Raw genomic sequence first — 139,544 nt, 5'->3', positions numbered from 1 at the left:
CCTGATATGATGCACTGAGAAAGACACAGCATTGCTTCTATGATATTCCTGCTAAAAAACACATAACCTGAATCTAACGGTAAGACAACATCAAACAACCCCAAATCAGGCGACGTTCTACAAAACTGGCCTGCACTTTTCAAAACTGTCAGCATCAGGAACAAATGCAGGCTGAGGAGCCATTCCAGACTGAAGGGGAGTGAAGTGACGAGATGACCAAAAATAATATGTGACCCTGGGTAAAACCCTGGAGCTGAAAAATCACTAAAAGGGGCAATTTTAGGACAATTGACGGAATCTGAACATTGCCACGTATTAGATAATAGTGTTGCATCGGTGTTAAGTTTCCCGAATCTATGGTTCTGTAAGCAAATGTCTTTGTTCTTTGGAGAATCACACTAAAGATCAGGAGGAAAGGTCATGATGTCTACAACCGACTCAGATTATCTGAGCAAAATGTAGTAACTGTGTGTGTGTGTGTGTGTGTGTGTGTGTGCGCGCGCGTGTGTGCGCAGAGACAGAGTAAATATGGTAAAATGTCAATAATGGGTGAATCTGGGTGAAGTATATATGGGAGTTTGTGGCCCTATTCTTGTAGTTTTTCCGTAGATTTGTAATATTTTCAAAACAAAAAGTTTTTTTTAGGCACATCCCTGGAGGCCCAGTGGTTAAGACTCCACGCTGCCACTGCAGAGGGCACAGGTTCGATCCCTGGTCGGGGAACTAGGATCCTGCATGCCACGCAGTATGGCCAAAAAACTTAAAAAAATAAAAAGTTTTTCTAAAATTTTAGATGTTTCCTGCCAACAAAAAGATAATGAAGGGAATATTCAAAAAAGAAAAGATTTACCTTAACAGAAAGACAAATACCATATGATATCACTTATATGTGGAATCTAAAAGACAACACAAGTGAACCTATCCACAAAACAGAAACAGGCTCACAGGCACAGAGACTTGTGGTTGCCGAGGGGGAGGGGGGTGGGGGAGGGAAGGACTGGGAGTGTGGGATTAGCAGATGCCAACTATTATATATGGGATGGATAAACAACAAGGTCCTACTGTATAGCACAGGGGACCTATTCAATACCTGTGATAAACCATAATGGAAAAGAATATGAAAAAGAATATATATATATATATATATATATATATATATGGGCCACTTTGCTGTACAGCAGAAATTAACACAACATTGTAAATCAACTACTTGTCAAGAAAATTTTTTTAATTTAAAAATTAAAAAAGAAAAAAGACTTACCTTAGGAAGGGAGAGTTATGAATGATTTCATCTCTCATAATGTTGTTCTAGTGCTTTGACCATAACAAGGTCACATTTCTTTCCTTCCCACAACAGAAGTGAGGAGCGAAGGGCCCTACATTTTTCTGTTGCCGACTATGGACCTATTTCATTCTATCAATGACCCAACAGGCTAGGTTTTAATGCCCATTTTAGAACTGAGGACCGTGAGGCTCACAGAAAGGTCACTCAAGGTCACTGACAAGGAGGCAGGAGCTGAACCAAGGCCCGACCCCTGTTTATCAGCTCCGTCTTTACATTCTCCACGCTCTGGGCCAGGCCGGAGCAGGTGCTGCCATGAAAGGCTGGGAAGACCCTGTCCCTGTCCTGGGTTCACAGTCCACCGCGTGTGGTCAGGCCACAAGTTCTTAGCGCTGGGGGACAGGACAGCAGAGGGGGATGGTGCTAAAACCTAAGGGAGATGGGAGGTACCAGGGGCCCTGTTTTTTCCTTGGCCTCCAGATTCTTTCTCAGGGATCTGCCCTGCTCAGAGCCCAGGAGGCTGCCCACAGGCCCCTAGGGTGGGCCTAGAAGCCCTAGCGGAGATCGGAAGGTGGGGAGGGCACAGACACTCACTGCTCTGCTCTGTGATCCCAGGCCCTGCATCCCTCTGCCTTCAGAACGCCAGGTTCTGGGACTTCCCTGGTGGTTCAGTGGTTAAGACTCCACGCTCCCAATGCAGGGGGCCTGGGTTTTATCCCTGCTCGGAGAACTAGATCCCACGTGCCGCCACTAAGACCCGGTGCAGCCAAATAAATAAATAGATATTTAAGAGCCCCAGGTTCTGGTGGTGCTGCTTCCTCCCTGGCCTCTCCCCACTCCCAGGGCCGCTGGCTCCTGTGCCTCCCAGCATCCCTCTTGGGGGTCACCCTGCTCCCCACCCCTGTACACAGCCCCTCCCTAAGCCTTTTCAATCAAACCTCTGGGCGGCCATCTGTTTCCTGCAAGGACTCTGACCCCTATACCAGGTGAGGAGAGAGAAGCGCATTCAGAGGAATCAGTACACGTCAAGGCCCAGAGGCCAGGGAGGGTGCCGCCCACTAGAGGTCAAATGGCCCAGGCTGACCTACGGGAAGACTGGAAGGCAAGCTGTCCCAGTCCAAGTCACAGCTCTCAGCATTGAGCTGGGACTGTGACACCTCCCCTCCCCACCCCTGCCCGTATGACCCACTGGTAGCGGTCTGCCTACAGCCTTACCTGAGCCAACCATGGGGACCGTGGCCTGGGCCAAAGGGGCCAGAGGAGGCAGGCCTAGGGCTCCAGTCCCCATAACACAGGTCCGCCTCCCGCTGCGAAAACTTGCGAGGCTGCTGTTGCCTGTACACCAGCAATGTGATTTCGGAGCCTCCAGCCAGTCTCGGAACCCTCCTCTACCTTTCCTAGCGGTCCGAAGCTCATTCCACAGGGTCAGCTGGTGTGTTTGATGCTCAACCATTAGCCCAACGTGTGCCAAGTCCAGATCCCTGTGAAAACGTGATTCCCCCTGGGGGATTTTAACTTCCAATCCAAACATTATTAAGAGAGATCAAATGCCTCCTCCTCCATGGCGGCCTCCTGGATGCACCCTGGAAGTGAGCTCCTTTTTCTAAATGCCCCATAGCACTTTGTCTCTTTTCAGTATCCTGCTCTAGTTAACTATGACTGTCATTTTCTGTCTTACAATGATTTTAAAATGGGTCTTATTCCTCCCATTCAGATGTGAACCCATTAAGAGTAAAATTCACAGCTGATTCACCTCTGTTGAGCCCCACCCACCAGCAGGCATATGCCTCGCCCGTGGAATGAAGGAAGGAAGGAAGAGGTGAGCAAGGCAAAGGCATCACGAGGTGTCTGGGTGCTCAGGAACCCAGCCACGGTAGGTGGTGCAAGGCAGGCAGGAGGGCATGAGAAGATGGCAAAGCCTTCCACTGCAACTGCGGCCTCATCCCCCACGTCAGCCAAGGCGTGAAGTCGCCCGAAGCTGCTGCCGCCGCAGGCCCTTTGGACGGGGAGGGCCGGGTCCCCCGGCTGCTTTAAGAATGGCTTTGTCCATCTGGAGCAGGAGCGCATTAAATACACCCCTCCACACCCCCGTCACACCCAGCTCCCTCCGCTGTAACCAAACATGATAAAGATACCAGTCAGAAGCCAGGACCCAGGTCATCGCGAGAAAGAACAGGGCCTCCATCAAATCAGATTGGATCAGAAAATGCACAGAGGATCGGGTCCAGAGCTGTGCTCACCGGGGAGCAATGTGGCGTTAGAGATATGGAGAACAAAGCAGATGGGGGCCGGTGGGGCGAGACCCATTATCAGCAGAACGAACCTTGACCTCTGTCCTCAAGTGGGGTTCACCCAGGCCACCATCTCCAGTAGGTTCGTGCTGCAGCCCTGGGCAGGTCCAGCTCAGAGGAGGCACGATGAGGAGGAGTGAGGGGCTGCGAGGGGCAGCAGGGGCCTTCTGAGAATCCCTTTGTCCCTGCTGTGGGACTTCAAGCCAATTCCTTGGTTACGCTCCAGTTCTCGGGAATTTTCCGTACCCTGGTTAATAACTCCATCCCCCGCCAGCCCACTCGCAGGTCCCAAACATTTCCTTGTCTGCTTCCAGTTAACCCTTGCTCGGACCAGTTTCAAATCTCTGCCCCCCAGGGCCTTCTCTTGCATTTTACCCGAGGCAGATGTCAGAACCCTTTCTGAAGGCCGACCAGCCTGGTTGTGGGAGGTTGGGGTTAAGGCTCTGGCTATGCCTTTCCCTCCCCTGGACTCTGTGTGGGTATATTCCTGCCCCAGGAACTACTGCCTCCTCTCTGCTTCCTGCCTGTCCTCAAGAGCTTGGACCACAGTGCCCCGCGCCCCCCTAGTCAAGGACCCACAGAGTTGGGGTTATCAAAGCCCAGGATGGCTCTCACTCCCCATGGTCCTTGCCCCTGAAGGCGAGCAGGCTCCTGCTATCCCCAGGGGGAAACTCATTCATTCATTCATTCATTCACTCAATTAATCTGTATGGAATATCTATTCTGCACCAGCTGCTAGATGGCATCTCAGCCTCTGCTTACATACCTCTCACAGAGCAGAGCTCACTACCTGTATGTCGCCTTATCCACGGTCAACAACTCTATTTGCTCAAGGCTGGACCCCAGGAATGGGCTTTGGGAGCTCTGAAACTGGGCGTGTGTGTGTGTGTGTGTGTGTGTGTGTGTGTGTGTGTCTTCCTGGGATGCCACATTCTAAGAGGCAGCAAAAGAGGCACAAGTGTGGACCCAGGAACCAAACAACCTGGGTTTGAACCCCAGCTCTGCCCCCTGCCAGCTGTGTAACCCTTTAACAAGTTACTGAACCTCTCTGGACCCCATCATTAAAACCGGAGTACCTACTTCCCAGCGTTGTTGAAATGAGACTTAACTCACATCACACGGGTGCCTTTATAGATGTTAGCCATTATCGTGCTCCCGGGCACCTATGCCTTACTGCCATTGGCTCTCATCTGCCTCCTTGCCCTGGTGACTTGTCTGGGTGGAAGGGGCTTTGTTCCATCTGCCCCAGGGAGATGGACTGCGCTGGGGTTTTCAAACTGTGTTCCTTTGATTCCCAAGGGTTCCATAGAGACGTCTTGTGGGGCTGGTGGGTCTTCATCCCCTCCGCTGCCTGAGCAACTCCGTTGTCCTCCTTTTTCTATAACGGCATCACGTGCACGTAATGTTTTAGGAAAAGATATTTTGCTCCTAACAAATTAAATTTCTGTTGTAAAACTCCTACAAATTGTAATAAAAGACAAACACCCTAATTTTTTTAATGGGCAGAAGACTTGAGCAGATACTTCCTAAAAGAAGACATACAAAGAGCCGATAGGCACGTGACAAGGTGCTCAACGTTACTATTCATCAGGAAATGCAAATCAAAACTGCAAGAGGATACCTCCTTATACCCACTAGAACAGACGTGGAGCAGGTGGAACCTTCATATGCTGCTGGTGGGGGTACAAAATGATAGAACTTTGGAAAACTGTTTAGCAGTTCCTGCTAAAGCTAAACATCTGTCTACCCTGTGCTCCAACAGTCCCACTCCTGGGTCTATACCCAACAGAAATGCATGCACACGTTCACCAAAAGGCATGTACTAGAATGTTCCTGGCAGCACTATTCCTAAGAACTCCACACTGGAAGCTACCCAAATGCCCATCAACTAGAGGAGAGATAAATATAGTGTATATTTACACAGTGGAAAAATATATACAGCAGTGAAAATAACCGATCTGTACCTGTACACAATACTGGTGTGTATCCCACAAACGTAATTTTGAGCAAACAAGCTGGACACACAAGCATGCTTGCTACGTGGTGCCGTTTATCTAAGGCACAAAAATAGGCCCAAGTAATCTTTGCTGTTTGAAGTTAGAGCAGTGATTACACTTGGTTCTGGGGCCTGGGTTTGTAACTGGAAGGGAGCCTGGGGGAGCTTTGGGGGTACTTGTAACATTCTGTTTCTTGATCTGGATAGCGGTTACATGGATATATTTGTGGAAATTCATCAAGCTATTCCCTATGACATGCATTGTTCTGTGTGCATATTATATTTTAAGTTTAAAAAATAATGATGTAAACTTTTAAGGAATCACTTGGAAAATACATGAACACTTAGTTTTTCTTTTAAAATCAGGTTGCACTAGCCAGTTGGAGACACAGCCCCACCCACCAGCAGGCATGCTGCCTTGAGACCCTCTGAGCCTACAGCCACCCTGGGACACAGCCCTGTCCACCTGAGGGGCCAGGACCTGGCCCTGCATACCAGTATGCTAACACTAGCCCCAGGACCCCCAGGGCCCTGCAGCCAGAGACCCTGGGACCCAGCTTTGCCCACCAGTGAGCCAGCATTAGGCCCTGAACCCCCTGGGCCTCAGCTCCACCCACCAGCAGGCTGACGCCAGCCCTGGAACCCCCTGACCTTATAGGCAGAAACTCCAAGACCCAGCTTCACCCACCACTGGGCTGGCATTAGCCCCAGGCCCCAGCCTCACCTACCAGTGGGTGGGTACCAGCCCTAGCATCCCCTGGGCCTTGACCCTGCCCACCAGTTCTGGGACACCTTGGGTCCCTCAACCAGCTGCTCCAGGATCCAGCCCCACCCACCAGCGGGCTGATATCAGCTCTGGGACCCCCAGGCCCCTGCCACCAGAGACCCAGGAACCTGGCTCTGACCACCAGCAGGCCAGCACTGGCCCTGGGACCTCCAGGGCCCTGCAACCAGCAGCTTTGTGACCTGGCCCCGCCTACCAGGGGCCAGCAGTCTCTGCACAAGGCAGGGCCAGGCAACCAACTAGACTGGGGGCCATCCACACCTACCAGACCACCCACAGTGGTCAGCTCACCACAACAGAAGGACCCACACAGCCCAAATACAGGGCATCCCTAGAGCATATAACTCTGGGACTATAGGGCAGTGCACTGCTGGGACGCACAGGACATCTTCAACAGATGGCCACTTCTCCAAAGTTGGAAAATGTAACCAACCTACCAAATACATAGAAATAAAAATAGCAAATTAGGCCAAATGAAGAGACAGAAGAATACATTCCAAACAAAGGAACAAGATAAAGCCCCAGAAGAAGAACTAAGTGAAGAGGAGATAGGCAACCTACCCAGTAAAGAGTTCAAAGTAATGATCATAATGATAATCAAAGAAACTGAGAGAAGATTGGATGAACAGACTGAGAAGTTAGACGTTTGTAGCAAAGAGTTAGAAAATATAAAGAAGAACCAAACAGAGATGAAGAATTCAATAACTGAAATGAAAAATACACGAGAAGGAATCAACAGTAAATGTTACAGAGGAGCAGATCAGTGAGCTGGAAGACAGAGTAGTGGAAATCACATTAGCTTAACAGAAAAAAAGAATGAAAAGAAATGAGGAGGGACTTCCCTGGGGTGCAGTGGTTAAGAATCCGCCTGCCAATGCAGGGGACACGGGTTCAAGCCCTGGTCTGGGGAGATCCCACATGCCGCAGAGCAACTAAGCCCACGCACCTAGAGCCCGTGCTCCGCAACAAGAGAAGCCACCGCAGTGAGAAGCCCACACACTGCAACAAAGAGTAGCCCCTGCTCGCCGCAACTAGAGAAAGTCCACATGCAGCAACGAACACCCAACGCAGCCAAAAATAAATAAATAAATAAATATAAAATAAAAAATTTTAAATAAATAAGGAGAGTTAAAGGGACAATATCAAGCACACTAATATTCCCATTATAGGGGTCCCAGGAGAAGAGAGAGACAAAGGGGCAGAGAACATATTTAAAGACATAATAGGGACTTCCCTGGTGGGTAGTGGTCAATAATCTGCCTGCCAATGCAGAGGACACCGGTTTGATCCCTGGTTCTGGAAGATCCCACATGTGGAGCAATTAAGCCTGTGTGCCACAACTACTGAGCCCATGCACCACAGCTACTGAAGCTTGCATGCCCTAGAGCCCACGTGCCATGACAACTGACCCCATACACTACAACTACTGAAGCCTGTGCACTCTAGGGCCCACATGCTGGAACTACTGAGCCTGTGTGCTGCAACTACTGAAGCCTGTGCGCTTAGAACCCATGCTCCGCAACAAGAGAAGCCACAGCAATGAGAAGCCCACACGCCACAACGAAGAGTAGCCTCCGCTTGCTGCAACTAGAGGAAGCCTGTGCACAGCTCCGAAGACCCAACACAGACAAAAAAAAAAAAAAAAAAAATTCAAGAAAAAAAAAGGCATAATAGCTGAAAACTTCCTTAACCTGGCAAAGGAAACAGTCATCCAAGTCCAGGAAGCACAGAGAGTCTCAAACAGAATCAACCCAAAGAGGACCACACCAATACACACTGTAATTAAAATGTCAAAGATTGAAGATAAAGAGAGAACATGAAAAGCAGCAAAGGAAAAGCAACAACTTAACATACAAGGGAACTCCCATAAGGCTATCTACTGAGATTTCAGCAGAAACTCTGCGGCAGAAGGGAGTGGTATGATGTATTTAAAGTGATGGAAGGGGAGAACCTACAACCAAGAATACTCTACTTGGCAAGGCTTTCATTCAGATGTGATGGGGAGATCAAAAGTTTTACAGACAAGCTAGAGCTAAGAGAGTTCAACACCACCAAACCAGCTTTACAAGAAATGCTAAAGGGACTTCTCTAAGCGAAAAAGAAAAGGCCACAACTAGAAACATGAAAATTACACAAGGAAAAATCTCATTGGTAAAGGCATTTATACAGTAAAGGTAGTACGTCAATCACATTTAAAACTAGTAGGAAGGTTAAAAGACAAAAGTAATAAAATCATCTATAGCTGCAATAAGTGATTAAGGGATACACAAAACAAAAAGATGTAACGTATGATGTCAAAAACCGTAGACACGTGGTGGGGAGTGAAATGCACGGTTGTTAAAATGCACGTGAACTTAAGAAATTGGTAAATAGATGCACCCCTATGTTCACTTCAGCATTATTTACAATCACCAGGATATGGAAGCAATCTAAGGGACCATCAATAGACGAATGGATAAAGAAGATGTGACATATATAAATTTGCAATATATATATACACACACACATACAATGGAATGTTACTCCACTATAAAACAGAAGGAAATCTTGCCATTTGCAACAACATGGACAGACCTAGAAGGTATTATACTTAGTGAAATAAGTGAAACAGAGACAGACAAATATTGTATGATTTCATTTATATGTGGAATCTAAAAAATGAAACGAACAAACATAACAAAACAGAAGTAGAGTCATAGATACAGAGAACAAACAGGTGGTCACCAGACAGGAGCAGGGTGGGAGAAGGAAAGATACAGGTGAAAGAGATTAACAGGTACAAGCTTCCAGTTACAAAATAAATGAGTCACAGGTGTGAAATGTACGGTGTGGGAAATACAGTCAATAATTATATAATATATTTGTATGGTGACATATTGTAACCAGACTTATTGCGCTGATCATTTTGAAGTGTACAGAAATCCCAAAGCACCCTGTGTAACAGGAAATAACACAGTGCTGTAGATCAATTCTACTTCAAAACAAAGACACGAACTCATAGAAAAAGAGGTCAGATTTGTGGTTCTCAGAGGTGGGATTAGGGGAAGGGAGACTTGGATGAAGGCCCTCAAAAGGTGCAAACTTCCAGTTATAAGATAAATAAGTACTAAGGATGTAATGTACAACTTGATAAATTTAATTAGCACTGCTGTATGTTATATGTGAAAGCTGTTAACAGAGTAAATCCCAAGAGTTCTCATCACGAGAAAACTAACTTTTTTCTATTTCTTGAATTTTCTATCTATATGAGAAAATGGATGTTCACTAAGCTTATCGTGGTCATCGTTTCGTGATGTATGTAAGTCAGGTCATTATGCTGTACACGTCACACTTACACGGGGCTGTATGTCAATGACATCTCAATAAAACTGGAATATAAACAAATAAATAGCAGGTTGTAAAACCACGTGTACGGTATTGTGTGGCCTCATTTTTGTAAGTAAGTGAATATATTCATTGACAACATTAATGGTGGATAGCTCTGGGTAGTGGAGTTGAGTCATTTAAAAATTTTTATTAACCTATAAATATCTGCAATGAACATACATTATTTGCAATAAATGGGCCCCCAAATGTTCTTAATTAAAATTTTCATTTTTAAAGCCTGGAGAAACTCCACAGATCGGGGGCTGGGGAGTGGAAAAATGCTCTCTGTATTGCTGGATGGCCACGTGCCTGGGGTGGGACCCTGACTGAAAGGTCCCAGGGGACCAGCCGTCCCAAGGCCTCTCAGACCCGCTCAGAAACGCTTGTCATGCTTAATATTCCATGCCAGGCTTGCCATAATTCACTTCTCCAGATTTCCTTCCACTGCTCGATTTGCTATGTTCACGGAACATTTCTGAACACCTGTGCCCTTGGCAGGGGGTACCATGCATTGGCAGTGCAGTTCGCAAGGCCCCTCAAAGCCAAGTGTCAGGTAAGGCTAATGGCAAAGTAAATGTTGCTATCTAATCTTTCTGCCAAGCCAGTCTGGCACAATGAGATTACGTGGTTTCCCTGCTGGCGGTCACGGATCAGCCCTGGCTGACATCAGACTTCATGGAGAATGCTCAGTCCTAGAGTCAGGATTCCACCTTCCCTCCCAAGAGCTCCTCTGGGGACTGGATAGGATGGCTTCTCTGAGTGCCCCTGGGCTGTGATGGGCGGCAGCCATCATGGAATGTCCACTGTACACTCGAACCAACGGACAGAAACCAGGTGGATGTGTGTGGCCACAGAGCCCGGCCCGGGACAAGAGCCTCCCAAGACCAGAGCCTTCTAAGACCCGGGTTCCAGTCCTGCCTGTGTCACTACTTAGCTATGTGAACCTGCACTGATCACTTAACTCTTCTGAACTGTGTCAATGGGGATAATGCAGGAATAATACGTTTTCAAAAGAGCATGTATCTCAAAGCACTCAGAAAAGCATGAAGAGCCACAGAAATGCAGTCCTGGCTGTACTGATGGGGGTTTGCAGATAAGCAGACCAATGATGTCAACTCCCTCCTTCTCAGGTCACTTGTATTGCCTGAGCAGAAAACCACCTTGCAGAACACTGAAATGGCCCCCAAATGGAGAAAAGCATGAGGCAGCCAGGTGGACCTTTGTGGCATTTTCTAGGAGGTTTCTAGCCCTGTATTAGCTTTCCATTGCTGGTGACAAATTAACACAAACTTAGCAACTTACAACACCTCACATTTATTATCTCAGCGTTTTTGTGAGTCAGGAATCCAGGCCTTGTTTGGCTGCAGGGCCTCCTCTGTTTCAGGGCCTCTGATAAGGCTGCAGTCAAGGTGTCAGCCAGGGATGTGGTATCATCTGAAGCTCGAATGGAGAAGGTCATCTTCTAGGCTCACAGGGTCACTGGCAAGATTCAGTTTCTTGGGGGTTGTCAGACTGGGGCCGTCAGTTCCTTGCTGGCTGGAGGCTGGAGGTCACCCTCCGTTCCTTGCCATGTGGGCCTCCTCATGGGGCAGCTTGTTTATTCAGAGCCAGCAAGGGAGAAAGTCTACATGAAGAGTCTGCTGGCAAGACCCAAGTAACAATCTCACATAATGTAATCACAAAAGTGACACCCCATCCGCTTTGCCATATCCTATTGACGAGAAGCAAGTCATCGGTCTTGCGTACGTTCAAGGGGAGGGGATTACAAGAGGCATGAATACCAGGAGATGAGGATAATTGGGGGCCATCACAGAGTCAACCATGTATTGGGAATTGGTGACATCAAGCGTGTCAGCCTCCCACTTATGAAGTTTTCCCCGAACTTCAGTATCTTCATCAGTCCCATTAGGGCTTCCCATTAGTGTGGTCCAAAGGCCTCCCCAGGTGGAAAGGAAAGGGGCCTCCCCCTCGGTCCTCTCCTGACCTGACCTCAGACTCCTCGAAGGCATGGCCTAGTTCCATCTTCCTCGTGGATGCACCCCCAGCAACTAGACCATGCAAACCCAGGACAGAGCAGGTACAAAATAAACACGTGTTGAATGAACGTGTGCATGTGTCCTGCAGGTTACTGCCTGAGGAGTCTGCCTCCCAAATGTATTTCTCCTCTATCCAAAATTCCCATGTGGGTCCCACAGACAAGCAGTTCCCCACAAACCGTTGCCTCATCTTGGGCTCCAAGCACTGCAAGCCAGCTCCAGGAAGCCCAGGGGAGCGTCCCTCCTAGATGGACTCTGGTCATCCCACCCTGACCGCCTGGATAGAATGAAAGAGCCCTTCTGGATGGCCCAGCGACCAGGGGTCTGAGAAGTATTCACAGTCCCCACCCAGCTCCTTGGGGCTTTGCCTCAGCCTGCCAACCTTGTCACCCCTGCCATAAGACACGGAGCGTGGACAGGTGTCACTCATGGTTCAAAGGACCAAAATGGAAGCAGGGATGATGACTGGTTGTTCTTTTCTTTTTCGTTTTCTTTAGTCGGATTACATCATTTTACTTGAAATGAATCCAGTGTGTCCCCTCCAAGGCCTCCACAGCCTTGGGCAGAGCCTAGGACACAATTTTGTCTTCGCTCCTACTGTGTGGCCATCAGTGGCTGAGCACTTCACCTGCTGTAAAGTCAGGTGTGTCTGGGCTATTGTCACCGAGTGAAATTTACCTCTTCAGGTGTTCAATCTGGAGATAGACTACTTTTATCCCCCCACAAAGTTCCCCCATCCCCCCTTGTAGTCAGTCTCCTACTCTGACCCCAGCCCCTAGAAACCACTGACCTGTTTTCTGTTCCCATCATTTTGCCTTTTCCAGAATGGCATATAAATAGAATCCTACAAACGTAGCCTTTGCGTCTGGCCTCTTTCACTCAGCATAACACCCATGAGATTCATCCCGTAGTTCATCTGTTTCTGTGGCTTACGGTCCTCCATCGTTGGCCATACACTGCTCACTTATCCAGGGACCAGCTGAAGGACATCAAGTTGTTTCCAGTTTGGGGCAATTATGAAAAAAGCTGTTATAAACATTTGGGTCCAGGTCTTTGTGGGGACATATGTTTTTCATTTCTTTTCAGTAAATACCAAGAAGGGGGAGTTCTGGGCCAAATGGTAGGTACATGTTGACTTTATAAGAAACTGCTAAAAAGAAAATAAATTAAATAATTTTTAAAATAAATAAAACATTTAATATATATATATATATATTATTTTTTTTTTTTTTTGCGGTACACAGGCCTCTCACTGCTGTGGCCTCTCCCGTTGCGGAGCACAGGCTCCGGACGCACAGGCTCAGCGGCCATGGCTCACGGGCCCAGCCGCTCCGCGGCATGTGGGATCCTCCCGGACCGGGGCACGAACCCGTGTCCCCCGCATCGGCAGGCGGACTCTCAACCACTGCGCCACCAGGGAAGCCCCATAAAAAATAAAAATATTTAAAAAAGAAACTGCTACACTGTTCTCCAAAGTGGCCGTACCACCTCGCCTTCCCGCCTGCAGTAGAGAAAAGCTCTACTTGCCCAGCATTCTCGTCAGCACTCTTCATTTTAGCCGCTGTATGTGGATGGCTGGCGAGCGCTCTGTGCTTAACCCTCACAATTCCATGGAATTGATGGTACTATTTATCTCCCTTTTACTGATGAGAAAACTGAGTCTCTCAGAGATTGGATCACCAGTCCCGGGTCTTGCAGCTATTCAGAGGCAGCGCTGGGCTTCAAACCCAGAACCTGGAGCCAAGGCTCTTCCTGAGATTTTTCCACAGTCTCCAGTACATCTCAGTCCATGGGTACATAAGGGAGCAGGCACAGGGAGTGACAGAGACCCGCATTCAAGCCCCCGTTCAACCACTTCTTACCTATGTCACCTCAGGCAAGTGGTGCAACTTCTCCGGCCCTCAGTTTCCTCATCTGTAAAATGGGGATAATAATGTCACTTACCACAATGAGCTAAGAGTAGTGGTCAGTGAATCTAAGCTCCCCTGTCTCCCCTCACTGCCAGGGAAGAGAAACACGTGAACGATGTTGTTCTGTGTCAGTTACTGCAACGGCTGGCTAACGGCAGAAACCGCCAATTACAAAATCATGAGTCTCCTCTGAGCACGTTCCCAAATCGCTCTTAACGAAGCCGAGTTTACAGGGGATTAATTAAAATGCTATGTTGAACCCTTGACGCACCATATAACTTACTGAGGGAGATAAGAGATGAATAAAACACACGTAATGTTCTTCATGGTTCATGCCCCACATCTCAATCCTGAGGGTTCCTTGCCTCACCCTACTCCACCCAACCTCAGTTGCCTCCATTTCTAAGTTGGAAAGTATGCAGATCCTCCTTTATTTTTTTTTAAAGTATCATGAACAATTTCATATATGCATAACATATATATAAAGCGTAAAGAATCATGATGATGCCCAGCGTGAGACACCATGTACCTTTGAAGGCCCCAGAGAGCCCCCAGCACATGCCCCTCCCTTCACCCTCCAGGAGGGACCCTTGAGCCAGGCTTTCCATCTGCTGCTCCCAAGGCCTAGGCAGGCATCTTTAGGACCATCAGCTCCTCCACAGAAGGGCTGAGATCCGCCCAAATAGCGTAGATCAAAGGAGAAATGCTCGAGGGGGAGGAAAAGAGAGCAGAGAGAAAGCAGGCATCAAAAGATGTGAAAATGGAAAACACAGGTCAAGGATCCGCATTTGGGGCACAAAGGTGTCTTAACGGGTGAGTTCGAAATGCAAATATGCTTCGTACTAAACACCAGTGGTCCCAAACTTGATCCACACTCCCCACCCCTCCGTACTCATCCAGAAGCACTGGGGGAAATTTGGAGCTTTTATAGAATCTGTGTCTCCCAATGTTGGAGAAACCAGGGGTGGCCCAGGGAACATGATCTCAGAACAAACTCCGCAGACAGGTCTCGCCACCTACTGGCGACCTCCCTCCTGCATACCCGCCTCTGCCACAATTCCTGAATAGAAGTTCTCACTCCACTTTGTCCACTGAATAAACCCCACAAAGGGAAGAATCCATTGGGTTGGAAAGCAGGGGACATGGGTTCGATCCCTGGTGAGGGAACTAAGATCCCACATGCCATGTGGCACAGCCAAAAAAAGAGAGAGAGAGAGAGAGAGAACTTTTCTAAGTCATTCACACCCTAGTATGAATTTTCCCAGATTGCTTTGCTCACTGCAGCTGATTCAGCCAAGTTTTAAGCACGGGGCACCTGGGAGTCAGACCCAGATGGGGTCTCAAATGTGGAGGCTTTGAGTAACTGAGAGGGTAGGAGAGGAGCAGTAGGAAGAAAGGGGGCACAGAAAGTGAGGGGCACAGATTCCAAAGACGAACTCGGCCTGTTTCAAGTTTGCTTCCTCCAGGAAAAGAAGCATTCTTCCACTCCCTCTCCACTCCATCCCCTTCCTCTGTACTGTACACACCACTTTCCCCAAGACTCAGCCCAATAGCCATGAGAAGCAAGAGCAAAATAAGGCCCATAGGCTAGTTAGACATCCAGCAACCCCATATAACGACATTTCCATGGGGAAATGTGTCCTGAGTCCCAAACTACGGACCTATGAACGTGCTTGAGGAAGCAGCTTCAGGGACACGGCCTATCACTGAAAGGACTGCTGCTCTCCGAGAACCCCAGCTGTCTGTCCCATCAGGACAAATCGGGGTGCCTGGAGCTCCTCTGACATGTGTTCAATGTTAAGTTCACTTTGGACCAATTTCGTCAAAATATTCGACTTGTCAAGTTTGGATGCATTCTATTATTTAAGAAATAAGCCTGCTTTCTGCAGGGCCATCCCAACCCAGGATGCGGTTACAGTGGAAAGCTACTCAACTGGAAACTTCCCAGAACATGGCTCAGGGCAGGGACAATCTTATCAGGAAGCTTTCTGTTTGGGGTGAGGGTAAAGAGTGACGTTTAGCGGCTGATAAGGCCATGCCTGAGGACTTGGACTGTATATAAGGAGCGGCTCCTTCCTGCTGCTGTATCGCTTCCCATCTTCCCACCTCTGGAGTCTTGGGAGCCAGGAAGAACCATGAAGTGGTTGCTTCTCCTTACCTTGATAGCGCTCTCCGAGTGCACCTCCTACAAGTGAGTCTGGGGGACGCTCTGCACGAACAGCAGCTTCCCAGGGGCTATTTCCCTTTGCTGCCCTTCCCACTGCCTTTCTTTCCTCCCGTATTTCTCCTCTTCCCTCTTCCCTTCCTCCTCTCTCTTCGACCGTCCCAAGCCTCCCCTCTCTGCTCATCTGGGGACACAGCACGGCAGACGTGGTCAACAGCCCAGACCCTCCAGTCCAGTCCGGGCTGGGTCCGCAGCTCCAGCACTGGGCCGGGTGACTTTGGGCAACCACGTACCCTCTCTGCATTCCTGTGCCCCAGATGGGAGCAACTCCCCTCTCGACTTCCTTCTTCCGCTCTTGAGCCAGCTTTGTTTTCCTTCCAGGCCTTCCACGGCACCCCATGAGCAGGCCCCTTGGCTAATTACTCTTCTTCCTCCAAACCGTCTGTTTGCAAATGCTCCGCCACAGGGTCCCGCTCACCAGAAAGAAGTCCTTGAGGCAGAAACTGATCGAGAATGGCAAGCTGAAGGACTTTCTGCAGAAGCACCAGTACAACATAGGCAGCAAGTACTTTCCCTCGGAGGCCACCACCTTGATGTCCGACCAGCCCCTTCAGAACTTCCTGGATGTGAGTGTGTGGGCAGGCAGTGGGTCAGCTCCAAGGACTTGGCCCAGTGGAGAGAAGGGGGTCCCAGGAGTCTGGGAAGATGGGCCAGCACTCCAAACCCCCAGGCAGCAGTAAGCCAGGGATCTGCTCCCTGGATCTCAGAGGCCCAGGGAGGGCAGGAAAACTCACAGTCAGAGCTGTTGCTCTCGTTCATTCATTCATTCATTCGTTCATCCAGTGTTTACATGGATGGAGCACCTTCTGTGTGTCAGGCACTGTGCTGGGCCCAGAGAAGCAGCAGTGAATGAACCTCAGGGGGCCCACAGTCTAGTAGGAGAGCCTCACAAAACGTAACAAGTATAACCAGGCTGAGGCCATGCAGTGAACGTGACACACTGAGTGTGCTGCAGGTGGTGGGCAGGGACACCTCTCTGGAGCGATGAAGAGACAGCGGGGGTTCCAAGAGGACAGGAGAGGGTCCCAGAGAGTGGGGCAACTTGCACTAGACCCTGTGACACTGGGGAGCAGAGTGTATTTGAGGAAAGGAAGCCAGTGTCCATTTTCAAAGCGAGGTCTGCGGGGGTCAGTGGGTGGGCCAGACCAGAGTCTGGGATAAGGGTCTGCAGCCTAACTGCCACCGCATCATTTTAACTAGGGAATTTCAGGACGATCCCTTTGACTCTTCTGTTTGGGACGCAAATCCCTTCAGTAGAGAGTGTGTCCCCTGTGTGGAGGCCAAGGTTAGGAAGCAACGCTGCCTCTCGTTAAGAGCTTAGCCTGTGAGATTTGCCAGACCTGGAGCAAATCTAGGGTCTAAAGCTTCTGAGCCATGGGACCTTGGGCAAGTCATTTAAGTTCTCTGAGTGAGACTCAGCTTCCTCGCCCGTAAGACAGAACCATTACTATCTACCGTCAGAGGCTTGTTTCAAGTAATTCATGCAATAATGTAGGTGTGGGGGTTTTTTGCTTATTTGTTTGTTTGTGGAGTGCTTAGCACAGGGCCTGGCCCTTGGTAAGAGCTTTTTCAAAGCTTGATAAATTGAGCCCCTTTGTTCACTTGACAAATATTTACGAAGCGCCTCCCCTGTGTCAGAGGCTCTCTGCCAGGAGCTGGGGAAACAATGGTGACTGAGCAAAGATCCTGGAGCTTATATTCTAGAGGACAAATAAGAGACAAACAAATAAGAATGTAAGATAATTCCAGGTAATGACAAATGCCACAAAGAAAAATTAATTAATTAGAGTAAGGGGAAGAAGAAGAAGGGGACAGGGGCGAATTTAGACATAGTAGTCAGGGAGGGCCTCTTGGTGCAGATGACATTTGACTAGAGCACGGAAGGACTGATGAGAAGATCTAGAGTAAACATTTTCCTAGCACAAGGGATAGCAAGTGCAAAGGCCCTGGGATGGGAATGAGCTGGTCATCAAAGAGCCACATCAGCGTGGCTGGGACAGAGCTGGCAAGGGAGAGACTGCAGCCACTAAGAGTAAAAAGCCTGAGGACACCTTTTCTTGAAACCCATTGCACGCACCTAGATTTAGGAATAAGATATCTCAAGGGGTCTCCGCCTTTAGGTGGGTGACTTGTTTATCTCCCCTTCAACAACTTAACGAAAAAGCACTTAAGCATTTACTCGGCTGGGTGCTGTCAGGTTCCAAGCCCGTCCGAGAGTGTACGTTCTCTAGGATGGCAAGACTGAGACACTCGAGGCAAGAGGGGACAGCACATTATTATTGGGCGTTAACGAGGATTGGGAGAGAATAGTCAGTGGGTGACAGGAGAGCAATAGGGGAAGACTTCAAGGAGCAGGGGGGACCAGGCTGGGCCTTAAAGGATGGATACACTGGAGAGAGAGACAAAGGCAAGGAGGCCAGTGAAGGGGAAGGCGGGAGGGGGCCGAGATGACCCAGAGACAGTCCCCGGGGAGGCCAGGCTGCGGAGTCCCCCGTCACTGAGCTATGCTGTCCCCACCCTGGCAGATGGAGTACTTCGGCACCATCAGCATTGGAACCCCCGCCCAGGACTTCACCGTCATCTTTGACACTGGCTCCTCCAACCTGTGGGTGCCCTCCGTCTACTGCTCCAGTGTTGCCTGCAGTGAGTGCCCCCCTGCCCTCTCTGGGCCCCCAGCACCAAGTCACCTAGGAGCCCTGAACACTCAGGGGCCTCAAATAGGTCCGATTTCAAGCCTGCCGGGGTGACTCAGGGACCCACTCAACAGGCATTCACTGAGCGCTTACCATGTGCCAAGCACTAGGCTTAGGTGCCCTGGGAGGTGAAGGGGCGAATCACACGTGGTTCCAGCCCGCAGAAATTTCAGTCCAACGGCAGAGAGAGTGTGAAGCTGCCCGTCACCATGGGCAGCCGTGGGCCTGCTCCACTCGGCGTTCACCCGGGGGGTCCTCGGGAGGGCCTTCAGTCAGTGAGGTGGTTAGCCAGATGAGTTCACTTTCTCCTCCAAAGCCCCGCCCAGAACCAAGGCACCCACCAAGGAAGACGCCCCCAGCCCGTGACGCTGGCTCAGCTTTTGAAGTTTGACAATGTCTCTTCTTGCCCTCACAGCCAACCACAACCGCTTCAACCCTAAAAAGTCCTCCACCTTCAAGAGCACCAGCGAGACGGTCTCCATTGCCTATGGTACCGGCAGCATGACAGGCATCCTTGGATACGACACAGTCCAGGTGAGCCCCCGCTGGCCAGCACCTCATGCTGCCCGGCCCTGGGGCCAGCTTCCAGGGATAGCACACGGCCCCCCGAATCAGCTCATTCAAGCAACACGGGTCTCGGTGATCCCAAAAGTAACCTGATTAGGGCACGCGGAAAGTGGCAGAGACACCACAGATGTTTCTAGCGGAGGAGCAGCAGGGGTAAGGGGGTGGGTGCCTGGAGCCAGAAGCCATCCTCAGGGTCACCCAAGCTGAATGCTATGGAGGGGGCAGCGAGAAGGGAGAAAGTGCCTCAGTTCTCTTTTAGCACCTCCTCTTCTTCCTCCTCCCCCCAACCCACAGCCCCCTCGAGTCACAAAATCTCCACAAGCACCCCCATTTTCCAGGGCACAGCAGGGGTCAAGGGCTCTGATTTGCCTGGGGTCTGCTTTGCACCCGATCCTCAGAAACACAAACACACGGTGACCATCTGTTCCGCAGCAAATTCTCACACCAAGTTGCAGACGGTGCCCATCTGGAGATCAGCCTCGACTGTCACCTCCAGTGGAACAACAAGCATTCCCAGGGATAATCCCTCTCCTCTCCTTCCAGCCTGATGCCCCGGAAGCCAAGTCCTACACGAAATGAACCAGGGATGCTCTGGGCCCGGGGCTGGCAGCCCGCAGTGCTCAGTCAGCACAAGCTGGTTATGAACACCTTGGTTTCCCCACCCAGGTTGCAGGCATCTCTGACACCAACCAGATCTTTGGCCTGAGTAAGACAGAGCCCGGCTCCTTCCTGTACTACGCTCCCTTCGACGGCATCCTGGGCCTGGCCTACCCCAGCATCTCCTCCTCCGGGGCCACCCCTGTTTTTGACAACATGTGGAACCAGGGTCTGGTTTCCCAAGACCTCTTCTCCGTCTACCTGAGCAAGTAAGTTAGGCAAGGAAGTTGCGGTCACCTGGTCCAGCAGGGGGCTGTCGAAGGCTGGGTGGGCTGGAGAGAGTCTTGGCAAGCCGGGGATTGGAAAGGTCAATGTCTGAGGCTCTCTAAGGTATATCTTTGGAGAGAATGGTGCCAAAGTCCTCTCTGATGAACCATCTTCATTCGTCTTATTTTACTAGCGAGAGTCTTTGTCACCTTGCCTCACACAAGTGAGGTATCATTAGCCATTTGCTCTCCTGAAGACCACCGTTTAAAGTGAATCCACGTAAAATTGGGGCCAAAAGTCCATCGCAAAAAATGAAAAGAAGATTTGATTGGGACTTACATCTTGAACAGTGAAACTTTTAAATGATGAAAGCAAGTTTCTTTCATTAGTTAACAAAATCTAGGTTCCAGGTGTGACTATGAGTTAATTCCAAGAATAAGGCATAACAAAGTCTTGATTTTCGCTGAGTAGAAGTTTATGCCAGAATGTCTGAGGGTGTGTCCTCGACTTTCCCAAGACACTCGACTTTCCTCTGACATTCACGTCCTTCTCTTTTGAAGCGATTTGTCACCATCGATGTGCTTCCCTTTAGTTACTGACTGTTCTGCTATCATCTCCTTGTGTCACAGGTGCTGTCAGATGTTTATAGGGGAGGCAGGGTGGGGTTAGGTGAGCTGGGGTCACGTTCTGTCCGTGTCCAGTTCTTCAGTGATTAATTTCTTATTGTCACCTACATTTGTTTCCCTATCTAACCGAAAACCGCAGAGATTCAGACAATGAATATTCCAGTAACCAGGACTCCTGCAGTTTACAGCGGGAGGGCCCTTTTATCCTTTTTTCCTCTTGGCCACTTGATATTCAAGTTTCAGCTCTTAAACATAATCTGCTTTTATGGGCACTTAGATATGTCACACGGAGCCGACTAGAACAGAGCTTCTCAATCTGAGCACTATTGACATCTTGGGACCAGATGACTCCTTGCTGTTGGGGGCTGTCCTGGGATGTCTGGCAGCCTCCCCGGCCTCTACCTACGAGACACTAGGGGCTCCCCCGACCCCCACCCAATCATGGCAATCAAAAACACCTCCAGACGTTGGCAAACCATGAACGACTCTATCAAGGCCTTAAGAGCAGACACTGTCATTCATTCATTTCTCTTGAGGTCCCCACAGCAATGAGAGAGAGTATTTGGTGGAAACCACACAACCCTTCGGAACCAGAAAGACCTGGGTTCTAATCTTGGTTTTGCGGCTCCCTGGCTGTGTGACCTAGGGCACATTGCCTCACCTCTCTGAGCCTCAGTTTCCTCACTGTAAAATAGAAATAATAATAAAAATAGTGACTATGGCATGGATCTTGGTGTGAGGATTACAGGAAGCCCTGTGGGTCGTACACTCTGCATGGCTCCTGGCAAGAGTCCGATCAAGAGTAGCTCTTAGAATGCCCACAGTTTATATGTTCAGTCGAATGAGTGAATGAATGAGTGAACAACTGAATTCCTGCCTTTTCCCCTCCACTTTCCATAGAGATGATGAGAGCGGCAGCGTGGTGCAGTTCGGTGGCATCGATTCTTCTTACTACACGGGAACCCTGAACTGGGTGCCTGTTTCTTATGAGGGTTATTGGCAGATCACCGTGGACAGGTGAGGTCACCATGGATGGGCGATATCCTGGCATGGGCCCCAGACCCCATTTCTTTACAGACTCATAGTTAACTAAGAATTCCAGGATCCCCCTGGAACAGGCGGCACAGGGAAACGTGCTCCAGGAAGAGAAGGCGGAAGTTGGCCGAGCCAGAGAGACCCTGACAAGGGCACGTCACGGGAGGAAGAGTGCTGTCAGGAACCCCCAGACACTCTGCAAGGATGAGACAGCCACTCCCCTTCTGAGCAGGGAGGCAGGACAATCTACCAGCATCCCTGGGGAGAGGGGAGGACCCCCCCCTGTCCATACATCTCGGCCTTTAGGGTGCCTGTCACTTTTGGTCTAGGATCAGGGCAAAAGAGCAGAGAAGTTGTTTCAAACCATTTCCTCCCACTTTCCCCTTCAAATCCTGTCTGCCCCCAGGCAGCCTCACCCTCTGGCTGCTCTGCCCCCAGCTGGCCTCCTAGGGTGACCCATCGCCCAGGTTTGCCCAGGGGTGAGCAGTCTCTCGGGATGCCGGTCTTTCGGTACTAAAACCAAGACAGTCCTAGGCAAACTGGGACACGCTGGTCACCCTACGTCTGCCCCAGCCATGCTAACATCCCATCAGTGCCTCAAACTCCCACCCCTGCTCCCCTTGGGTCTAGAACAGGGCAGTCAGGGCTGGACTTACCTGGCCATCACTCCAGTGTCTCCATCACTCCCCACCCTGTGTCCCCTCTACCTGTGACGCCCTCCTCCAACTCCTCACTCCCTAGCAGCCTCTGGGCGTCTGCTTCCCTGAGAAGCCTTCCCGGGTTGCTGCACACTGCCGCCCTCACCCTGGCTTGTGTTCCCGTTCCCTTGCCGTACGCTCTGCCCAGCCCGCTCAACTTATCTTTCCAGCCAGAGTGGAAGCTCCCTGTGGTCAGATACCGTGCACCCATCTTGTCTGGCTTTGCATCTCCCGTGCCTAACACAGAGTAGGCACTCAGTAAATATTTGTGGAACACGCGAATGCATAGAATGAATGAGTGTGTGAATGAGAGAAGCTGAAATGTTATGCATCGGCCAATGGATGGGGAAGAGGGACCCTCCAGGGTCACCTGGTGCCTCCTTGGGAGACGTACCCCCTGGGGGCTCCGGGGACCCTGACTTGCATCTCAACCTCAGCATCACCATGTCTGGAGAGCCCATCGCTTGCATGTTTGGCTGCCAGGCCATCGTTGACACCGGTACCTCTCTGCTGTCCGGCCCGACCAATGCCATTGCCAACATCCAGAGCTACATTGGAGCCAGCGAGGGTCCCTACGGCAGCGTAAGTCCAGCACTGACCGCCCTGTTCTAGACCCAGACGGTGGACCTGCCACACAGGAGGGATGAAAGCCTTTCTAATCCTCACTCTTTCCAGATGGTGATCAGCTGCTCCGCCATCGACAGCCTTCCCGACATCGTCTTCACAATCAACGGTGTCCAGTACCCTGTTCCCGCAAAGGCCTACGTCCTGCAGGTAAGGGGGCTCTGAGCCTTCCACCTAGATGTGCCTGCACAGCACGTGGCCACATACTCCCCCTTGGCACAAGGGCAAGTGCACTTCCACACGCTGGAGCTAACATCTGCTCTGGACAGCCTCCGGAGAAAAAGAACACTTCAAAAATAAATGCATGAATGAGAATTGGGATGCAACACCCCCAGGGGGAAAAAGCAAGGCAAGGGCTGATGGCGTGAAAAGAGGATTTTTAGTGGGACACCAGAGTCCAAGCTCTGGGTCTCAATTACTAGCCCGTAGATACTGAGCAAGTTACAACCTTCCTTAGCCTCAGTTTCCTCATCTAAAAGCTAAAGCTTTCCCCCACGCTCAGGGTGTGGTTAGGGTAATCACGCGAGATTGGCCACATCAAAGCTATGAAGGGTTGGGCAGATAGAAATCACAGCTTCCACAGGGTAAGGGCTTATGATGCTCCTACTGCCTCTACCAAATAAAAATCTTTAGGCAGAGGAGCCACAGGAAAATTCTGCCTTCGATTACAATGCCGGATGGAAAACTAGTTTTGCCCAGTGGGTCGATGTCATTCAGCAAGAAATAGGGAGGCCCAGGCCCCTCCCCCAGGGATGCTGATTAATTAGGAGGGGGTGGGGCCTGAGCCATGGTGGGAGGTGGGGCCCGGCGGGGGGAGGGGTGTCAAAGCTCCACAGGTGATTCTAATACAAGCCCAGGTTGCTGGCCCAGTGACTCAGTGAATGAAAAGGACTAACAGCTGATCCGCTTTGCCACTGGTCAGGATCAGAATAATGAGAAAAGGCTGCGTCACCAGGGCTTCCAAAATCCTTCCCCGCAGCTGAGTTCTCCCTAAAGCCCTTAGCTGCGATGCTGACGTCAGGGTGTATGCATCTGCCGGAAACCCTGGATAATGTCTGGTAATCCCTGGGAACCAAGAGTGCAGTAAGCCGCTTATACAGGCAGACGCCAGGCCAGGGAGAGCCAGGAGGCTCCTCCTTGCACGTACCTGGCAGGGGACCACGGCCCTGGATGCTCACACCCCAGCGCCTGTCACTGCTGGGTCTGTGTCCCAGCTCCAGTTTCATTCTTTCCTCCAGAACCAGGGAAGCTGCATGAGCGGATTCCAGGGCATGAACATCCCCACGTTCTCCGGAGAGCTCTGGATCTTGGGTGACATCTTCATCCGCCAGTACTACACCGTCTTTGACAGGGCCAACAACCAGGTCGGCCTGGCTCCCGTGGCCTGAGCCCGAGTCTTTCCGGCCGCTTCCCAGGAAGATCCCGCCCTAGTTTCTGTCCCTGTTTGTCCTTCGATGTAGATAATTCTCCTGATTGTTCTTCCTCTGGGATCGTGGAGGTGGAATCTTGGCCCTGTTCCCTGTCACACCAATAACGTAGAATAAATCATAACCTCCTGGAAAATGCTTTATGAGGTTGCATCTCTTTGTCAGTGTTCCCCTTTACATCACTGGGGTCAGAATGCCAGGGCAGGGGGACAGAACTGACCACATCCATTTGGACAGCACCAAACACGGTGACAGTGGCAGCACACTCTTTGTAACAGAGCCGGCAAGATGAATGGGCCTCGGTTGGGCCAGCTGGGAGCATCATACAAAGAGTTGGGGACCAGAAATGCCAGGCCCGTTGCCTCCTCATAGAAGAGAGCACCTGAGTTCTTGGTTGAGGGAGTAACTTCTTATTTTTCCCAAAGCCAAGAAGAGATAAGGAGAAAAGGAAAAAGATTAAGGAGAGGGGCCCACTGATGGGTGACTTCCTAAGTAGGGCAGGCAGGGTAGGAATGACTGTGAGACATGGGCCAGAGTGGTGAGAGAAGCTGACACCCCAAAACCTACCAGGCTGTTCTGTGATGAGCTGGTTGATGCAGACTAACCCTTGGGAGCCCCTCCATACTCTGGGTGCAAGACACCAAGCTGATCCGTTTCCCCATTGGTGATTGAAAGAGGATGGTTTTCCATTCCCCAAGGAGAGGTTGAGAGAGGGAGCTGACACGCCGTCAGCAAACCTGCCCTAGAAAGGTAGCCAGGAAACATCGAGAGCAGCAGTTCTCAGAAGGGGTTTTGGTAGCAAAATGTTCAATGAAAAAGTTTCAAAATAAGTATGCAAGAGGCTACGTTCTAGGCCCTTCTTCAAGGTTCACAAGGCACAGTTCCCAATCAAAGGCTCTGAGAACTCCTGCCGCAAAGCGATCTGTTTCACTTTGACTCAGTTCAGCTTGATCTCAGTTCCTCTTCTGCTGGTCAACCTATTCCAGCCCTGTGCTCCTCGGCGTGCACGTTGGAAGAATTCCCATAGCGCCTGCTTCTGCTGGGTTCCAGGCTGTCCGCTGGAGATACCGGCCTGAGCGCTGGAGCTGGGCCTCCCTGCTGAGGCGGACTGACTTCTGGGTGCCCAGAACAAGATGGCTTTAGGAACTCTTGTCACATCATCCCCCAATTTGTAATTTGTCACATAAATACAAGATATTAGGCTCAAGGAAGGGTGAGGTGAGCTCTTCCTACCCAATGCCCCAGGTCTTCCCAATGTCACTTATACCCTATCTAGCTGCGCAATCTTTTTAAATCATAAATTTGATCACAACCCTCCCTTGCTTCAAACCTTTCATTAATGCTCTGCAATTGCACTTGGAATAAGACATTATATCTTTGGTGTGGCTTCAAGGCCCTGCATGCTCTGGTCCCCATGGACCTTCCCTGTGTCACCTTAATCCCTCTTACCCTAAGCTCCCACCTCCCTGGCCTTCGCCCACCTCCACAAATACCCAAGTTCTCCCCCACCTCCAGGCCTTTGCACGCACTGTTCCCTTTGCTTGCTGTTCCCTTTTTCTTGACCTGCTAACTCCTAGCATCCTGCAGGTGTCAGCTCACACATCAATTCCCTGTGAAGCCCTCCCTGACCACCCTCTCATGGGGTGGTCCTGCTTTCCTTTATGGCACTGGGCACAGCTGGAGATGATGACTCAGTGGGAGTGTTTGTGTCAGATCCACCAAGGCAGAGACTGTGATCATTTAACTGTTGAAGCCCCAGCAGCAAGAGCAGGGCCTGGCACATTGGAGGTGCTCAATAGATATTTGCTGACTGAGTGAAGGATTCAAAAAAAAATTCTTTTTTTGACCGCACCGCGCAGCTTGTGGGATCTTAGTTCCCTGACAAGGGATCGAACCTGTGCCCTCAGCAGTGAAAGCATGGAGTCCTGACCACTGGACCTCCAGGGAATTCCCTCAAGATAACTTTTTAAAAGGAAACAACTAGGATAAGATGAAAGAGTGGATCTGATTTGAGAGAGGCCATGGTTAAGACCACAGATGGGGGACTTCCCTGGTGGCTCAGTGGTTAAGAACCCGCCTGCCAATGCAGGGGACACAGGTTCAAGCCCTGGTCTGGGAAGATTCCACATGCTTCAGAGCAACTAAGCCCGTGTGCCACAACTACTGAAGCCCACATGCCTAGAGCCCATGTTCCACAACAGGAGAAGCCACCACAATGAGAAGCCTGCGCACCGCAACAAAGAGTAGCCCCTGGTCTCCGCAACTAGAGAAAAGCCCACGCGCAGCAACAAAGACCCAATGCAGCCAAAAATTAATTCATTGATTTTTTTTAAAAAAGACCACAGATGGGTACACTGTCACCCCCACTCACATTCTGTCCTAGTCATACTTGGTCATGGGACCAGCAGGTGGATTCTCAGGCTTCTGGGGATGAATTCCATGATGTCCTGGCTCTTTGCTGTGTTTGTGTTTCTGCTGTTTCCCCGAGCACCTCCCGTGCCCCAGGCAGTGTTCTAGGCTCCAGGGATGCACCATCCCCTCCCCCGACCCCGTGTTCCCCCTTCTCAGCCCCTCAACCCTGGGATTCTTGGATCCAGACAGAATCTAAAAAGAATCCCCATTAGCTCATTTATACTAGAAAGCCGCACGCTAGCATATCTGATCTGACACTTTGCTCCACAAGATGAGGTGGATTCACATTCCTCCTCTACGGTCTCAGGCCTCTTCCCCACCCATCTTTCCCCATTTCCTGAGGGCCTCGGGGGTCTAAGCTCAGTTCAATCCATCTCTTCCACTCATAGTTGTCCAGGAGTGGTTTTAGTGTTTTTTGTTTTTTGGTTTTTGGGGTTTTTTTGCTGCACCACACAGCTTGCAAGATCTTAGTTCCCCAACCAGGGATCGAACCCCGGCCCACGGCAATGAAAGTGCCGAGTCCTAAGCACTGGACCGCCGGGGAATTCCCCAGGAGTGTTATTTTCTTTTTCTTTTTCTTTTTTTGGGTACGCGGGCCTCTCACTGTTGTGGCCTCTCCCGTTGCGGAGCACAGGCTCCGGACGTGCAGGCTCAGCGGCCATGGCTCACGGGCCCAGCCTCTCCGCGGCATGTGGGATCTTCCCGGTCCGGGGCACAAACCCGTGTGCCCTGCATCGGCAGGCGGACTCTCAACCACTGCGCCACCAGGGAAGCCCCCCAGGAGCGTTATTTTCATCTCACATGTCTCTGCTCTGATCTGTGGAACCCAGGCCCTCCCGAACATGGCCTCTTGCACATCGCTGGAGGGGGCATCCATGGGTACAACCCCTAAGGAGCGCCATTTGGCACTATCCATCTAAACGAGAAATGTGTTTACCTTTCGGCCCAGTAACTTCAATTCTGGGAATTTATCTTAAAGATAGACTTGCACACGTGCAAAATGATGTAAGGCCGAAGTTACTCTTTGTAGCATCTTTTGTAAGAGCAAGATTTGAAACGACCCAAATGTCCGCCCCCAGGGGATGGTTCAATGACTTCTGCTGCGTGCGCACAGGAGCCTCTGCGCAGCTGTAAAGAGCAGAGAAATGAGGATGCTCGCGAAGGACTGGGACAGAAGGATCTCGAGAAGAGACCGTTAGGTGTAAAACCACGAACTGAAACACAGGTGATAGCAGAGCCTCTGCTATTTTATCTTTGAATTATAAAGAAAATAAGATTTGCCTGCACATACGTAAAGAAATAGAGAAAGGGTACCCGAGAACCAGACACCACAAAAGTGGTGGGGAGGGAAGGGGGAGCCTTGGTGGATGTGGGGTTGGGGAGACTCCTCACTAAAACACTTTTATATATCTTTATTTCTAGTGATGGGATGTACTACACATTCCAAATAAGTTAATGAAAGGCATTTTTAAACCTCTGAACGTTTATCCTAACTAGAAACCTACTGTGGTTTATCCTCAAGCCCGTTTATCTGATAAACTCCAAAAGCAGGTCTCTTGAACCGGGTCCAATCATTTGGCCCGTCGGGAATTTCCTAGGTCCCGTGAAACTGACCCTGTGGAACAGGCTCCAGCCCACCGTCCCCGTCCTCTACTGCAGGGGTCCTCAACCCCTGGACCACGGACCGTAGCGCACGGCAGGAGGCGAGCGGCAGGCAAGAAGGCGAAGCCTCATCTTCCGCTTCCCATCACTCCCCATCTCTCCCGTCACTGCCTGAACCAACGCTCCGCTACCCCGTGGAAAAACCATCTTCCACGAAACCGGTCCCTGGTGCCAAACTGCTGGGGACCACTGCTCTCGTGCTTCCTAGAACCCGACATATGGACTCCTAGCTAGGGGGAAATGCAGGGTGTACTTCCCCAAGAACAAACACCCCGCACATACACACCTGCTTGTCGGAACCCAGGCTGCTAAGAATTCAGACCAGCTCATGCATTCGTTAAAAGCACTCTGTGCCCGGGAATTCCCTGGTTGTCCAGCGGTTAGGACTTGGTGCTTTCACTGCCATGAACCAGAATTCGATCCCTGGTCAGGGAACTAAGATCCTGCAAGCCGAGTGGTGTGGCAAAAAAAAAAAAAGCACTCTGTGCCCATCTAGGGTCTTGAAGGTGGTCCTCTGGCCTCCTGGTGCCAGTCAGTGCTGGGGCTTATCGCCAGCAGAACACGTTCTTACCAAGTTGGGTCCCACCAAGGCCTCCCAACATGTCACAATGGCACTGCCTACCCACGGGGTGGGGGGTCAGGGGGGTGGGGAGAGGGGCAGGAGGAGAGCTCCGAGCTCCCCTCAATGGTCCTGAGAAGGGCCTGCGGTGACCACGGTGTGGTGAGAGCCCTGGCCCAGCCACGGGGTGCTCTGGAGGCAGCCCCTGCACCTCCTCTCCAACCCCATGCCCCAGGTCTTCTTATGCCCAGAGCGAGCAGACAGGAGGCAGGCATGATCCCTGGGTGAGGCCAGCTGGACATGCTGGAGAGCCGACAGGAGCCCATGAGCAAGAGAGGGACAAGAGTGGCGTCCTCAGGCCTTCGGGGGACAATTCCGAGGTGTGTGCTCCATGACCTCCCAGAGGGTCCGCAGGAGGAAGGGGTGCACGTTGCCCGTGGCAGGGACCCACTCTTTAACCAAAGCTGATTGGTTTTCTTCCCTTCTCTGTCTCCCTTCGCTCTCCCTCACCGTGCTCTCTGGGTTCACCTTCCGGGGCAGCGACTCTCACCCAAATCTCTCTCTCTCTCCGGGTCTGCCCTTGGAGAGCTCAAACTAAGATACGGCGGTCTTGGCACCTTGAATAAACTGCAGCCATCAAGAGTCTCTCTGCAACTCCAACGGAACAAGCCAACCAAATGCAACTTGAAGGGGAAAAGCCCAGGCTGGGAGTCCAAATCCCAGAGCCCCCCTCCCAGATCAGCCTTCCTAGTCTGTGCAACCTTCGGACACTCTCCTGACCTCTCTGGGCTTCTGTGGTCTCAGCTGTAAGCGGGGAATGGGAGTGTCTCAGATAGTCATGTTTTTATACTTGGACCGACTTGAGGGAAGTGCCTACAGCTGTCCTCCCACCCCCCACCCCTCAGCCTCTTTTTTTTTTTTTTTATGGCCGTGCCGCGTTGCTTGCAGGATCTCGGTTCCCCGACCAGGGATTGAACCCAGGCTCTGGCAGTGAGAGTGCGGAGTCCTAATCACTAGGCCACCAGGGAACTCCCCACCCCAGCCTTTTATTTTTTTTAATGTTCAAAATGAACACTATTTACCTGAGTTCTGTGGAGAGGGGAGACTAGTATTAAAACTTGAATTGCATCCTTTGTTGAACAGAGGGATAGCGGTGAGAAAATCGGCACTGACTCTGAGCCTCTACCATGTGGAGAGCTGGCTTGTTTGAAGAGCAGAGCCAATCAGTGTTCTACACTTTCATCCTGAAGTTAGATCCCAAGTGGCATCATGAAGCTGGGTGGGCTGCACAAGGTCACAAGCACAAAGCCCCGAGACTTATGGAGTCTGTATTATATGCTGTCATCTCAACTCCATGAGGAAGGACTGCTGTGATCCCATTATACAGATGAGGGAACCGAGACCTAAGGTCTCACAGCTAGTCACAGCAAGTAGGGCTCAAACAGGGGTTTCACGGCACCCCAGCCCTCATTCAACCACACCCTTTGTGTCTTAACTGGTCTCTAAGTAAGATGGTCTCTAAGTCCTTTGCATCCGTAAAGTCTTTGGTTTTCATGCTCCTAATTCCAAATTCATTATTCCTGCCATCCTGCTTGGATTAGGACCCCTCCCTACACTGACACCTGGGGCGGATAACCCAGATGGCCTTTGCAGCCAGTGCCCCCTGGGGACACTCCCCGCTGGGATACACGGTGAGCATCAGGGCAGAGAAGAGGCAAGGGGAGGATGGCCTGGGCCAGCGTAGGCGCGGGTTACTCTGCAGCCCCCTTGGGTTTCAGGGATAGCAAGTTGGTGGCACGGTGACAGCATAGCTCTCTGTCTTCCACCCCCATCTCACTTTCCCCCATCAATGCTAGCACTGTCCTCTTTCCAGCTGTCATGGAAACTGGGCCACACCGTCCAGATGCCCCCTTCAGGACAGACGCATTTATTACCCCAGCCGCAGGGAAGGTTGCTGACTGACGGCTCCCAGCCACCAGCCCTCACAGGGAACTGCCTTGGCTGACACCCCTTTCCTGGGCCCGCTTCCCACAGACAGAATTACTGGCCAACATGGGGGCACAAAGCCCTGTCCCCTTGTCCCAACTCGGGCTGACTCTGAAGGCCAGCCCAGCCTCAGAGCTCCACAGGGGGTTGGCTGAGACCGTGCCACTGCCGGGCCCACCCCTGCCTCCTGCTTGCCTCCCTCGGCCCACAGATGTTAAAGCTAAGCACAGGCCCTAAGACTCCACCTGCCTACTATTCCCTCCCGGGGAACCCATCCGTCTTTTCCGGCCCCTCACTTCAGAAGTCTCCTAGCATCACAGGCCACCAGGTACTTACCTAAGACCCCTCCCCATCTAGCCCCAGGTCTCTGCAGGCTTTTCTCCTGAGCTGGGGGTTGAGGTGGGCACTAGCTCATCACCTGTGGGCTTGCAGTGACGTTTTCCCACCTGTCCAAAGGCGAGAAGTGAATGAGCAGGGCAGCCTGGGGGAGACCGAGACAGATTTTAATCAGGAAACCTCGGGTGAGGACACATGACAGCTGGTGGCACAATCTCAGTGGAATCCCAGGCCCCTCGGACCCTCCTGCTCCAGAGGAGGGACTCAGCTGCCCCAACCTTTCTCAGAAGACAGGCGGCCCACGCAGTCCAGGGAGGATGCTGACGGTGGAGAACGTGTTGCTGGAGTCTCACAACACATCCCAGATGCTTCCTGGGAGCAAGGCTACATCGGGCCCTGAGGGTTTTCCATCCCCGCCAGGGGTTCTGAAGGAGTCGGCAGCCTCACTGGCCCCCAGAGCCACCCTGCAAGCTCCCAGGGCCTCTGGCAGAGCCTTCTCTGTCTGGCGTCTCCCGGGCACGGCCCTGCAACGGAGTCCTGCTTACACTGTGGACTCCTCCTGTGAGGGCCCCATGGTGGGCTCCTGGGGGCCAGGGCTGGCCGTGGCTGCAAGGGCTGCAGAGAGTCTGGAGGCGGCTGGAGAGAGCCTGCGAGGCCTGAGGATAGCGACGGGGGGCTCTGAGGGGCTGGGGCCCATCGTGGAAAGGGCTGAGGCTCTACGCCGGATGGTGGCAGGCAGAGAAGGCTGTCTGGATGCTGTGTGGGCCCCGGAGGCCGAGGACGAGGGCTCTGGAGTAACAGGAGGTGGCCCGGGAGCCCCGGGAGAGGCCGGAGGTAGAGAGGAGGCTCCTGGAGGGATTGAAGGCCCTGGTGAGGGCCAAGGGGGCTGGGAGGCCCCGGGCTCCCCTGGGAACATGCCCCCTGGCCCCAAAGGGGGTGAGGGTAAGGCCTGGGCTCCTGAGGGGCTCACGGGTATAGTCTGCACGTCAGACAGGTTTGTTCTCAGGAGGAGCTGGAGGAGCTGCAGCGCTGGCCTCCGAGGTGACACCGCTGGGGGCCCCGGGCAGGAGCTGCAGTTGAGCAGGGCCTCAGGGTCTCCACGGGGGGTCCGGGCCACTTTGCTGAGCTCAACGTCTCCACGAGGGGAGAGACCCCGGCTTTCTTCCAGGGAATCTAGAGAGGGGGCGGGGCAAGAAGATGCACAATGGTTCTCCCCTACGACTGAGGCAGGTCTGGGATGAGCTGCACCGAGGACAGTGCCCCAGCTCTGGCCCTTAAGGGTCCCTGTGCACCGGCCGTTGGGGTTGGGGGATCCCGCCGGCTCCTGTCTCCAGGAAAGGGAAGACCCAAAAGGAACCATGAGCAGAGAGAGACAGTTCACCAAGGCACTGGCTGTGTGACCTTGTACGAGGCACATAACACCCCTGGGCCTCCATTTCCCCATCTGTAAAATGGGCATCATAATAACAGTGATGACCACACAGGCCACGCAATGAGGACTGAATGAAACGGAGCCTGAGCGGTCTCAGCCTAAACCCAAATGTAAACTCTGGACTTTGGGTGACAATCACGTGTCAGAGTCGGTTCATTGATTGTAGCAAATGTACCATCTGGTGGGGGATGTTGACAGCAGGGGGCGCTGTGCGTGGGGCGGGGGCAGGGGGATTCGGGGAGCTGTCTGTACCTTCTGCTCGATTTTGCTGTGAACCTAAAAATGCTTTTAAAAAAAAAAAGTCTATTGAAAAAATTTGCTTTTAAGTCTCAGCCTGGAGGCCAGCGCATCATAAGGTCTTAATCCATGGCGGGAGAACAAGGGAAGGAAGGAAGAATATTGGAGAAAGGTATGATCAGGGAGGAGACGGAGGCTGGTAAACACATTACAAACTGGAATGATTACATTTTAAAAATCATCAAAAGATAACCTATAACTTTTTTAAAAATTGTGAATCACCCTGCTGTACACCTGAAAGTTATATAATATTGTACATCAAATATACCTCAATTGAAATATATATATAAACCATCAAAAGGATAATCACAAAAACCACTTTACTAAAAACCACTGAATTGTGTCATTTGAGCGTGTGACTTACAGGGTGTGTGAATTATATCTCAAGAAAGCTGTTCTTTTTTTTTTAATTATCAAAAGGAAACAATTCACCTCGTATTTCAGTAAAAAGCATTTCTTCTTAAAACAAGTTCGCACATGGTGAACGCAGCTGAGGCAGGTGCCCCAGGAGAAGGAGGTGGGCTCTGCATCTCATCTCTTTGGGCCTCAGTTTCCCCATCAGGAGGCAGGAGAGCAGAATGGGAACGAGCATGGGGTGAGGAATCAGAGAGACCTGGCCCTGAGTCCGACGACACTACCACCTAGAACGTGGCCTTAAAGTCAGAAACTTGGGAATTCCCTGGCGGCCCAGTGGTTAGGACTTGGCACTTCCACTGCATGGGGCCCGGGTTCCATCCCTGGTTGGGGAACTAAGATCCCATAAGCTGTGTGGCACGGCCAAAAACAATTTTAAAATAAATAAATTCTTTTTAAAAAGACAGAAACTTAACTTCTCTGAGCCTCCATTTCCCCATCTGCAAAATGGAGACAATAAGAGCACCCATGCATAAACATTCCTGGGGCATTTAAATGAGACAATACAGGTAAAAGGCTCCAGACACTGCCTGGCACCTTAGCTAACGATTAGTCTCTAGAAAGCAGGGGAATAGTATCCCTCAGCTTGCAGAGGGTTTTGTGCTGGTTAAGGTCGAATCTATAATCACTCAACAGTTCCCAACATAATGACTATATGGGATCAGGATGTTTCCAGCCCCAGCAGTCCTGACAGCCTCTCTCCATCCACAGAACTGAAGAGCTGCCCTAAATACAGGATGTCCTCTTCAAAAGGTCAAAGGAGTTAAAGAGGTATTTTATACAAGAGGAAATTCAGGCCACAAATCCGTGGAAAAATTCACTGTCTTGCTGGAAGTTTAAAAATGTACAATAGCCACCAGTAAGGTACTTTATGGACATGTTAACCTGGAAAAATTAAATTCAAAACACACAGTGTAGAGTTGGTGGGCATATGGGGCACCAGCTACGTCTCTGTAAGTTTCCCCTTTCTCTAGGACCCCATCTGGTAACCTGCTGTCATGCCCTAGGAGTCACCAAACCACTCCCGACACCCTGTGACCTAGTTACTGCACCTATTAACCACAGGGTCTGAATGCAACTCATAAAATTTGAAAACAAAAGTTGTCTGACCAAAGATTTTTCACAGTGGGTCCACTATGGATAGAAAAAAAAAAAAAAAAAGAAGAGGAAAAAAGAAACCACCTAAATGTCAACCAAAAAGGGAAGGGGTAAGCAAACCATAGTATTTGGGAGCGTTTTTAAATGGCCAGCTGTGGGCTACATCAATATTTTGAAACTGTGTGTTACAGTAGGTTGTCCATGTCCTGTTTATACCTCTGCAAAAAGATCCACATGAACAAACACTCATGATAGAGAGAGACGAACAGATGTGAATCATTTTCAGGAGTCAATGTAGCAGAGTAGCTAAAAGCATTGACTCTGGGCTCAAATCCTGGTTCTACTGCCAACCAGCTGTGTGACCTTGAGCACCTCACTTCACCTCTCTGTGCCTCAGTTTCCTCAGCTGGAAAATGGGGATGCTAATAGTATCTAACACAAAGAGTTGCTGTGAAAATGAAATAAGACGTATGAAAACAAACAGATGGCCAACAGGGACATGAAAAGATGCTCAACATCACTAATCATCACGGAAATGCAAATCAAAACCACAATGAGATACCACCTCACAGCCGTCAGAATGGCTATCATCACAAAGACAAGACACAGCAACTGTTGGTAAGGAAGTAGAGAAAAGGGAACCCTCGTGCACTGTTGGTGGGAATGTAAACTGGTGCAGCCACGGTGGAAAACAGTATGGAGGTTTCTTAAAACACTAAAAATAGAACTACCATATGATCCAGCAATTCCACTACCGGGTATATATCCAAAAAAAAAATGAAAACACTAATTCAAAAAGATATATGCACCCCAAGGTTCACTGCAGCATTATTTACAATAGCCATGACATGGGGACAACCTAAGTGTCGATCGACAGATAAAGATGGATAAATACGTGGTGTGTATATATATATATACGCAATGGAATATTATTCAACCACAAAAAAGAATGAAACCTTACCATTTGCAATAACGTGGATGGACCTAGAGGGTATTATGCTAAATGAATAAATCAGAGAAAGATAAATACCATATGATCTCACTTATATGCGGAATCGTTTTTTTAAAAAAAAAAACTGAGCACACAGATATTGAGAACAGGTTGGTGGTTGCCCGAGGTGGGAGGAGAGGGGTGGGCAAAATGGCTGAAGGGTCAAAAGGCACAAATTTTCAGTTACAAAATAAATAAGTCATTGGGATATAATGTACAGCATGGTGACTATTGTTAATAATACTGCATTGAAATACTATACCTGAAAGTTGCTAAGAGATTAGATCATAGAAGTTCTCATCACAGGAAAAAAATATTTTGTAACTATGTGGGGTGACAGATGTTAACTAGACTTACTGTGGTGATCATTTTGCAATATATACAAGTTTGAATCTTTATGTTGTACACCTGAAACCAATATAATGTTACATGTCAATTACACCACAATTAAAAAAAAAGAAATAACATTCAATACATGTTCCCTGACACATAATGGATACTCAATACATGTTAGCAATTATTCTTCTGCAAAGTTGATTCAGTTCCTAAATTCTAATTTTTAAAAAAGGAAGAAAGCAGAGGGAGAGATTCAGAAAGGAGGAAATGAAGAAGAAAAAGGAACAGTAAACAGACTCGTCAGACGGCACGGCGCAGTGTGGCATAGCACTGACGAGGGTCAGCAAGCCCAGGCTTGGGCCTGGGCGCACCACGTGCTGGCTGTGTGACCTGGAGCAGGCCACGTTCCCTCTCTGAGCCTGGGTTTCTCACATCCAGCCCTGTACAAGTTCTGTGTTTCTGGGCAGAAAAGCAAAGTGGAAAAGGACGGTGGTGAGGCTCCAGGATGCAGAGGCCACTTACCTGGACAGAAGGAGCAGCAGTCCCTGGGGGGCGTGGAGGGGTCCGAGCAGGCCTGCTGGCAGGGCGTCTTCTCGCAGCTCACCTCTCCCAGCTGGGGAAGCAGAAGGAGACACGTGAGGAAGCCTGGAGCATCTCACCCCTCCACAGCAGCGCCCTCAAGGACATATTACACCAGCAGTTGGACCCACGGAAAGATCTGGGGCAGAAGCTGCAGGGCCTGACCCTCACCTGAACAACAGGTGAAGCCAAACACAGTGGGGCTGCCTTAAGGAAACAACAAAGGTAGAGGACACCATCAAATCCGAAGGTATCCCCGCAGGTAATTGAAGTTGAAGAATGGCAGGCGGAAGACGGGCGTACACTGGCTAAGGGGCTCCAAGTTTCACAAAGGGACAAAAGGCTAGAAGCAGCCCCTGGCCCAGCAGGTCCAGGGTCCCCAGGCCCAGCTCACCTGGCATATGCACTGGGTACAGGGCTCATCGTCCAAGGTGAACACCTGGCCGTTCCCCACCTTCCTCCCCTCGTAGTTGCAGTCTGCAGGGGCAGAGGAGACAGGGGCCGTGAGAGCCAAGGCCCACTCAGGAGCCTTGCACGAGGGGTGGCTGGTCCCACTCACCTCGGCACACTGGACAGCACTCCCCGTCCGGGTGGAAAGGGTAGGAGCAGGTGATGGGGCAGTCCACGGGCGAGCAGGCCACCGAACCCAGCTGCAGGACACAGAAAACACTGAAGGCCCTTTGTTCTGGGGGGCTGATGGGTCACTCGTGAAGGACACATCACATAGCCATTAAGTGCCCATCGGAACCATCAACGTCAGGTGAGAGGTCCATGGTGAGGTAACAGACTGAGGTAGAGTCTGTCCCCCCACTAGAACGCAAGCCCCCCAGGCCCAGCCTTGTCCTCAGAGCTCAACTGTCAACAGCTACCTGTCAAACAAATCCATGAACTTCCCAGGAAAGCTGAGCATCAAAAACTTAGGGGGAAGGACCCAGAAGCCAAAGCTCCCCAAAGCACATGGCTGTGAACTAACAGGGCCACTCAGAGGCCAGAGATGTTCACCCCAAGTTGCTCGATCTTTCTGCAGACCCATCCCTTTTCACCCACCGCCAGCAAAGAAGCCCCACAGGCATGAAACACTTCTAGCATGACAAGCAATAAGGACTTATTTTTTCCATTTTCCAAATACTAAATGATATGCCTGTCATTTAGACTGAGAGGCAGTATGGCTTAGGGGTAAAAGTGTGCTGTCTGAAGCAGACTCAGGAGACTAGAATTGATTCTCGGCACTCCACTTGACTAGTTGCGGGCTCTCTGTGCCCGGCTGTCTCACCTAGCAGCTAGGGGATGGAGGTACCCACCTCACAGGATTCCCCATGAATTAACAGGTCGTGCTGAGATCAGGGACTGGCACATGGCAGGGGCTCGAGAATGTGAGCATATTAAAGATTCCGTACAGAGTCCTGGGTTTGTGTTCCTCACCTCCACTCTCAGGGAGAATCCCTGGGCCATATTTTATACCGTAAGGCCCCCAAGACCCTCCCTGGTCACCCAGAAGCAGAGGACTTTTGCCAGGCAGGGTTAAAAGTATTTCTCTGGCCCTGGGTAAAGAATCACCCCGGGCAGGGCTGAAGGAAGCCAGCTTTCACCGTGATCCAGAAGTGACCATTCTCTTGGAGGTCTCTGGATTTTGCCTGCAGGGTTCAGGAGCTGCTGGCTATTTCTGGGGAGTTTCCGCAGACAGGGGTCGGGTCTGGGTGGTCGTACCAGGCAGATGCAGCTCAGACACGGGTCCAGCACGGACGGGAAGGTCTGGTTATTGTAGAAGATTCTACCTGTGTAGGTGCAGCCTGCCAGAGAGAGCATGTGGTGAGGGCCAGCCAGGGGACGGCTGGTCTTTGCCAGGAAGAAAGTCCAAGGTGTTTCTAGGCAGCAAAGGTCAGGCGAATGGCCTCTCTAGACACTTGCCCAGGGGGTTGGGGAAGGGACAGAACATATGTCTGGATTGGGTGCTGACTTGTTTCTCGCTGGATTCAGCAAAGGGATCATAGTGTCTTCACTTCAAGGTTCTCCCCCAGGGAAGGGAGCCGTTCCTCCCACCCCCTCACTTGGCAGGATCAGGATGAGGGACCCGGAGACTCAACCTGGGTGCCAGGCACCACGGCCATCCTCTCTGCTCCTCTCCACTCAGTCGAATCCCAAACCCCTCCTTCCAGGAGGCTCCCCTACAGCTCCGCTCTCTGCTTCCCGAAGCCCACAGAGGCCCCATCTGAGTGCTGCCACCTCGATGATATTTATCACATACTGGTACGTATAAAAGCAGGTGATGGTGGGCTTCCCTGGTGGCGCAGTGGTTAAGAATCCGCCTGCCAATGCAGGGGGCACGGGTTCAAGACCTGGTCCAGGAAGATCCCACATGCCATGGAGCAACTAAGCCCGAGCACCACAACTACTGAGCCTGCACTCTAGAGCCCGCGAGCCACAACTACTGAGCCCACATGCCACAACTACTGAAGCCCACGCACCTAGAGCCCATGCTCTACAAGAGAAGCCACCGCAATGAGAAGCCTGCGCACTGCAATGAAGAGTGGCCCCCGCTCGCTGCAACTAGAGGAAGACCGCGCACAGCAACAAGGACCCAGTGCAGCTAAAATTAAAAAATAAATAAATAAATGTATTAAAAAACAAAAAAAGCAGGTGATGGGACAGTAGAGAAACATTTTATAAGAAAAAATATATAGGGAATTCCCTGGCAGTCCAGTGGTTAGGACTCCACACTTTCACTGCCAAGGGTGGGGGTTCCATCCCTAGTCAGGGAGCTAAGATCCCCCAAGCCGTGTGGCTCGGCCAGAAAAGAAGAAAAAAGATATAACATACAACTATGATATGCTATGTATCTATGACATGATAGATATATAGACATAGATGTATGTTACAGATATGTTATAGAGATAGACGTTATATCACAAAAAGAGACTAGGAAGATAAAACCATGAAGTTAACAGTGATAATGGGTCCTTTTTAATTTTTTTCTTTGCTTTCTGTATCTTCTAAATGTTCTATAATAAAATATCACTCTTGAAATAATGGAAAAGGTGAAAATTACTATTAACACATAAAGGATCACTTTAATTTCCTCTCCCTGTTCTCTAATTGTCTCACAGGTATGTTCCTTTATCACCCCACCTAGGCTGCAAGCTCTGCATATCTTCATATCTGCTTCCAGCACCCAGACAGGGCCTCCCTTGAGCAAACTGCTTTCCGTCCCTGAGCCTCAGTTTCCTCATCTCTAAAATGGGGTTGCCCCATGGGGTTGTTGCGAGGATAAGCAGAGATGAAGCATGTGTGGTGCTTTGCACAGAGAAGCCTGATACAGGGTTACCCCAGATGTGGGGGCCAGGGGTGCTATGCCATCCCCGGCCCCCCAGGCAGGGCCTTACCTGCCGAACAGTCAGGGCAGCACTGCCCGGGGATCCGAATCGGGTGAGGGCAGGAGTCCACACAGTCTGTCCTCTTGCAGCTCACTGAACCATCTGCCTGAAGGGAGGAAGAACTTCACCAAGACCCCACCTGCCAGGCCAGTCCCCACCTCCCCACCCCACGGGCCCCCAAAAGAAAGGACGGTGCTGCAAACTGGCCGGAGCCTGACCTAAGAGGCGTCATGATGCAGCTGGGAAGCGGCAGGGGTCCCCCCAAAGAGGACTGGCTACTTGGGAAAGGGGGTGTGAGCCTTCCAGAGAAAAGCCTTCCCATATCCCAGAGCTGGGGTTTTGGTCTCCTCGGCTTCCCGTCCCTTCCCCGCAGCAGCCAAGGCTGCACCACAACCTCATCCAAACTCTTCTCAGAGTTTCCCTGAAACCCTGGCTCACCCCAAATCTATGGAGTCCAATAAAATCCTATTTTTATAGAAAGCTATTCCACCGGAAATGTCTTTCAGAAGATGAAAGCGCCATATCCAGTTTCTTTTTTTTTTTCGTAAGAAGCTGGAGTTTTGTGTTATTTCCTTGTAATGTGAGTGCCCTAGATCAGTCCTGAAGGAGAAAAAGGGCAGCGGATGTACTCTGCTCCCCACTCTGATTCCAATGAGACGTTTCCAAGTTTTCTAAGGGTCTAAGGCTTTTTTAACAAATGGTGCATCAAAGGGACTTGAAGGGCGCGCTTCTCACGCGCTCATGTGCACGCGAGTCACCGGGGGATTAAAATGCAGATTCTGCGTCCGAGCCCTGGGCAGCCTTGAGGTTCTACCTAGGCTCCCCTGGTGACGCCAACGACACAGCCAGTGCAGGAACCTCATTTTGAGAAATAAAGCTCTAAGCTCAAGCGACTAAAAGCTCTCTTGAAGTAGAAAGGAAAGCCGACCGTACTTAAACATGAGCTAAAACGATCACGTTTCTTGGTAAATAGCTGTGTTTGCGTGTCTGTCAATCTGACTCTCAAAACTCATGCACCCTCACCCGCTTCCGAAGAGGTAAGGTCACGTGACTCACATTAATGGAGGAAGCCTCGCGATTTCACGGAAAAGGCCTTAACTACTAGGCCTCGGGCTGCCCAGCTCCCTCTGTTATCCGTGCCCCGCGAAAACCTGCTCCTGGGAATCCTATTTCCAGCTCCTTAGGCCAGCAGCTCCCCGCACATGCACAGTGGGTCACACAGCACTCTTACGACAGACAGACTGCCAAGCTCTGTCATCCTGAAAATCTACCGAGGACAGAAGAACCTGGATCCCAGCCCCTTCTGTAAAAACGGGATGTGATAGCATGGAAGCGAGACTGGGACAGGCCTGAGGTGGCGCCACTTCTGCAGGGGCAGGGATGCCCGGCCCGGGACGGGGAAGGGCGGGGGAAGCAGCTGAAGGCGCGCAGGTTGTCATTCACCTGGCAGATGCATAACTCACAGGGGTCACCGGGAGACCAGATCTGTCCGACCGGAAACTCAACCCCGTTGTCGTCCAGAGAGCAGCCTGGCCAGGGGACAGCGGGGGAGAAAGGACGAGTGGGCAGAAGTGCCGAGGAGGGTCCTGAATGCCCGCGGGACCTACAGCGCCACCCAGCAAGGACAGACAGACACCTCTGCTCACTCACACTGAGTCCACGCAGCCACCCACTGGGCCCAGAGCTGCCTGCTGCTGCCGCCTGGCTCCCTCAGTCAGTGAATTTTCCTGCCTAACAAGAGCCTGGTACACACAGGCCCGCTCACACAAACGTCCACGTCCACACACCCCCACAAACATAGCCATTCACACACACAGAAACCACTCCCACACAGACACACGCACACAGATACAACAGACACACAACAAAAACACACGGACACACACTCAAAAACACACACACAGATACCACACAAACACACAGACACGTGTACACAAGCTCACACACAGATGTCACTCACATACAAACTTAAAGCACACACACAGACACACACACAGACACACACAACACACACAGAGAGCACTCACGCGCACACACACAGTCTCAGCGGGTGAAGCTCAGGCTCCCCCGGCTCGGGCATCCAGGCCTGGTGTTGGGTACAGCATGGGATGCAGGGCTAAGCGGCCTCACCTGTCATGGGTGCGGGTTCCCTGCAGGTGAAGCAGCACTGCCCAGGGCCCAGCCACCACTCCTCGCGGGGGCAATCCAGTTCTGGACATGGCGTGAAGGAACATTCCACCTCCCCGTTCTGGAAGAGAGCCAGGGGGCACAAACCAGTGAGGGCCAAAGAGGAGGCTGGCAGGCTGCCATCATCCCCCTAAAAGTGACAGATCTCGGGCTTCCCTGGGGGCGCAGTGGTTGAGAGTCCGCCTGCCGATGCAGGGGACGCGGGTTCGTGCCCCGGTCCGGGAAGATCCCACATGCCGCGGAGAGGCTGGGCCCGTGAGCCATGGCCGCTGAGCCTGAGCGTCCGGAGCCTGTGCTCCACAACGGGAGAGGCCACAACAGTGAGAGGCACGCGTACAGCAAAAAAAAAAAAAAAAAAAAAAAGTGACAGATCTCCAGGGAGCAAGAGTGGAAGGAACGGTGAGTCCTTCCCTGGGGGCTGGGGTGAGGCTGGGAGAGGGTCCCAGGAATACGGCGGCTGCGTGGCTGCTGGGTCCCCGGCTGCCCTAGCTTAAGCCTCCAGAACCTCTTCCCCTCACCTCTGCAATAGCTTTCTGCTCTCACTCCAACGCACTCTCACCTGCAGCCAGAGAACTTTCTCAGGCACCAGTCCGATCACAACACTCCACCACTTCAAACCCTGGGCAGCTCGCCAAGTCCAAACCCTCTGCCTGGCTGGCAAAGCCCTTCACGACTGAGACTGACGCACAGGCTGTCGCCGCCCCCTCGCAGACCCCCTCCCCTAAGCACGGCCCCTTGGCTGATGAAGGTCACGTCCTCCAGGCGCCTGGATGGTTCGTTCACCCCCACTCCCCAGGGAGCAAGGAAGTACCTACAACCACCTGATGCTGGGGGCAGAAGAACCCAGCTCCCTGGCCTCTGGACACACCCACCTCTGCGGTGCCACTCACACTCCAGAGCTCCCCGTGGCATCAGCCCGAGACCCCCCTTCTCGTGGCCCCTCCCCCTGCCTGACCTGCTTCCCCAGCCAGTCTCTCCCGCGAGCACTCCTTCAGAAAACCACTTACGCGAGAAGCCCACCCCAGGTCCTGTTCTTGGAACTCAGCCCAAACAGGATCCCCGCCTCAGCCGCATTTCCAGTCCCTCTCGCGGCCCGGGCTCCAGCCGGAATGCACACCCCCAGGCCTTAGAACATGCCCTGCTCTCTCCCGCCTCCCGCCTTCTGTTCACGCAGTGCCTTCTGCCGGGCACACCTGTCTCAGCTCCTCACCGGGCTGTCCTAGTTATCCTTCAGGTCTCAGCTTAGCATCCCTCCCTCCAAGTAGGCTTCCCTGAAGCCCACAGTCTGGTTAAGAGCCCCGCTCCCCTGTCCATTGCCCACCTAGCTGTGGGCCCCTGACAGAGGGGGCTGGGGCTGTCTTGTGCTCAACTGCGTCCCCAGCACCCAGCATTGTCCCAGGCACACAGTAGGTGCTCTATAAATAGCAATGCTGAAGGACGAACTTCAAGGAGACTGCGGGAAGGCCTTGGTGAATGCTAAGGCCCCTTTAGTCTCTTTCTCGCCTCAGTTTCCCTTTTGCTGCATGGCAGCTCCTCTTCTCCTGGTCAAGGCATCCTGAGAGTGTCGTGTGCCCTGCCCCTCCCCAGCACCCACCCACTCAGCCCCCTACCTGGCAGACACAGGTGGTACACTCGTCACCACCACCACTGAACACAGCCCCGTCTGCATACCACTGGCCATGGAAATAGCATCTCACTGCGGAGGAGAAAGGAAGAGGCAGCTCAAGGTCTTTGGGCAGCTAAAGAAAAGGGGGAGCAAATGGGTGGGGGGGTCTCTGGGAAGAAAACACACCCCCACAATACTCCATGGCACACCCACACCCAAGAGCCCAATCGCTGCTCCCCTCCAAACCCTCACCTAAAGGTACACCAGTAGTTAAAAATTGACAGAGAGGGACTTCTCTGGCCATCCAGTGGTTGACTCTGAGCTCCCAATGCAGGGGGAACGGGTTCAATCCCTGCTCAGGGAACTAAGATCCCACATGCCTAACGGTGCGGCCAAAAAAAAACTGACAGAGAATGAACCACATGCAAAATAAGGTCCTTAACCAAGAAGGATGGGAAGCCCGGAATAACTAAAGAGTAAGAGAAAAGAAGAAATGAGAAAAGATGGCCCCAGACACCTACAGGAAGGTCTGGGAATGCTGCCAGCCCCTGGAGGCAGGGAGGATTCAGTGAGAGCCTCTCATCTGAAGATTCCCCCATCCCTGCTGGTAAAAACAACCTTAAAAACCTGCCGGGGGCTTCCCTGGTGACGCACTGGTTGAGAGTCCACCTGCCGATGCAGGGGACACGGGTTCGTGCCCCGGTCCGGGAGGATCCCACATGCTGCGGAGCAGCTGGGCCCGTGAGCCATGGCCGCTGAGCCTGCGCGTCCGGAGCCTGTGCTCCGCAATGGGAGAGGCCACAGCAGTGAGAGGCCCGCGTACCGCAAAAAAAAAAAAAAAAAAAAAAACCTGCCGGGGCCCACCTAGCTTTAATCAGAGGGCACTGGGTTCAAATCCCAGCCACACAACTCACTACGGGCAAGATACTTAAACTCTCCTAAGCCTCAGTTTTCTCATCTGTAGAATGGAATTAACAATTCCTACCTCACAGGGAGTATATTGCCTGTTCAAAAAATGTTTTAACTAAAACTAATATAACATTCGGGACTTCCCTGGTGGTCCAGTGGTTAAGACTCTGCGCTTCCAACGCATGGGCGCAGGTTCAATCCCTGGTCGGGGAACTAAGATCTCACATGCCGTGCAGCGTGGCAAAAATAAATAAATAAATAAAATTAAAATAGCATTCAAAAGTCAAGGGAAAAATAGTATTTAATAAGAACACTAGCTTTGAAATCAGGTAAGCTTGAGTTCAAGCTCTGCTCCTTTACTCATTGGTGTGTCTTTGGACAGTGATGACCTCTCTGAGCCTCAGTTTCCTCATCTATAAAATGGGGCTATGAATAGTACTCCCTCAGGGCTGCACCACACAGATTCAATGAGATCAGGACTGGCAAGGGCCCCACAGAACAACGGCCCAGAGCCAGCAGTGACGGCCATGAGGTCATCTCAGGAAAGAGAACCACATTTTAACAAAAGACTAACTCATTAGTGGGGCAGGGGAGACACCCTCCCAGTCTCGGGACAGAGCCACGCCAAGGGTGGACCCAAACCCCTTCCTGTCTGTGTTAAAGGCACCAACCCCAGCAGGGGGCAGGCTGGGCCGTGAGCCCAATCTAGCATCCAAACCACTATGCACACAGTAGGTGCTCAATTAAAACGGGCACTTTGAAATGCTTCATTTGATCTGAGTTTCTAAAGCAGAAATCAATCTCCTTCCTCTCTCCTCCACTCACCACCCCCCCCAAAAAAACATACTCGAAAGACACCGCTCCACCCCCGTCATTTTTTACAAAAAAGCTAAATTCACCCTGTCCTCTCCCCACAAAGAGTCCCTTACCTGGCACACAAGTACAGCAATCCGACTTCAGGGAGGCCTGACAGGGGCCGGGAGGACACTCGGGGGAGATGCAGGACACATTTCCAGCCTGAGGAGGTGAGAGGTGGTGCAGGTGGGGGAGGGTAGACCGTCAGGCCCAACAGAACCAGCTTGTTCCCTATTTCACACCACCCTCAGGATTCCTGTCCCACATGAAAGCCTCCTAAAGGAAGCTATCCTGGGACTTCCCTGGTGGTCCAGTGGTTAAGACTCCACACTCTCAATGCAGGGGGCCCCAGTTCGATCCCTGGTCAGGGCTACATCCCGCATGCCACAACGAAGTTCCCGCATGCCACAAGTAAGACCCGGTGCAGCCAAATAAATAAATATTAAAAAAATAAATAAAAGGGAAGCCATCCAAGACCTTTAAATGCCACCATGGTCACACAAGGATACGGTGCTGGGGCCCAGTACCAGGATGTATTATGGTGTAGTTTCCAACATCCCCCTTTCCAAGACGAGGAGCAGACCAGACAGCAGAGCACGCTGCCTTCCTCATGAAAATGGACGAGCCTAGCCTCCCATGGCACTGCCCCCCATGGCATTGCCCCCACCATGGCATTCCCTCCCATGGCATACAGAAGCTCCGGAAGGATGCTGAGAAGTGGAGAACAGAGGTTCCTCCACCAGAGACACCTTACCGTGCATCTGAGTTTTGAACCAAGTGACTAATACTGGCCAAGGAGTTAAATTTAAAACTCAATTTTTAAAAATTGAAGTTAAGACAAAAAAGCCCCCGGCTTTGGAGTCAGCCAGACCTGAGGTCCAGGGTCTGCCCCTCCAAGTCGTGTGACTTTGGGCAGAGTATGTCACCTCTCTGAGCCTCCGTCTCCCTATCTGTGAGATGAGCTGGAAAGGGCACCTCTGCTGGGGTTGCTGAGGATTGAGTGAAATGTGATCAGGCACGAAAACGCTTGGCCACTTCACAAGCGTGGCACACAGGAAGGGCTCAAAAATGGCGGCGGTAGCGATCTACGTGCCCCGCCCCTTTACATTGCAGCTTCCGCCATCACTGCCAGACCAGGGCTGCTTTTAAAGATGAGAGGCAGTGAGGGCTGCTGGGCAGAGCCTGGGCTTTGGATGCAGAAAGGCCACGGCTCAAATCCCAGCTCTGCCACCTCCCAGCCTCAGTCTTTCCACCTGTAGAATGGGGACTGTAAAGCCGACCCAGAAGAGCCACCAGGAGCCTCGGGGGAGGAACTAGATGGAAAATACCAAGCCCCTGCCTGGTATGCACCGGGTGCTCACGATGCAATCCAAGGGACAGCCTCTGGCTGGGTCTGGCACACGGTAGGAACTTAATAACTATTCTTGAAAGAGTGAATTTGCCTCAAGCAAAATACTCTTAACAAGCTGAGTCTGGTAACGAGCCTTCTCCCTCCCAACGCGGCTACCTTTATTGTGCCGGCAAATATTTTGCCTGGAGAGAAAAACGGCCTCCCTGGTAGGAAGTTTCCGAGGGAGTTGCATCCCCTCCCCTTCCTAGACAGATGGACCCTGTCTGCATGTTGGCTCTTTTCTGCTCAGCAAAACCTCCCTGACTCCACACACTACGGGTTTCCCATCCCCCACGCTTTTAAATTCCACAGCTTGCGACCAAAATCCACAACCTGAGAACTCTCCCTCCATTCAACGAGCTCACCTTTAACATCCGGTCTTTCCCCCTTCCTCTAAAACCCCCAAAGGTTAAGAAAACACCCACGAGGCTTCAGGGATCTTGTGATGCTCACCAGACAGACACAGACAGTGCAGTTCTGGTTGGGAGGTGAAAACACGTCCCCTTCAGCCCGGATGACGCCACTGTGAAAACAGCCTTTGAAAGACAAACAGGAGTGGAGGCATCAGACCTCTTAAAGTAGAGGAAGCTTGAGGTCTCATTACTTTTCCAGGCATAATGTACCTGGAACCTTCTCTCACTGGCTCGGATGCCCCAGGAGTGACAGATCTAGGTACTCAGGACGGTGTGGTCCCAAGACCCCTGGAGAACTACAGGAGACACCCACACAGGGTGCCCTGGGAGGGTCCCATTTATGTCTGATAAACCCAGAACTGTGTTGAAAGCATGGCATTTTATTGCCATAAGGCAGGAAAGGCAGCCAGACAGCCCCAGGTGCCAAACCTGGCCTGTCACCTGAGTGGCTTTGGACCTGGATGTGTCACTCAACCTCTCTGGGACTCAGCTGTCTTTACTGTAAAATGGAAATACCACCACATGCCCTGCAGGGACTTGGAAGGATGCACAACCTCAGATGTAATGTACACAGCAATTTACACTCAGGGCTTAGTACACAGTAGGGACACAGTAAAAAATCACAATTATCATTAAGAAAATCAGTAAGTTGCATTTTCATTTTAACCCTTAGGAAGATTTTTTCACTGCTGCTTAAAGTGCAGCAACCTCAACACCTTACCACCAGGAGCTTCATAGAAATGTAGCCGCTCAGGCCCCTCCCCACATCTACTGAATGAGAATCTGCATTTTAACAGGATTCCCAGCGATTCACGTGCAGGGTGAGTGTTAAGGAGCTCTGCTGAAGGACTTGGTAAGATTTGAGGTCTTTATCCTAACAGCAATGGGAAGCAAATGAAAAATTGTCAGCAGATTGTGGGAGGGAATCAGAACAGGGGTAGAATTTATAAACGATTACTCCTCCTGCAGTAGGAGGGGGACAGGGGCAGGGGAGGGGACTGCAGAGTGGGTCTGGAGAAACTTGCTGAATGAAGGAATAAATGAAAGAACGAAGCTCAAAAAGGATCCCCGGAAGGTCAAAAGTTCCCCTTGAGAGCACAGACCAGTGGTTCTCAAAGTGTGGTCCCCGAAGCAGCAGCGTCAACATCACCTGGGAACTTGTTAGAAATGCAAATTCCCGGGCCTTACCCAGCACCTGCTAAATCAGAAGCTCTGGGGGCTAGGCCCAGGGATCACCCTTCAGGTGACACACGGAAGTCGGAGAACAGCCTTTCAGCTGCAGAAAGGCTAGGAAAGGGAAGAGGCAGTACCATGTGAGAAACTCACAGCCTTCCCCAGACCAGCTCCCACCTGTACACAATGGACAGCATCCCCCATCTCCGGAGGGAATCGGGTGAGAACAAGCAGCTTCACACGTCACCTTTTCACAGGTCACCTCCCCATCCTAGAAGCAGAAACTGGAGTTCCAGCCACCACAACGCCCCAGACACCAGACCAGGGAAGCCCGGGGGACCCCTCACACCCACCTCGCACCAGCACTGGGAACAGCCAGGCTCTGTCCAGCGGCTCCCGGACTCATGCATGGCTCCCAGGTGCCAACAGGCAGAGGGCCCTGGTGCCAGCTGTGTGGCCTCAGGGCCCCTGGGCAAGGAAGGGGTCACCGCCACCTTCTCCTGGATTCGTGAGGGAGGTCTGAGGGTCCCCAACGGAGAGGGACTAGGCACTGGGGTGGCCATTGGGGCAGACAGTAGCTGCGTCAGGGCAGAAGCAGAGGACGTGGGTAGTGCAGGTGTGGGAGATGGCAGTCGTGTGGTCCTGACTCCAGTTGCGGGCCCTGGAGCCCCAGAAGGAGGGCTGTGCCCTGGGGAGAGGGCGGGCCGGCCTGCCTCTGGAAGCAGCAGTAGCATCTTAGGGGGGTGCTGCAGGGGCTGCAGGATGGCAGATGGGGCCAGCACGGCTTTGGGGAAAGCTGAAACGGAAACACAGAGGTGTCTGCAGGGAGGCAGCAGGGGCAGGAGGCGAGATTCGAGGGGCGTGGACTCAGGCCTACCACCACATATCACTGAATGTGTCTGGGCCAGTTTCTTCAACATGATAGGTCTAATACCACCAGTTCAACCTCAAACTAATGGGGCTGCGGTGACGATCAGGGGAGAAGATTGATGAAAAAGTACCACGAGCAGCCCGAAGTCACACGCCGGCGATGCGGGAGGTCCAGCTGCTTCATATGCAGCAAAATCAGAGTCTTCTCCCTTCCCTTCCTCGCTGGCCGCAAAGGAGACTCGGGTTTTCCTGAACCACGCAGACCTTCTCTAAGCCCTCAGGGATCCGACCTGGGAGTGACCCTTCCCTACTCCTGACAAGTCAGGAGTGTGTCCCCTACTCTCCTATCCAGCTATGGCTTCCCAGGAGGAGATGCAGAGGCTCAGGGGGAGGAAAGGCCCAGGGTCCTCTCTGGGCCCATGGCAGACAGGCCAGCTTCCAAGAGGATGCCTCCCCTGAGACACACACACTCAAACACACACACACGTAGGAACAGTGCACATTTTCCCTGCAGATGGACAGCAGCTGCCCAACAGTCTGAAAGACAGAAAGACAAGAGGGCGGGGCTTCCCTGGTGGCGCAGTGGTTGAGAGTCCGCCTGCCGATGCAGGGGACATGGGTTCGTGCCCCGGTCCGGGAAGATCCCACATGCCGCAGAGTGGCTGGGCCCGTGAGCCATGGTTGCTGAGCCTGTGTGTCCGGAGCCTGTGCTCCGCAACGGGAGAGGCCACAACAATGAGAGGCCCGCATACCGCAAAAAAAAAAAAAAAAAAAACGAGGGCGGCGAAGGAGGCAGATGAGGGGCAAGGGTGAGAGATAGCAAAAAGGAAGAGAGTCACAAATCAGAGTGAGACGGGGAGAAAACTGGTTGGGCTGGGAGGAGGAAACGGGGTGGCTGAGCTCAGGCCATCATGGGCGATTACACGATGGAAAACTGGCCCTGGATTAGAAAGAATGCCTCCGGTACTGACACGACATTACATGGACGATTACAGGCACGCTGTTAACTCATGGCAGAGATCTGACACCACACTGTCCAAAGTGTCCCCGTGAGCCCAGGTTACTGGGACTCCTATGTCACAGGTTCCTCTATCATTGTTTTTTGGTGGTTTTTTTTTTTTTTCCTTTTACTTTTTGGGGGGAAACAGTAGGGCTGGCGAAACAGTGAAAGGAAAATAAAAGAATGGATAAAGAGGGCTTCCCTGGTGGCGCAGTGGTTGAGAGTCCGCCTGCCGATGCAGGGGACACGGGTTTGTGCCCCGGTCCGGGAAGATCCCACATGCCGCGGAAAGGCTGGGCCCATGAGCCATGGCCACTGAGCCTGCACGTCCGGAGCCTGTGCTCCGCAACGGGAGAGGCCACAACAGTGAGAGGCCCGCGTACCGCAAAAAAAAAAAAAAAAAAAAAAGAATGGGTAAAGAAGTGGAAGGAGACAGAAAGGATGAAAGGGGGATGTTGGAAATAACAAACGAGATGAACTGAAAAAAAATTCAGGGGGAAGGAAGGGGGCCCGGTCTGGGAGGGTGGGGCCTGGGGGACCGGAGGCGGGGCCCAGCCCCGGGTGGCGGGGCCCAGTGCTCACCTTCACACGACACTCGGTCAGCTCGGAGCCTGAAGCCAGGTCGGCAGGTGCACAGGAAGCTGCCCACGGTGTTATGGCAAGAATGGTGACAGACTCGCCTCTCCAGTGGCCTCCGACACTCGTTTACATCTGCGGGAGAGCCTCGCTACCGACGGCTGCCTTATCGGGGCTACCGAGTCCTTCTTCCCCCATCCCTTACCCCAAAAGGCTGGGGGAGTCTCCCTGCCATGTTCTTATGGGGTCCTTACCTGCCCCAGGGTGCCAGTGTGGCTCAGATGTCTGGGAATGGGGCTGAAGTCTAGCGCTAGTCTCCTTGGAAGGTTCATACATCCAGCAGGCATTTAATGAATGCACCAGTGACTCGTACCCCAGCACTGTGCAGCAATGATTAAGTGCTGGCTGGTGGGGATGGGCCCCACTGGGAATCTCACCTCCAAACCTTCCACCAACCCACTGTTGGGCATCAGGTGCTATGGGCCCTTCTGAAAAAAGAGTCTCAAAAAATGACCACACTGCTCAGGGCAGGCTTCAGGACAAACACCCAGCTCTGCTAGAACAAGGTCTTTTTTCAGGCCCATGGGATCCCACCTTCAACCCATGAGCCGAGCTCAAGCCAAACATGCCAATCCCTTTCTGGAAATTTCTGCAATGGGCTGAGAAAACAGGGGTCTCCTTCTAAACCAGAGGAACAAAGACATAACGTGCTTTATTTACCAAGGGGAGCTAAGGCAGCCAAGAAAATGGGTGAGCAGAGAGGAATCCTTGGGGTGTATCTGGGAGAGGGTAGAAGAGGAACATAACAGGATGAAAGTGGCATGTGGCCAGGAAAAGTCCGAGACGGGGTCTTCCATTAGGAGCCACGCCAACCCCAGGGAAAGGCAGGCTCTGAGCAAAGGCTCAAGCGCTTGCCGGCTCCAGGGAACCAGGAGGTCCAGACTGTTGACCTTTCCCTGTCCCTGGGCTCGCCCTGTCCGTCTTCCTGATTGGCAGCCTAAGCGTGAAGACAACAGGGTCCCCTGCCTTACCTACACAGGAGTGCCGGTTGCCGTGCAGATGGAAGCCAGTTCTACAGGAACACCTGTAGCTGCCAATGCTGTTTTTACATCTCTGCTGGCAGGGGGTCCCAAGGCATTCGTCAGTGTCTGGAAGGGAACAGGACACAGCTGGAGCTCATTTCCCCGTGGAGTTTTGGAAATAGGTGGTCCTCTCTACCTACCTCTCTCATCACTATCTCCTACCCGACTCGTAACCCCTCTCCTTCTCACCACCCACATTTAGTCTATCAACTCCTAAGTCCTCCCTGGACCAGCCCACTTCTCTCCACCCTCACTGCCATACCCTAGCCCAGATGCCCTGGGCTTTGTCTCTGGCCTAGGGGATAACAACAGCCTTGTGTGTCTCTCTGCCCCTCCTGTGCTCCTCCCAAGCCACCCTCTACAGAGCCCCCAGGATGTTCTGACCAAAGGGCACCTCTGATCAGGCCACTTTCTGCTTAAACTCCCTCCAAGGCTCCCACAAGCACCAATGCAGCACCACGAGTCCTGGGCTGCCTTTCCCACCTCTCTCCTTGCCCCTCACCTTTACTCTGGCCCAAATTCTTCCCATCTTCCAAAGGCACCATGCTCTTGTGGCCCTCCCCCTTTGCCCATGTTCTCCTATCTGCTTGGAATACCTTCCCATCTTGTCTGGCTGGAAAACTCCTACTCATACCTCAAAACTCAGCTTCTATACTACCTCCTCTGTCAAAGCTTCCCCAAGCCATTGTTTGAAATTGGGAAAAAGCTGGAAATGATCTGCATGTTCATCAGTAAGAGAAGAGTTAGTAAACTACGGGATATCTGCACTGCGAAGTACCAGGTAGTAGCTGAAAAGGATAAAGCAAGTCTGTTGACCCTGATGTGAAGAGATTTTCATGACAGATTGTTGAAGGGAAAAAAGCAGGCAGAAGAATGACTGGGTTCACATGGAAGCCCTAATGTGATCTTGAGAAAGTTAACTTCTTTAAGCCTCAGTATTCCTACCAGGAAAATGGAAATAAACAGTACCAACTTCATAGGACAATTTTGAGGACAAAATTGAGAAAATGCATGTTAAATGCTTAGCATGGTGCCAGGAATACAGGAGTTCAACAACTGTAAGCCACCCATCTCTTATCGTCATCTCTCCGTAAGTGCACGTGTGTGTACGTACACATACTGGGGAGAGGCAGGCAGGGCACTCATCAGATTGATAACTAAGTGCCATGGATGAACTGCGTTCCCTCCAAATTCATAAATGGAAGCCCTAACCCCCAATGTGATGATATTAGGAGGTGGGGCCTTTGGGACATAATTAGGTTTGGATGAGGTCTTGAGGGTGGGGCTCTCACGATGGGATTACTGCCCTTAGAAGAAGAGCCATGAGAGAGCTTGCTCTCTCTCTGCCTTGTGAGGACACAAAGAGAAGGTAGCTGTCTGCAAGGCAGGAAGAGAGCCCTCACCAGTAACTGAGTGGGCCAACACTGTGATCTTGTACTTCCCAGCCTCCAGAACTGTGAGAATACATTTTTGTTGTTTAAGCCACCCAGTTTGTGCTATTTTGTTATAGCAGCCCAAGCAGATACTAAGACACCAGGGCTATTCTCTAGGGAGCATAGAGGTTGGGCGTGGGAGAGATGGCCTGGGGCTAGGGCCATGACTTTTAAAACTTTTAAAGAGCTTCCCTCGTGGCACAGTGGTTGAGAGTCCACCTGCCGATGCAGGGGACACGGGTTCGTGCCCCGGTCCGGGAGGATCCCACATGCCGCGGAGCGGCTGGGCCCGTAAGCCATGGCCGCTGAGCCTGCGCGTCCGGAGCCTGTGCTCCGCAACGGGAGAGGCCACAACAGTGAGAGGCCCACGTATCGAAGAAAAAAGAAAAACTTTTAAAATAATTTATGAAAATTTCAAACACCCAGAAAATGATACCACAGTATCAAGGGGAGCTTCTGTCTTAGCTGCCTTGTTAAAGAGAGAATGTTTCCTGACGTAATTTCTGTAAATAAAAATCATTTTTAAGGAATGAGTCATTATTTTAAAAGGTCTCGCTCATCCTGTTCACTTAGGAGAAAAGATTCCTTCTCTCCCCTGGGTTCCCACAGCACTTAGCCCCTCGACCCAACCGCATTGTTCTTCCCCTCCCACCAGACCGGGGGTGGGGGGAGTGGGGAGGTCGCTGGGGGGCAGGATGTTTTCTTCTTGGCTGTGTGTCTCCAGAGCCCGGCCCAGCACCCCGGCAGGTGGCTGAGGTGACTCTGTCGCAGCTCGGCTCTCCCACAGAGCCCCCGGGACGTGTCACCTGCCCCCTCAGCCTTCCCCCAGCTCAGTGGCCTCCTCCTTCTGGTTAGTCTCGGCCTCTCCCCTCACCCCCACCACCCCCCTACCCTACAGTGATGGCAGCAGCAGTTTCTCCTGAGTCGTGGTCCAGAGCAAAGGCCCTGGCATCAGACGCGCCCGCATGCAAGCTGACTCCATCTGCCCCTACTGACAGAATGGCCTTGGGCAAGCCTCATCCAGGAAGTGAGGATGAGAACAGCATCTCCCTCAGAGGGCTGTGGTGAAGCTGAAACGCAATCATGCCTGGAGAGCACGCGTTGGGCCTGGCAGGGCCCTGAGGTCAGCACCAGAGCCTAGCGACGGTGGCGACGGCACCATCATTACCCCTTCCAGAGCCACTCACCTTGGCAGCTGTGGCGGTCAGCAGACAGCTGCATGCCCGGCCCACACTCGCACACGAACCCGCCTTCCGTGTTCACGCAGTGGCCCTCACAAGAGGAGCTTAAACATTCATCGATGTCTGGGGAGCGAGGAAACACTCTTGCATAGCTCACGCTGAACGTGGTTCGGGTGTGGGGAGAATATGCACCCCACGAGGACCCTGTGCCCACTCGGGGCCTGCCCTCAGCAGGGTGGAACCCACCCCCACCCCAGGAAGAAAGAAGGCACCGGGTAAGTCATACAGCTTTAGGGATGCCCCCAGAAAGAAGAGGCCGAAGGGCCAGGTCTCTTTTTGACCCACGCAGAACAGACAACGGAGAGGCTGGCTGAGACAGAACTATTTCCAGTGGTCCCACCTGCAGGGCAACCCCAAAAGGGCAGGGGAAATGGGCAGGAAGGCTGGTTAAATTCCCTTAAATGCTTATTGAGCACCGCCTGCGTGCAGCAGACCTGGAAGGGGGCTGCCGAGGACACAAATGTCACTAAGGCACAGTGCTGACTCTCCAGATGGCTGCAGCCTGAGAACGTAGGAGCCACAACACACAACCACGACACACACCCATGAGAGGCCGGCGTGCAGCCGGCGGTATGCGCCCTACCAGGGACCGCCTGGCCACGGCAGGTGTGTGCTGGAAGGGAGGTGGGCTGAGAGGACCAGGAGGCATCAGGAGGGGGGCCCATAGAGCGCAGAGTGTCCGAGAAGCTTCCGGGAAGCACAGGGACCGCCGGGAGCCCAGTCTGGCTGAAGCTCAGGTTCCCGCCGGGGCAGCGTGAGGCCGAGCTGGAGAGGTGGTGGGTAAAGGCTCAGCGATAGAGCGCAAAGGAGTCCCGAAGCTTCTGCCCGGGGTGGGGTGACTGGATCCAAGTAGTGCTTTAGGGAGGTTCAGGCCTGAGGGGGGAGGGGGCTGGGAGACAGATCTCCCCAGCCCGGCTTCAAGGCAGCCCTTCCTATCTCAGAACCATGAGGACCTACGAGGTCAGCTCTGCCCACTCCAGTCTACTCTGCCCACTCGAGCCTCCCTCCCACCCCCTGGCCCCCATGCCTGCTGGTCACCTCCATTCTTTCTTGCTCTTCCCACGCAGGTACCTTTGGGACCACACCCACCACTTCTAAGAAGCCCACCTTGATTCACCCGATCCCACTGGGCCCCTTGTGATGGTGGCCAGGGCCCCACTTCCCTGCACTTGCTTTGACATTGGTCTCTGGCTTTTCCTTGGTCCAGTTTGCCTCTGCAATGAGAAGTGTGTCTGGAAAGTACTTCAACCTTCTGGAAGGGGTGCGGGGGGGGGGGGCGAGCACCAAAACTCCTTCATGGGACCCTTGACCCAATAGTTCTCTTTCTGGGAATAGTCAGAGGGGCTGACAAGAAGCCTCTTTATCGCAGCATTATTTGTAGCAGTGAAACACTGCAGACAAGCTAAGGACGGATAGCACAGAACTGGGTACTTAGATTATAGCAACTACATCTGCAGCCGTTCAAAATGATGTTGTATGCTGAGCAGCAGGGACTGTCATCCTGCCCTGCCACTACCCCCGGGCTTCCATCCCCACCCCGGGCCCAACTACCCTCCCTTCCTGCCCGACCAGATGCAGCCGCAGGTCCCACCGCTCCATTACCGAGAGCTCATGCCACCCAGTTCCTGCATGCTGGAGGAGCCCAAGCCAAAGAGGGGGAGAAGGTCGTGGCCCCGGAAAAGTTCTCATTTCAAGACACACCTGCGAACCCACACAGGTGAGAAACCTTACCACTGTGACTGGGACAGCCGTGGGTGGAAATCTGCCCGCTCAGATGAACTGACCAGGCACTACGGCAAACACACCGGGCACCGCCCCTTCCAGTGCCATTAGTGCGACCGGGCATTTTCGAGGTCAGACCACCTCGCCTTACACACGAAGAGGCACTTTAAAATCCCCAAACAGTGGATATGACCCACACTGGCAGACGAGAATTCAGAATTTTTTACCTTTCACACTGTCTTCCCGGTGAGGGGAGGAACCCAGTTGGAAAGCACTACAATCATGGTCAAGTTCCCAACAAGTCAACTTGTGAATGGATAATCAGGAGACATGAGGAAACCAAATGACAAAGAACAGATGGGGTCTGTGACTGGATCTTCTATCATTCCAATTCTAAATCCAACTTGAATATATATTCTTGGACTTACAAAACGCCAAGGGGGTGACTGGAAGTTGTGGATATCAGGGTATAAATTAGATCCCTGAACTGGGGGGAGGGAAGACCAGAATCCCTTGAATTGTTTCGATGCAATATAAACATATAGATCACCTTGTATTCTCTTTGCCTTCTAAATGCCATTATTACGATCTTAGAAGAAGAGGAAGAAATTCAGGTACAGAAAATGTGTTTTAATAGCCTACACGATGGTGCTCGGTGAGTCTTGGTTCTAAAGGTACCAAATGAGGCCAAAGTTCTCAAACTGCTGCACACTTTGACAAGGAGAATCTATTTTTGTCCTCCGATCTACATTTATGACCTAAGTCAGGTAAATACACACGGTTTACTTTAACCTTTTTATGCAGACAGTCTGTTAGGCACTGTGGTTTCAGATGTGCAATAATTTGTACAATGGTTTATTCCCAAGTGTGCCTTAAGCAGAACAAATGTTTTTTCTATACAGTTCCTTGCCTTAATAAATACGTAATATAAATTTAAGCAAACATCTATTTTGCATATTTGTAAACGATAAAGTAAAAAAGTGAACATTTTGTGGAGTTTGTATTTTGCATGCTCAAGGTGAGAATTAAGTTTTAAATAAACCTATAATATTTTATCTGAAAAAAAAATGATGCTATAAGGACTATTTCCTACTCGCAAGACAAAGTTAAGCGAGAAAAATAATGAACGAAAACTATAGATAAGGTATGATCCCAATTTTATAAAACAGACAGATGGGCACGCCTGACACACATATACCCACAGTCATACACTCTCACAAACACCTACACACCCAGGGGACAGGGCAGGGAAAAAAAATAACTTCATTTTCTAACAAATATCTCTGGGTAGGGACTTCTGGGACAGGTTTATTTTCACCTTTCTACCCTTCTTTTACTTTCCAGATGTTCCAAAAGAAGTTATTTTTTACTTTTATATTCAGGGGAAGAAAGGTTACTTTTAAAAAATACAAATTAAAAAAATTTAAAAAGGCTTTCAAGCTCTCCGGAAAGATAGGTAAGAAACTGGTCACGGTGGCTGCCTCTGGGGACAGTAACAGACTGTGCACAGGGAATTTTTTAAATGCTGAACCAGTAATACTTTTACAAAATAACTACTGAGTTTCTCTCGGCTCATCTTTCAAATGTCACTTTCCTGAGGGAGGCTTTCTGCGGTCATGCCCACCTCCAGTCCGGTTCCCTGTGCCCCTGTGGGCCCTGGCACTGTGCACTCCACAGGTGATGGCCCCATTATGGGGGGGACTGTCATTGTCCTTACTTGCCTCCCTGCCTCACATTCTGAAGCAACATAAGAGCAGGGACTGCCCTCGTAACCCCAGCCCCAGCTCAGTCCCCGGTCCACGAGGTGTGCTCAATAAGTATTTGTGAGATAGCAGAAGGGGCATATTTCTTGTGTTTGCCTGCCTGCCTGCTCACTCTTAAACTTCAGAGCTGCTCGTGGCTCAGCTTTGCTCTGGCATCTCTCCGGAGACCGTCCTGGGAGGACAGGGAAGGGACCTCATTCCCGCCTGCCCCCTCCCCGCTGCTCCCACGCCTCTCACCGGTACACCTGATGCCGATAGCTGTCTCTGTCATCGAGAAGCCCACGGGACACACTCGGGCCACCTCCTGACAGCCACCATGGTTACAGGTGAGGTCACAGCCGTACTCCCCACAGGGTCCATGGGCTTCTGAAACAGGCACCGCACCTGTGAGCATGCGCCACTTCACAGTCCCAGCCGCCCCCGCCTTCCCTGGCTCCTCCTAAATTCTGCTGGGAAGGGGGCTCTGGAGGCAAACAGGCCTGAGTTTAAATTCAGCTCTGCCACTTACTGGCCGTGTAACCCTGGGCGAGACACTAGCTTCTGTGCCTCAGTTTCATCATCTATAAAATGGGAATGAGAATGCCTACCTAATAGGGTTGTTTGAAAATGATATATGCTAGGGCACAACTGCCCAGTGCCTGGCACATTCTCAGTGTAAATAGAGTTCTTCCCATCAGCCATTGCCCGCCCCCAGTTACCTGGGCAGGTGGGCCCTTGCTCTCCATCCTGGCAGGAGCAGACATTGGGAGCGATGCAGATGCCACTCCCGCAGCCAAAGGAGCAGAGGGCTGAGAGGATAAAGACAGGTGAGGGATTGGGGACTGGGGCCCCCAATCTGTCCCTCAGGCAAGCCCAGGGAATGAGCGCCCTGCTGTGGAGGATGTTTGGGGCATGGGGACAGGCACTTACGAAGGGTGCAGTGTCCACTGCCCATGGAGGGCGCCCAGCCAGGGCAGCAGCCACTCCCGAACCCCGAGAGGCAGACGTGGGGGCCCAGCCGGCGTCTGCAAGAGAGGAGAGAGCACCTTCCACATTCTGTACCAAGGGGAGGATTCATCTACTGGGCAGTGAAAGCCTCCCAGCCAGTCAGTATGTCAGTCAACAAACAGTTCTGGAGACCTCCTCCACCCCCCACTCCTCGGGAGGACAATGGGAAGTTTCCATAGAAAAATGACTCAGACAGTCAGTCCCTTCTGGAGGCAGGACAAAGACAAAGGTATAAGAGAACAGACACTAGTCTCCTACAGATGCCTGCCACGTGGACACAGAGCAAAGAGGGTCTAAGAGCTGAGGATAGAAGACCGCAGTGGATGAAGAGCCGCAGGGATGGCTACCTCAGGGCCTTTGCACTTGCAGTCCCCTCTGTCAGGAACGTTCTTCCCCAGACACACACAGCTCCCCCACTCCTGTAAAAGGTCTCTCTGCTTATGTCACCTTCTCAGAGAGGCCCTACTTGTCCACCCGTACCTTGCTTTATACTGCTTCATAACACTTGCTTCCTGGGACATTAAATTACTTATTAGTTTGTTGATTTGTTCATTGCCTGGCTCCCCTACCACTCGCTGAGGACAGGGGCTTCATCTTTTTTCTTCAACTCCGCAGCAAGGGCAGCACCTGGCACATCATAGGTACTTAATAAATGGCTGTTGAGGGAAAGGTTGAGAAGGGAAGCCAACAGTAAAGAAAAAGGGGGAACTGGAGAGAAGTCATTCCCCAGGTGACATCTCTGGGATGGGGGAGGGGGCATCAGTGAGCTGCCCAAAGGAGTGAAGGGGAATCCAGTGTGCTCGAGGCTGGGTGAGGCAGTCCAGCCGTGAACAAGCCACTTTCCCCACCTTCAAGGGGCGGACAAGGAACCAGGTATAACAACATAGCAGGACAAGTGCCAGAACATTACAGGCTATGGAGGCCCAAGGAGCTCAGGGGAGGTTTCCTAGGCTGAGGCTGGAGAGAGAGTAGGAGCAGCCGGTGAGAATGGAGGAATGTTCTAGACAGGAGCTGCATGTCCACGGGCCTGGAGGGGGACAGAGACGATGACTAGAACTGGTTCTGGGATGGGATGGGCAGAGGATGATGAAGTCCAGCCTGGTTTGAACTGGGAATCCTGCTGCAAAAGAATAGGGAAAAGAAAACCCTTCCCAGGGACTTCCGTGGTGGCACAGTGGTTAAGAATCCACCTGCCCATGCAGGGGACACGGGTTCGAGCCCTGGTCCGGGAACATCCCACATGCCACGGAGCAACCAAGCCTGTGGGCCACAACTACTGAGCCTGCGCTCTAGAGCCCGCAAGCCACAACTACTGAGCCCGCGTGCCACAACTACTGAAGCCCAAGCACCTTGAGCCAGTGCTCTGCAACAAGAGAAGCCACCGCAGTGAGAAGCCCGCGCACCGCAACGAAGAGTAGCCCCCGCTCACCACAACTAGAGAAAGCCCGCGCGCAGCAACAAAGACCCAACGCAGCCAAAAATTAATTAATTAATTAAAAAAAAAAGAAAACCCGGGCTTCCCTGGTGGCGCAGTGGTTGAGAGTCCGCCTGCCGATGCAGGGGACGCGGGTTCGTGCCCCGGTCTGGGAGGATCTCACGTGCCGCGGAGCGGCTGGGCTCGTGAGCCATGGCCGCTGAGCCTGTGCGTCCGGAGCCTGTTCTCCGCGGCGGGAGAGGCCACAGCGGTGAGAGGTCCGCGTACCGCAAAAAAAAAAAAAAAAAAAAAAAAGAGAGAAAAGAAAACCCTTCCCAACTGTGTTCTATAGAGCACCCATGATGTGCCAGGCACGGCAGCAGGCACTGGGGACGTGAATGGAAAGACCCAGTCTGCTCTGCGGGAGAATAATCTGTGTCAAAAGTGACAAATATTCTAGAAAGAGAAACTCAGGACACATGGCAAAACAGAAACGTCTGCAGAAAACTGTCCCTGGAGCCTCCAAGAGCCTTTTCGCTGTCTGAAGTCATCACAGAAGAAGGGGCCCTGGAAGTGGGTGGGGGATGCAGCAGGGATGTCTCACCCGCTGCCCTCGCTGGAGCGATTAGGGCAGCAGCTTGGGAAGGAGAAGCCGGCAGCTCCTGCTCCTCAGATGGGGCTCTCAAAGGGACAGGGGTGCCACCAAAGCGGCAGATGGAAGGATTCCCGGGAGGCTGGTGGAGCCTCACCCTCAGGTGGGCAGGGGCCGAGCGCCCGCCAGAGCGCCCCAAGGAACCTAGGGCGGGCGGTGACGGGGAGACAGGTGGCAGGCAGGAAGGCTCTGACACGCCGCGGAGCCGGGCCGATCTGAGCAGGAACTGGCGGTGGCTGCGGAACACACGTGCGAGTTGCGAGCCTGGCGGGGCCGCCCCCCCGCGCGCCCCCGAGGCCGTGGCCGCGGGCCAGGCCGCCCGCTGACACCGTGTTCCCTAGCTCGGAGCATCACGCACACACGCGCTCGGCCCGCGGCGGCCCGGCCTCCGCCGGGAGGAGACGCTAGGGGAGGGCGACATCAATCGGGAAAGCAAAGGGGCAAAACACCCAACCCCCGCCCGCGCGCACACACAGGCGGAAACCGAAACATAACCCAAAGAGACCCCGGCGGCTACAAGGTCCACGGCGTGCGCAGAGCCTGTACACAGGGAAAGCCCCCAGCCTCAGAGCGGCCAGAGCCGCGGGGCAGGCCAGGCACTGCCTAGGCAGAGCCACGGGCACGTTCGGGAGCGAAAGCCAGCCAGTCCGGAGACCAGGTTGCACGTCCCGGGGTCCCTTCGCCAGGGATCGGGGCTCCACGGGACTCAGTGCGGCTCACCTAGCGCCTGGATCTCCGTTCCCCCCGCCAGATCCCAATCAGGACAGCCCCGGCCAGGGGCGCAGAACGGGCACCCGCCCAGAGCACAAGCTGCTGTCCCTTTGTCCGGACCTCCTGGGCTGCGCCCGCGCGCGGACAGTGGCCCAGGGGGACGCCCCTCCGCGCCTCCCCGCACCGCGCCGGTAGCGCTCCCGCGGAGGGGCAGGGGAAGGGCGCGGGGCGCTTACCTCTCGGCCCCGAAGTGCCCGGGCGTCTTCCTCCCGGTGTAGCCACGGGCCGGGGTCCCCGGCAGCAGGAGCGCGACGCAGGCGGCCCGGAGGAGCAATCCGGCCCACATGACCGGCAGCGGCGGGTCCCCCCGGCTCGGCTAGGCTCCGGCGCCGAGCGCGGGGGAGGGGGCTGCCGGCCCTCGCCCCTCCTCCTGGCGCCGCGGGGAGCGAACCAGCGAGCCCCGAGCTGGCACGCGGAGCCGAGCAGGGGGGCTGGGGACTCCGAGAGGAGGGGCACGGGGCCGCGAGGAGACTCGGCGGACGGCTGGGCGGGGGGTCTCTGGCACCTCGGAACGAAACACACAAAAGGCAAAGGCGCCCGCCTGCCGGTGGCCAACAGGGGAGGCGCGGAGCCCCGGGCGGGGGCAAAGATCAGGGACCCCTGGGGGCGGGGTTTCGTCCTCGGCCCACACCCCCGGCCCGGGTTTGGGAGTCGGCTTCCTGCGAAGGGCTATGGGCGTCAGACTGAGGCCCGGGGAGGAAAGAGACTCCGGGAACAAGGCTGGAGCAGGAGGCTGCGCGCCCCGGGCATTGCTGGTCTAGGTAGATCCCGAGATGACTGTGTTGTACAACGTGGGACGCTGGGTCGTTTCGCTGCTGAGCACTTCTAGGCCGGCCCCCAGCCTGCCAACAGGTCTGCACCCTAACCCTGGGTGCGCCGGTCAGTGGGTCCACCTGCTCCCTGGTCAGGGGGCACTAGACAGTCTGGAACCCACAGATTCCTCTTTGTCCCCTTCTGCAGCTGCCTCAGGTCACAGTCAGAAATGGTAGGCAGGGAAGTGGTGAGCAGGTGGCGGATGAAAATCAGGACCATCCAGCTGGGAGAAAGCTGAAAGGTTGACTAAATCCTACCTTCAGCTCTGTGCAGGAACCTTCCCTAGCCGCCCAGACCCCATCAGTCAAGCTTTGGCTTAAACACTTCCAGGGACGAAGACCTATCAAAAGGCAGCCCAATCCAATTTTGAGTAACTCCATTTGTTAGGAAGTGTTTTTTCTTCCCAGTTCCTTTGGTTCTACCTCTGCAGTTCCCACTGGGTACCTCAGCCTGTCACTAAAGTCCTTAACACTGGTGGCCACAAATGAACATGGTGTGCCAACAGTGGTCTGGACTCTTGCCTCCTTCCTTCCAGATGCCATACTTCTAACAACACAGTCTAATATTACCTGGCTTTTTTGGCAACCCCATGATGCTGTTAGTTCATAACAAAGTTTACAGTAAAGGGAAGCCTCAGATGCTTTTTGTTGTCATGTCTTTTGTTATTAAACACAAGCTACTAAGCCGATTTCCTTACCTGAACCTGTGTGGTTGAGTTTTTGCAGATGTTCACTTTAGGGCTGTTATCTCACCTTGTTAGTTTTGACCCATGCAAGTAACACATTTTCAACAAGTAGGTTGCCAAAATACTCTGTATCGTGAGATGAATGCTACTTCCATATTTATGTCCATTCTGAGTCCTAAGGACCCTTAGGCCGTCTTTCCTTTTTTGTCTCAAACATCCAAAGGTGCACTTTCCCCCTCTGCCGTTCAGACTGCATTCCTCACTGTCACTTACAAAGTACTTCAATGCCCACCTTCAAGGTCCAGAGTCAGAAATCTAGCCCTGAATTATTCAATAGGGATAAACAAAGCCCTTCCTTCACTTGAGCCCGCAAAATCTATCGCACCACTGCCCGTATCATTCCTACCTAGACCACCACTCGATGCCCAATAAGTGCCCATTCTTCCTGGCCTTAAAAGCTACCCGCAAGTTCTTAACACATTTACACGGGACAAGGCTCCTTTTACACACCTGGCACTCCTTGTGCCATCTTCTCTCACACTTCCGCACACCTCGGCTTTCTCCGTTCTAAACTCGACTACTTTAGGGTGCCCCAACCCCTCCATAGCTCATCCCTGTAACTCTGGCAGGCTTTGCTCCATATTGGTCAGTGGGCAGCTGCAATGACTGAGACGCAAGTTTGTGCTTAAAGAAGATCCTCATCTACCCTCAGCAGCAGGAGCTCAGGACATTTAAGACTAAATTCCTACCAGTGACTTTTGAAAGAAACTTCCTCAACAGCCCTGACATTTCTCTCATTTCCCATTTCTTTGACCTTACGGCATTCACCTTGCTCCTCACATCGTTTGCGTCTTTAGTTTGGTTTTCACCATTTTCTGCTTTTCTTGTCTTTTGGTTTGTTTGCCCTTGAGGCTTCTCAAAGTTTGGACCCTGAGAGTCGCTCACTTAGTATCATTCATCTTCAAGGACCAGTTCGGGCACCTATTGGTTCCTCAGTGTTTCCTCCCCAGTTCTGTGGCTTGTGGCTTCTCAGTTACAATAGGGACCCTCCACCGAGGGCGGAGGATTCAAGTTGTTGTTGGCTGTAGAAAGAAGGCCTCTGGCTTGTGACCCTTCCAAATGGTCATGTGATGAGTCAGTGTTTCTATTATTCTCCCAAAGGTCCATTCGTGCAGAGGCCTGGAGTGAGGCGAGCTCATCAGCGCCTACATGGAAAGGAGCCATTCCAGCTGGCTGTAGCAACGCTCCAAAGGCAAACTTTCACCCTGGGAGAGGTGATTAATGGTTTTAAGAGGGATGTGGGAGTGTGGCAGTAGAGCATCAGTCTGCAAAGGACTGCTGGAATTCAGTCCGGAGTGAATATACCCAGGATTGTAGGAAACAAAAAACTACAAGGACTTCAGTTTCCAGAGTCAAGACTGAAGCCACTGGTTAAGTAATAACCTTCTACTGAACGTAGCAGGTCTCCGTGGCTGCAGGTCAGACCACTGAAAAGCATCAGAATCATAATCCCACCACATTCTGTTTTTCTGACCTTGGCACCTTATAGTCAATCCTCCCATCTAGGATTACATTTTTTAAATCATCACAATCTGGAGGCCGTTGCTTGCCTGCCTCACTAAAGCTGGTCTCTGGCATGGGGGCAGCCTTTTCAATTCAAACCATGACTTGAAGAATTCAAATCACAGTGTTGAGTTTCAAGTTCAAACTGTGGTTTTTGAGAGATGATTATTTTTTCCCCTAAGACCCTTATCCTCCACCCTCAGAAACCCCAGGAGAGTAAGGGGAAAAGAACCGTAAAGAAACACAAGGAATGCTTCCAGGGAAGGAAACTTACTCCGGAAGACCCCCAAAGCAGAGATGCTTCCTTGCTCTTTTCCTTTTAAGCTAGAATCTCTCAAAACCACAGTTTGAACTTGAAACCACAATTTTCCTGACACTGTATCAAAGGCTGGTCTTAAAGGAGCCAGCCAATATGCCTGGGATCAACCCTGCTCCACTGTTGGGACAGAGCAGCCTTTATTCCCACTGGATCACTGGTGGAAATATGGGCCCAGACACTCTGACCCACTGAGCTGAAAGAAGACAGGCTCTGTGTGCTGGAAAGAAGGGTGAACCCCAAATGTGCCCTTCTCCTGTATTTTCAAATCTCAGGCACCAAAGGTTTACTCAATTAAACCAGGAGAAATAAAATCAGAATCCAAAGCCCGTTGTGGCAACAGGAAGCTGGGCAGTGCGTGAGGAGCAGTGCCTGGGGGGCTAGTTGGCTGAATGTTCCATATACAACTGGCTGTAAAATGACGTAAGGAAAGGCAGGCCTAGCAACCCCCAGGCCCCGCACATTACTAGCACAGGCACCTGGGAATCAAACGATGACTACAGAGTCAAGGGCAACCAAAGACCACTGAATTTCAAAAACCTGACATCCACCATCCTTGGGATCCCACCAAGAGCGATCACCTGACAAAGGAGATGTACAGACGACAGTTCGCTACTTGAAAGGAGCGTTCCAGCAGCAAGGACAAGGGACTGCTGCAGTGGCTGTGAAGGAGGGAATGGAGCTTGCAGTAAACTGGGCACAGAGTGACTGGGATGCTGGAGAGCCGAGCAGGGGAAGAAAAGCAGAAACAAATGGATCCTTCTTAGACTCTACTTTATTAGGTAAAACTCAGAAACTAACCACCAATTCACGTCTCCCCACCTCCTTCCCTCTGAGGAAGGCAGTTCCCCAGAGACAAAAAGGCTGTGGCTTGGAGATCATCCACCATCTGCAGGTTTTCTACTCAAGCAGCCCACTGTCTGGTGGTCAGCCCTCCAGACCAAAGCTCTCAGAGGCAAGAGAAGAAAGCAAAGGAAGCTCTCATTTCAAAGACGACGAACCCCTCCCGCCCCTCCTCCCTGCTACCCACAACCTCCCCACACCCCCAACCTAAATAAAAAGATAGTGAGGACAATGCATGAGTGTGGGAGACACACACACACACACACACACACACACACACACACACACACACACACACACACACACACACACACACACACACACACACACACACACACACACACACACACACACACACACACACACACCCGCTTCCTTTCAGCCAAAGAGCTGCAAAATTGCTCCCTGGAAGGAGGACAACGGGCTACACCAATCAAGGCTTGGTGGCCCAAGGTGATGGCGGGAGTCGTGTGAGACTGGTAAAAATCCAGGGAGAAAATATTTCACCTTCAGTCCTTTCCCAGGTCTCCAGCGAACTGGTTTTAGTTCTACAAAATCCCTGTTCCCACACAGGTAGGCCGTGGATTCTAGGGCAGCTGGCCTAGGGAAAGGTTTCCCATAGCCAAGAGACAACGGCAGGGGAGGAGGAGAGCAGGAGGGCAAAGCCTTCAGAGAGGGCCTGGGAAAGGGCATTCCTGCCCTCGGCTAATGGATCCGAGTTAACTCCTCCACAATCTTGATCAGGTCATCCGCAGTGGCTTCTCGCTTCATTCCACTGCCATCGTCAAACTGCAACGAGGAAGGGGCAGGAGGAGAGGCTGTGAGGGCTGAGAGGGTGCTCTCCCTCCCCTGAGGAAGGGGATGCCCACCACAAGGGAGGCGCCCCATCCTACCACTGTCATGGCAGGGACGAAGGACTCACAGTCGGAAGCCCACACCTCTCCTTGGGGGTTCAGGTCAGCAAGGTCTGTTGACAGCGAAGCTGCCCAGAGCCTGCCACCCAGTATATACTTCCCCAGAGGCACCATGTCCAGTGAGCAATGCCCCAAACCCAAGCGCCATGGAAACTTCTCTTCCCTACAGGATCCCGACCCTGCCCCCTTCCTACGGGTCTGCCAGAGATCCCAGACATGCCCAAATGTGCCCTCATTGCTAAAGTTACAGTGTTTGCTGCCTGACGGGGGAACCCACGAGCCTCAGCTTTATCTCCTTGCCCTTGGACCCCACCTTCCCACGTGGGTAGAAGAAAACTTGAAAAGGGCCGTTAGCACGTGGGGACCGAGGGAGGGGAGGCCCCGGAGTTCTGCCGGCCTCCTGGTATGCCCGGCCCTGCAAGGGACTTGAGAAACTGGCCCAGGGCTAAACCCTGAGCAGCTCACCTGCAGGTTTGCCACAACCTCCTGCATCTTGGGCCGGCTGATGTCCAGGAAGCTCTCAATCAAGTCCCCATCGATGAAGCCTGTGGCTGGTTCTGTCTTCCGTTCAGTATGAAAGGATCTCCAGGTGGACAGGTGAGTTAAGGAAAGTGCCAATTATCTGGAAATAAGTACCCTTACTATGAGTCACCCCCACCTCTGCACAAGACCACAATCTAAAACTATCACCAGGATAAACAGGAAACATTTTCAACTAAAAGTCACATGGCCTTTGGGACAGTGTTAGAATTTCAAAGACCTATAAGCTATTACCTCATCCAATGGTTCTTAACTGGAGTAATCGTCAAAATAACATTAAAAAAATACAGGGAATTCCCTGGTGGTCCAGTGGTTAGGACTCTGCACTTTCAATGCCAAGGGCGTGTGTTCGATCCCTGGTTGGGGAACTAAGATCCCGCAAGCCGTGCAGCGAGGCCAAAACAAATTTAAAAATAAAAAAATACAGATTAAAACCAAATACAGATATGACTCTTAGTTCAGAGCCTGGACGCGTATGGATGGTTTTTTCTTTTTTTTTTTTTTACAAGTGCTCCATGTGAACTGGATGCTTGCCTGGGAAGAACCACTCTTTAAGTCTAGCCTTGACCTTCACAGATTAATAAACTGAGGCTCGGGACTTCCCTGGTGGCGCAGTGGTTAAGAATCCTCCTGCCAATGCAGGGGACATGGGTTCAAGCTCTGGTCCGGGAAGATCCCACATGCCGCAGAGCAACTACGCCCGTGCGCCACAACTACTGAGCCGGCGCTCTACAGTCCACAAGCCACAACTACTGAGCCTGCGAGCCACAACTACTGAAGCCCACGTGCCTAGAGCCCGTGCTCTGCAACGAGAAGCCACCGCAATGAGAAGCCCGCGCACCGCAACAAAGAGTAGCCCCCACTCACCACAACTAGAGAAAGCTCGTGCACAGCAACGAAGACCCAATGCAGCCAAAAATAAACAAACAAACAAACAGAGGCTCAGTAAGACAAGAGATGTGCCAAAAGTCCTGCGGGTTGTGGCAAAAACCAACCCATCAGCCTCCCTCCTCCCTCACGGACTCATAGCAGGAGCCCCTCACCCCTCGCCCCTCCCGCCTCCCACCCACCCCCCGCCTCCCTCGGGCTCCTTGTCTCTCTCCCATAATAAACAAACTTCCAGCAGTACTTGGATCCTAAGTGTCCCACGGGGGCTGATCCTTGGGCTTCTGGAGCTTGCACATTCTTTGCTTTTCCCCTCTTCCGTTAGCCTCTCTAGTGAGGGTCCTCAGACACTACCGCCTCCAACAAGATCTCTGAAAGGACGTTCTGAAGTTGTGATCTAAACTTACGTTTGACAAGCAACACCAGAAAGGCCAGAGGCAGACACATTTCAGGAACAAAAATGTACATTTTCAAGATGAACCAGTGAAGCTGGGTGATAAGTACATGGGGATTCAATACACTGTTCTCTCCACTACTGTGTGTTTGAAATTTTCCATAAGGTTTTTTAAAAGCCTGTTCCCCACGGGAACCTAGTCAAGACATTTCCTAAACGGACAGCAGTTTCCAGAGGCTGCTTAGGGTAATGTAGCTCTCTGCCTGGGTCAGGACGTGCTTCCTAGCAAGGGGGCACCTCTGGGAAGGATATAAGGAGTGTTCAATCTTGCCCACACTTTTGATGACTTTATTGAGTCGATTCTGCATGTCCAACAAGAGGTTGTACCAGCTCTCTGACAGTGAGGTCACCAGGCCTGAGGAAGCAAAGGGAACAGGGAGCTGCAGAGCGGGCACTGCCCACCAAGGGCAGACCAGGCAGCAGCACGAGGAAGGAAGAGCTGGCCACAGGCTCCTCCGCGAAACCCTGCTCTCCCTCGTCCCCCAAAACGGGAACGCTGCTCTCAGGAAGGAGGCCTGCACGGGGTGCGCCCCACAGAGGTCACCCTTACCAATCATGCCGTTGACCGTGCCGAAGAGCACCGAGCCCTGGGTAGGGGTGGAGGTCTCGCCCAGATTCTGCATGACCAGAGAGCCGTGGCAAAAGACGTTGACAAACTCGCCCAAGTGGAAGAGCCCAACCTCCTGGAGGTGCTGCCGCTCCTCGTCAGTGGTGGCAGCGCTGCAAGGCAATGCGAGAAACTCACTACCCAGACTTCTGTCCCCGCGACGGGGCTCCGACAAGGACTGCGTGCAGCGGACAGATTCCCCGGTGAGCCCACCCGCTCCACAGCAGAGGATCCAGCCTGAAGAGCTCATCTCTGTGGCCTGCCTGCCTCATGGAAACCCTAACCCTCTGTGAAGAGGAGCACCGGAGCCTGAGAGAGGACCCAGCGTCCTCATTCCCCACAGACCATACCCACAGCTGGTCACTCACCTATCCTTCTGACACACAAACAAGTTAAAGGCATTTTCAGCCCCCAGGAAATTGTCATCATCCAAGATTTCCACAGCACTCATCCAGTTGGGGTTAAAGTCTCGAGCAATCTTAAAAAAGACAAGGTACAAAAGGAAACACAATCAGCAGTTTGCATGGAAGCCATTGCTGAGACTTGGCCAAGAGCCTGCCCTGCCCCGTGTTTAACCACCACCCCTTCAGAGAGATTCTCCCCACAGTCTGGCCAACTCAGCCTAGAAATGGAGCCTACTCAGAGCTGTTGGCGGTTTCTAAGAACACTTAATGGATGCAGAATGTAGGCTCCAGGGACGACTTTTCTGCCCTCACTGGGCTTGATTATCCCTCACCACCAAGAAACACCCGCGGGGTCGCAGCTTAAGGGAGCAGTCTGTCCCCGCCCCACTACCTCTTCGAAGTTGCCCTCCATTGGCTTGTAGGCCAGCAGCAGCACCGAGCGCATCAGGTCGCCCACCAGGATGAAGTCGCCCTTGGTCTTCAGGTACAGGGCCATGATGTTGTTGTAGTGGTTGCACTCGGTGCGGAGCTCCTTCTCCGTCGTCCACTCGTAAAGCCGCACCTGGCACGGGCATTGCACTTCTGTCAACTCGAGGGGCCCGAACCCTCCTTAAGCCTCCATCTGCAGCATCATTTACCCAAGTGCAATGTGGGGTGTGGAGTGCTTTGGTGTGGAACTTGCATGAACGTTTTTAATTTCAGTATTATGTATTTATGAAAAATGAAAATAGAATGAGCCCATGAAACTAATAATACAAAGTTTTCCTTTATGTAAGAAAATGAGTCAGGGTAAAGAAAAACATTAAGTAAACATTAATGCAAGTAATACTATGCATGTGACAAAAGATGGTTTTGTGACTGAAGTTTGGTAACTGACCTACAGAAATCGCTCTGGAAAAAGAGGATCCATCTCCAATTTCCTGATCAGAAAGGAACAAGACCACCTCCCAACCAACTGCCTCTTCTAACCCCTTCTCAAAACTCATACATCCCTTGCACCTTTTGACGTGAACCCGATGAGCAAAGAAAATAGCATGGCAAAGTCCAACAGAAGCTAAAGGACTCTAAAGCACTGGAGTCTGTGGCCACCCCTCCACCCAAAGGGAAAAAAATACCCCTTTTTTCTTCTCCACTGCAGTGTTTCTTCAGTTACAACTACAGCTCCAAAAGAATGAAGATGCTTTAGAATCAGCAGATAGATGAACAGATACTCGGCACAGCCCAGCCCTGGCAGACCCTTCAGGGTGCAGGCAGCCCCACCCATGGCCTCTGCACATGCAGACACTCTGGACAGAATATATTAAGCCACGATTTCTCGAGATGTGTCCAAAGGACCCTAGCTCCACAGGTATGCACTCCGAGAGTCATTTGTAATAATTACAAGGGCTACCACACCTCCATCGGCAGGGTCAAGGGAGCCCAGAACACCCCAGACTGGGGTAAGCCCAGCCTGACTGGGCCTCCAGTCCTCCAAGAGTGGAGTAAAGTAGAGGCCAAGAGCTCCACACGCTCCTGGGAACACACCCCACACGCCCCTCTTCATACTCCCAGCCTCCCTTTCTGCCGTGGAGATAGTCAGGACCAAGGTCAGACACCACCAAAATCCAAGACTCCCACTCTCAACCTAACAGGTCCTAGATCCCCACTGGCCAATATGGTAGCCACTAGCCACATGGCTACAAATACCTGAAATGTGGCAAGCCCAAATTGAGATGTGCTTTAAGTGTAAACCACACACGAGATGTGGAAGTCTTGGTATGAAAAAAATGTAAAATTATCTCACTAATAATTTTTTATATTGATTACATGTTGAAATAATACTTTAGATGTACTGGGTTAAATAAAACACATTACTAAAATTAATTTCACCTACTTTGAACTTTTATTCATGTGGCTACTAGACAGTTTAAAATTACACATGGGGCTCCTGTATTTCTATTACACAGCAACGGATGTCTTATAATCTGACCCCTCCCAATTCCTGCATCTGTTCACTGTACCCTCTGGAATACATGGTCACTAGTCACAGGCAGCCTGCTCTCTAGCCGATCCCTTGTCAGTCTAACTGAAATGTGGATCTTTCAAAAGGGCTCTGTGGCCCTCTCAACTTGGCTATTCTCTCTCCCACTGTCCCTTGTACCACTGGGACTACAGGGAGGACAGCCTTCCATGCATCCTGCCTGCCTCCTAAACATGCCAGTTCTCAAGTTCACACCACCAGACAACTACCCCACTGTCACATCTCCACCCCCACGCCATCACTCTCTCCTAACATAACACCCCAGTAATTCTTGGTGACTTTAATATTCACAGAGAAGATCCTTCCAATACCCTGATCTCTGTCCTTTTCTGACCCCCCTCTTCCCCACGTATCTTGTCCATTCCTATGGTCACCCCTTAAGAGCCTGTCATTAAAAATAACTCCAGAATCTTTTGTCCCCAGTTTCACTGCTTCTCAGATGCCCAGAGTCCATCACCACAATCCTTGTCTTACGGATTCTCCACTCCCTTGCCCCTCTCTCCCTCGATCATGCTCACTCAACAAAAACAGACTTCGGTAAAATTAATTTTCAACTACAAGCTGAGGAAAAACCACCAACCAGCATGACTGGTCTCATTTTAAATTCATACCTCCTCCACTCTCCTCAAAACTCTAATACCATGGGCTTCCCTGGTGGTGCAGTGGTTAAGAATCCACCTGCGATTGCAGGGGACACAAGTTCAAGTCCTGGTCCGGGAAGATCCCACATGCTGTGGAGCAACTAAGCCCGTGTGCCACAACTGCTGAGCCTGAGCTCTAGAGCCCGCGAGCCACAACTACTGAAGCCCAGGCACCTAGAGCCCATGTTCCGCAACAAGAGAAGCCACCGCAACGAGAAGCCCACGCGCCGCAACGAAGAGTAGCCCTCGCTCGCCACAACTAGAGAAAGCCCACGCGTAGCAATGAAGACCCAAAACTAACTAACTAACTAAATAAAAACTCTAATACCTCCTCTTCCAGCCTTCCTCTCAGCTACTTCACAGAAGATGGACACAACCAAAGGAGGATTTCCACCTGCTTAAACCACCTGTGCATTAGAGCCCCTTAGCTACTCAACACATGGCTCCAGCAACTCTCCTTTAATGGACCATTGCCATCAGCTAGAAATGTGCAGCAGTATTTCCTAACTTAAAAAATTAAAAACTCTCCTGTGCTGACATTCCCCTGTAGCTACCCCATTACTCTCTTCTTTATTGCAACTCCCGGGAAGGGTTTCCTGATCCTAGTTGTCCTCGCCTCCTCGCCCTGGTTGAACCCTCTCCAGTCAGGTTCCATCCCCACCACTCAACCAAAAGAGCTAAACCAATGGCCATTTCTCGATCCTTACGTTATCTGGCCCACTGACAGCACTTGCAGTTTATCACTTCCCTCCTGCTTCAAATACTTTCTTTCCATGGCTTCCAGAACACTTTTCTTGGTTCCTCTCCTACTTCACTAGGCACCTCCTCTCTGTTTGGCTGGATCTTCCTTCTCGTCCCAACTTTGAAAGGCTGGAGGGCCCCAGGGCTCAGTCTTCAGATCTCTCCTCTACCCACTCTCAGCAGGTAGGTGATCTCAGGTGATCTCCGCCACTCTCAGCTTTACATGCCACCTAGTAACTGCCACACTAGTATCTTCCATCTGCTTCTTGCTAGAACCCATACCTCTCTCATCCACCTACCTACCCGACATCTCCACTGAGATGACTACTGAAACTCAGCATCTTCAAAACCAAACCTCTGGTTTCCCCACTGCAACATAAGAAGAAATATACATTTGGTCTCTGCCCCCGGTTCCTGACAGAAAGCTCCTAAAACCTTTGTAATTTCCTAATAGGAATGTTTTACACAGAGCTCCTAAATCCTTTGGAATTTCCTAGGTGATAGGCGTCTTTCGTTCTAATGATGCAATTCTTGGTGGTTCCTGGATAGCTACAGGATGGGGGCTGGTCACCAGAAAGACCAAGCTATGAACAGAAGCTTGGAACTTTCAGCCCCACCCCCATCCTCCAGGGAAGAAAGAGGGGCTGGAGACTGATTTAATGATGGATCATGCCTACATACAGAAGCCTCTATAAAAATCTCTAAACTATGGGGTTCAGAGAGTTCTTAGGTTGGTGAATACAGCCACATACTGGGAGGGTAGTGCATTCCAACTCCACGAAGACAGAAGTTCCTGCCCGCAGGACCCTTTTGGACCTTGCCTTACGCACCTCTCCATCTGGCTATTAATTTGTATCCTTTATAAAATCCTTTGTAATATGCCACCAAATATAAGTAAACATTTCAAATTTTGTGAGCCCTTCCAACAAATTATCAAACCTAAGGGGGGTGGGGAATTTGGGGAACCCCTGACTTTGTACCAAGTCAGAAAGAAGTTTGGGGACCACTACTTGGGACTGGGGTTTGAAGTAAGGACAGTCTTGTGGGACTGAGCCCTTAAACCTGTGAGGTCTGACACTAACTCTGGGTGGCTAATGTCAGAATTCAATTAAATTATAGGACGCCTGGTTGGAAAACTGGTTGGTATAGGGATTAAAAACCCCATACATATGGTGTCAGAAGTGTTGTGAGTAAAGAACAGTTTTCCTTTCCCCTCCAAACCTGCTCCACTCACAATCTCCCCACATCAGTACAGAGCAACACCATCCTTGTTACTCAGGCCAAAACTCTTGGCCCTTTATTCCCTTCTCACGCCTCATCTTCAATCCATCACCAGAGCCCCTCAATACTAACATCTGCAGAATCTGACTACCCTTCACCTCCTCTATCAGCACCCTGCCCCCAGCAACCATCAACTGCTATCTGGATCATCACCAGAGCCTCCTAACTGATCTCACTGCCTCTACTCTTGGTCCCCTACGACCTTTCCCAGGATGCGCAATGAGCTTTTCGAAATATAACTACAGTCACGTCACTCATTCGCTCGAACCCTCTAGAGGTCTCCATCACCCTCAGAGTAAAACCCAAAGGCCTTACACACTCGGCCTATCAGGTTCCTCAAGTGCTGGCCCTCCGCTGCCTCTCGGACTCATCTCCCGTCACCCAGCAGCGCCCACCCGTGCAGAGTGCAGGCAGGCTGGCCCCGGACTCCTGGCGCTTGTCTTCTCCCAGACCGAGGCATGGCTTGCTCCCTCCCTTCCTTTAGGAACCTGCCCGAATGCCACTGTATAAACAAGACCCTCCTGACCACGTGACAAAACAGCGCCACCTCCCATGCTTGCTCTGGTACTCCTTCAGCTTTTTGTCCCGTTTTTATTTCTCACCATGTATTTCTCATCGTCCTGGGTACACATATGTATTCTATTTGCTCACTGGCCCCAGAAGGCTAGCTCTTTGTCCATTTCATCTACTGCTACATCCCAACTACCAAAACAGTGCCTGGTATGCTGCAAGTGTTCAGTTAATATTTCTTGAATGAATGTCGATTTAAAGTATTTAAATAATGTCTCTCTACTCTTGATCTTCTCAGAACCTTTAATATGGTAAGATGCACCGTGAAGCTTCTAAGAAGAGGATACAGGATACAGAAGTTCCCAAATGCATTTGACCGTGAAACTCATTTTTTTTTGCAAGGGAGGAGGTGGGGTCATGCCGGAAGCGAAGCGGCATATTTCACAGGCCTAGCATTTCAGGGACGTACTCAGGATAATGAGGTTTGGCTCATTTTGTTCCACACAGATGAAATATTCTCACATCACGAGACATTCTAAGCGCAGGGACCATAGCTCTTACCCCTTTCTCAATTCCCGCAGCGCTTAGGATGATGTGATTGGGCTTCACATAACCGAATCTGCTGTCTGGTCCAACCCCAGCTCCCCATATTCCCAACCCCATCCTCCATACTCACTACTTTGTTATCCTTAAAATCGTGATACACGTGCAGCTTCAGGAAATACAAGGGAAACGTGTTCTGTGGACAATGGTGTGAGGCCTAAGGCATGACACCAGTGGGAGGGGCCTCACCGTGCTGTTGATGCTGGCTAACAACTTCCCGTTAAATTCCACCATAGAGTACACAGCCCCTTTCACCTCCTTTTCAGCCACAGTCTGTAGTTTTCCTAGGGGAAAAAAGATACTCTTAAGTCTCCTTTATGAGCCCATACTTTAACTAATCAAAAGAATCCCATGCTTCCCCTCTGGCTCTAATTCCTGCCCCCAAAACCACTCATCTGAAAGCGGGAAATACAGAGTCAGTACACACTGGGGTTAACCACCACTGAAGTGTGAACCCCAAATGTGCAGTGATTCTACACAGCATTCAGGTTGTGCCTCCCACCCTGAGACTCCAGATCTCCCTCAAGATGGAGAGCAAATTCCATCTCAGCCATCTATTCTGAGATTTCGGGGCTGACAGCTAGTCTTTAGAACCATCTTGAGTAGGGGAGATGGGAAAAGAGGTAGAAATGAACTCAAAGTGCTGACGCTGGGAAGAGGACCTTAAAGGCTGAGCAGCCAAGTGGGAAACACACCCTGGATTCCTACTAGGATTCCTAACTCGCGTTCTGGTCGGCATGTTCTCTTATTCATAGTTCACCTCTCCTCGTTTTTCCTTCCTTTCAAAGAGTGAAAAAGGAAGAAACACGTGCTAGATTTTATTTGTGCCTCTGCTCACATACTCCAAAACTCATTCAGATCATCAAGAGCTTAAGAGAAACATCATGAGTCTCACGTCACAGCAATTAACCCAAGTTCTTCTGCGTAACTGAGACTGAAACCTAGAAGAGTCTGCTTACATTCCCAGTTCCAAATCTCTCAAAAGCCGGAGACTGTGTCCGCTTACCATCTGAATACTGAAAGACCACAATACGACCCTGCTTGGGCTCCGCCTCTTCAGGGTACACCATGGCCGTGCCCACGATGAAGTACGTGTTGGGGTCTTTGCCCAACCTGCAGGAGACCAGGCTGAGGGCATACTCGTTCTGCAGGAACTGGTGGGCGTGGAGCACTAGAAGGGAGGAGAAGAGACGCGACTGGCTGACAACCCCCACGCAAGCACGCTTCTGTACTTGTGAGGCCCACAGCTCAGCTCGAAGTAGATCTGCCTCCTGCTATTCCTGTCTCCTCACCAACCTATTCTGACCTGAGGAGGCCCAGCACTCTGGACTCATGGCCAACTCAGAGGCCCCACCCCTTTCTGCTCCTCCTAGGATGGTCTGCCAGTGTCCATCAAGTTCTGGAATACAGCAGAACCCAGAAGAGCCTAGCTTAGGGAGGACGTACGTACAAAATGACAGAAAGAGCTCATCTGCACCTTCAAAGGTGTGCTGGTCAATGATAAGGAGGTTATGCACCTCCACCTCTTCTCCAAAGGAGGTCTCGTGAGGGGCTGTGCTGCTGGAGAACAGCTTGCTGGAGCTGACGCTGCTGGACAGGGCCTGGGAACAGAGAGAACACACATCACCCCTCTCAAAAGCAGAACGGGTGCTGGGAACAACAGTGTGAGCATCAGGCAGGATCAGGGAACAGTGGCTGAGTCTGAACGAGGAAACCTTACGGCTGGCCGCTTGCATGGAGCCTAAAGAACAGAGGGCTTCAAGGAGGACTCAGGGACCAAGGCTAAGGATCCAAATTCCATATGGTATGGACACAGCATCCAAAACACCGCCAGAACGTAAGAGCATTAGAGAGCACTAAACAGTGATGCTACGACATCAAGAAAGCTAACGAGAAACTCAGGCGACCTAGTAAAGTGACAGGCTTCCACCTCTCTCAATGGGAGGAGCAGGAGAGCACTGCAAATAAAAAGAAAAATGTAAAGACCTTCTACTCTGGATTAAGGGAAGAAGCCATACCACAGATGTCTGCGAGCAAGGAAGGCAGAGAATACGTGGACTAAAACGATCAGCTAACATCTCCATTGGGTCTGTGATGTGCGGCTCCATACTGTCCCACTACTATCATTTTGCAGATGAGAAAAATGAAGTTGCCCAAGGTCACGCAGCTGGCAATAAACTTTGGAGTCAGTTCTGTCAGACTCCAAATGCCATGCTCTTACCTATTATACTGCACTGTTACCCATACCCTACACAGAGCACCCAAACTGATGTTAAGAGAAAAGGAATTATTCATCAGGCAAGGCTACCAAGTAGCAAAATCACTGACAGCCACGCTTACTCAAAGTTCTTCTCAAGCCTCTAATGAGGGGGCCAAATCCAGCTCACTGCCTGTTTTTATAAAGTTTTATTGGGGACTTCCCTGGTGGCGCAGTGGTTAAGACTCCGTGCTCCCAATGCAGGGGGCCTGGGTTTGATCCCTGGTCAGGGAACTAGATCCTACACGCATGCCTCAACTAAGGAGCCGGTAAGCCGCAACCAAAGGAGCCCTCAAACTGCAACTAAGGGGTCTGCTGCCACAACTAAGACTCAGGGCAACCAAATAAATAATTATTATTATTTTTTTAAATAAAGTTTTGGGACTTCCCTCGTGGCACAGTGATTAAGAATCCGCCTGACAATGCAGGGGACACGGCTTTGATCCCTGGTCCGGGAAGATCCCACATGCCGCGGAACAACTAAGCCCGTGCGCCACAACTACTGAGCCTGCGCTCTAGAGCCTATGCTCCGCAACAAGAGAAGCCACCGCAATGAGAAGCCCGCGCACTGCAACGAAGAGTAGCCCCCGCTCACCTCAGCTAAAGAAAGCCCGTGCACAGCAGTGAAGACCCAATGCAGCCAAAAATAAACAAATTTTTTTTCTTAAATAAATAAATAATAAAGTTTTATTGGAACCCAGCTATGCCCACCTGTTGTCTATGGTTGCCTTTGTAATGGCAGACAGAGTTGAGTAGTTGTGACTGAGATCATATGACCTGCAAAGCCAGAACTATTTACTAGCTGAGCCTTTACAGAACAGTTTGCCCCGCTCTCACACCATCTTTCTTTGTCCACTGCCCTCACCTGGGTGCTGGCGCTGGGCCTCAGAGCAGTTGTGCCCCCACTCGTGTCCTGGACTTCAATACGGCTGGAGAGGACCCCGAAGCACTGGGACACCTCCTGGTAGCAGATCTTCCTGTAGAACAAGTACAGAGCAACAGGGCCCCCTCAGAAGTCGGAGGTGCTCCACACCAACCCCCAGGGCACCCCTGCCCCCGCAGCTCCCCTACCCTGCCCTCACCTGGGAGATTCATAGAGGGGAACCGTACGAATATGCAGCTTCTGTATCTCGTCAATGGTGCCAATGGTGAGGGTGCTGTTGTTGGCCAGTGCCAGGCTGGAAAGAAGGTTCTGAGTTTAGAGTGAGTAGACCCAAGGAAGGAAAGGATTCTACGAGGCAACTCCACAAGGGGAAGGAAAACAAGGCAGAATTACACTAGCTTACCCCAGGGTAGTGGTTCTCAACTGACTCTATGCTAAATCACACCTGGGAAACATGCCTGGTCCCACCCCTGAGATTTTCCTATTTAATTGGTCTGGTTGGGCCTAGGCTGAGATTTTTAACAACTAACTATTTAATACTAAAGCATTCGAATATAGAACAGTGATGCTCAAACTATCAAACCATGCTGGCATCAGAATCAGCTGGGAGGCTTGTTAAACTAGACTGCTGGGTCCAACCCTGGAGTTTCTGATTCAGTGGATCCGTGGGTGAGGCCTGAGAATTTACGTTCCTAATGCGTTCCCAGGTAGTGCTGTGGCTATGAGGAGCCACACTTTGAGAATCGCTGCTCCAGGGGAATACATAAAGATCTCTGCATCAGGGGTTCTGAAACTTGACTAATCATTTGAATCGCCTACGAGGTTTTCTAAAAATATAGATTCAGATTTGGGCTCAACCCTAGATCCACCAAATCAAACTCTAAGAAGGATTCAAAAACAATTCTGTACATTTAAAAAGGCTTCCAAGGTGCTTCTACTGCATAGCCGAGATTCGCAAACCTCTGCTCTGTACTCCCATCTCAGCTGGTCACGGACTTTGTCATTAGGAAAAGGCTGGAGGGGAGGGTCTGAGGAAAACAACACGATGTCCTCACTCCTGGCTCTCGCTGAGGAAAGACAAAGAGGCTCACCTGTCAGGGTAGCCATCTGAGTTGAGGGGACACATGTAGTTCACCTCCTTGAGGTTGACATTGGAGAAGACCAATTTGTGGTTGCTGCTGTAGATGACAGTGGGGCGGTCAGAGCAAGCAAAGACGTTGGTGGTAGAAAGAGAACGGAAAGTCCTCAATACGGTGGGCTGGGTGCCCAGAGTCACCTTCTTACGGTCGCTCAACAGGCCTACAGAAAGAACGGCATCCAGAGAAAAAAGGAAAGAAACGAAACAGGACACACAGCTGGACTGTGAAGCTTCAAAAGCAGCACCCTGAGGCTAAGAACTCTGCCAACTCCAATACTCCAGATTTTCCGAAGAGCCCCTCACTCGAAGTGCTAGTCTCACCTGTCTCAATGTTGAGCCCGAAGTAGAAAAGCGCCCCATCTCCCAAGGCACAAAGGAGGTAGTGGCTACTCTCAAAGGTGGTCATCAGGATAGAACGAGGAATGATCTCTGTGGGAAAGAGGTACATTAAGTTCTTGTTCCAAATTCTGATTCTGATCCCAACCCAGGTCCTTAAAAGAAACACACCTCCACCCAGCATCTCTTTGTGCAGTAGCTCAAAAGAGGGCAGCTTCGCGATTCGGGCTGAGATGTCTGTCCAGAGACCAATAGCACAAAGAGGGGACATTCCACTGCTGTCCCCTAAAGGGGTGATGTCCAAGCAGGCCACTTCGTGTTCCATCTCTGTGTGGCTGAACAAGGAAGAATACGTCAGAGGAAGGAATCCAAGGATCAAAGAAGCCCCAGAGAACAGGGAGGGCAAAAAGAGCAGACAGATAAACACACACCTGATCTGTCGGAGCTCCTGAGGATGGATCTGCAGGTAGTAGAGGGCCCTTCCCACGGCTACTACTACCTGGCTGCTATTGCAGGAGGCCACACTGATGTTCTTGCCCTGAGGCTCCTTCCACTCACTGACGAGAGCTTTGGGGTCTTGAGAGACCAACCTCACAGATGCTGAAGTGATCTAGAGAAAGAAGAGCAATGTCTCCAAGCCTCTGCAGGGATCTAAACAGGGGTGAGAAGGTGGTAAATGCTGCCCTGGTGGAACCCTAAGAATAAGCTCCTCTGCCACATAGATATATTTTTCCAAAGTTCTGCAATGATTAATTACATGAAGATGTCATTTTTAGCTGAAGCCCTGAAGAAGACTGGCTTCAAGCAGCTTACAGCTTACATACCTACAGGCAGAAAAAGAGAAGGCCTGTTTCACTCTGAGTAAGGCTTGGGTAACACAACCTATGGAAAGGTATCGATGGAGTAAATAAGACCTGCAACTACAAGTCTAGTTGTTTTTCTCAACCCAAAAATCAGGTCTCTAAAATATCCAAGTTCTGGGAATTCCCCGGCGGCCCAGTGGTTAGGGCTCCACGCTTTCACTGCCGAGGGCGCAGGTTCAATCCCTGGTCAGGGAACTAAGATCCTGCAAGCCACGCGGCACAGCCAAAAAACAAATAAATAAATAAAATAAAATATCCAAAATATACAAGTTCTTTACTATGTATGAATACATTTTATACATTTATTTCATCATTGAAATAAAACAAAAAGCAGGCTGATAACACTATTATGTATCAATACACCTTACTTATCAAAATTGAGTTTCTACTTAAAGAGGAAAGCCCTTTAGAATTATAAACACTATGGGGGATGCAGAAACACTACAAGCTGTTATTCATACTAATGAACTACAATGGGATTACATAATATTTCAAAGGGTTATTAGCCTTTCCATTTGGTAAAGAAGCCCATCATTGTAGAGAACAAACGTATGGACACCAAGGGGGGAAAGTGGTGGGGGGTGGGTGGTGGTGGGATGAACTGGGAGATCTGGGTTGACATATATACAATAATATGTATAAAATAGATAACTAATATGAACCTGCTGTATAAAAAAATAAATAAAATAAAATTCAAAAAAAAAAAGACATCACTATAAAGTTAAAAACAAGCCTCAAAAAAAAAAAAGTATATGAGAAGGCACATTTAGAGGGTTAGAAAGAAAGTTAGAAAAGAGGGAAGTGGACAGCTCAGGAAGGACACATCTCAAGAAAGAGGCAGCAGCTACTGGAATGTGCGCCCAATTTAGTAGGAGGGGTCATATCAGGCAGCCTGCAGTGAAGATAGGAGAAGGAAGAGAGCCAGTGTAGACAGACTTTTTTGATTCCAGAATCTAGATGAAGACGGAGATAGGGCAATAGCTGGAGGGAAGTTCTGGGGTCTAGAAGGTATTTTTTTAAGGCCAGCAAGGTTTACGTGTAATTCAAAGCTAGAGGAGCCAAAGGGGGAGGGGTGGTTGTCTTCAAGCCCCGGTGCAGGGTCTAGAGGACCAAGGACAGGGTGTGATGCCGAGCCGAGGCTGCAGGATCACAGCTCTGAGAAAGGAAAGGCTCTAGTTTGGGAGAGATCAGAAAGCAGAACTCTGGTTTCATACACAGAAAATGTGGTCCTTTTGATGGCTGAACAAAGGTGTTTCAGAAGCTTCAATGGGGAAGACTAAAGATTTTAATAAAAAACCTAATATTGCCCTTGAGAAAAAAGAGAAGAAATCCATCATTAGTAATAATTGGGCTGGTATAAAATAGGAAATCAGCTTTTGAAGGGTCTGGTCTAGTGTAAATTACAAAACCAGGGCAGCAGCATAATTCTGAAAATCAAAAAAAAAAAACAGGAAAGCCCTTTAACAAGAGATATGTGAGCTGGGGCCAGTATTCAGGCCACCAGTTAGAAAACACTGACAAAGCGATGAGTCAGTAACTGGGCACTCCCCACATTTGTTCAACAAACTGACAGAAGCTTCCCTCTGGTTTTTACCAAACCCACCACTGCCTGTTGCCTAAAAGGAAGACCAAGAGGATAAAAGGATAAAGACAGTTCAATAGTCCTCAGGCCCTCAAGTGCTATACCTGCCACAGGCAAATCACTGACTCTGCTCAGTGTGGAGAACGGCTCAAAAGGTGAGGAGGGTGTGCAAAAAACCAAGAGCATCACGGTCACTCCAAACTTAAAAAGACTGCCAGGCGTTGAGAGGTGCGAAGAAATCAGGCTCTCACAGCTAACAAAAGTGCCAAAAGGCTATATGCCCCCCATATCACAGAAAGATTTAAGATAAGGATCTGAACAGAGTTAGAACTCTGGTTATAATAATTAGCGCCCTGAAAGTGCTCCCAAAAGTCATATATGGATGGTAGCCTACGACTGGTTTTTTTCCTTTGTGCTTTTCAGTATTCTCCAAATAAGTATATACTACTATTATAACACGGGGGAAAAGTGTGTCTCAGAAGACAGGATATAATTAGTGTGAAAACAATATCCCCCTGCCCACCCTCAAAAAATATATATATAATGATCCCATCCATAAAAGAAAATGTGAATAAACACAATATACAGTCATCCCTCAGTATCTGCAGGGGACTGGTTCCAGAATCCCCCAGCCGATACCAAAATCCGCAGATGCTCAATCAAGTCCCTTATATAAAACGGAACAATAATTGCTTATAAACTACTCACATCCTTAAGTGTATTTTAAATCATCTCTAGATTATAATACCTAATATAATGTAAATGCTATGTAAATAACTGCAAATACAGTGTAAATGATACGTAAATAGCTGCTGGTGCACAGCAAATTCAAGTTTTGCTTTTTGAACTTTCTGAAGTTTTTTTCCCCCATTTTTTTTTTTCAGCCATGCCACTTGGCTTACAGGATCTTAGTTCCCTAACCAGGGATGGAAGTGAAAATGCCAAGTCCTAACCACTGGACCACCAGGGAATTCCCATCCCAAATATTTCTGATCCAAACCCACAGCTACAAAGGGCCAACCGTATATACATTTGCAAAGAAAAATTAAAGCTAAAAGGAACAACTCCAAAGTTAAGAGTTAATTAAACTGCTCTCAGTAGTGGGTGATTAGGTAATTCCAGTTTTTTCCCTAGCCTTTTTACATTACTTTTAGAGCCATAAAAACTGACTTCCAAAAATCCGGTAGTGCTCTGTACTGCACTCTAGGTCAAATTCAAGTGTAAACGAGGCCCGCCCTTTTCTCCGTTACTACCTGGATGAGTTGTTGATGAGCCACATTGCCACAGAAGAAAGTTTGCTGATCGTCCACAAAACCCATCAGTTCAGTTTCTTCCACTTCCTCTCCGTTTAACATGAGAACTCTGCAGCAGAATGGAAGGCCAGGGTCAGCCAGACCAGCTGCCCCACCTTGCAACCTTCACATGAGCACCTGGAGCTGGCACCAGACTCATCTTACCTTGTCTGGCCCACAAAAGAGAGCACCAAAGTGTCATCAGTCTCCCGATTAGGATCAGACCGCAGGGGCCATAAGCCTGGAACAAAGATCAAAGATTAAGAGGCACAGCACAGACCAACACTCCGCTCCCACAATCTAAGGAAGGAGCAGCCTAACCCCACGGGAAGAGCAAGAAATTTGGTGTCAGTCCTGAGATAAAATACCCACTCTGTTCCTCCCTAGCTTTAAGACTCTGAAGAAGTTAGATATTTTTAAAGCTGTTTGAGCCTGATATTTTTCGGTTTTTCATTTGATTTTGGATGGGATAATTCATCTCCATGACTCAAAGTCAAAATTTGTTTTTTATTTTTTAATTTTTTTAAAATTTATTTTATTTTTGGCTGTGTTGGGTCTTCGTTGCTGCACATGGGCTTTCTCTAGTTGTGTCGAGCCGGGGCTACTCTTTGTTGCGGTGCACGGGCTTCTCACTGCAGTGGCTTCTCTTGTTGCGGAGCTTGGGCTCTAGGCGCAGGGGCTTCAGTAGTTGTGGCACATGGGCTCAGTAGTTGTGGCTCGCGGGCTCTAGAGTGCAGGCTCAGTAGCTATGGTACATGGGTTTAGTTGCTCCACAGCATGTGGGATCTTCCCAGACCAGGGCTCGAACCTGTGTCCCCTGTATTGGCAGGCAGATTCTTAACGACTGAACCACCAGGGAAGTCCCAAAATTTATTTTTTTAATATTTAACACAGAAGTCTCACCCCTATACCTCTCCTTCCAACCTAGCCCCCAAATAAGTAAACAATAGTAGTTTATCCTTCCAATTCTTTTTAATTTAGGAAAATAGGTAAACACTGTGTTGCAAGCCAATATACAATGGCCTATCACAAACTGTCTGCACCTTGTTTTTTCATCTAATATATGCCTGGGCCTTTATCATAACAGAATAGTTTCTTGTTTTTGACATCTGCACAGTATTTAATTGTATGGATGTAACAGTTTATTAGTTAGTTCCCACTGATGGACCCTTTTTCAGTATATTGCCACAATATACAACGCCACAATGAGTAATCTTGTATTTATGTCACTTTATACATATAAAGGTCTATGGGCTAGATGCCCAGAATTGGGCTTGCGGGGCAAATCACTAGATGCAGTTGTAGTTTCCGCAGACATTTTCAGTGAGCACGCTCATTTTCTCACAGCCTCACCAACACAATGTGTTGTCAAACTTCAACTTTGGCATCTGGTAAAGTATAGTATCACTATTTTGTTTTGATTTGCACTTATTATAAGTTAGGCTTGTTACCTGTCTATCCATGTACTTTGCTAATTTGGGGGCAGGAAATTTCGTGGTCTTTCTAGAAATTTTTTATGAATTAAGAGAGATTAGGCCTTTGCCTATAAGATAAACTACAAACGTTTTTATCCAATTTGCCATTTCTTCTAACTTAGCTTGCAGTGTTTTGTTTTTGCCATGCAGAAGTGTTTTATTTTTATGCTGATAGTTTATTAATCTTTCTTTTTGGCTTCTGTACTTTTGAGTCATTGTTTGACTATCCTCACTCCAAAATTAGAAAAGAATTCACCACCTTTTTCTTTTAGTTTTTGTATGGCTTCATATTTTTATATTAAGTCTTTGATCCATTTAGATTCTAGCAAGGTATACACTGAGCAGTATGGATCCACACTTATCTTTTCCCAAATGACTCCAGTTATCCCAACACCATTTATTCAAAAGAATTATCTTTACCTCACTGACCTGAGATACCACCACTATTGTACACTAAAGTCCCACATACAGTTGTGTTTATTTCGGGACATTTGAGTCTGCCCATGGGACTCTTGCCTATTCGTGCACCAAAACCAAACTTTTAATTTCTAAGGTTTAATAGTACGTTTTTATATCTGGTAACTAGGCCCGTCTCATTGCTCTTTAAGTTTTCCTAGCTTTTCTTTTTTTTTTTTTTTTTTTTTGCGGTACACGGGCCTCTCTCTGTTGTGGCCTCTCCCGTTGCGGAGCAGACTCTCAACCACTGTGCCACCAGGGAAGCCCTTCCTAGCTTTTCTTGCTGCTTCTGTTTCCCATTTGGTCTTTGACTTGCCCAGGTCAAAGAAAAAAAACCTATTGATATTTTTATTGAAATACATTAAATATAAAAATCAGAGAGAAAGAGCTTTATAATGTTAACTTATAAGACCTTGGCATGTCTTTTTCATTTGATCAATCTATCCTTTTAATCCTTTAAGAGTATCTTAAAGTTTTCCTTACATAGATTTTGCACAATTCTTGTTAAACTTATTCCTTGGTATTTTATCTTTTTATTCCTATTGTAAATTGTCTCTTTCCCTCTACTATACCTTCTAATTGTGTTTTTACATGAAAACTACTGATTTCAGAACATTAATTTTATATCCTACCTTAATGAATTCTTACTGCCTGTTAGCTTTTCAGTTGATTCTCTTGAGTTTTGTAGTTTTATGATCTCTTCCTAATTCATAAACCTCTATTTTTTTATTAATATGTTCTCATCCTCTTACTTTTTTATATTCTGAATTATTTTTTTTTTAAGATGTGCCTCCTATATACTACTTTGAATTAATTTTTGCCTTATGATCCAATCTGATCATCTTTTTCTTATAACAGGTGAGTTTAGCCCATTTGTTTACTGGTACCAGATATCTGATATATGAGTTACTCATACAGATGTTTGATATCAGTTCTGTCATATTATTTTAGGTTATGTTTACTGTTTGTATATTATAAAAGTCTTTCACTATGTAGTCTTTCTTTGATCTTTTCGACTATTATGTTCTCTTGGAATTTACAAAGATCTGTACTTTTGTTCTAGAAGTTACCTTTACATGTACATCTTTCTATGAAATTCTCAGTCTCCTCTCTCTTCACGGATTCTATCAGTTCCCTTATATAAACAACATTAAATTTCACTTGTAATCTTTCTTCCACCATTCCTCTACTCCATTATCCAAGTTTTTTTTTTTTTTTTGCGGTACGCGGGTCTCTCACTGTTGTGGCCTCTCCCGTTGCGGAGCACAGGGTCCGGACGCGCAGGCTCAGCAGCCATGGCTCACGGGCCCAGCCGCTCTGCGGCATGTGGGATCCTCCCGGACCGGGGCACGAACCCACGTCCCCTGCATCGGCAGGCGGACTCTCAACCACTGCGCCACCAGGGAAGCCCCATAATCCAATTTTGGTCAATATTCTCTTTAAGTTTACTTTGGAACTTTTCAATATATTTAAGCTTCTACCGCTTATTTGGCACTATGAATTTTTTTACTCTTCATTTGATCTGCTCCCCCCTGGAAGTGTCTTCATGACATGTAATGAGGCCAAAGTCACTCAAGTAAGATCTGCATCCTATGTCCACCAAAAGGATACCTTTGATGCCTGGCAAGTCAATGCTGGCATGCTCGTGGATTCCAATTCCATTCCGGATGATCCGCAAAGAGCCTTCCTTGAAAGCCCCAGAGCAAGTGACCAGCTGCAAGTAGAGAAAAGGTTTCTAAATAACCCGCTCCAGACTGAGGCAACTAGACTGATGCTCACAAAGTAAACAAGCTATACCTAAAACCAAGGACCCTTTGTTGTGGAGCTAGGTTTGAGGATGCAGACTTAGCAGAGGTTGATCTCCAAAGTCTCTCAAATTTATCAAGCAGACAGGATATCCTAGTCCAAGAAGCAAAAGGTTCCTACCACTATTCCTAGCAAGCTTGTTTCCACCCTGGGAACCTAGTTTACTGGAAAGAGCACAGGATCTGAAGGCAGACACACCTGCCATTTAGTAGTTATGTAACCTTGGACAAGTTGCTTAATCCTTCTCAGCCTTAAGTTTCCTCACTTCTGAAATGGCCAAGAATCCCTATCTAACACAGTGCTTGTGTGATTATCGATAATGTATGTAGACTGCCTGGCAGACCAAGATAGGCACTCAATAAATGGTAGTTATCCTCACATCATTGGAAATTAGTGAGTGAGGCTCTTAAAAGTTATCTGCAGTGCACACTCCCCATTCTAGCTAAGCAGACCCAGGAGGACACCGTTTGAGTGGGCATACCAACTATCCCTTTCCAGGATGACCCCCTTACCTGTCCCTGCCCCTGCCTCTCCAGGTCCACCACACACATGTCCACAATGGGTCCTAAATTGGTAAAGGTTTCCATGGCCACTACATAGGAGCCTTGTTCATTGCTGTCAACATTGAGCTGAAAAAGAAAGAACAATGCTAGGCCTAGAATGCTCCAGACCCACCCTAAAGAGAGAGTTATCATCCAAAAGAAACTCAACCCTACTAGATCTTCTCATGCTCTAAGAAGATCTTATGCTCTTACGGATGCTTCTTATGCTCTACTGGATGCTTCTAGAAGGGAACTGCTAAGGAACATGGTTATCCTAGAGGTGACCCACTAACCAGCCAGGGATTTCTAACCTGGCATCCCATGGATGGATTTCAGAGGAACAGCTGGAAATTAATGTAAAATGTTTGCATGCATTCTTCTGCAGAGAAGGTTCAAATTCTCATATTCTAGAGGGGATCAAATACATTAGACTATGACCTATTTGAAGGTAGAAGCTAGCTCTTGTTCATCATTGTACCCACAGTACCTAGCACCTTGCCCGGCACATTTGTTGAATGAACATTTAGGACAAACAGCTAGTCAGGGTAGGATGCTAAATCAATCAAGTAGAAAGGTGGATAGCAGGCATATGGATGAACTGAAGAAACTCTGAGAGGTACTAAACACAGAAAGAACTTAATGAAGAAGCAGTGAAGACTGCAAGAAAGAAGCCAGAAAGAAGAAAATGTCTTCTCACCTTCACAAGCTGGGAGTCACCAAGGCGAGACCCGACAAACACAACACCGTTATCAAGGTATGTCAAGCACTCAGCAATAGAGGTCTAAAAGAAAATCAAGGGCATGAAAGACATGAGAATGGACTTCACGTGGGATCCAGACACCGTCCTACCCACCTCTCAGACATGTGCTGAGAAAAATCACACCTGCCGTCACGATTCCCAAAACAATTCTCCATTTCAAATCCCCAGGTCACACTCAACGATCATTCCTAAATCTCTGAAGTTTGTGACTCTTCATTTATCACATCCCTATAGTCAGAAAAATCAACGATTTGTCTTGCAGGTGCCTGCTCCAAATGATCATTTTAATCCCAACAGCTCCAGTCTCCTCAAAATAGCTAGAGACCTCTAAAATTGCTGCATTGTTCTTAACAATACTTTTGTAGAACGTCCTCCCATAACTGAGTATCAGCCTTAGATTAACCTTTAATTCTACAGTGTATCCTTTTTGTTTCTCTTTTTTTTTTAATACTTGAGGTAGTACCCCACTGCCTGTGAGATTCTCTAGAATCTACTCATTCAAAAACCAACTTCCACAGCAGGACTGAGCATTTGTTGTTGGGTGTTAAGTAATATAATTCCCAGGTGCAGTTTGGGACCACACATCTGGGGTCACGAGGCACCTAGGAGAAATGTAGAAGAGTAGGGACAGGGCCTACCTCCCCAAGGAGTTCCACTCGGAGATCCTTGAGGGTAACGGTGCCATCCATCTGTTCCTCCTTCTCCAAAAGCAGCATGAAGAGCCGTCCTTCCATGTCTCCCAGCAGATAGCGGGAGCCATTGGGGTCCACGCGATTGTGACACACAATTGTGCTTTGCTGCCAAGAGGGAAGACACAGTCATTAGAGATAAAGCATCCTCCACAACCAGAGAATAAAGCCTAGCAGACCATTCCCTTTACCAAACCCAGCCACTTCATGAGCAAGGAATCCACTCAGCTCACATTACATGTGTGATCAAAAATGAGAACGTTTTATTTATTATTATTATTTTTTTTGAGGACGTTTTATTTTGAAGACAATGTTCTGAGGAGCTCAACATACTTTAAATGTTTACTCACATATTATTTTACTGGAAAACAAATACATAAAAGAGAAGCAGCTGTAAGTACTGACTGGACTATGCATGCTACCACAGATTTTGTTATTTATCCTCAAAAAAAAAAATAAAATTAAGCTTTTAAGCTTTCATTTCTATGACTTGAAATTTGAAGGTGAAATTTTTTGTGACTAATTTTTTAAGTCTATATATAGTATTCACTATATTATTTTACCTGATTTGAGCTCTAAGAACATTAACATTCATTAGAATTCCTGAAATTTTTCCTTTCTTCAAATTGCCCCAGTGAATGGAAAGGATAAACCAAATTTTGATTATTTCTCTCCCTTAGTTAGCAAGCAAGCTCTTTGAAAGCAACACCAAGCCAATCTCTTTGTATTCCCAATGACCAACACAACATCTTATATACATAGTGAATAATGTGACATACCTCTGAATCCCCTTCTGACAAATGGTGGGGAAAAGAAGCGGGGGAACAAACAGAAAGAAGAAAAAGGGAAAAGAATGCTGCTCACCTTAATGATGGGAGGGGCAATCGCCAGATATTTGTCACCGTTGTGATAGGTGATTGATTCCTGTCCAATGATGATGGCGCCTCCAAAAGGCTCTGGGACTGCAGGAGAAAGAGTAGCATTAAAATGCTCAGCATTTGGGACCTGCCAAACCCTGAGGCAGCAAGGGCACTGATCCAGTTATCTCTGAGGCAAACTTGAAGACAATCATTTTTTAGACATCAAAGTCCATGGACTATGATAAGCTTTTTCTGAGATTACTGTCTTAGAAATTGTAGGCTGCCCACTCTGTACTCCTGGTCGTACTTTTATTGCCACTCTTTCGGAGTTTCTGAGATTTTTTTCCTTGTTCCTTAGCTTCATTTCCCCCATTATCAGGGCTACCATATAGAAGAGCCAATTTGCACTTAAGAGTTTTAAAACTTCTCTACTAGGTGAAACACACAACAGTGCTGGGGGAAGAATATAGGATAAAGAGCAAAGATGACTGGATTCCAGCCTACGCTTTGTCAGTGAGGCACAGGCATGGGCAAGTCCCTCAGCCTTGTTTCCTCATCTATGAAATAAAGGAGCCAGATAAAATAAGCTCTATTGGTCCCCTTCAGTTTTTTTTAATTTTTGCCCAACAATAAAATAATGAGACTAACTTCCATATGCCACTCTGCAAATCAATCTCATTGTTTTAGTTAACCCCACCACCCCAAATAAAGGAAAGTTATACTTTTGGGGGAAGGGTAAAAAACAAGACAATCCCAAAGACAAAAATGCAAAAAACAAACGGAAGCACATTTACAGATAGGAGACATAAGGGAGGGCTGAACAATGCATGTGCTCAACAGCACTGGAGTGCTGAGATGAAGGGCAGAGAAGGTGAGGAAGGAGCAATAGGGAACTGGCCCAGAAGTGGGGCAGAGGCAAATTTCCTAAATCCCCCAACAAACCTGCAATCACCATGGAAGCTTCAGCTTCTACGTTTTCCTGTTTCCAAGGGCCCTTATTGAACTCCTTCTCTCGAAGAGACACCTCATAGGTTTTTACGTGCCGCCCCTGAGGGTCCTAGGTGAGCAAAGGTAGAACCATTAGTCCCTACGAAGGGTGCCCTGGGCTGGAGAGGGGCCCTGAAAGGAACAGCATCTGACACTCCTGTCACGCCAGCCTTCCCAACCTTATCCATCAGCATGCTAACGGCCACCAGCTGAGCTTCTGATAGTCTGGGTAGACTGTGACTGAGGCTAACTGTTTCTAACAACTGAACCAACAAAGAGATATTTAAAACTTAGAAAAATGAACTTGTCACGCTGTACTAACCACTACAGAGATATAATGTACATATGTGTACATTTGTGAATGTACATGTATGTATATAAGAGATATATATATATATATATATACATATTCTCTGGTCCTTATCTTCAAGGAACTTATAAAATATCTAAAGAGAAAAAACACATTGAGAAGTGAAACACATGTCACAAATTTTTTAAATTTGTTTGTTACAAATGAGAACCTACTGTATAGCACAGGGAACTCTACTCAATGCTCTGTGGTGACATAAATGGGAAGGAAATCCAAAAAAGAGAGGATATATGTATACGTATAGCTGATTCACTGTGCCATACAGTAGAAACTAACACAACATTGTAAAGCAACTATACTCCAACAAAAATTTTTTTTTTAATAAAATAAAAATCAATTACAGTCTAAAACAAAGCTCCGTTTGATACAATTCTCAGATGCATTCTGATAGGGTGACGGTAAAGAACAGAGCGTGCTGCTCCTCTAAAGTTAGTCGAAACCTCCAATCCTGACATTGTCAACACCATCTTCCCCTCCTTGTTTTGAATCATGACTCACTTCAGACCTGGAGCTATCAAAGACACCTTTAAGAGACTAAAAGAGCCGGCATGGGGCCAGTGGAGGGTGACCTCATCAAAGGCCAGACCAAGCTCTAAGAAGTTATGGAAGGAATCCGACAGTGTGTTCAGGCCAGGGCCCACATCTTCATCATTGTTACAGCTCCTGAAGCACTCTGCATGACTACCTTTCACATGGATTTTCCTTTTTTTTTTTTTTTTTAAATTTTGGGCATACCACGTGGCTTGACGGATCTCAGTTCCCCTACCAGATATTGAACCCGGGCCACAGCAGTGAAAGCCTGGAATCCTAACCACTAGACCACCAAGGAGCTCCCTCACGTGTTATTTTTCAAATTGACCTTTGGGCACAAAACAGGAGAAAAAATCATTTTTAGTTGATGAAAAGATTTTCCCATCAATGATTAGGGGTAAGACTCAACTTCACCATAAATTCAAGCTGGGGTTTGGATTTGGGCCTCTGAGACACACATATGGAAATGAAGCTCATTCACAACCCACAGCCCTGAGGCTGCACAGAGTCAGCCTTGAATAACCAACATCAATGTTTTAATGACCTGATATTTACAAAACTGAAGAAGTGAGAGAGATTCCAAGTTATTATTTCAGACCTGATATTTAATGTATTATAAATGAGATTAAACAAAATCTCCTAAGCTGGTTTCAACCTATTCAAATAAACTTTATATCAACCAGCTTCAAAACTACAGCACTTACTGTGACACTGAGAAATATACAAAAATACATCAGTATTTCCAATACTTAACACAGTGTTTAAAAAGTGTTTACATGCCCACACCCAGTACTTAGACTTGGACTAAGCTTTCTTCCATCATTTATTCAACCACATGCTAGTGAAATAACCTCATACTGTATGGCCCTTTCTTAAAAGGCTGAGATATCACCAAGATACAAGCATATTAGTCTGGTGCTCTGCCACCCTGCCCCCACCCCACACCCCCTCAACAGATCTAGCCCGGAGAACAGCTGCCCAGGATCAGCTCTACAAAAGTTTTAGGCACAGACTAAAATAGAAGTCAAGAGCCAGCGGTCACCAGAAAGTGAGTGCTGATCAAAATGCACCTCTTCTTGGAAGACACATAAAGCATCCCCAAGACATTTTCTCATTGCTTGTAAGGGAATTTCCAGATCATTTCTTTAGAGCTAAGTTTTAATAATCCCCTAGCATGCCAGCAAGAGACAAAGTATAAACTGGGTCACCCTATAAAATCTCCAAGGCCCACAACCAGAGTGTAATCTCAGGATTAAAGCCTGCTACAGGCCCCAGACTGCTTCCTGCCTCCACGATAAGTACTTCTTCTCTCAAGGTGCAACCAAAACCTGACACATATTAATTATATCATTCAAAACATTTCAGGACAAATACATTAAACACTTCTACCTGCCCTACCATGACGTCCAGACATTCTGACTAGCAAAAATGGACTCCCACTGTGCCAAACCATACAGCTTCTCCCTCTCTCCTCCTGCTCCAGTACCTGGTAGACAAAGCAGATGGTAGGTGCTTGGCAACCATATAGGAACTTGACGTCAATAACATGCAACTCCTCCAGGCGGATGTTAAAGGCCTTGAGCTCTTTATTGTCCCGGTCTAGTGGAATAACCTTGAAAAGGCCATCGTAGAGTCGCAGGCCAATCATTCGGCACTCAGGGTCAATGATGCCAATAATGCCCGTCTCTGAGGGGCGGCCAATTCGGTCCTGAGAAATAAAACTGGGGTTAGGAAAGAACCTCAAACACCTAGAGTAACAGAAAACGCTGCGCACCACCTTCCCAGGGTGATTTTAAGAGTGGCAGTAAAACTAGTGGCGTCTTCTTGACATGTCAGGACGCCCAAATGTCAGTGTACGCCTTTTTGCAAAACACTGAATCTCAGTGAATTATTACCTTCTCCCTTGGACTCTGAGTAAACTGCAGAAGTCCTTAGTGTTTTCTCCTTGTTTCTCTGATCACAGAGAGAGAGAGCTGCCCCAGCAGTACAATGTTCTTCACCAAATCGTGACAACCCTACCTGGAAAACTCTCATCACCTCACCTGGACATTGCCATGAGCTCGCGTTATGATGTCAATGCTCTCGCCACTCTGCTTATACTCCAAGATGCAGGCATTGTACTTAGCTGTCAGGATAAACAGTAGGTCCTTGCTCTCCCCCTGGAAACCAACATCATACTATCAAAAGAGGTTTGTTTTGAAAACAGGAATACTTGTCTAGCCTTTAATCATCCTTTAAGCATATTAAATTCTTCAAGAATTTTCTTTTCTCCCTGAAAAAACCCACGGTAAGTATGTTACACACATTAGCTACGCACACACCCTAAGGGTGTGTACAGAAAGGCCAGAACTGAAGCTGGTAAACATCTAGTCCACTTTCATGATTCTTCATCTCTGCTCTACATATAACGTATTCATCTAGTTCCACGTCAGCTAATCTCAATTACTCCATTCAAATTCTGAAAGATGAATGTAACGCCTCCTCTAATCCCCTCCAAGTACTTGGACAAAGAAAAAAAAAAGTGAACAAAGGAAGCTGAAGTGCATCTATAAAGTCTCTCTTACTTATTAACACAGACCCCAACAAAGTGAGTATTTTGTTCAAAGGGTTATAATTTAAATTTTGAACCCACTGCTTCCCCATCAGCTTCACTTACAGATAGAAACGGTCGAATTATAATAACAATAATAATTTGGTGATGTGTTAACAGTGAATGCTTGTTATGTGCTACGTCCTGTTATTAAATCACTTAATCCTGACAATAACCCAGAGGACTGGATACTGTTATCCCCATTTTGCAGATGGGGAAACAAAGCTCTGAAAGGTTAGATGACAACCAAAATTAGATTTAATAAGGAATAAAGCCAGTACTGCCCTAACTCTAGAGCCTACTCTCTGAATCACTATGATGACCCACAGGACGGTGACCCACATTTCAAACTGCTTTAATAGTCCCTTCTAAAAAGTCAACTTGATTAAAAAAAAAAAGTCAACTTGATAAATTTTTCCCTAGCAAATCTCTCCTTCTATTTCTTGGAAGCTTTTTAAATTAGAATATAAATTGAAATCTGCCATTCAAAAAGAGAAGAGTTTCTCTCCTAAGCCTTATTGCACCCATCCTAAGCAAGCAGTGACGTAAAACAACGTAAACCCGACTACAACTAACAGTTCTCCCTTTGTTGCTGGGCCCAACCAACCCAGAGCACTTACCTTGGGCCTGAAAAGCTCCATGACAGCAATCTTCCCATACATGCCCACCTCCTTGACGGGTCGAAGCCCCTCAGCAGTGACCACATAGATCTCTAATCTCGTATTTTTGGCAATCAACAGGTTCAAGTCTTCAGCTGAAGTAAAGTGTCCTGAAAGAACAGATCCTCTAATCTTTGAAGCCAAAGCACTATCTAAGTGATCCTATCACTTCTACCTAAAACCTCCTGAATTCTCGATTTACTGCACGTATTTCTCCGGTTCCCTCCATTCACTCCCTTCTCACCAAATCCTCAGAGTCTCACTTCACACGTTCAAGAACGCTACTTCCCTCATCAGATTAAGAAACTGGACTGGGCCTAAGAGCAGCATGTCCTTCAACTGCCAATGACTGTGAAAACCCTTCAGATGGCTCTGTGCCCTCGAATTTAACTTTTCCTATCGCAGTGGCCGACTCATACTCTAATTAAGGGATGCTGGAGAAAGTGTTTCTTCCTATTCAGTCCAAATTCGAATTTTCACAAAATCTTTACCAAACAGACTAGATCAAACGAAGAGAATTCTCAGAGCTTTACCTTAAAACCTTGTTTTGTTTGCACCTCTTGCCCTCCCAGCAGTCTACCGAAACCCCATCCACACTCCTTCATAGCCTCCAACTCTCCAACAACAGTTTTCCTTCGGAATCATGATTCGGATTTACATAAAAATACAAGTTTGAGAGCTTCATATTCTGTTGAGAACTTGGTTCAAGATGATTATGGCTGGGTTCTGGACATCTGCGTCCTTAACAATTCTTGCATAAACAAACAAGGCAAACCCAGCACTGGGCTGGGCCATTCCAAACCCTCTTCTCCAACAGCTCCCTCTTGTAAACAACAGCCCCAGGCAAAGCGGACTCCTCTCTTTCGGGTGAGTACGGACATTCCTCACATCCCTCCACCTCCTGCACCTCCCAGGCTCCTGCCCCAAAGTCGCCATCATCACCGCCCCTTCCCCCCTAACCACACGCGGCCAATCTCGCGGCCCAAGCAACACCGCACAAACAACTCACATTCCACTCTCTGTCCCACTGGGCGCGTCCTGTCCTCGAGGCCAAGTGACCTCCGAGAACGAAAGGGGACCCTCAAGAGCAGCTTTTACTCTCCCAAAGGCGCGTGTTGAGACAGCTTCTTTTAAGCCGTGGGCTGTGGGAGGTCCCTCGGCCGCCAGCGCCTTCCATTCCCTGGGCCCGGTCCTGGCGGCAACCCGGGGGCCGCGGGCTTCCCTAGGCCTCGGTTCCCCCCAGCTCCCTCCCTCACCGGGGTCTCCTGCCCTGGCAGCCTCACCGGTCACGCAGCCGTTCACGGCGGTGGGCTTCTGTGCCGTTACCACGTAGTTGTACGACATGTCGAGGCCTGGGGCAGCCCAGCGGGACTCAGGCGAAACGAAAAAAAGACGGACACGAGCAAAGAGACAGGGAGCCCACCCGCGCGCGGCGAACTCCACGGCCGCTGTCTCCGCCCCAGAGACACGTTGCAGGCCAGAGCGGCCGGGGCGCGGGGCGTCACGGGACGGGCTCACCTGGCCTCTTGGAGGACTCAAGGCGCCGAGGCGGCCAACCAAGGGAGGCCCCGCCCCCAGAGGCCCCGCCCATCTCCTACCGCCCGAGCTTGGAGTACCCGGATGAGGGCACCCTGTCTGGTCTTTGGGAAGCAGCGGCGGTTCCCGAGGTGGTGGACGCTGGGGAGAGCTGGTCGCGGAGGTGCACCGACGCTGCCTCCTCCTCCTCCTCCTACTCCTCCTCCGGAGCTGACCCGCCGACCTCATCCCTAGTCCGCGCCCCTCGCCCGTTCCCAGACCCCGTCCACTCCATCTTCCTTGCTCCAGGAGCCTTCGGGGTTGTTCCCCCTTCTGGAACCGGAAGGTACTGCAGAGGCCTAGAGAGAGGGGAGGAAGGTGACATCAATTTGTGCACCTCGCAGACTAGAACCGAGGTTTGTATCTCCTTTCCCCTAGCTTTCCCAGTACCTCTAAACCCAACCCTGCCCTGACCCTAGATTGACCGATCACTCCGCTTCACCTGGCATGCGCGGGGGGAGGCACTTAGGCTCTCCCCTCTCCCCTTTGAACTTTGTGTTTGTGTTTGAGACTTTGTGTTTCAAGGGCCAAGCAGGCCACTTGCCCAGCACAGTTAGTCCCCCCGTGGCTGTGCAAATTCTGACCTCAAACACAAAACCAAAAATTCCCTGGTGAGAACCTTAGGGACCCAGGAAAGCAGTCAGCCCTGCAACTTACAGGCCGCTCCACATCAGACAGGCCCTGCAAGGACTAGGAGGAGAGCCACGTGGTTTGAAGCACCTGCTGCAAGGCCACAGAGGAGGCAGCCCCCATTTTACAGATGAGGAAGCTGAGCCTCAGGGGAACTGGTTTACCCAAGATCCGCCAGTAAGAGACAGAGCTAGGTGCCGAGGCAGGTGTGGATTCTTTCCACTGCAGACACATGCAGTGAGCCCAAGACCCTGGATGACTCCAAGACGCCTCTGAACCTGACTGAACCGAAAGGAGCTAAAATGTCGTTGCGGTTTACTGTGTGGTTTTACGCATCTGGGACTTTCTGCCTTGCTTTAGAGGCATTGAATTATCAGTAGAAAGAACACGGGATTTGTAGAAAAACTAAATAGGTTTGAGTCCTGGCTCCTAACGGTATGACCTTGGACACATCACCAGAGCTCTCTGGGTCGGTTTCCCAAAAGCAAAATGGAGTCAGACTCAGCCGTCACCTTCCTGGTGTGGTCCCAACACTGACAAGAGCAAGCGTGTGAAGATCTTTATGAATGTATTCACTGCATGCGAGGCCTGTGTAATAGATAAGTTACTCTGTGGGTAACTTTGCCCCTTGGTGATAAGGTGGGCACCACTCGTGAGCATAAGGCAGCTGTGTGCCCAACGTGGATCAGTCAGTGTTCTGGCAGCCAGATGCAGGCATGAACCTTGGTCAACCCCATGCTCTTCTCCATCCCCAGCTCACATTCTAGAGTTTGGACTTGGGTCAAAGTCTGGGGCAGCTCCCTAATTACTAGGGCCCTGAAAGCACGGTTGTGCCAGAAGGCTGCAAGCGCCTGCAGCAGCTCACGCTGTTACCCCCTCTTGCAGATACTGCTTGTCACCTTCACTGTGCTCAGGCCCGGTAGCACCCACGGGATTGCCCGTCCTCCGGCAGCTCAGTGCAAAGGTGTGAACTCAACTTCCTTCAGAGCCTCCCCACCATGGTGAGTCCCCTGAGGGCCAGGGCAGAGGAAGGGCACTCTGGTCTTGGGGCAGTAGGGGTGCCAGCCCTGGGCATGTTGGAGTTCCTTGCTCCCTGACCAAGAGATGCGACTGCCTCCTGAGGTTAAGAGAGAGGCCTCTGTCTCAGGGCCTGACTTCCCTTCATTTCCCAGCTGGGCCCAGCCAGGCCTGTGGCTGCAGCCTCTGAGTCCCTCCAGGGCCCATCTGCCCCTGGTCTGGGTCATGCCTTTAGATTAGAACATTAACAGTTGCCTACTCTGTAATAGACAGTACCAGTCACAGGAGTCGTGAAGAAGGACCTGGTGCCTCTTCCAGAGCCTTGGGCATGTGTGGGCTTGTGGGATCTACACTCACTGCAGGAGGCTCAGCATGCCCCTGGGCATGCCCCAGGCCCATTCTAGAACTGATCTGGAGGAAAACAGGCCTGGGCAGACCTGGGTTCAAATTTCAGCCTACCACCAACCAGCCATGTGACGTTCTACCAAAGACTTGACCTCTCTGAGCCTCTTTCCTCATCTGCAGTTTAAAAGGTGAGATGTTGATCAGACCAGGATCCTAGGGGCCTCCCATAGTTGCCTGGTCGACTTTTCTTTCTTTTTCCATCCCCTCAGGCCACTGGGAACCAAGGATGGCACCGGACCCCAAGCCCTCCTCTAGCTCTGGTTCGGGAATGGTTGCAAATCCCAGGCAGGATAGACTGTCAGGGATGGCAAGGGAGCACGTTCTTGGAGGGTGGTGGTGCTGGAGACTGGGCTTGGAATTGAGACCCACTCTCGACTTCATTGCGTATTCCAGTCCCTGGCAGGCTCTGAGAGCCACAAGCCCGTGCCCTTCCTAGGACAGGACCTCTGCCGCTCTCAGCCTCCCTTCAGCCCCTGGGGAGAGCAGCATGATAAGGCCAAAATGGAACCAGCTTTGGAGCCAGGTGGACCCGGTCACTTGCTGGCTGTGTGACCTTGGGCAAAGTCATGTAAATCTGCCTGTTTCTTCACTGGGCTAATTTTCCTCCATAGGGTTGTTGGAAGATTAAACAAGATGTGCTTAAAAGCACTTAGAACAAGGTGTGGCTCACAGTCACTGCTCTGGCCCCCGCCAGACCCAGGAAAGGCCAAAGTTTGCATGAAGGAATGGGGTTCTCGCAGGCTTGGGGAAGGGGCCTCCGGGAAAGCTCAGCTGCAGGCTTCCCCCAGGCCACCAGGCGATGCTGGTAGCCTGGCCCTCTCTGACCCTATTGGGCACCAGTTTCACTGTTTGGGACAAAGGCGGGAGCGGCACACAGTCTACAGACCTCATTCAGCTAGCTCCAGCTTTTCAGAGCTGGTTGAAGAAGGGAGTAGCTCCTTTGCATTCAGTTTTTTGCTATATAGTGGGCATATACTCTAGTTATTAAATCCCTATTTTGCAGAGGAAGCAGATGGGTGTGGGCCCTGTCTGGCCCCCTCCCCTGGCACAGGAGCGCCAACCTGGGGCTTCTCCTCCTTTGACAGAAGGCTGTTGGACCCCAGTTTTAAATTTTATTTTACTTTATTTATTTTATTTTATGTTTTTGCCGCACCGTGCGGCATGCAGGATCTTAGTTCCCTGACCAGGGATTGAACCCACGTCCCCTGCAGTGGAAGCTCGGAGTCTTACCCACTGGACCGCCAGGGAAGTCCCCCAACTTCATTAATTTTTTTATACTCGGAACTCCAGTTACCCCATTTTCGTTGTATCAAAGTCATTCTGCAGGATAAATTTAAGCCATAAATTAGTTACTGAATAAGAAGTTGCAAAATAAGAAATCATGGGAACATCCACCTTATAAAAAGATGCCTAATTCAAGGAACCACTGTTGCCTGGAGTTCCTGGGTGGGTGTGGGCTGGGGTGTGAGTCATAGCAACGTGGCTGGGCAGGATGGGGCTGCCCTGCCAACTCTACCAGAACCTCGTCCCACTCCTCTCCCACAGACCTCCAAGAAGCTAGTGAACTCGGTGGCAGGCTGTGCCGATGACGCCCTCGCTGGCCTGGTGACCTGCAACCCCAACCTGCAGCTCCTGCAAGGCCACCGTGTGGCCCTCCGCTCTGACCTGGATAGTCTCAAGGGCCAGGTGGCACTACTGTCAGGTGGGGGCTCTGGCCATGAGCCCGCCCATGCCGGTGAGCACCCTGGGCCAGAGGTGGCAGTGGGCTCTGGGCAGAGTGGACGGGGGGCTCCTGGGAGATCTTTGGTGCTGTTAGGAGGTTCAGGACAGAGCCTGGCCCAGAGTCAGGAGCCCAGTCCTGGCTCTGGCTCGCCCACTCCCTTGAGCTGTGATCTGGGGCCAGTCATGGCCTCTCTCTGTGCCTCAGTCTCTCCATCTGTAAAAGCACAAGGTGGGGCCAAATGACCTCTCAGGCCTTTCCAGCTCTGATAGGTGGTGATTCCGTGAATCCTCCTGACCTCCCGGGCCCAGCTGACCTGCCGTCCCCTCCTCTATGAAGCCTGCCTGACTTTTCCAGCCTAGCGCAGTATTCCTCTTCCCACCGTGCATTTTCACATTCAACATGGACAGTCCTGGATTGTTTCCTGTTTAGTGCCAGGCATGTGAACTCTCCATGAGAACTTGGGGATGGGGGCATGGGGAGGGGTAGGGACCAGGCTTTGTATCCTCTGTATCTTTCCTGTTTCTCTCTGGCAAATTCATCCATCCACTCAGCAAACATTCATGAGCAGCTGTTGTGTGCCTGGCACTGTCTGGCCACTAGGGGCGCAAAAGTGACCCAGACAGGCAAGGCGCCTGCCCTCATGGAGCTTCTATTCTCCTTTGGGGAGACAGAAGCCAGGTAAACACATAAGTGAAAGAGATCATTCCAGAGCACGTAAGTGAGGTAGTGAAGACAGGAGAGCAGGCTAAAGGGACAGCAAGTAGCTGGACATGGGTGAGTGACTGCTTCAGTTGGGAGGTCGGGGAAGGCCTCTCCAAGGAGGTGATAGATCTGGGGAGAGCAGCGCAGGTACTCTTCTGCACCAAGTGCACAGTAGGGCTCACCAAACCATGAAGCCCAGGAGCGTGGGGAGCCCCAGGGATTGCAGGCACAGGTCCCCACCCAACATCCTCTCCCCACCTCAGGTTTCATAGGGAAGGGGATGCTGACAGGGGTCATTGCGGGAGCCGTGTTCACCTCCCCTGCAGTGGGCAGTATCCTGGCGGCCATCAGGGCAGTGGCCCAGGCGGGCACAGGTAAGCCTGGCATGCGGGAGGGGCCGCTGTGGGGAGCGCGAGTGCTGATGGAGCCCTACCGACTGCTCCCGCAGTGGGGACCCTCCTCATCGTGAAGAACTACACTGGGGATCGGCTCAACTTTGGCCTGGCCCGGGAGCAGGCCCGGGCGGAGGGCATCCCTGTGGAGATGGTGGTCATCGGGGATGACAGCGCCTTCACCGTCCTGAAGAAGGCAGGCAGGCGTGGGCTTTGTGGCACAGTGCTCATACACAAGGTGAGGGTCCCCTCCTGGGACACCACTGGCCAGCCCGTCCCAGCCCTCTCTCTCCAGGCAGCACCTGGTGCTGGACCTTTCCAGCCATCTATCCCACACCCCAGGAAGCCACTCCTTCCGCAGCGCTCCCTGATCCAGGAGGGCCCCACCATCCCCAAAACCATGTCCGCCCGGATCCAGGCATTCATCGTCCCGGCCTCTTCCCTGCCCTTCCCCACCTGCAACCATCGCCCCGTCCTGGTGACCCTGCTCCCCAGCGCCTCCAAACACACATCCTCCTCCAAGCCCTGCCCTTCCTGTCTCAGCCTCGCTTCAGTGCTCATCTGCTCGCGCCCAGGTGGCTGCAGCTGCCTCCTCAGCCGGCTCCCCTGCCTGCTTCCTGCCCGCCCCCCAGTCTCTTCCCCACACCACCCCACAGGTGTCTTTCAAAAATGTGTATCTGACCAGGTTGTTCCCCTACAGAAAGCCCCCCAGGGTTCCCAGAGTCAACCCAGGCTCCTCGGTCAGGCGCCCACCACACTCGTGCCCCTCCTCCCTCAAGTTCCTCTCCCATCATCCCTGTGGTCCCCTCATGCTCCATTAACACCAGTTCTCTGTACCACTGGGCTATGGCTCACCTTTGGGGCCTTGCTGCTGCTGAGTCGTTGGCCTCGAAAATCCTTTCCCTGTCCAACCTCCCTTTGGCCTGGCTGTGTCCTACTATTCTGTGGAAGCCCACCTCTGACGTCTCTCTCTCTGGGAGGTTTTCCCTCCCACCATACCAAGCACGCTATGGCCCCCTCCTCAGTGTTCCCATAACACCTGTCCATCATCGGATTTGCCACCTCGCGTGAAATGTTCAGTTTGTGTTGTCTCTTTCCCCAACCCCTTCCCAGACCGAGTTCCTTCAAGGTAGGGACTGTGACTTAGACACCTTTGTTCCCCTTTTCAGCATATACTAGACGCTTGGCAAAAAAGTGGGTAGGTGGGTAAAGTGAGCCACGGTGTATATGCCATGGAGAAAAAACTGTAGGCTAGGAATTGGGAAACTAGCCACCAACTGACTGTGTGACACTGGACAAATCATCTCCCCTCTCTGGGCCCATCTCTCCATTTGTAAAGTTCCTCTGGCTCTGGGATTCTTCAATATTCCTGGCAGGTGCCCTAAGTGTGGCAGGCCAGGTTGATGGGGCAGGACGAAGAGATTCCCTGTTCCCAAATAGAAATTCAGCTCCAGCCTGTCCTCTGCCCTCTAGTGGTACAGTGACTCCTTTCCCGTTGGGGGTCTATCTCTGTGTGGGTGCAGGTGGCGGGTGCCCTGGCTGAGGCAGGTGCGGGGCTGGAGGAGATCACAGATCGGGTGAGCGAGGTCGCCAAGGCCATGGGTGAGTGCCGGCCCAGGGCTCGGGGAGGAGGCGGGGGAGGTCGAGGCCCCCCCTTGGACCAGGAGCAGGTTCCCAAGTCACTCCCCAGGGGCTGAGGGAGGGTCTCCCTGCGGGAGCTCCTGAGAACAGCAGCCTTGGGTCCCCAGAGCCAGGTTTCTCTTCCATCACTGAGATGAAGCGTCTGACAGCTTGTCTCGGTGAAGAGGCTTCCGAGGCATTGCTGCTGCCTGACGCCGAGAGCACAGCGCTCGTCCCTTTCATACCTCATTTCTCTTAGGAACCCTGGGAGTGAGCTTGTCCTCCTGCAGTGTGCCGGGTTCCAAACCCACCTTTGAGCTCTCAGCCGATGAGGTGGAGCTGGGCCTGGGTAAGCTTGTGACCTCCGCCCCCTCCCCGGTCCAGCCATGCCTGCTCCCTGGGTTTTTCCCTGTCTTCTGCCCTGGGAGCCATGTACCTGGTCCTGCTCACGTGGAGCCATCCCTTAGGGGGTCTTAGTATTTTTAAGTGAGTGCATGAGGCCCTTCTGGCCCAACGTGCCTGATTTCTACCAGCTTTGCCCTCCACACGCAGGGCTCTGGCCACAGGGGCTCTGTGCCTTGCCCACCTCCTTGCCTGTGCTCCCACCATTCTCAGGTACCCCTGCCCCTGCCAAGATGCAGCCCCTCTTTCAAGAGCCGTTCAGAGGCCACCCCAGCTGCAAAACCTTCCCTCTTCCTCTCCTGTGCTTCCCAAGTGATGGGCAGAGGCCTCAGCTGGCCTCTGTGACTGCCTGTAGTTAAGCTACTTAACTAGTTAAAAGTTGAGGGGACTTCCCTGGCGGTCCAGTGGTTAGCACTCCACGCTTCCAATGCAGGGGGCGCGGGTTCGATCCCTGGTCGGGGAACTAGGATCCCACATGCTGCACGGGGCAGCAAAAAAAAAAAAAAAAAATTAGAAAAAAAAAAGTAAAGTTTTGGCTCTCTCCACCACCAAGCCAGAGACGGTGTATTTTTCATTATTTTGTCGGTTTCCCCCCAGCCCGCACTCCCCACGTCCACGTGCCTAGCCTGGTGCTGAGCACTTAGAAAATCCTTGACCAGACCACACTGAGCGAATCCCCAGGCCCCGAGCAGGTCAGCAGTGCTTGCATCTATCCACAGGGATCCACGGGGAGGCTGGCGTGCACCGGATAAAGGTATGTGGACTTCCCAGCGAAGGTTGGCCCAAGACCAAGGCCCCCAACTCAGCTCACTCCCGGCTCCCTCTGACAGATGGCGACCGCCGACGAGATTGTGGCGCTCATGCTGGACCACATGACGAGCTGCTCCAACGTGTCCCACGTGCCTGTGCGGTCCGGTGAGGGGGCTGTCACACTGTCTCCCAGCCTTTCCTCCCCCTCTGGGAATGGGGCCCAGAGAGTCTCACCTAGGTGTCGTGTCTGCCCACAGGCTCCTCGGTGGTGCTGATGGTCAACAACCTGGGTGGCCTGTCATTCCTGGAACTGGGCATCATAGCCGACGCCGCCGTCCGCTCTCTGGGTGAGCCCCACACTGAAGGGGACCTCCTGACCCCCAGAGCTTCTTCCTTCCAACCCTTTGAAGCTGGATGTAAGAAAAGCAGCTGAGATAGGGTCTTGCAATGGTCCAGAGCATGGGCTGTATGCGTTTGTCAAGCCCGATTTAGACAACGGTCCCTCTGCCACTTACTTGCTGGGTGCCTTGAGCCTGTTTCCTTGTCTGTAAAGAGGGGGTAATAATAGTCCCTGCCTTATAGGGTTGTTGTGCGGATGAAATGGGATTAAACGTTATGTAACACACTTAACACAGTACTTGGGACGTGGTAAGAGCGCAGTAACTGAGACTACTTATCTGCCCCTGTAGCAGGGACACCTCCAGGGAATGTGGTCATTCAGGGTGTCACTGAGGGATGCCCCAAGCAAATCTGACCTCAGAGCCCCAGCTCCCAAAGTTCTTGTTTTTCTCTTACTCTATTTCTTTCTCTGATGCTCTGGGGGTAAGTGCCCGTCCTTCCCTCCTTTTCTCACACACTTCCACGCTCTGGTACTGCAGAGGGCCGAGGGGTGAAGATTGCTCGTGCCCTGGTGGGCACCTTCATGTCAGCCCTGGATATGCCTGGCATTTCTCTCACTCTTCTGCTGGTGGATGAGCCCCTCCTGAAACTGATAGGTGAGACCTGGAAGCTGGGGTCAGCGAAGCCAGGGGCCCTTGGAGCTGCAAGGAGCCAAGGGGACTTGGAGAGACCCCATCAGGGCTGACCATGACAATCAGGACCCTGTGGGGAGGCCCTTTCTGGCTTCCCCAGCCTTCTCCAGCTCTCACTTGACTGTGAAGGAGTGGGTATTAGGATCCTCCCCCGGGGACCCTCCCCTCTCCCTTGTACACAGTAGGCACTCAATACTTGCTTGTTGCGGTGGAGGGGACGGGGCCACCAGGTGGGGAGTCCAGGCCCCACTTGATCCCTGGCCGGCCAGCCTGTCTCTCAGAGAGTCATCCTGCTGTCCCTAGATGCTGAGACCACCGCCTTGGCCTGGCCTAACGTGGCCAAGGTCTCGGTGACTGGGCGGAAGCGGTGCCGGGCTGCCCCCGCCAAGCCCCTGGAGGCCCCTGATTCCACTGCTGCAGGAGGTACAAGCCATGCTGTTGGGGAAGGTGGCCCCGGGCTTTGGCCTGAGGCCTAAAGGGTGCAGGGAGTGCAGAGGGGCGTGGAGGGCCCCTGGCGCCCATACCTCCCACATGGGTCACGTTTGGCTGTGAGAAGGGCCGGGCAGGCCTCCTTCCCACTGTCCTCCGTCTCCAGGCGCAGCCTCGAAGCAGATGGTGCTTGTGTTGGAGCGGGTGTGCGCCACCCTTCTGGGCCTGGAGGAACGTCTGAACGCCCTGGACCGCGCTGCCGGCGACGGGGACTGTGGGACCACCCACAGCTGCGCTGCCAGAGGTTGGTGCCAGGAACCACCTGGGGCAGCAGAGGGGGTGGTGTGGCACACTGATGGTGACATTTTGGCATTTCATGAACCAGAAGGATTTCAAAAACATCTGGAGTGCTCACGTGGGGTTGGCAACTTTTATTTTGCCAAGAGAGGTCGTTCACAAAACCTAGCATCCCTTTCACCTGTTTTCATAAAGGGACACTTCTAACACTACAAATGTAGGAAGATTGTTATCGCAGAATAAAATGTAATATTTTACAGTGAATACAAACTTTACATTATTCTAAAGGGAAACTCATTCTGTTCTTATTTTTCTCAGCCGAACCAGACTAGGGAAAAGTTCTTAATTATCCAGCATCGTTGAATCAAGAAAAAAGTATTTAGTGCCAACCACAGGTCAGGTGCTGCCCTCGACTCTATGGATAAAATAGCGAGCAAAGCAGATTAAAATCACTGCCCTCGTGGCTTATGTTGTGGTAGGAGAGACAAACCACGATCAAGGTAAATCAGTAAAAGACAAAAGAAAAAAAAGAAGCAGGGACGCGAGGAAGCATCATCACCTGCTGGGTGACCGTCGAGGTCCCTGTCCCTGACCTGTTCCCAGCCCTCTCCAGACTGCAGCGGGATATAGAGGGACTCTGGGAGTCTCTTCATGTTGGTTCCCTCAGCCCCTCCCAGCACCCATTCCTTCCGGCTGGCAGCGAGGCCTGGGTACTTGGTTGGAATCCAGGCAGATGGCAGGGTGGGTCTCTGAATTCCTCACCATCTCTCTCTGCCTTCAGCGATTCAGGGGTGGCTGAAGGAGGGCCCACCCCCTGCCAGCCCTGCCCAGCTACTCTCCAAATTGGCCCTCCTGCTACTGGAGAAGATGGGAGGCTCATCTGGGGCGGTGAGTGCCGGCAGCCCCCGGGGGCAGAGGGCTGACATGGACGGGTCCTGGGTTGGCCGAGGCCTGGGCCAGCCCCGTGTGCTCAGCATCCTGGCCCTCCCCAGCTCTATGGCCTTTTCCTGACTGCAGCGGCCCAGCCGCTCAAGGCCAAGACTGACCTTCCAGCCTGGTCCGCTGCCATGGATGCCGGCCTGGAGGCCATGCAGAAGTGAGCCAGGGACCTGGGCCTTAGACGGGGGTGGGCTCGGGGAGGTGGTTGATGCCACCCACCCCCAAAGTGATTCCCTGCAGGGAGCCTCATTTGCTCTCTTCCCTGCCAGGTATGGAAAGGCTGCCCCAGGGGATAGGACTATGGTATGTATGTGGCCCAGCCCTTCCCCTTTTGAGCGTAGAAGCCCTGAAGGCCACCCTCAGTGGCAGGGCCTGTCCTCAGCCCCTCTCCTTCACCTTGTCCAGCTGGATTCTCTGTGGGCAGCAGGACAGGAGCTCCAAGCCTGGAAGAGCCCAGGGGCTAATCTCCAAATCCTGAGCAAGGCAGTCAAGGTGAGTGAGGCTGGGCCCAGCCACCCAGGGAGGCAGACTGAGAACCACCAGGCTCCCATCTCCATGCGGCCTTGAACAAGTTGACATCCTTTCTGTACCTCAGTTTTCTTCTTTACAAATGGAGGACAGCACCTGCCTCAGAGGGTTGCTGTGGGACGGAAAAGATATGTAGGGCGCCCACACAGGGTCTGGGACATAGCAGGCCCTTGGTGAATGGTGGCCCCTTGCCTTGCTAGCAGTGTGTGGGACGTGACCTCTCCACCCTGGTGTCAGTGCTGGGACAGAAGGGGCCGGGGTCCATGGCAGGAAGGAAGCCTGGTGGCTGCTTCTTGAACCTGCTCCACACCCCCACCCCTCAGAGTGCAGAAGCCGCAGCCGAGGCCACCAGGAACATGGAAGCTGGAGCTGGACGAGCCAGTTACATCAGCTCCGCGCGCCTGGATCAGCCAGACCCCGGGGCGGTGGCGGCCGCGGCCATTCTCCGTGCTATCCTGGAGGTCTTGCAGAGCCAGGAGGCATGAATGCCTCGCCGGGCCTCAGGGCCTCACTCACTGCTATGCCCAGCCGCTGCTGTCACTTACTTGTACCTTAGAACTGTCGCCCTCCCACGCCTCTCGCCCTTGGTCCCTGTCTTCTGAGTTCAGTAGGAACTCCTCAACCAGCCTGCAGAATTCCTCCACTGTAGAAACTGCAGGCCCAGAGTGGGTCACTGACCTTTCCCTCTTCAGGGAAGGGGGAGTCCTAGGGTCACCCGGCTCTGCCCCCAGCCAGTTCTGAGCTTCGATGATAAGGCTTTTCCCTAGGTGGCAGCACAATCTTTAACTGGCAACTCTCATTTGGTTTTAAGACTCCCTGTGAAAGGTCTTCTGCACCTGAACTGAGTGTGAAAAAGCAAGCCAATAAACCACATTGAAGCAAAAGAGCTGCTGCTTCCTCTAAGGGACCTTTATCCAAGCGTGTGAACAAGTGGGCCCACTACCGCCCCCGCCTAAGACCTCACCCCACCACTGAAATGCTCGTCTCCCATCTCCTACCGCCTGAGACCCAAAGGCAGGGTCTGTGCAGCTGGGCCAAGTCCACTGGGATCCCCATTCCTGTGCTTCCAGTGCACACACCACACCTGATGGGTGTGCTTTTCTCAGCACTAAACTAACAGAATTCACTGATTCTTCAGGAATCAAATGGGCAAGTGGGTCTCCAAAAGGAAAAGAAATCACCATATTCTAAGGCTCAGTGGTAGGACAGAAACTGCCCAGGCCAGCCCATGGGTCTCTCTAGAGCCATCACTGATGGCCCCTGGGAGAGCACGAGGGGCTGCTGAGTCTACGTGGTGTGTGGTGGAGACCGCACAGCGCACACCTGGCCCATGCTTGGCGCAGGGGGGCAGTTAAAGGCACTGGCATGGATTCACTTTAGACATGGATGTGACTTTGAATCCTGGTTCTGCTTCAGACTAGCTACATAAACTCAGGCCTATTATTTAGCCTCTTAGAATCTGTAAAATCCGAACGGTGCCCACCTCATGGGCACGTGGAAAGGATTCAAATGAACTGGTGAAGATAATGGCCTCAGCAGTCCAGGGGCTTACTCACTGGGAGTTACCCGTATCACCGATACGTGCATCCAACCCCTTGAGTCGTCTGCTCTACCACCAGGTGGCCTCAGCTCATCACACTTGGAAGGGGGCCACCACTTACTTTGCCCAAACTTGGCTGCAGGCTTCCTCAGCCCCTCGGCTTCCCTATTTCTGCCCAGGGTCCCCTGTCCATCAGCCACACCACAGGTCCCTGAGCACAAGGCACAGTTATCAGTGTGCACAGATGCACACACCCAGCAGCTGGGAAGGAAACTGGCATCAGACACCTGGGCTGTGGATCCCAACTCTGCCACTTCCTGGCTGCGTGACCTTGGGACAAGTCACTTACCCTTTTTGAGTGTCGTGTTTCAGACTATGAAATAGGAAACATCTCCTTCCTTGTAAGATAATCAAGTGCTCAAGGGCCATTCACTAGTAAAGACACGCTCACGAACCAGGAGTCACATGTGATTCTAAGAAGACAGTCATGCGGTTCTCTGGTGTCTTCAGGTCTGCCCATTTCCGGGTCTGAGGGTCAGAACTAGCCCGAGGCTTTTGCAAGTTGCCCAGAGCTCAGTTAACCACAGTGTCATTTCAGCAGAGAAGGCTTTGATTCTTGAAAACACATTTAATGAAAATCAAGCTTCATAAGTGAAATGCCTACCCATGTGCAAAGAGGGGGAGCTGGTCCTATGACCAAGGTGCCCGGCAGTCATCCCAGTGGCTTCTGAGGGCTTCAGCCACTTGAGAAGTTCTGTCATGGTCCTCCTGCCAGCATCTGGCCACGTGGGGTGGGGTGGACAGTCAGCCTCATGGCCCCTGCCAGGGGGTAAGGCCCACTCGGGACCCCAGGTGTCGTCATGCTGCTCGTCACCTAAGCACAGCAGTATGGAGCCTGGGACCTGGCAGGGCCCGTTTGGAGAGGGCAGTGCCAACACTTAGGAGAGGAGCAAGACGCCACCACAGTCTCGTTGGAAGAGCGGCGGCACATTCTGGCATCACAGCCGAGACTGGGTGTGCCACGCACGTAGCTATCGTGGGGGCAAGTGAGGCACTTGGACGCTCAGTGAGGAACGCCTCTGGAGGTGGCCTAGCTCCCAGGGCTCTGCTGGGTACAATGCACCATGACTCTGGCATGTTTCATGGCAAGCTGGAGAGTGAAAATAGCTGAGCAAGTGCCCTGCCGAGAGAGCAAGGTTGAACCTGCCCGGGGACAGGCAGGCAAGCCTGGACCTGATGAGGGAAAGGAAAGGAGGCTCGAGGCACCCCTGCTACTCCTCCGTGGGACAGGCTGTTCTTGGGAGAGCAGGTTACCAGGGCTCATAAGGCTGTCCGACAGCACATCAGTCATAGGGAAGGGCTGGGATCCAGGCCCCAGTTGCAGCAGCAGCTAGAAGGGCACATACAACGCACGCAGAAACAGAATGCAGCAACGGGAAACAACAGCAATGGGCAGCCAGCTCCTCAGCTTCTCCTCTGCAGAAGCAGCTCTGCCATTCTCCCCTGTCCTTCCATCGCGTCACCGTGTTCCCGCCCAGCCTCGTGTCCAGATGGGCTGGATGGAGGTAACAGAGCAGATGAAGCCTGGCCCGGCGCAGCGGCCTAAACTTCAAGGGAAAGCTGAGGAAGCATCGGCTCCCTCACTTTTCACGGTACGGACTGCACTTGATTCCCAGGTCATCTGAGCTCTCGGGGTTCTCTGCCACATCCCTAGGGGTGTGAGGGGAAATGAGCCTGACTTCACGCGAGCAGGAGCGGCGTGAGCAGCCAGGGCAAGGAGGGCCTGGGGTAAACGAACAACCTGAGAAGTCAATGCCAGGAAGAGGTGGAGAAGCCAAAGCCACCAAGGAAAGCATGTGGGCAGCAAGCTGTGGAGAGAGCAGGTCCACCACGGAGACGAGGGGAGACTGGACGAGAGCCCCGCGGAGAGCAGAGCTTCTGAAGGAGTCCAGACCGCACCACCAACCACTCCTGGCAGTGCCTTCCTGCCTCACTCCCCGCCGTGCAACAGGGCCTGGAAAGACAGGCAGATGTACACAGGTTAATGGCATAACGTCAAAATGGCCCCTGACCTGCAGGAGTCACGCCAGGCCTGAGATGCTCAGACCCCAACCTGCAGGGCGAGTCCCAGCCCACGCCACCACACCTTTCAGAGAAGCTCCAAAGCCCCTCAGCCAATACACACCCCATCTCACCATGTCCCTCAGGTGCCTGCGTGGCCAAGAACAGGCAAAACGTGCTGCAAGCACTCAAGCCGTCACCAAGCAGCCGCTAGATACGCTCCCATCCCACTAGATGAGCCCTAAAGCCGGAGAAGTATAGATACGCTCCCATCCCACTAGACGAGCCCTAAAGCCGGAGAAGTAGAAATTACCGTACACCCTCATCATGCGCAAGTCCGTCCTCGGAGAAGACAAGGCTACACTTCCCCTCGTGAAACCACAGCAATCTGGGGAGGGGAGTAACCCCCACCCTCTCCCAGCGGACAGGCCCCCAGGAGCCTGAGCCCGAGCAGCTGCGCTTGCTGCAACGGCCAGGAGGTGCTGGGCTGCCACTGGTGCGCCCCGTCAGCCAGCCTAACCCCACCTTCAAGCACCTTGGTTTCCCACCACGTTACTGGGTTGGTCTTCCTGGCAAAGCCCAAGTCTTTACTGGGTGACCCTTCCCTAGACCCGGCCCTACCCCAACCTGGAATGGGAGACCAAAACCCCATACCTGTCTTTCGGCCTGCATCCCCAGCTCTGGGCGTTTCCAAGACGAAGCCAGCAGGATATAGAGCACCAGCAGCCCGAAGACCACCACCAGCATCCCAGAGCAGTTGGCAAAGACAGCCTCACTGGGCAGCCTGGAGTATGAGTTGGTGCCGTTTCTCCTGAGGATGACGAAACAATGTGGGCGCTCAAGAAACTTTTCTACCTGCTTTTGCCCAATGCGAGACTCAGTGCCACTAACAGAGGATAAGAAAAGCTTCCCAGGACCTGCTGTGACCTGGAATATTAACATACTTTCCAAGTCTCTGCCATGACAAGTGTCTGCAGAATGCTTTTTCCCTGTGAGGAAGCTAAAGCTCCCAGACGTGAAATGAACTTGTCCAGTTACATAACTAGGAAACGGCACAGCCAAGACCTATACCCAGGTCTGACCTCAAATCTTGTTTGCTTTTCACTGCACCCCCACTACTTCAAAGAACGGAGAATGGGAGTGGTTAGGCATGCAGCCTCTAGTCCTAACACAAAGCTCTGCCACTTACTGGCTGTGTGCCCTTAGGTGCATTACTAACCTCTCTGTGCCTCTGTTCCCTAATGTATAAGTGGCAATGACAACAAATGTTGTAGGGCAGTTAGAGGATTAAATTTAAGATGTTTAGAATAGTTTCTGCCACAGAGTAGGTTCTAAATCACTTTGATGCTGGGTATTTGCTGACCAGTTTACCAATCTCAGCCTAAAGAAAGACCGATTCCATTAACCTTCCAGATCAGGAACAAGCCCCATCCCAAAAGCTTCCCTCCCTTGGATGGGTCCTATGATCATCGAGTGCATCTTCTGAAGACCCTGTTCCTCCCCCTCCACCTTAGAGTTGGGGGCTCCGTCCCACTCACAGACTGGAGAAAAGCTTCTCATTAATGCCGGAAATGACAGATGCAATGGCCAGAGAGAGGATGGAAGCTCCAAAGAAGACGTGGATGGGTTTAAGGAGGCTGCGCAGCCGCACGGACGCCCAGGGCAGCAGGAAGACCGCAAAGCCCAAGAACCACTGTGGACACAGGAAGTACTTGATTGTACTGTGTGTGACCAAAGGCACGCCAGGTCATCCCACCCACCAGTGCCTCCTACCCATCAGTGAACCCTTGCCCTTATCTCCCAGCTCAAACCTCCCATCAGGCATTGCCCCAGCACCACACCTAGCCTCCTCACTGGGGTCTGTTTGTCTTACACAAAGGAATGTAGGAATGTTACCTACATGAAATGCTTAGCTATCCCCAGTCTCCTGCAAACCCAGCCATCCTTGTTTGTCTCTGCTTCCTTCCTGTCCTGGCTCACAAAACTCATTTGTAGGGGCTTCCCTGGTGGCGCAGTGGTTGAGAGTCTGCCTGCCGATGCAGGGGACACAGGTTCGTGCCCCGGTCTGGGAGGATCCCACATGCTGCGGAGCGGCTGGGCCCGTGAGCCACGGCCGCTGAGCCTGCGCGTCCGGAGCCTGTGCTCCGCAACGGGAGAGGCCACAGCAGTGAGAGGCCCGCGTACCACAAAAGAAAAAAAAAAAAAAAAAAAAAAAAACTCATTTGTACAGGGCTGACATCAGAATACGGATACTACTTCGAGAATTGCTTCTGGTTCACAGAAAGCGGGGAGAGAAGAGGGCAGAAAAGATGATTTAGAGTCAGTGCGGTGCGTGCTGTGACAGAGTTAGCTTAGAGCGCTCCAGCACCACAGGTGGGCCGTGTGAGGGGTAAGAGCTGGAACAGGGTGAATTCGGGAACCACCAATCTCCCACAGCCCTTCAAACTGCCGATTCTACAGGATGTGCCCTGCAAGGCCGTCTCCAGGCAGTAAGCAGAGGGATATTTGGTGCTGATGCAAGTGAAGCCCCAACGAGAGCTGGCAGCTGTGGGAATCCAAAGGAGAACAGAGAGTACCCACCTGACAGGCGAAGAGGAAGACGGTGGTGATGCCCAGCCAGCTGTGCAGGGAGTAGAGATTGGGGATCTTTCTACGGCTGTGAAAGTCAAAGACGGCATGCAGCCCCAGTACAGTCAGGATGAAGGCCAGCAGGTGCATGGCTGCGTGGCCGAATTTCCAGGGCAGCTTGGGCCCTACCCATGACTGGGGCAGGCGGTAGACCAGTGATGCTGTAGGAGAGAGAGCAGTCCCTGGGCTCGGCCTCTTCCCCTGTGCTCACCCGTGCATTAGGGGAATTACCCTGACGTGATCCCAGACAGCCTCCCAACAAAAGAAGGAAATGCTAGGACATCAGTATCAACTCCTCAGCATCTTCCATCCTTGCATCATTTCTGGTATAGCCATCAACCATGAAGCGGGGAGACAAGGACCATGACAAAAGGGAGGAGCCAGAGGAGGGACAAGCTAGGAGTCTGGGATCAGCAGATACCAACTACTCTACATAAAATAAACAGTGGGTCCCTACTGCAGAGCACAGGGAGCCATATTCAGTATCTTGTAATAAGCTATACTGGAAAGAAATCTGAAAATATATACATATATATGTGTATATACATATATATATACACACACACATATATATATCTCTGAATCACTTTGCTGTACACCAGAAAACACAACTCTGTAAATCAACTATACTTCAATTTAAAAAAGGGGGGGGTGGGTAGAACAGGTTTCATGGACTTGCCATTCTGTCATAACAATAATAAATGCCACTTGTATGCAGTTTTACAGGTTGAAAAGCAATGTCACATCCATTATTTCATCTAACTGAATGAATTCTCACAACTGAAGTGAGTTGTCAAGGACACAGGCTTTAAGGTTAGATAACCGAGGTCCAAATCCAGGTTCTTCCTCTCAGCTATTTGGCATCTTCCTAAATCTCAGTTTCCTCATCTGTAAAATGGAGGCAACAATAGAGCCCGCCTCACAAGCTTCCTGTAAGAACAAAAGTGGGAGGACGTATCCAAAGTACACGGGGTAAGCTGCTATTATCACCGTCATTATTCCCATTTTACAAGTGGCGAAAATGAGACTCACCTGGGCCCCAAGGCCTGCCTCTGAATGCACGGGGCAAGGGGTCTGGCAGGAGTAAGGAGACCCCTCAGGTACGGCCCCGACTGTGTCACGGAGGCTCCAGCCCCCGCTCCCTAGAGCAAGGGCTGGCAGGCTGCCGCTCACAGGCCAGGTGCAGCCCGCTGCCGATTTTCGTGAATAAAGTGTTTTTACTCCATATGGCTAAACGTCGTTTATTGAAAAGAACATCTTGTCCCACAGCTCTGCAGAGCCACCTTTCCTCACTTGTCTATTCACTTATCACTACCACACTTTTTTTTTAATTGGAATACAGTTGATTTACAATGTTGTATTAGTTCCAGGTGTACAGCGAAGTGAGTCAGTTATACATTTATATATATCCACTCTTTTTTAGATTCTTTTCCCATATAGGCCATTACAGAGTATTGAGCAGAGTTCCCTGTGCTATACAGTAGGTCCCACGCTGTCTTAATTACAGTAGCTTTATAATAAACCTGAATAGACGGGAGAGTAAGCCCTCCAACTTTGCTCTTTTTCAAAACCACGTTGACTAATCTTGGCCCTTTGCATTTCAAGATAATTCAGTCTGATTGTCAATTTTCACAAAAATAAGCACTGAGACCATGGGGTTGAAATTAACCTACAAAACGATTTCAGGAGAATTTACATCTTTACAATGTTTAGTCTTGCAGTCCACTTACACAGTAGTATATCCCTCCATTTATTTAGGGCTTCTTTAATTTTAATACAGTTTTATATTTTTCTCTGTAGAAACATTATATGGCTTTTGTCAGATTTATGCCTAGGTAATTAATGCTTATGGATGCTATTATCAAATTATATTTGATATTAAATAATACTTTAAATAACATTAATTTTAAAATTTGTACTTATTTTTTCCCAGTTTTATTGAGATATAACTGACATACAGCACTGCATAAGTTTGTGTAGAGCATAATGGTCTGCCTTACATACATCATGGAATGATTACCACAATAAGTTTAGTGAACATCCATCTTCTTATATAGATACAAAATTTTAAAAATAGACAAAAACTTTTTTCTTGTGAAGACGACTCTTTGGATTTACTCTCTTAACAGCTTTCATATATAACATACAGCAGGGTTAACTGTATTTATCATGTTGTACATTACATCCCTAGTACTTATTTATCTTAAAACTGGAGGTTGGTACCTTTTGACTGCCTTCATCCAATTCCCCTTCCCCCCACCCCTGGTAACCATAAATCTGCTGTCTTTTACTATGAGTTTGTTTGTTTTTGGAGTATAATTGACCTACAGCACTATGTTACTTCCTGTTACAAAACACAGTCATTCAATATTTCTGTACATTTCAAAATGATCACCATGATAGGTCTAGCTATGATCATCACCATACAAAGATATTACATAATTACTGGCCACATTCCCTACACTGTACCTGTGCCTCATTTGTTTTGCAACTGGAAGTCCATACCTCTTGCTCTCCCTCACCTATTTCTCTCCCCACCCCCACCACTATAAATAAAGTTTTATCAGAACACAGCTACACGTTTCCGTGTTGTCTCTGGCTGCTCTCACAACACAGTAGCAGAGCTGAGTAGTCGCAACATAGATCATAGGGCTTGCAAAGCCTAAAATATTTACTGTCTGGCCTTTAACAGAAAAAGTTCGCCAACCCCCGTCCAAGAGTATCCATGTAGCTACCCTTCTCAGATGCTCCCGTTCGCACGACTTCTTCCTCCACGTGACACCTGGGCCCAAAAACAACCCACCCCACCCCACCCCCATAGCCCTGAACCCGACAGTAACAAAGGCCAGGATGGAGAGGGACAGCGCTGCCCTGTACGAGCCCGGGCCACACCATGTCTCCTCTGCTGACCTGTACTCACCAGCACTGTAGAACACCACCATGCCTGTAACCATGAGCACCGGGTGCCAGTTGAACATGAGGATGGTACCATCCCAGGCGAAGCCACCTTGCCAGCACGATATCCAATAGATGGTGGAGAGGATGCACATCAAGCCCAGGGAGCACAGCGCCAAGACGGACAGATAAAACCATCCCATAGCCATTCTGATCAAGCACTCCTAGAGAAAGCGGAAATCACACGTCCCTGTTGGCTCAGGCGCACCCCACACGCAGGCTAAAGGAGGTAACACTGACCTTGCTCTTGGCCAGAAGGGTGGTTCCCCTGCTATCAGCCTGGGCACTGTCCCATGAAGCCTTGATGGCTGGGTGAACCCAATCTCTGGTTATGAACAATGAGTGAGGCCCCGCCCCAGCACCTGGCAGCATACAGGGCAGCCAGCTTGGGCCTAGGGCTGGCCCTGGAGAGAGGCCTCCTCTGCTGCGGCTCGATGCCAAGGCTCTAGATCCAGAGCCCTAGGATGCGTCTCCCCTCACAGGACCAGAAGGTAAAGAATTATAACCCCACTCCCCATGAAAAGAAAGGACAGAAATCAAAATCCAGGCTAGATCACACAAATGCCCAGGGCTTCAGTTCTAACGTAAGGAGGCAAAAATCACAATCTTCACACTACTATTAGGCCACTTGGGAGAAAGTGCTATAGGATCCCACTTCTGCAGCAAAGTTCTTCCCCAGACTGTGACCTCTATGGGCTAATCCTCCCACTGGGAGGTAAGGTGGGGTCTTCAGAGTCCCCATTCGCCACACCTTTAATTGAGCAAAAGCCCCCAGCTGTCTCCAGACCTGAAACTTCTGCTTTCTCTTCTCTGGGGAAAGTCCAGAGGAGAAAAGAGGAAGCAAGAACTCATGATCTAGAAAGCAAGAGTTTATCTTGAGGTTCCCACGTGTACCTGATAAACTTAGAAACCAACCCGGGTTTCAGGCATGGTGAATGCCTAGCCCCCTAAGCAGCTGCTCTTAAAATTTATTTATTTATTTATTTTTGGCTGTTTTGGGTCTTCGTTTCTGTGCGAGGGCTTTCTCCAGATACGGCAAGCGGGGGCCACTCTTCATCACGGTGCGCGGGCCTCTCACTATCGCGGCCTCTCCAGACGCGCAGGCTCAGTAGTTGTGGCTCACGGGCCCAGTTGCTCCGCAGCATGTGGGATCTTCCCAGACCAGGGCTCGAACCCGTGTCCCCCGCACTGGCAGGCAGATTCTCAACCACTGCACCACCAGGGAAGCCCAACAGCTGCTCTTAAAAGCCAGGCTGGGCTTCCCTGGTGGCGCAGTGGTTGAGAGTCCACCTGCCGATGCAGGGGACACGGGTTCGTGCCCCGGTCCGGGAAGATCCCACATGCCGCGGAGCGGCTGGGCCCGTGAGCCATGGCCGCTGAGCCTGCGCGTCTGGAGCCTGTGCTCTGCAACGGGAGAGGCCACAGCAGTGAGAGGCCCGCGTACAGCAAAAAAAAAAAAAAAAAAAAAAAAACAGGCAAGTGGGCGTGAGTTGGCAGGCAGTCTGCAAAGCCACAGGACACCCCTGCTTTCAGCATGGGCACAGCTCTCAAGGCAGGCACACTGCCCCGTGGACTCAGGCCAAGAAGCTGACACAGTGGCTTCCTGCAGTTGAGGTCCCTCAATCTGAACCAGCTAACAGAGAAGAGGCCCCTAAAATCAAGAACTCCCAAGAAGATAAAACACTTGACCCTCACCTTTATACCTACTGGCAGGCTGACAGAGTGGTGGCCTGGACTCCAATTCTTATGCTCTGAGGCTCCTTAAGCAACTCACTTAACATTTGTAGGACTCAGTCTTCTCATCTGAAAGAAAACCATGGCAATAGGATATAACTTACTGAAAGGCAGCTCTGAGCAGACACCACACCAGAACCTTACACACATGATCCCATCTACTCATCTTGACAACCCCGTGTGGAGTTATCCCCATTTTATAGATGAGGAAACTAAGGCTCAGACAGACTAAATAGGACCCAGTAAGTGGGCAGGGAGTTTCAAACCCTTGTCTATTCGGTTTCAAAGCCCATGTTTTTAATTTGACCACAGGTTGTCAGAGAGTCGAGAAAATGTATGTAAGGACATTGTGAGAGTACAGTATTATAATTTTCTTAGTATTGTTACAGCATTTCATCCTAACGACTAACAAAAACCTCAAGCTCATGGCCCCCATGGCTGCCCAGGCCTCTCAGTGTCCCCAATTCCATGTCGTGCCAGCTCTCTCCATGCCAGGTGTCCACCTAACCACAAACAGATGCTAAGCTGTCACAAAGAGATCCAAGGTGGCAGTAATCTTTGAGAAAGTAAGATCTGAGGTCTGGGGGAAAAAATAAGCTTCCAGGAGGTTGGAGAGAGAAAACCATGCCACCTGATTTCTAGAAGCTTTCTACCTTAGCTACTGAGCTCAGAGATTTGCTACCCAGCCTCAAGAGTTATCCCCTTAGTTCCTGTAAGGGCAGCAGAAGTTTCAGGTCACCAGAGGTTCAATCATCCCCCCCAGTGAAGTGTCAGCACAAAGGAGCTCTCGGTCAGCAGGCTCCATCCACTGAATAATATCTACTTTTTTTCCCCCTCCCTTTGTAAGAGGAAAAAAGAAAATATAATCCAAAAGGGATCACATCTACCCCCCTAGAAGAGGTCCTGGATTACTGCTCTGGGACAGACTTGGAAAAGACAATGGGGACACTTCCCTAACAGACGGCTGGAATGTTTTACCAACAGTACACAGACGAGCCCTCCCTCTGCTCGAAATAGAGAGCAAAAGGAGAGAAAAAGGAAGAATGCAGTGAAAATTGCAATCCAAATGCTAAGAATATCCTCTCATTTATTCCAAGGGAACAGGATGTGCTAAGATTTCAGGATGTGCCCACCAGTCCTATTCTGCCCTCACTTGTAGAGACGCATTCTAAGACAAAAGTCGGCAAACTCCTGTAAAGGGCCAGAATGGTAAATATTTTAGATTTTGCAGGCCATACGGTTTGTCACAACTATGTCATCAACTCTGCTGATGTATTGCAAGAGCAATCATAAATAATACCTTCACAAATGAACATGAGCTATGTTCAGAAAAACTTTATTTATGGACAAAGAAATTTCAGTTTTTATATTATTTCCACATGTCACAAAATATCATTTTCTTTTTTTTTTTTTCAATCATTGAAAAATGTAAAAACCATTTAGGCCAGCCAGATTTGGCCTGTGGGTCATGTTTGTTGACCCTGATCTAAGGAGTCTACTCTCCAACGTAATATACTTCTCAATCCCTTAGCAAAAAGGATTCTCCCAGGCTGCACTAAAACAGATCAGGCCCTGGTGTAGGAAATGGGTATATCCTACTTGGCCCTAGCCTTAGGAAAAGGCTCTATTCCAAACCCTTTCACAATTATTTAGAAGTGCAAATAGATGAAGGAACAGGAAGTCTGTTTGTTGCTCCCACTTCTCAGATGAATGGTGCGGGCTTTAGGAATCCTGAGAACCAGATTTAGGGCTCAAGTCCTGAACTCTTATCTTACGGATCAAAAATATTCGGGCCCAGGGCTTCCCTGGTGGCGCAGCGGTTGAGAGTCCACCTGCCGATGCAGGGGACGCGGGTTTGTGCCCCGGTCCGGGAAGATCCCACATGCCGCGGAGCGGCTGGGCCCGTGAGCCATGGCCGCTGAGCCTGCGCGTCCGGAGCCTGTGTCCCGCAACGGGAGGGGTCGCAACAGTGAGGGGCCCGCGTACCGCAAAAACAAAAAAAAAAAAATTCGGGCCCAAAGAAGGAAAGTGACTTGGCCACGGTGAGTGGCCGAGCTGGTACAAGGCTCCAGGTTCACTCCCCCTGTGCTCCAAGGACTCCTCACTTCCAAACGCAGCTTCGTAGTCAGAGACTCAGGAGTGAGGGGCCCTAAATTCCACTCAGGAGGTAGATAAGCAAGGCCCTCCTTAGCACCTGAGTGATTACAGCCCCGCCCTTCGTACGGCCTCTGGTCGGCCTCAGGTGTCCAGAGTAGGGTTCCAGGAACCCGGGGACCGATCCCTGACTCCTCCGCCGGGACCAAGATCCCTTGGTCCCAGCTAACCTTGGGTGCAAATTAAGGCGAGGGGCTCCACCTGCTGACTGCGACTTCCGAAGAGCTTCTGTGCTTTCCAAAGAGCTTCCTTCCACCACCTGTGTAAGTAAGGGCACAGAGAACGATGTCCATTTCGTAAAAGAGAAAACTGAGGCCGAGCGAGGGGTCCCGACAGCGCGAAGCGAGGCAGTAGCAGATCCAGCACTCGAACCCAGGTCCCTGAACTCCCAGCCCGGGCTCTTTCTCACCCCCGAACCACAGTGGAACGCAGGGGTACTGGGGTCTCCGAGACCCGCCTCTTGCCACCCGGCGCCGGACCCGCAGCTCCCGAGGCTCCTGGGAGATGGAGTGAGAGACTCTCAAGAAGCCCCGCTATCACCAGTCACAGCCGCTCTACAGCCAACTGGCGGGGCCGCTCTGTCACCTTATAGGCTTGTAGCACTTCCGGTCGCGCGCGCTTTGCGCGCGCGGCCGCCTGGGAAATGAAGTCCAGAGCCGCGGGGTGGCCGGCAGATAAGGTGCTGACACTAACTCCAGTTCCTCCACGGGCGTTTCTTCCCCAAGCCCGGGCTTCCAGGGACCAGGAACGCCGTCACGGATCGGTCCTGTCCCTCACCCCCACCCCCTCGATTCCGTGGAAGCGGAAATGTTCGGGCCGATGCGAAGCTTCTGGCCAGGGGCTGGCCCTCGGCAAGTCCGCACGCGGGGTGGGCGGGAGGCCTTGGCCCGCAGCTGGGAGCCCCGGAACAGGGCGCAGTGACGCTGAGAGAGGGGCGGGCCCAGGAATGCGGGGACCGAAACATGGCGACCGAGCTGGCCAAAGAGCGGGGAGAAAAAGCCGAGGACAAGCGGGTAGCACGGCGCAGACGGAGCCCGCGTCACCCATCTACTTCCGGAATTTAAAACCGGTTTCCGGAAGCCAGGACGGTGTCCCCGTGACAACCGACGTTGGGCCTTCTAGGTGAGAACGCTGAGGAGGAGTGGGTGAAGTGGCCAGAAGTCGGAATTTTGTTAATTGCTTTGGTTTTGGTTTTTTGCTAAGGCAGCCCTATTTTAAAGTGGATTAGGAAGGGTGAGGAAAATTACTCAGGGGACAGAGAGAACGCGGCAGATAGCGGTGGACAAACTGCGAAGACCGCTTCATTACCTTGGGAATCACCGCTGCCCTAACCCGACGTGAGGGTCATCCTTCCCGTAGAGATGGCGGTGGGCGGCTCTATAGAACGGATCCTCACAGCAGCCTTCTGTGGTGGCCTGTGAAGTAGTAGTTAAGAGCACGGGCTTTGTTTTCACACCTAGTTGTGAATCCTGGCTCTGCTCACCTGCAACATGGAGGAACGACTTGAACTCTGACCCTGTGTCCTTGCCTGTAGAATGAGGATAATTCTTGCCCACCTTGCAGAGTAGTTGCGAAGATTAAAGGAAATTGTCTTGGTTGACAAATTTATCATGGTGTCGGTATGTAGCTGGTAGCTATCGATATTATTTGATGAATAAGGAGACTCGGTTCAGAGAAAAGCACCTTCGTACATCCACTAAAGTGGGACTTCTCCATCAGGTGAGGTGGACGAGGTTCCGCAGCTTCTCAGAGCCTCTGTGTAAAGTGGGGTAATAAGCGTAAGAACTGCTGCTTCTCAAGATGGGTGTAGGATTAAATAAGGAAATGAATATGAAGAGTTTGTAAACCGTAACATTTTACCGATATGAATTTAATCGTTCTGTAACACTTCGAAGCATTTTGAAATTTGTTCATAGATTTGATCCAGCTGGAGGGGGTCACAGGACACCCCCAAAGCAGCTTCTGGGTCTTGGAATAAATGAAAATAAAAGCCCAGCTCCCCTTACCTGGTGCCACTGTGTTGCTACCATAATCGTAAACGTTAGGAGAGCACTGTTTCCTCTCAGCTTTTTCTGCCTGCACCACTTCCCGCTTCTCCTATGCCAGCATTTGTTTTTCCCACGTAGTTACATATAAACCTGTCAGTTATGTAAGAGGCAGCTTTGTGCAGTAGTTAAGAGCACAGACTCTGGACCAAGACTGCCTAGATCTGAACGCTAGCTCTGCCACTTATTAGCAATGTGAACTTGGACAAATTATTTTACCTCCCTGGGCCTCAATTGTCCCCTCTGTAAAATGGGGAGAGTAATAGTGTGTCTTCTACCTCAAGGGTTATTGAGAGATTTAAGTAATGTTAGCACTTAGAATTGTAAGCAATATTGTAAGTGATATACAAAGGTTTTGCTGCTGCAGTTAGTAATAGAATTAGTATTGTTACATGACCAGACAGTCACTGCGTGTAGTATCCCTAGATTGCTTTGGACTCAAAAGTGTTTAGAAAGAGCTGTACATCTAGAGGGTTCCGGTCATGGAAAAAGGCCTGAGGGTGAGGGTCCCTGGAAGGAGTGACTAGTTGGGGTTTTTCTGTTGTTGTTGGTTTTGTTCGTTGACGTATCCCAAGCACCTAGAATGGTGCCTGGTACATAATAAGTCCTCGGTAAATATGTATTAATGAATTTCTAACCTCCTTTTTTTTTTTTTTTTTTTTTGCATCCGTAGGCCCTTGTCTGAGAGCAAGGGAAACAGCTCTGATTCTGAGGAACTATAGCTTCTCCCTCAGTGCCTGGGAGAGTACTAGGACTGCTTTCTGGGAACTGTGGAATGTGCCCTTGGGGGCCCAAGATAGCAGAAGGAAGATGCTCCAGACCAGTAACTATAGCCTGGTGCTCTCCCTGCAGTTCCTGCTGCTGTCCTATGACCTCTTTGTCAATTCCTTCTCGGAGCTACTCCGAATGGCTCCCGTCATACAGCTGGTGCTCTTCATGTAAGTTCAGTGGGTGGGACAGCTCAACCCAAGCAGTCTGAAGTCCCCGACAATCATAATTTAGCATTTTAAAGTTATTAATAGAGAAATATCAGGGAGAATAAAACTGCACTTTGTCCTGGGTACTCCATGGTCCATAGACATGTCATGGTCCATAGACATGGGCCTGTTTTGATATACTTCTAACAAGGGTTTGGGACACAGGGAGCAGTGCACATTGAAAGTGAGGGCCAGATTGCTGACACTGTCATTTTCTCTATCTTCGAGTAGAAATATTGTCTTACGGTGCCATGAAAGAGGGTTACAAAATGTCAAGTAGGGCTTCCCTGGTGGCGCAGTGGTTGAGAGTCCGCCTGCCGATGCAGGGGACACGGGTTCGTGCCCCGGTCTGGGAAGATCCCACATGCCGCGGAGCGGCTGGGCCCGTGAGCCGTGGCCGCTGAGCCTGCGCGTCCGGAGCCTGTGCTCCACAACGGGAGAGACCACAATAGTGAGAGGCCTGCGTACCGCAAAAAAAAAAAAAAAAAAAAAAGGTAATTTCAAATAGTAATAAATGTTATACAATGGATATAAAGTACCTGGGGTGGGGAGCGAAAGGCTACTTTAGGTAGTGGGGTGAAAGAAAAGTCTTTTTGAAGAGGGGACATTTGCACTGAGACATGAGACATGAATGGCATTAAGGCAGCCAGCCGTGCACAGATGAGGGAAGGTGCATTGCTGTCTTGCTAGAGGAAAACGTCTGACAGGACCAGGTTGTGTGACAGACAGGGCTGGCATTTTCTGGATACAGGGAGGAAACTAGCTGCTTCTCACAGGTGCCTGGGAGCTTTGTTGAGTGGGGAGTGTCAGCAGGAAAGCCTTGTCCATAGACTGCCACTCAACTGATGGGGCCAGCGGGTAGTTTTAGCTTTGGGTCATTTGGGGTCCAAAACCCAAACTACCTCTGGGGGGGTTTCAGAGGACTATATATAACAAGGAAGGACAGACTCCATGGTGTCCCTTAGGACTCAGGGCTGGCTCTTGGGTCCTCCCCAGGCCTCCATTTGGCCGTCCTTTTGTTTTCTGTGTCTGCAGCATCCAGGATATTGCAGTCCTCTTCAACATCATCATCATTTTCCTCATGTTCTTCAACACCTTCGTCTTCCAGGCTGGCCTCGTCAACCTCCTCTTCCATAAGTTCAAAGGGACCATCATCCTGACAGCTGTGTACTTCACCCTCAGCATCTCCCTTCATGTCTGGGTCATGGTAAGAGTGAGGCTCTGAATCCTTAAAGGGCTAGGAATGTTCTTCTGTGGGAACCCAGAATCTCTGGATGTTTATATCTCACAGAGTCCTTGATAAGAAACAGATGAAATGAATGTGGTCCAGCCTGAAGCTGGACACATGAGAATTTCATAAGGCACTTTTATTTAACCTTATATGTTGAAGAACAGCCTTATCCAAGAGTCCAGGGACACTTCTGGAACATTCAATTCACTTTTGCCCCAAAAGGCCTGCCAGGGCTAAAACAGGAAGTTGAATCTGTTTCATCGTTAGCTGTTTGGGCAGGTGAGTGTTGGTACAGCATATTCTTAGGCATCAGTGTCCCGTGGGAAATAGGCAGGCGTGCCGCTGGCCCTTCAGTGCTGCATGCCCTCTGACGCATCCCCATCACTTACACTAGGAAAACCGACCCCCAAGATGCCTCCCTTTGGTTCTAACATAGGCCTCAGAGCAGATCTAGTTTTCATGGTTTCAGATTTGTTTTTTTTTTGTTGTTGTTTTGGCCACATGGCATGGCTTGGTGGGATCTTAGTTCCCTGAGCAGGGATTGAACCCCTGCCCCCTGCAGTGGAAGCACGGAGTCCTAACCACTGGACCGCCAGGGAATTCCCTCAGATTTCTTCTGCTTCACAAATTCTTCCATCCCTTTGGGTATTTCATGTGCTTCTCATGTACTCATTTTATGGAACATATTAAAACCTCAGGGTTCTCTAGTCATTTCTTTACTAAAGGTGCCTTCTCGGACCAAACGTCCCGTTAGGTTGCCCTTGTGATTCTACAGAGAGCACTAGAGCTCACAGGGAAGAAGCAGAGCAGGGCCGAAATCTCAAGGTGCTTCCCGGAGAGGGTTGTCTCTGCTCTGGTTCCTGGAGCCAAATAGCCCTGGCTTTGTGCTGTGAAGCTGTTAATCTGATTAAACCCTGAGTGCACCGAGCCTTTATCTGACAGGAACTGAGCCTGAGAGTTCCAAGGCAAGACAGTGACCATGCTGAACTCCTGAGATGATGTGTATCATTTCTCCTCGGCAAAGGCTACGGGATTAAATGGAATAAATGGCTTAGTTCAAACTTCCTCCCTCAGAGTTACAAGAATTTTCCCTCTGTAGCAAAAAAAAAAAAAGGGAACTTGAGGTTCCTTTGAAAAGCACTCCTCGGGCTTGTGGAAAGAAAGAATGGGGGTGCATTAGCCTGCTATTAAACCAGGTGGCATCTCTGCAGCTAACCAAGTTGGAGATGTGAGGGCCTCATCTAGCCATTCACATTTCTCTGTGTACTCATATCTCCTTCAGAACTTACGCTGGAAAAACTCCAACCGCTTTGTCTGGACAGATGGACTTCAAACGTTATTTGTATTCCAGAGACTAGGTAAGGACCAGAGCATCCTCAGGCCTCACTTTGGTCCCACCTGTGGCTCTGGCAGCCAGGGCCTTGATCCTGGCTTCCCAGCCCATCACAAGCAGCGTGGGATGAGTGGGACAGCCACACCAAGAGCAGGAGAGACCACTGCCCTCTGCCCTTCCTGGGAGTCACTGGGAAATCATGAGGCAGGGCCCCTCAGCCTCGTCCGGTTATGTTCTTACCCTGAAACAAATACTCAGGAGCATCCCTGAGGCTTCTTTTCTGTTTATTATCCACAGCGGCAGTGTTATACTGTTACTTCTACAAACAGACAGCTGTGAGACTGGGTGATCCTCGCTTCTATCAGGACTCCTTATGGCTGCGCAAGGAGTTCATGCAAGTCCGAAGGTGACCGCTTCTTATCACACTGATGGATGCCTTTCCTTCCTGACAGAAGCCACGTTTGGGGCTCTGCAGAGGGGATGGTCAGCCCTGTGCACTAGGAAGCAGCTTGACATTTCTAGGACAGGCCCAGGCCAGTTGTGTTCAGCAGTTGAGAAGGAAGATCCTCCCTCTAGCAAATGAAAGTGTTCCCTAATACAGACTCCCGTACATCATCCCTTCCCGGCCTCCTGCCGCAGTTCTGCCCCCTTTCCTTTCCTGTTCTCTACCCCTCTTCCTCACAGAGGGCTCTGTGGCTTTATCCTGGGGAAGCTTTCCACTGAGCCCAGTACAGGAGGAACTCCCAGCCCCTGTTCCGTTTGCACTACACACTGATGACTGAAGGATGCAAAGTGACTTTTCTGGGCTCCTGACTGATCACACCTCAGACATTTAGATTTTATACCCAAGGTACTTTTTCTACATTTTATAAATAGGAAGTAAATTCTTTACCATAAATGATGGCGTCTCTGCCTCGCTAGATCTCTTCGTGGTTAAGAGACATGCCAAGTCCTAGCCTTAGCATCTACTTGGTCCAGTGGCAGATGGAGCCACAGAGCAAATACGGACATTTACTGAATCCCACTGTGAGGACAAGGTGAAATTCGGGATGTAATTTGATGCCCCACCCCCATCCCTGGAGTTCCAGACTTCTGTGTTTTATTCAGTCTCTCCCCCTGTCAGAGCCCTAAATTGCCTTCAGAAGAGTAAAAAGCTTCCCTAGACTCTTTTGGCAAAAGAAAAGTTTGTGTGCCCATAGTATCAGTTTTCTACTGCCAGAATAATGTTGTGTAACAGACCCAGCACCAACCTTCAGTGGCATGTAACAATAAACAGTTCCATGGCTCTTGAGTCTTGGGGTTCAGCTGATCTGTCTGGGTTTGGGTAATTTTTGCTGGGCTTGCACATGTGTCTGTGGTCAGCTGTGGGTCAGCCAGGCAGGTGTGATGATCTTGAGATCCTTGATTCTTGGCTAACTTGGGCTGGCCTCAGCTGGACTGACTCTGCTTCACATGACTTATCCTCCAGCAGACTTGCCTGGGTCTGTTTATAGACAGTGGCAGGGGAGCAGGAGAACAAGCCCTAGGGTGCAATCCCATTTCAAGCCTCTACTTGTATTGTGTCTCCAGACTCCCATAGGTCAAAGCAAGTCATGTGACTGAGCCCAGTGTCTGGGAAAGTGCTACAGAGTTTCCTGGCAAAAGACATGGATACAAAAAAAAAAAAAAGGACATGGATACAGAGAGGGCCATTAATTCAGTCAGTCTACCCCCACCCAAGAAAGTTGCTCTGTGAAACTCATTATTTGGAGATACTCTAGCCCAGGAGTTAGCAAACTTTCTGTAAAAGGCCAAATAGTAAATATTTTAGATTTTGAGGGCTGTGTGGCCTCTGTTGCAATTACTCAACTCCGACATCTTGTAGCATGAAAGCAGCCAGAGATGACACATAAATGAATGACCTATGTCACAAAATATTTTTCTTTTGGTTTTTTTTTCAACCATGTGAAAATGTAAATTTAATCTTAACTTGACCATATAAAACAGGCTTGACCATATAAAAAAAAACTTGACCATATAAAACAGGCTAGATTTGCCCCCAGGCCATAGTATGCTGACCCCTGGTTTAGAAGGCTGGAATGAAGTTCTGGGGAAAGAGAGACTAGTTAATCAGCCATGCTGTCCAGATTTATCAGATTTTTTTTTTAAAAAGGTACAGTGTTCAAAGAAAATACCTAAGATCCCATATCCTATAATTGGAAGAAGCGATCTAAAAAGTCCTAACAAAGCTACTGTCTATACTTACTATACCTTCATCTGTACAAAAAAATGACAATAGCCCAATTTTTAAAATATTTTCATAAAAGCTCTTAATAGGAATATTATAATCCCCTTTGTTCATCACAATCCCTGAAAGGCAATTTTCTGTGTCCCAGAAGGAACCAGGGCTAGGCCGTCCTCTGTAGTCTGCAGCTAGTGAGCACAAGCAAATGCCTGTTTCCTCACTCACGGTATAAATGGAACTTTGTGGCCCCAGGAGTCTCGGGGCAGGGGTGGTGTTCCTTCCTTCCTCTCTCCTCCCTCCCTCTCTTCCTTTCTTTCTTTTCCTTAATAGCTAATACATTCATGTGATACAAAATTCAAGTTATAAAAAGTTTTATGCAGTTATTCTTCCCACGGCTATATCTCAACCACCGAGTTCCTTCTCCCTCCCCTCCTTGACAATCTACATTTACTTAACATACCTCTTACAGACAACAGAACATTTCAGAAACATTTTTACAAAAGGAAAAACTTGCCATATCCAACCCCAGTTATTTATTTCAAATCTTGGACAGTATGTATTCATATTCTATACACAGTTGTGATTATGGGGAATAAGCCATAACATAGTTTGCTTTTTTTTTCACTTAGCAGTAGGAATATATTTTTAAGTTGTGATATAAATTGACTGCTTGGGGACAGTCAGTTTTCAAAGATCAGAGGAAGAAAATAAACACTTTAGAAGTGCTTAGAGACTTTTAGTAGCATGGAGTTCCTTCTGGCTGCCCAATGCTCTACTCAAGAACTAGAAAAACCAGATAAAATATAAAAATTGTCTTTATAAAAGGCCTTAGAGAATTCCTGAAGGAAAGAGGATTAAAGGGCCTAAATTTTTGAAGTAGAGCGAATCATAGAGACGTGAGCTGAAAGTTTGCAGCACATTTTCCTGTGGGAGCATTTGCTGACTCGGGGTTTGAGCAAGAGGCTGAGAATCCAAGCATGGCCCAGACAAGAGGGTTGCAGCCGGGGACCAGAGAAGCCAGCTGAGCTTAGTGCTCTTGTGACACTGGAGGAGCAAAGCTGGGCACTGGAAGAGGCTTAAAAACAACACATTTTCTGTTCAAGATACTTACCAAATTCTGAAGCTGTGTAGGGCCAGAGGCTAAGCCTCAAACCTCTGAAAAGCAGAATCGAATTTTTGGCACACTTAGTGTGCTGATGATTAGAATTCAGAACCCACCAGGGGAGGGGACTGGTGAACACACAGGGCTTTCAGTTGCAAGCTCAGGGGGGCTCCTTACTAGGAACAAGGTGAAACAGGTAGACTGTGGCTTATACTCACAATGTAGCCACAGACCATGTAGTCCCTGAGTGGATTAAGGTGATCGGCCCCCATTCCATTTGCGTAGCAGAGGAAAGAGTGGAAGAAAAAACATCTAGAGATGCTCTAATTTTTTTATACACAATTTCTGGATCTAATAAAAATTACTAGCAAGTCAAGAGATACTATTTAAAACCATAGCAAAAGTATAAAATAGAAACAGGTGAGCCAAATATTGGAGAAAGTTGACAAGGAGTTTAAACTATGATTGATATGCTCAAGAAATAGAGGGAAATATGAAGGAAAGAGATTAAATATTTAAACTACACCTAGGGACTTCTAATAATGGCTAAGATGCTTGGGAATGACCCCTCCACACACAACAACTGTAAAACCTGGACATAATACGAAAAACAGCTACTACAGACACTGGAGAATGAAGGGAAGCGGAAAGTTTGGTGGGGAGTTCACACTCAGAAGAGGATTGTGCAGAGAAAGCTCCCTGTTTTTGCTGCTTGTAACTTAGCAGCTGACAAAGTGGTAGGTACAATAGGCTGGTGGAAAATCACAGTTCGAGTACTGAGCCAGGGCAGCTGAAGCCCCTGGAGGGAAAGATGGGAGTCTCAGAAGGGAAGAGCCAGAGAGAGAGGAATCCCCAAGTTCTGTCTGCCCACATCTCTGCCCAAACTCTGGACCACAAATGAGCCAATCAGACTCAAGGCAGCTCAGCTAAAGACTGAACATCTAAACTAAGATTGGAGCTGCCACCCCATAAGTGTGATTTGCACTGTATATCCACCCAAGCTAATTGCCTAATAAAAGAAACCATCACTCTTTGGAGACATAATAGAAACCAGAGTCTCCACAGTTAACATTGAAAACTGACACCAACACTGAGGTGATCCAGATACTGGAATTAACATACCAGGTTATTAAAGCAGCAATGAAAGTATGTTCTCAGTGAGTAAGAAGATAGGCAAGCTACCTACCTGAGCATAGAAACAAATGACTTGAAAAATAGAAATGCCAGAAATAAAAGTCACAGTAACTGAAAATTTTTAAATTAAATGGATGGATTTAACAGCAAAAGAGGTGATTACAGAATGGGTCAATGAACTAGAAGATAAACCAATAGAAATTACCCATGCTGTAGGACAAAGGAAAAAAGGATTTTTTAAAAAGACTCACAGACCAGTTAGATAAGGTCAAACAGTCTGACAGATATGTGATTGGAGTCCTAGGAAGAGAGCAGAAAAAAATATTTAAAAAACAGTCAAAAATTTCCCAAATTTGATGAAAGAAATTTACAGATTTTAGATACTCCACAAAGCCACCTTGAATAACACCGAAAGGCCACGTCTAGGAACGTGATACTCAAAATTACTGAAAGCTAAAGATGAAGAGCGAATCTTGAAAGCAAGAGAAAAACAACACACCACATACAGAGGAACAACCATTAACAGCTGCCTTCTCACCGGAAACCAGAGGCCAGAGGACAGTGTAACAACATCTCTAAAATGCTACAAGAAAACGAAGGTCAACTCAGAAATCTAAATTTATCAAAAATATACTTCAAGAAAGAAGTTGAAATAAAGACATTTTCAGATAAAACTAAGAGAATTCATTGCCAACAATCCTACGCTGTAAGAAATGTTAAAGGGGTTATTTGGCTTGAAGGGGAGTGATAACAGAGGGAAACTCAGATCCTCAGAAAGAGATGGAGCACATCAGAAATAGTATCTGGGTAAATATAAAGACTATTTTTAAATGTTTTTCCTATTAATTTTTTTATAATACATATGAATATAAGATGCAAATTTTTTTTCAAGTACACAGAATATTCGGTATAAGCCGCATGCTGAGCCATGAAACAATTCTCAGTACATTTAAAGGAATAAATTAAAAGGATAAAGAGTATGTTCTTTGACAATAATGGAATTGAGTTAGAAATTAGTAACAATAAGATAGCTCGGTGGTTCAGTCGAAGTCCAATCAGGAGATAGAACCACCCAGTAATTTAAACATGGCAGGGTTAATATATAGAATCATTAAGTTATAATAGGAGAACTATAAAGATGTAAAGAGAACTCTAAAAGGGTTCCTGAGGCCTGAGGAACCAAGGCCCCCACCCCCAAGCCTGGGGTTCAGACCTCATGGCAGCCTACTGGGTGGTGGACAGGTTCACTGGCTCGCCCAGGCCAGAGCTGGTTCACAGTTGCCAGGCAAGAAACAACCCTCGAGGACACAGGCAAGCGTAGGGACACAACCTACAGGCACCAAGCCCAGAGCACACAGTTTCCACATAGGGAGGATCCCAGGAAACAGCCCTCCAGGGCACAGGTGAGCCAAGGCTGTTGGGCAGGTGCACCAAAAGAGTTGGAGTGCCCTGTGTGCTCAAGGCCTGGAGTGTATGATGTCCACGCAGGGCATGGAGGACCATGAGAATCTACCCTCTGGGGAGAAAAGCCAAGGTTGGCGAGCAGACACATGGAACTGGGGCACGGCTGTGCATACACGCTGTCCATGCCTGGAGGGCTTTGGGAAGAACAATCCAGGGCATAGATAAGGCTGAGGGGGCAAGTGCACAGAGTTAGGGAGTTGCCACGGGTGCAAGGCCTGGAACATGCAGTATCCTTGACAGGAGGGCCACAGCAAAGTGGTCACCGGGTGTGAACCAGGTTTGCGAGGTTGCCGAGGGAGCGCCTCTCTTGGCATGTGGCTGGAGGAGAGCACCACCCGATATTCTAGATGTCCCCTTACACAGGGCACTTGCACCCCTAATAGACCACAGCGCGTGAGCAAGGAAAAGCACACCAGAGCCCACTGGATCCAGGAAGACAAGCCCTTTCGTTCCTTCAGTATCCCTCCAGCACCCTCTACTGATAGAGAGTGCTCACTGTAAGGGAGAAATGCTGATTCCAGTACCGCTATCGCAGGACAGGTTCTGCAGGTGAATGTGGAACTAATGTCCATCTTTTTTCATGCACCATTCTACACATATTTGAACTTCTGTATTAATTACTGTATTAATTACTCCACAAACTTTGTCGTGGTCCCACTAAATGTTCTATTACCTAAAGATTAAATTATAAAGTTGGGGCTTCCTTGGTAGCGCAGTGGTTAAGAATCCGCCGGCCAATGCAGGGGACACGGGTTCGAGCCCTGGTCTGGGAAGATCGCACATGCCGCGGAGCAACTAAGCCCATGCGCCACACCTACTGAGCCTGCACTCTAGAGCCCGTGAGCCACAACTATTGAGCCCATATGCCACAACTGCTGAGCCCGTGTGCCACAACTACTGAAGCCCATGTGCCTAGAGCCTGTGCTCCACAAGAGAAGCCACTGCAATGAGAAGCCTGCACACCGCAACGAAGAGCAGCCCCCGCTCTCCACTAGAGAAAGCCTACATGCAGCAATGAAGACCCAACGCAGCCAAATATACATAAGTAAAATATAAATAAATTTATTTAAAAAAAATTACAAAGTTGACCTCCAACAAATTGTAAATAGAGAGGTAAAAAGGAGAAAATGGTCAGTATATACAAATAAACACATGCATACAAGAAGCAAAGAAGCATACACAAAGCTACCACAGCCCTCGTTTTTGTAATTGGTCATTTTTTTAACCGTTCACAAGGTCATAGTTAATATCCATGGCTTTCTTCTTCAGTTGCCCATTCCATATTTCCTTTGCCCTCAGCTAGAGCTTCTGCTGCTCCGGGAGCTCTAACTGGTAGAGCGACCCAAACCCCCATTCCTAAGTGATCTGAGTCCTACTTCTGGGGGCGGCCATGGATTTACTAATAGGTGCCCCAGAGAATCCTCTGGGTTCCAGACAGTCCTCCTTGCCTCCATTGTGTAGCAGCAGCCCAATTTCCCCTTGGGACTCAGATCAGTCATTCCAACCAGTAGGTTGGAACCTCCTCCCCTTTTTGGGGGGGGGGGCATTGGTTTAGTGGCATAAGGACCCCAAATTGGCCAGGTGGCAATCTCATTTTCCAATTCAGTGGTACCATTGTTGTGTCCCCTTATGGAGTATTACTCACTTGGGAACTAAGATCTCCAAATCAGCAGGCTCAAATTTCTCAGGATAAGAGGCAAAAACTCTGTGGGTGCGTTATTAGGTATAATAGTGAGAGGAGTCATTCCTCTCCCACCCCTGATTCCTGGACCCATGTGTGCTGGCCAGGGGGTTGACAGCACCATATAATAGTCTCTGATTCGAAGACATACTTCATTCTGTAAATTAGAAGCCCCATCCTTTCAGGGTGTTGTCTCCCAACTGGTACCATGACTGAGCCTTCAGTAAACGATTCTACTTTTCAATTAAACCACCTTATTCCAGGCGAGGTATAAGCCCATTGCCACACTTCCTTTGCTGTGAAATGAGGATCTTGATCAGATGCAATGCTGTGCAGAATGCCCTGAGGAGCACAGCATGTCTCTGTTGGGAGGACCCCAGGAAACTTCACTTTTAGGAAGTGACCCAAGGCTGGTGGGCGGGTTACAGAGGAACTGGGGCACTGCCGCAGAGGCGGAGTCTGGGGAGTGTGGTGTCCACACCAGAAAATCCCTGGGAAACAACTCTTTGGGGTGCAGCTGGTGGGCAGGGGTACATAGGGGATCAGGATGCTGCTGCAGGTGTGAGGCAGAGGCAAGGTGATCACCTAAGAGACCAGTGAGCCCCACACCCCCTTGACATGCAGCTGGGGCAGAGCACCAGTGGAAGTCCCCACACACAGGCACCTCTGATAGACTGTGCAGCAGGAGCAAGAAAAATCAAAACACAGCACGCTGGAACCAGGAAGAAAAGCCCCTGTCTTCCTGCAGTGTTCGTCCAGCGCCCTAACTGACAGAGCCTAACATTGTGCTCGCTGTAACGGAGAAACGCTTCCAGTCTAGTCCATTAGCACAGAATAGGTGCGGAAGTGTTTATCCGGAGCTGAGGAGCAATACGTTGGTAACTGCCACACTAGGAAACCATTACATACTTACAAGTTAAATAATACGCTTGTAAATAACCATCGATCAAAGAAGAAACCATAAGAGAAATTAGGAAGTACTTTGAACTACATTGTGATGAAAATACATTTTAAATGCATATGATGCAGCTTTCATTAGAAAAGAAGAAAGATCCAAAACCAACAGTCTAAGTTTTCACATTAAACTAGAAAAAGAGCAAATTAAGCCCAAAGTAAGTAGAAAGAAAGAAGGCTAAACGTAGAACCAGAAAAAAACAAAACATGGGTAAATAATAGAGAAAATACGAAACTAAAAGTTAATTCTTTGAAAAGTCAGTTGATTAATCTTCAGCTAGACTGACCAAGTGGAGTTTATCCCAGGAATGTAAGGTTGGTTTAACATCTAAAAATTGGACTTCCCTGGCGGTCCAGTGGTTAAGACTCTGCTTCCACCACAGGGGGCACAGGTTCCATCCCTGGTCGGGGAACTAAGATCCCCCAAGCTGCATGGCGCAGCAAAAAAAAAAAAAAAAAAACCTAAAAATCAATGAGTGAAATTCACCAAATCAGTAGAATAAAGGGGAAAAAACATTTGATCGTTAATTAGCTGTATCTGTGACAAAATTCAACACTCATTCATGATAAAATTTCTCTGCAAACTAAGAATAGTTAGCATGTACCAAAATTCCAGACTTCAGAAGGAAGCAGGTGTTCAGCATAAACCACATAGTTTGTGCTAACATTTTAGAGACAGTGAGCCACTTTGGATTGGTGGAAACCCTTCTGAACGAGTTCCCAGACACCAGGCAAAGGCCAACCTTGCAAGTAGAACTTTCTAAGGAGAGCAGTCTCAGGCCTGCTATGTCAACTCTTTTCTGTTCAATATCACAACCATATTGGTTTTTTCCAGGAAGGTAAGGTTGATTATACCTTTGCAAATCAATGTAATTCATAACATTAGCAGAATAAAGGGAGCAAAGCATATGATCACAAAGACCCAACGCAGCCAAAAATAAAATAAATTTATTAAATAAATAAATACTTTCCCCTGATGTTAGGAGTAAGACAAGAATATCCATTATCACCACTTCTATTCAAAATTATACTGAAGGTCCTGGCCAGTGCAATAAGGTAATAAAAAGAAATTGAAGGTACAGGGATTGAAAAGGAAGAAGTAAAACTATACTTTCTGATAATGTGATATTATGTACATTAAAACCCAAAAGAATCACAAAAGCCTACTAGAAATCATTGATTTACCAAGGGCACTCACTGGATGTTGGGAGAGGCAGCCTGCCTTGGTGCACACGTTTTGGGTTTTTTAAAAAAATTATTTATTTTATTTATTTATTTTTGGCTGCGTTGGGTCTTTGTTGCTGCGTGTGGGCTTTCTCTAGTTGCGGCGAGTGGGGGCTACTCCTCATTGTGGTGCGCGGGCTTCTCATTGCAGTGGCTTCTCTTGTTGTGGAGCACGGGCTCTAGGCATGCGAGCTTCAGTAGTTGTAGCACATGGGCTCAGTAGTTGTGGCTTGTGGGCTCTAGAGCACAGGCTCAGTAGTTGTGGCGCACAGGCTTAGATGCTCCACGGCATGTGGAATCTTCCTGGACCAGGGCTCAAACCCGTGTCCCCTGCATTGGCAGGCAGATTCTTAACCACTGCACCACCAGGGAAGCCCCTGCATGTTGTTTTTTTTGTTTTTTTGTTTTTAACTTTTTATTTTATATTGGAGTATAGGTGATTAACAATGTTGCATTAGTTTCCGGTGTACAGTAAAGTGATTCAGTTATACATATACATGTAGCTATTCTTTTTCAAATTCTTTTCCCATTTAGGTTGTTACATAACATTGAGCAGAGTTCCCTGTGCTATACAGTACATCCTTGTTGGTTATCCATTTTTTTTTATTTTTTTATTTTTTCAACTTTCTCTATAGTTTACTAAGAAGTCAAAAGAAAACTTTTTTTTTTAACATCTTTATTGGGGTATAATTGCTTTACAATGGTGTGTTAGTTTCTGCTTTCTAACAAAGTGAATCAGTTATACATATGATCCCATATCACTTCCCTCTTGCGTCTCCCTCCCTCCCACCCTCCCTATCCCACCCCTCCAGGTGGTCACAAAGCACCGAGCTGATATCTCTGTGCTACGTGGCTGCTTCCCACTAGCTATCTACCTTACGTTTGGTAGTGTATATATGTCCATGCCTCTCTCTCGCTTTGTCACAGCTCACCCTTCCCCCTCCCCATAACCTCAAGTCCGTTCTCCAGTAGGTCTGTGTCTTTATTCCTGTCTTGCCCCTAGGTTCTTCATGACATTTTTTTTTCTTAAATTCCATATATATGTGTTAGCATACGGTATTTGTTTTTCTCTTTCTGACTTACTTCACTCTGTATGACAGACTCTATATCCATCCACCTCATTACAAATAGCTCAATTTCGTTTCTTTTTATGGCTGAGTAATATTCCATTGTATATATGTGCCACATCTTCTTTACCCATTCATCCGATGATGGGCACTTAGGTTGCTTCCATCTCCGAGCTATCGTAAATAGAGCTGCAATGAACATTTTGGTACATGACTCTTTTTGAATTTTGGTTTTCTCAGGGTATATGCCCAGTAGTGGGATTGCTGGGTCACTTTTTTTTTTTTTTAATAGAAGCATCATAAACCTTTTCCTTCTCCTAGTTCCTGGGTCTTTTTTTTTTTTTCACACACACACTGTGTTTTATTTTTACAAGAGATAGACTGACACCAAGCCTTGTAAATGGATGGCCACAACAAAAGCAACAATGATCTGCACGTTGTTTTTGCTGAAAACTCCAAAACGAAAGGCCTGTCTCCTGACACTGAGCACATAGGCAAGTAGGTAGGCCAAGGCCACCACAGTGTGACTACAGTGTAATTGTTCCCTCCCGCAGAGTAGGGGGAGCCTGGCTTATTTGCTGCTTGCTAAAAAAGGTTCTGAGCCCTTGGCCCTGGGCTCCTCAGATGCGGCATAACCTACTGCACGCACCACCATTGGGGCTCACTGTGTCATTCGTAGGACTTGGGTACTGGGGAAACAGGCTGCCATGATGATGCTCCTGCTGTTTGCTGCGCTATGAGTAGTTCAATCTTATTGCCTACTTGTAGCACCTGTGGAGTTGTGGCATGTTAATCCTTGCCATCCTCTATGACAGGGGTCAGCAAAGTTTTTCTTAAAGGGCCAGATCGTAAGTATGTAAGCCCATGGGCCATATAGTCTCTGTTGCAACTATTTAACTTAGCATGAAAGCCTGTAGCATGAATGCAGCTGTATACAAAATGTAAATCTGTGGGTGTGCCTGTGTTCCCCCCAAAAACTTTACTTACAAAAACAAACAGCTGGCCCGCCTTCCTTTTAGAGTTGGACATCTGAGGTTCACAGAAGGAACTTGCCTAACTCCTGTCTAGCAGGCAGTGGAGGCAGATGTGCTGGCTCCAGAGCCCTTTCCACCCCTCCCAGCCTTGCTGTGTGCCTTGCTCCGCTGACACTAAAGAAAGACCCCAGGCTTGCAGTTCAGTTCCAAGGGGAGGCACAAGCGGAGATCAGAGCGCAGAGGAGAGGGAAGGGGAAGAGCTCAGATATAAATTCACCAGTTTTTCAGACTTTCACAGCTCTTGGTGGGACTTCTCCCTGAATATTACTCTCTCCAGTTTCAGGGAATTGCTTCTGCTGCTTCTCCTTTCAGCCCAGAAAAAACAATTACTGACCCACGCCTCCACCCCAACTAGCTATGAGTACAGCACTGTCTGAAAGGTTAGTCACTCAGAATGCAAATCAAAACCACAATGAGATGTCACCTCACAACTGTCAGAATGGCTATTATCAAAAGGACAACAGGGACTTCCCTGCTGGTCCAGTGGTTAAGAATCTGCATTCCAATGCAGGAGGTGCAGGTTCGATCCCTGGTCAGGGAACTAAGATCCCACATGCCACGGGGCTACTAAGCCCGTGGGGCAACTAAGCCCGTGTGCTGCAACTGGAAGATCCTGCATGCCGCAACAAAGATCCTGCAACAAAGACCTGATGCTGCCAAAAAAAAAAAAAAACAAAAAAACAAATAACGAGCGATGTTGAGGATGTGGAGAAAAGGGAACCCTCC

At 50.2% G+C, this 139,544-nt stretch overlaps 6 protein-coding genes and 1 long non-coding RNA gene across 25 annotated transcripts; 3 read left to right on the top strand and 4 right to left on the bottom strand.

Moving 5' to 3' along the window:
• Positions 1–8,225: 8,225 nt before the first annotated feature.
• On the bottom strand, positions 8,226–25,531 carry LOC137230147 (uncharacterized). The gene is made up of 4 exons (XR_010946012.1): positions 24,991–25,531; positions 24,144–24,515; positions 13,618–13,669; positions 8,226–12,905 (listed from the first exon to the last, which is right to left on the bottom strand). It is a non-coding gene; the product is annotated as an uncharacterized lncRNA (long non-coding RNA).
• LOC137230146 (pepsin A-4-like) lies at positions 15,801–24,556 on the top strand. The gene is made up of 9 exons (XM_067748861.1): positions 15,801–15,856; positions 16,296–16,455; positions 18,415–18,532; positions 18,998–19,116; positions 19,816–20,015; positions 21,540–21,656; positions 22,810–22,954; positions 23,048–23,146; positions 24,235–24,556. Exons 1-9 carry the CDS (start codon positions 15,801–15,803, stop codon positions 24,382–24,384), a joined length of 1,164 nt encoding a protein of 387 aa, XP_067604962.1. The 3' UTR covers positions 24,385–24,556.
• A 6,000-nt stretch (positions 25,532–31,531) lies between the features above and the next one.
• On the bottom strand, positions 31,532–65,975 carry VWCE (von Willebrand factor C and EGF domains). 8 transcript variants are annotated; one of them, XM_067748837.1, is made up of 21 exons: positions 62,117–65,975; positions 59,026–59,120; positions 58,815–58,904; positions 58,354–58,482; positions 54,578–54,694; positions 51,907–52,023; positions 50,882–51,010; positions 48,783–49,225; positions 48,607–48,700; positions 47,297–47,379; positions 45,528–45,615; positions 43,694–43,779; positions 42,027–42,144; positions 41,340–41,425; positions 39,906–40,002; positions 38,233–38,315; positions 37,085–37,175; positions 36,920–37,002; positions 36,469–36,559; positions 32,349–32,551; positions 31,532–32,227 (listed from the first exon to the last, which is right to left on the bottom strand). In XM_067748837.1, exons 1-21 carry the CDS (start codon positions 62,224–62,226, stop codon positions 31,763–31,765), a joined length of 2,898 nt encoding a protein of 965 aa, XP_067604938.1. In that variant the 5' UTR covers positions 62,227–65,975; the 3' UTR covers positions 31,532–31,762. The 8 variants fall into 8 exon arrangements, with proteins under 8 accessions (XP_067604938.1, XP_067604939.1, XP_067604944.1 ...); XM_067748838.1 differs by having other exon boundaries at positions 39,906–39,998; positions 41,360–41,425; XM_067748843.1 differs by lacking the exon at positions 62,117–65,975 and adding an exon at positions 61,890–62,026.
• A 99-nt stretch (positions 65,976–66,074) lies between these two features.
• On the bottom strand, positions 66,075–97,354 carry DDB1 (damage specific DNA binding protein 1). The gene is made up of 27 exons (XM_067748835.1): positions 97,120–97,354; positions 95,798–95,946; positions 94,630–94,746; positions 94,074–94,295; positions 91,642–91,756; positions 90,704–90,801; positions 89,789–89,947; positions 89,088–89,171; positions 88,361–88,477; positions 87,654–87,756; positions 84,277–84,352; positions 84,073–84,181; positions 80,806–80,984; positions 80,546–80,709; positions 80,360–80,467; positions 79,992–80,199; positions 79,100–79,195; positions 78,883–78,994; positions 77,238–77,361; positions 76,767–76,931; positions 75,950–76,044; positions 70,356–70,526; positions 69,929–70,038; positions 69,504–69,673; positions 69,206–69,308; positions 67,540–67,663; positions 66,075–66,949 (listed from the first exon to the last, which is right to left on the bottom strand). Exons 1-27 carry the CDS (start codon positions 97,178–97,180, stop codon positions 66,866–66,868), a joined length of 3,423 nt encoding a protein of 1,140 aa, XP_067604936.1. The 5' UTR covers positions 97,181–97,354; the 3' UTR covers positions 66,075–66,865.
• A 64-nt stretch (positions 97,355–97,418) lies between these two features.
• On the top strand, positions 97,419–109,723 carry TKFC (triokinase and FMN cyclase). 6 transcript variants are annotated; one of them, XM_067748851.1, is made up of 20 exons: positions 97,419–97,767; positions 98,927–99,042; positions 99,452–99,591; positions 101,009–101,198; positions 101,447–101,621; positions 102,152–102,262; positions 102,337–102,518; positions 103,804–103,882; positions 104,160–104,249; positions 105,022–105,056; positions 105,133–105,217; positions 105,310–105,399; positions 105,931–106,047; positions 106,387–106,506; positions 106,679–106,816; positions 107,591–107,697; positions 107,802–107,905; positions 108,018–108,051; positions 108,154–108,240; positions 108,600–109,723. In XM_067748851.1, exons 6-20 carry the CDS (start codon positions 102,169–102,171, stop codon positions 108,759–108,761), a joined length of 1,524 nt encoding a protein of 507 aa, XP_067604952.1. In that variant the 5' UTR covers positions 97,419–97,767; positions 98,927–99,042; positions 99,452–99,591; positions 101,009–101,198; positions 101,447–101,621; positions 102,152–102,168; the 3' UTR covers positions 108,762–109,723. The 6 variants fall into 6 exon arrangements, with proteins under 6 accessions (XP_067604952.1, XP_067604951.1, XP_067604950.1 ...); XM_067748850.1 differs by lacking the exon at positions 101,447–101,621 and having other exon boundaries at positions 99,513–99,591; XM_067748849.1 differs by lacking the exon at positions 101,447–101,621.
• Positions 109,724–110,424: 701 nt separating this feature from the next.
• CYB561A3 (cytochrome b561 family member A3) lies at positions 110,425–121,926 on the bottom strand. 4 transcript variants are annotated; one of them, XM_067748858.1, is made up of 8 exons: positions 121,758–121,926; positions 121,519–121,607; positions 119,156–119,263; positions 117,426–117,624; positions 114,458–114,666; positions 113,416–113,570; positions 112,532–112,688; positions 110,425–111,371 (listed from the first exon to the last, which is right to left on the bottom strand). In XM_067748858.1, the coding sequence occupies exons 4-8, from the start codon at positions 117,607–117,609 to the stop codon at positions 111,336–111,338; spliced, it is 741 nt and encodes a 246-aa protein (XP_067604959.1). In that variant the 5' UTR covers positions 117,610–117,624; positions 119,156–119,263; positions 121,519–121,607; positions 121,758–121,926; the 3' UTR covers positions 110,425–111,335. The 4 variants fall into 4 exon arrangements, with proteins under 4 accessions (XP_067604959.1, XP_067604961.1, XP_067604958.1 ...); XM_067748860.1 differs by having other exon boundaries at positions 110,425–111,830; positions 121,550–121,607; XM_067748857.1 differs by having other exon boundaries at positions 121,550–121,607.
• A 59-nt stretch (positions 121,927–121,985) lies between these two features.
• On the top strand, positions 121,986–128,225 carry TMEM138 (transmembrane protein 138). 4 transcript variants are annotated; one of them, XM_067748853.1, is made up of 5 exons: positions 122,317–122,470; positions 124,067–124,331; positions 125,406–125,577; positions 126,884–126,959; positions 127,232–128,225. In XM_067748853.1, exons 2-5 carry the CDS (start codon positions 124,204–124,206, stop codon positions 127,342–127,344), a joined length of 489 nt encoding a protein of 162 aa, XP_067604954.1. In that variant the 5' UTR covers positions 122,317–122,470; positions 124,067–124,203; the 3' UTR covers positions 127,345–128,225. The 4 variants fall into 4 exon arrangements, with proteins under 4 accessions (XP_067604953.1, XP_067604954.1, XP_067604956.1 ...); XM_067748855.1 differs by having other exon boundaries at positions 122,326–122,470; positions 124,246–124,331; XM_067748854.1 differs by lacking the exon at positions 122,317–122,470 and adding an exon at positions 122,477–123,067.
• The last annotated feature ends 11,319 nt before the right edge of the window (positions 128,226–139,544 follow it).

The sequence above is a fragment of the Pseudorca crassidens genome, chromosome 9, assembly GCF_039906515.1.
Source record: "Pseudorca crassidens isolate mPseCra1 chromosome 9, mPseCra1.hap1, whole genome shotgun sequence".
Lineage (NCBI taxonomy): Eukaryota > Metazoa > Chordata > Mammalia > Artiodactyla > Delphinidae > Pseudorca > Pseudorca crassidens.
Note: the sequence above shows the minus strand (reverse complement) of the source record. Positions and strands in the feature narration are given on the sequence as shown.

Coding starts and splice junctions, on each gene's coding strand:
- LOC137230146 (XM_067748861.1), top strand. CDS start 15,801: ATGAAGTGGTTGCTTCTCCTTACCTTGATAGCGCTCTCCGAGTGCACC. Junction 16,456..18,414: donor CCCTTCAGAACTTCCTGGAT/GTGAGTGTGTGG, acceptor CCACCCTGGCAG/ATGGAGTACTTCGGCACCAT. Junction 23,147..24,234: donor CAAAGGCCTACGTCCTGCAG/GTAAGGGGGCTC, acceptor TCTTTCCTCCAG/AACCAGGGAAGCTGCATGAG.
- VWCE (XM_067748837.1), bottom strand. CDS start 62,226: ATGTGGGCCGGATTGCTCCTCCGGGCCGCCTGCGTCGCGCTCCTGCTG. Junction 59,121..62,116: donor GGGCACTTCGGGGCCGAGAG/GTAAGCGCCCCG, acceptor CCTCTCTTGCAG/ACGCCGGCTGGGCCCCCACG. Junction 48,701..48,782: donor GTTCCCAGTGCTGGTGCGAG/GTGGGTGTGAGG, acceptor TTCTGCTTCTAG/GATGGGGAGGTGACCTGTGA.
- DDB1 (XM_067748835.1), bottom strand. CDS start 97,180: ATGTCGTACAACTACGTGGTAACGGCACAGAAGCCCACCGCCGTGAAC. Junction 69,674..69,928: donor TTTGTGTGTCAGAAGGATAG/GTGAGTGACCAG, acceptor ATTGCCTTGCAG/CGCTGCCACCACTGACGAGG. Junction 69,309..69,503: donor CACGGTCAACGGCATGATTG/GTAAGGGTGACC, acceptor TTGCTTCCTCAG/GCCTGGTGACCTCACTGTCA.
- TKFC (XM_067748845.1), top strand. CDS start 99,951: ATGATAAGGCCAAAATGGAACCAGCTTTGGAGCCAGGTGGACCCGGTC. Junction 100,032..101,008: donor GTGACCTTGGGCAAAGTCAT/GTAAATCTGCCT, acceptor CCTCTCCCACAG/ACCTCCAAGAAGCTAGTGAA. Junction 107,906..108,017: donor GGCCTGGAGGCCATGCAGAA/GTGAGCCAGGGA, acceptor CTTCCCTGCCAG/GTATGGAAAGGCTGCCCCAG.
- CYB561A3 (XM_067748858.1), bottom strand. CDS start 117,609: ATGGCTATGGGATGGTTTTATCTGTCCGTCTTGGCGCTGTGCTCCCTG. Junction 114,667..117,425: donor GGTGGTGTTCTACAGTGCTG/GTGAGTACAGGT, acceptor TCTCTCCTACAG/CATCACTGGTCTACCGCCTG. Junction 113,571..114,457: donor TCTTCCTCTTCGCCTGTCAG/GTGGGTACTCTC, acceptor CTGTGTCCACAG/TGGTTCTTGGGCTTTGCGGT.
- TMEM138 (XM_067748852.1), top strand. CDS start 121,992: ATGAAGTCCAGAGCCGCGGGGTGGCCGGCAGATAAGGTGCTGACACTA. Junction 122,471..125,405: donor ACCGACGTTGGGCCTTCTAG/GTGAGAACGCTG, acceptor CTGTGTCTGCAG/CATCCAGGATATTGCAGTCC. Junction 125,578..126,883: donor CCCTTCATGTCTGGGTCATG/GTAAGAGTGAGG, acceptor TATCTCCTTCAG/AACTTACGCTGGAAAAACTC.